Here is a 144,179-nt window from a genome sequence, read left to right as displayed (position 1 = left end):
GGGCAGGTGGCACTGGGGTGGGGTGGATTGCACTGGGGTGGATGGCACTGGGGTGGATGGCACTGGGGCGGATGGCACTGGGGCAGGATGGCACTGGGGCAGGATGGCACTGGGGGAGATGGCACTGGGGCGGATGGCACTGGGGCAGGATGGCACTGGGGGGGCATGGCACTGGGGGGGGGTGGCACTGGGGGAGGATGGCTCTGGGGGAGGATGGCACTTTTTTTTTACTTTTTTTTTTTTTTTTTCTTTTGTACACTGACGGCTGCTGCAGCCGTTCTTCTCTCCCCTCTCACACGCTGTCTGTGTGAGGAGGGAGAGCGGCGCTGAGAGATGATCTCATATGTTTACATATGAGATCATCTCCCATTGGACACGCCGATCACACTGTAAACGGCCGCTGTGATTGGCCGTTTACAGCGATCTGTGTTTGCCTGTCCCCGGGGGACACGGCAAACACAGAACTTCCGCGATGCGCGCCCGCGGCGGCGCGCATTGCGGAAGTAAACACCAGGCCGTCCAGGGACGGCCAGGCGAGGGAAGCCGCCCGCCCTAAGGCCGTCATTCGGCTATAGGGCGGGCAGGAAGCGGTTAATTAGGTAGTGTTGTTACCATTGCCCTTGTTTTGTTCCTTTTATATTAATTGATATTAATAATTATTTGTGGTTCACTGTGTATGAAGGCTTGTTTAAGTCCCAATGTGAAAAGCAGCATCATTCTGGCATCTCAGTATAGCTGGCTTCCACTTCCGGTTGCCGCTGTGCTATAGCATCCAGGGTAACCATGGTAACCAGTGCACTATTTAAATGTGAAGGGTGACGCCGTTAAGCTGCACCCACCTCTGACGAAGTCCTGATAGCACGTAACGTAACGTAGGTCGTAACGGGAGGAGCTTATTCGCGGACGTCACCCGCCGTCCAGTAGAGGTGCGCGATTAATTCACCCCCCCGCTATCTAAGTTCTGGGTGACCCGTGATTTTCTTTTAGTGCCGCCGGTTCCAAGTAACCAGCGTGGAACACAAATGGCGGATATCGGAACTGACGTCAGCCATTAGAGCGTGCGATGTGGCATGCCGCTGCCTGGTTGTGGGCGGGTACAGTGGCCAGGAAACAGCACGCTGTTTACACTGTGATCGCTCAGACGGAACGATCATTTGTAAACAAACCGATGTCATGTCATGACACCGTTCCTCTCTCCCCCTCTGTACTAATCTGTACAGTGGAGGGGAGAGATCCAGAGATGGAAGCAGCCATCCCTCCTTACCCTGCCCATACTCTGCAATACTCTGCAATACCCTGCCAATACTCTGCAATACCCTGCCAATACTCTGCAATACTCTGCAATACCCTGCCAATACTCTGCAATACTCAGCGATACCCTGCCTGTAAATTTTTCAAATAAAACAGTTTTTTGAGAATCGTAAGAGAATCGTGATCTTCATTCTAAGCAAAAGAATCGTGATTCTCATTTTTCCCAGAATCGTGCAGCTCTACCGTCCAGTCTGTTTCTGTTTGATATTTCATTCTCCGCTGTGTGCTCTGCTTTTTACATTATATAAGCTGCCACACTGACATCTTGTGGCGGCTTGGTGTATTTGCACTAGGATGGTGTCATTATCCAATACACGTGAACTGTGTTTTTTTCTCCGCTGTGCACTCTGCTCTTTGGCATCATATAAGCTACCACAGTGACATCTTGTGGTGGCTATGAGTACTGAAACAGCAATATCAGTATAAATTACTTTACTGAACTGTGGACTATTACAGTGGAATTTTTGGCTACTATTTTTATTATCATTTTTTTATTTTTTGCATTTTCTGTAATTGTGAATATTAAATAAAACGATCCTTTTTAAGCTACACTTAGATCGTTTTTTATCCCTTTTGCACATTTATTTTGGGCTGCGGTTCCCTCTGATTTTTTTCCTGCCTACATATATTGGCCCATATACACCTGGAGTGAAAGCGTTGGGCATATATTGGAAGCCGGCTACATCTGACCGATGACGAATGGGATTTGAAGTTCTCTCTGTCCACACGTGGGAAACCAACCAGTGAGGCTCCTGCATACTATGAGTATGAATCTGCATGTTTGACCATCTGAGAATTCAGAGGTCCATCCCAGCTGGTAAGAGTTTATTTCTACTGGTGGAAGGAGCGGTCACACAAAAAAGAAGAGCGATCTCACTACGTGGTGTCTTCCCCTTCTCTCGGCGGTCACACAGTGATATGTGATCAATGTTTGGTGGACTTTCATTTGCGCTGCACCATTTGTATCTTCTAATCTGGTTGTGAGGTGTTTTGTGTATTGCTCCTTTAGGTGTTCAGTAAAAATGATTTGTTTTTTGGGTACATGTGAGCGCTGATTGTCTTTTTTATCTTATTATTGAGAAGAGCTAACATTGGGTCTGGTAGAATTAAGCAGTTAAATAATTTTGAAATGATTGCAAAGGCCTTTTTCCAAAATGTTTGTACTATTGGGCATTGCCACCAAATGTACATAAATGTACCAAGTTCCTGACAGCCATGAAAACAGAGGCCGGCATTGTCCGTTGTGAATTTGGCTATTCTCACATTAACCAAATACCATCGGGGAGGACTTTATATGATGTCTCTACCGCCAATATATTTGTAGAGGAAGATTTGGTATTAGACCATATGTGAGCCCAAGTTTTAGAGTCAATCGTACGATCTAGATCTCTTTCCCACAACATATGTAGGTACAATAGTATTAGATTTAGAAACCAATTGTGCATAGATAGATGAAATACGACCTTTAGCATGTGCTTCTTTGAGACAGAATCTTTCAAATTGAGAAATAGTGTGAGGGTTTTCACACGAGTTGAGCAGGAGAGTATAAAAATGTTTGATTGGAAGATATCTGAATATTTCAGATTGAGGAAGTTTATATAACTCGCAGAGTTCAGGGAAAGGTCTTATTGAGGAGGTTGAAGGTAAATGATATAGGCAAGTAATACCAGCCTTGATCCAAGCTTTAAAAGTTTTAGGAAATGTCCAAGCTGGGTAAAAGGCCGGATTTTTGTGAATGGAAAGTAATGGGTTATGTGAAGATTGTAAACCATGTGAGATTCTATGTCTATTCCAGATAGATAAAGAATGTTTAGAGATTGGATTCTCTATAATTTTATGATCTGTAGGTTGTAATCATAATAAATTGTTTATCGGAAAAGGATCACAGTTTAGAGCTTCAGTGAATACCCACATAGGAATCTCTGTGGTCGAATGATAATTTGTTAATTGTGATAATTGAGCTGCTTTATAATATGCAGTAAAGTCTGGGAATCCCAGACCACCCATGGATTTAGGGAGAATTTGTGTTTTCTTATACAACCTAGGTTTTATTTTTCCCCAAGTGAATTGTGTTACTTTTTGCTGAATTAGTCTGAGAAAGTAAGCAGGAATATGAATTGGAAGTGTTCTAAATAAATATAAACATTTCGGAAGAATAGACATTTTAATAATGCTAATTCTTCCGAACCACGATATTGGTAGTGATGACCAATTAGATAATGAAGTAGTAGTATTCTTCAATAGGGCTGGGTAATTAGCTGTGAATAAATCTGAGGGGTTAGAAGTAAGTTGGATACCCAGATATGGTAGACTATGATCTACACATTTAAAAGGCAATGAATTTTGTAATGCTTGTTTATTTTTTTCATCAAGTGAGATGTTTAGTGCTAAGGATTTTTGGGTATTAACTTTGAGACCTGAAATGAATGAAAATTCATGAAGTACAACCATAAGGTTTGGGGCAGAAACTTGTGGTGTGGATAAAAAAAGGAGAATGTCATCCGCCAATAAACATATTTTGTGGTGATAGCCACCCAATTCGATACCAGTTATTGTAGGTTCCATCCTAATTCTTTGTGCTAGGGGTTCAATGAGTAGTGCAAAAAGTAACGGTGAGAGTGGGCATCCCTGACGTGTCCCTCTCTGTATATTGAACTCCTCTGATTTGTATCCTGCATATTTAATGTAGGCTTTGGGGTCTTGATAAAGTGCAGAAATCCATTGTAAAAAATGAGGGCCGAAGCCCCATGTATTGAGAGTATAATTCATATATGACCAAGATATCGTATCGAATGCTTTCCTAATGTCTAGCGAGAGAAAACAAGTCGGGATACGCTGTGATTTAGCGGCGTGCGATAAAAGTATTGCATGTCTAATATTATCTCCAGCTTGTGGAATTGGAATGAAGCCCACTTGGTCTCGGTGTATAAGGTTGCCAATGACTCTATGTAATCTATTAGTTAGGATTTTGGCTAAAAATTTTATGTCCAAATTTAGTAAAGAAATAGGGAGATAATTAGACCATATTGAATCGTCTGTGTGTGGTTTAGGTAGCATACAAATGATTGCAGTCAGGGTTTCTCTCCTAAAGGAGTGGCCTTCCAGGGGGGAATTGAAGGTATTTGTCAAAACTGGTGATAAGATATCTGCAAATGTTTTGTAGTAAAGAGCAGAAAATCCATCAGGACCTGGTCTTTTATTCAATTTCAGATTTTTAATGACTTCAGATACCTCTGTAATAGACACAGATTCCTCCAACACTTCCAATTGTGTTTTAGATAATGCGGGTAAAAGATACATGAGAAAAAAAAAATCATTTGCTTTAGATGGGTCCAACCTATTATCAGAAGAATATAGATTATTTAATTGTGTTTTACATTTTGGTAAACTTTTCAATGGGTTGTTTGTGTGTGTTTCTCTGGAGACTTTCAGGCGAATAGGTTTGGTTGGATTATGACAAGATTTTAGTGCCCGGGCTAATAGTGTATTTGGTTTATTTGCGATTGTAAAGAAGTTATGTTGTGACCTTTTGATAGTTTTGTCTGCGGATTCAGTAAGGAACAAATCAAATTCCAATTTAGCTTTATCCAATTTTATTTTGGCTATAGGAGAGGGGTTATGTTGGAATGCTGTATGGCACGTATTGAAATTTGTCTCTAAGGTGCGGAAAAGGGCTTTTCTCTCTCTGTTGAATGCATTGGCTTGTTGTAAACATATGCCACGAAGAACAGGTTTGTGTGCTTCCCATAAAGTGGTTGGAGAGATGTCGGGTGTAGAATTATGTTTTAGGTCATCTTTGAGTGCTATTTCAATATTGTTTTTATGTACTGGATTTTTAAGCAGGAAATCTCTTCATAGCCATGTTGGATCTCTTTTTTTTGGAATTATGGAGGGTATGGTATTGTAAATTGCACTGTGATCAGACCAAGGAATAGGAACAATTTTAGAGGATGAGATTTCCGGTATCATACCTGTGGATGAGAATATGTGGTCTATCCTAGAAAATGACCGGTGAGGATATGAATAATGTGTGTACTGTCTCTTGGTAGGATTCAGTTCTCGCCAGGAATCTACTAGATTATATTTAGCAATTAGTTTTGTAAAAGATTGTCTATCAGAACTGGGGGACGGTGGGATTGGTGATTTAACTAAAAATGGGAAAATGGTCAGATTAGAATCTCCGCATAAAATGATTGTACCTATTTTATGGTAGTCTATAGTTTGTAATAGATGGGAGAGAAAAGAGTTAGGATTTTTTTTGGGAGCATAATAAGATATAATGGTGATTGCTGTATCCATTAAATGTCCTTTTAGAATCAGATATCGACCTTCTGGATCTTTAATTCCTATTATTAATGAAAATGGGGAGTTACGATGGAATGCTATAAGTACACCACCTTGTTTTGTGGAAGCTGAGGCCGTATATACTTGTGGATAGGTTTTACTAAAAAATTTGGGAGTGGAATGTGTAGTAAAATGGGTCTCTTGAAGACATACTATGTTTGCTTTTTTAGATGAAAATGTACGAAAGGCTTTTGTGCGTTTATGTGGGGAATTAAGTCCTTGAGTATTCAAGGATAGGATATTCAATGTAGCCATGGTATTGAGGGAGTTTTAATTATGTTTGTATTTAAACAAGGATCGTGTACGGACCTTTGTGTCTCCAGAGTATAGGGGAGGAGGGGAAAAAAAAGGGAGAAGGGGAGAAAAAAAAAAACGAATGAAAAAAAGAGTGCAATTTGCATTCATCATGAAAATATAGCATAACATATATAAATTCTTAACATATCCGTTGAAGGGAGAAAGAATCTCCCTCCAAGGGTACATGAGCCACTTTCAGTTGCCCGTCAAACACTGAGCAGCTGAGGGTAGCAAGAGAAGTCTCTGTTTGCATTTATCAGCCCTAAATTCTGTAGGGTAGTTTGTAGATCTTTGGAGGATGGACACAAGTATTTACGACTCTGATAAGTAAAACGTACAGAGAAAGGGAAGCCCCATTGGTAGATTATGGCGTTGTGTTGTAGTATTTGAAGAAGTGGTTTCAATGTTCTTCTTTTGTTGATTGTTATTTGTGAAAGATCTGCGAATAATTGGTAATTATGACCCTGGAAATTGAAGGATGCTTTATTTCTTGCTGTACTTAGCAATTGTTCCTTAGTACAGTAAAAATGGAATTTCGCGATAATGTCGCGGGGTGGGCCATCAGGTTTTTTTGGTGTTAGGGCTCTATGAACCCTGTCCATCTCGAGACGTTCTAATGGTATGGCTGGTTGCAATCCTTGAAAGAGTGTTATCATAGCTCCTTGTAAGTCAGTCACGGATTCAGGGATTCCTCTAATGCGTATATTAGAGCGTCTTGCCCGATTTTCAAAGTCTTCCCATTTAGATTGTAAGATGTCATTTTCCTCTTTAAGGCTATCGATTTCTGAGGCAAAGTTTGATGAATTATTCTCCAAATCGTCTAATTTCAAGTTCAGAGGTGCGCTGGCCTAATTCCCTCATTTCTTAAGTGAGGTTTGTGGTGATGAGATCTGCGGTAGATTTTTATGATTTTTGAAGCAATTTTTCTATTTGACTGGATGTTACAGGAGGTGACATGTCCTTATGAGGAGAGATATCAACATTCTCCAGTTCTACCACATTAATATTAGAAGTAGAATAGGAAGGACTGTGTGCCTTTAATGTAAATTCATTAGAGGATGAGGCAGCAGAAAGGGACGGCTGTTTGTTCTCCTCCCTGCGTCTCACCTCAGAGGCGGGTGATTTAAGTGCCATACTTCTGTGTTTGTGAGGCGCTGGTCCCTTGCCAGCTTTTGGCTTCATGTGAAGTTTGTGACCCCCAGGATAGCCCCAAAATGAGGTAAAGTAATTCAGGCACTTATTTAACCCCCCTGGCGGTATTCCCGAGTCTGGCTCGGGGTGGAATTTTTATACCAAAAGCGGTAACCCCGAGCCAGACTCAGGACCGCATCTCTGGATCCAGGAGGATGTTTACTTACCTTCTCCCTTGGATCCAGCGATGTCCCCCCGCTGTACGAGCGAGCCGTGTCTTGCTCCATCTATCACGGAGTCGATCTCCGTGCCCTGCGAGCATTGTGACGCACGGGGACGGAGATCGGCGCCAAATTCAAAAAGTGAAACACTCACTATACATACAGTATAATGTAATCTTACAGATTACATTGCTGTATGTAATTATTTCACATCCCCTTTGTCCCTAGTGGTCTGTCCAGTGCCCTGCATGCAGTTTTATATAATAAAAACTGTTCTTTATGCCTGGAAACTGGAGATTGTCCATAGCAACCAAAACTGTCCCTTTACATCAAAAATGATTTTAGACCAGCTAGAAAACAGCGATAATAAATTGGAATCACTTGCAGAATTGAGTGATAGCGATTTGTGGGGAGATCCGTCATCAAATATTGAAAAGTAATGACAGCGACAATTCTGCAACTCTGCAAATTTCTGTGTTTTTGATTTGATTATCATTGAATATTTTTTATTATTGTTATATTATTATTTGGTACAATTATTTATAATTATTTATTATATTATAATTTATGATTTCATTTTTCAAACTTTATCATACCCGGGATGTCTCCTAGACTCTGGTTTGGACAGATTTAAGTGAGTTATTGCTAAGAATTACAGGACTACAATATAAAACGCCAAATTTTCATGCAAAATAATTGTACCGCTTTTAACATCTAAAATCCGAAATAATCGTACTGCCAGGGAGGTTAATGTATGTCTATGCGGAGGGGCGAGTTACCTCCGCCGTTATGAGGCTCATTCATTTCGTCAGGAATGGAGCTCTAAGTCGGCATTACCGCTCAGCTCAGCTCCGCGCATGCGTCCCCCGTTACATGCTTGTTTTATCCTATATTATGTGAGTAGCCATTGGGTTGATGTTCTTAATAAATTCCCTTTTGATAAAGAATCAGAAAGTCTTTCCTTCTATATACACCCTTTGACCTTTATTCACATTGATCCTTGTTTCCTTCTCTGGAACAATTTCCCCTGTTCTTTTCCTTGCATCATTATATCCTTATCTTTATTACCATGATACATATATCTATCTTATGGGTTTGTCTACATATTTGTCTCGTACATCTCCCCATTTATGTTTTGTTCATTGTTTAATTCCTCAGATGTGCCCTACATAAATTTTTGGCTTTGGCCACCAGATGTCCCTGGCATTCTCCTGTTGCTCCCCAGCAAGCGTATTCCCCATAGCGCTTCTCCCTGTGTGTGGGGCCATTGGTAATTATGCCGCATCATGTGTGTGGTGGGCCGGTGTCATTCGGAGGAGCCGGTCCAGTCTTGTCCACTTGATCCCCTTTTCATCAGACAAGGACGCGGCTCCTACTCTCGTGTTGGCGGCTCCCTGACGTCTGACATCATCACACAGCGCCCGCTCCCCGCGGTTCTCTTCCCCATTTACATTGCTGCTAAAAACAAAATACACTTCATCATTTTATATATACATATTGTATACCCATTTTCCCTTTTTAAATATTTTTATTACTATCAGGATTGGCCCCCCTTGTGCGATCCTTGTGAGCAGCCACTGGCGTCAGTGTGGGTATACCCTACATGTGGTTTTCATCGGCCCACCTTCTCACCGCATGGGAAAACGTCTACTCTCACATCCAATCTGTACTGTGGGAACAATGCGGTGCGGCACACCCAAGAGACAAACCTTGATGTATATTCTTGGTGACAGAGCTATACATCGTGAGTATTACAAATCTGCTGTTATACTGGATGATCTACCTGTATTGATACTAACTGTAGACTATATATATATATATATATATATATATATATATATATATATATATATATATACATACTGATATGTCACTATTACATCCTTAGAAAATTATATTTTGCTCTGACCTTCCGTGTGTTCCAGATCATGAGCTATACAATATTGGTATCTACATAAGTGTGTGTGTATATATATAAAATCTGTGTGTGTATATATGTATATGTATAAAATATGAATATGTCTGTGTATGATGTGTATATGTGTATATATGAATTTATGTGTGTTTGCATATCTCCCTTTACAAACATCTAGCATATGTCAGATATACACATTTTTAACTATACCAATCATTATGATTATCCTTCACCCTACCTCTAATCATATTCTCTATTTTCATTTCTTTCAGATTCAGTCATTTTTCAGGTAATAAGTTTCCAATTAGTATATCATTTATAATAATCTCTATATGAAATAACGATATGCACTATTCACTTCTTATTTATATTTTATTTATCTTTTATTAATTTGTACTCTATAATGGATTCACCATATATTTCACTTGTTTTTAATCAATTGTATCCCAATACAACCTATCTTTAAGTTTTATTACGTTTTAACCAGTAAACGAACACACAAAATACCCTCTATGACACACTAGGGGTTAAAAAGCCAAAAAACAAGAAAAATCATAATTAACCACTTTCAGACCGGACCATTTTGCTGGTCAAAGACCAGACCACTTTTTGCGATTCGGCACTGCGTCACTTTAACTGACAATTGCGCGGTCGTTGCGACGTGGCTCCTAAACAAAATTGACGTCCTTTTTTTCCCACAAATAGAGCTTACTTTTGGTGGTATTTGGTCACCTCTGCGGTTTTTATTTTTTGCGCTATAAACAAAAATAGAGCGACAATTTTGAAAAAAACTTATTATTTTTTACTTTTTGTTATAATAAATATCCCCCAAAAATATATAAAAAAAACATTTTTTTCCCTCAGTTTAGGCCGATACGTATTCTTCTACATATTTTTGGTAAAAAAAATCGCAATAAGCGATTATTGATTGGTTTGCGCAAAAGTTATAGCATTTACAAAATAGGGGATAGTTTTATAGCATTTTTATTAATAATTTTTTATAAATTTTTTTTACTAGTAATGGCGGCGATCAGCGATTTTTATTGTGACTGCGACATTGTGGGGGACACATCGGACATTTTTGACACATTTTTGGAACCATTGTCATTTATACAGTAATCACTGCTATATAAATGCAGTGATTCCTGTGTAAATGACACTGGCAGTGAAGGGGTTACCAGCGGGTGGCAGTGTAGGGGTTAAGTGTTCCTAGGGGTGTGTTACTAACTGTGGGGGGGTTGGGCTTTCATTTAGTGAACACTGATCTCTGCTCCAATCACATGGAGCAGAGATCAGCATCACTAGTTGCTAGGCAGAATGGAGAAATGCTGTTTACAACGGCATTTCTTCATTTGGCCGCTCCGTGAGACGATAGCGGGTATGCCCACGGCGATCGAGTCCGCGGGTCCCGCAACCGGACTCACGGGGGTCCCGACCAGCGCGGGAGTGTGCCGCCGGCGGCGCGCTCCCGATGGCAGGGCGGCAAATTTAAAGGGACGTACATGTACGCCCATTTGCCTGCCCGTGCCATTCTGTTGACGTACATCGTCGTGCGCTGGTCGGCAAGTGGTTAAGGAAACTAAAAAGTTATCCAATACAAAAAGTAAGATATTGATAAAAGAATCAACAAATGATATGTAATTATATCTTAGACATATTGTATGTATGCTGTTGTTGAATGTATTGTAGTTGTCATACTATCCCCCATATGTTTTTTAGTTGAAGTTCAATAAATTTTGATTACAGGGTTAAAAAACCCAGGCCAATTAATTTCAGCTACAAAAGGGCTCTCTGAATAACAGCAAGGTGACCTGAGGAAGGAGGCCGCAGCTTCCGAAACACGTTATCCTGACAACTACCAGTTGGCTTCACCAGAGCTCTCCCTGTGACTAGTGTCGGAGGCGCCCCACAGCCCTCTCCTGACCGGCCGTCTCTTCAGTCGGTGAGCGGCTCACTCGCGGCCTGTCGGCAGCTGCTTGATGAGCCGGTGTCTGTGGAGCCAGCCCATCCATCCAGCGGTCTTTTCATCCACTCTGAAGCACGGATGTGTCCCTCACCTCAGATGGCTTTACCCAAACTCCTCATTGGGACTAAAGACCTAACCTGCCAGATCAATCCCAGTTGAAAACCATAAAATCGTGGATTCCGCAGTTGGAAAAGTGAACATCATCAGCACTCCTGAAAATGGGGGTCAGGATCTCCAGCAGAGAAATCACCATAAACAAACATATCCCCTGCAAATGGACTATTCATATCTATACAGCATGTAGAGCTTACTGGATGCTCATCAAGACCAACCCAGGCTATGGATCCCGACACATTTTCTTCTTGTAGGGACTTCCTTGATTGAGGCCACACCCCCTCCGAGGAAGTCCCTATGAAGAGGAAACACATCAGGGATCCACATGCTTTACAGATATTAAAAACCCATTTTCAGGGGCCATGTTTGAGTCCTCTTGATGTACCTGCTGGAGATCCCGACCATCATTTCCAGGCACACTGTTGTATCAGAGATAAGAGATCAGGAGTAAGTGACATGGAGTTCAGGGGTTAGCAGTCACTGTCCATAGTGGGGGGGAGGGGAGGTCTAGCCATGACTGTGTACAATGTGTGTTATCTCATATGTTTTCTTTAATAAAGAATTGTGTTGTGTATATACAAGAGGCTCATGGTTCCATATACTGTATATATGTGAGATTAGTACATTCCGGTCATATGAGTCCATGAAGTAGATTCTTCCATAAGTTGGTGTTTCTTCTTCTGCTATACACCACAAGGACTCCGACTGATAGTTCTAATGTGTGTCTTCTAGGCCAGGCTTGGGGTCAGGACTCTTCTAACTTTACTGACCTCATTTGGGACCTTTCAGTGGAGAAAAAGAAAGTGTCTTACCTGTACATTTACCACACATGGAGATTTTTTGGGCAAACATAGAACCAATCAGATCTCTGCATTCTATAATTCTTCTACTGAATGTGTAATGTCCTGTCTAGCCTGTCCTTGTGGTCTCCTGGATGTGGGGCACAATTAGGGCTCTTCATAGCCGATTTGGTGAACACCGCCGACTGATTGAAGAAGGTTGTTGTAAATATTGTGTGCCCAGAAATTGTACAGAAAAGCACAATAGATGGACAGATGGACTTGTAGTGTGGGGGATGGGGGCCATACCAAAAAGTCATTCCCCTGCAGAGCGTTATAAAAAATGATGTGATGAGAGACCTTCTGGATTTTTCCTCCCAATATCCTATCACTGATGGGTCTTACTGAAGAAATTGGGATACATACTATAATATCATATCATTTACAGGCCACGTCTCACAATGTATGGAGTAGGGATGAGCCGAACACCCCCCCGGTTCGGTTCGCACCAGAACTTTCGAACAGACCGCAAATTCGTACGAACTTTAGAACCCCATTGAAGTCTATGGGACTCGAACGTTCGAAATAAAAAGTGCTAATTTTAATGGATAATATGCAAGATACTGTCCTAAAAAGGGTTTGGGGACCTGGCTCCTGCCCCAGGGGACATGGATCAATGCCTAAAATGTTTTTAAAATGGCCGTTTTGGCGGGAGCACTGATTTTAATGATGATTAAAGTTTAAAAAAGTGAAATATTCCTTTAAATATGGTGCCTGGGGGATGTCTGTAGTATGCCTGTGAAGTGCCACGTGTTTCCCGTGTTTAGAACAGTCCCTGCACAAAATGACATTAAACGGAAATAACATCATTTAAAACTGCTTGCGGTTTTAATGTAATATCTGGTTCCTGCAATATGGTTGAAAATCATTGAGAAAAATGGCATGGGTAGCCCTCCCTGCCCATTACCAGCCCCTTTGGGTCTTGTACGCATATTAAGGGGAACCCCGTACCCATATTAAAAAAAGGAAATGCGTGTGGCCCCCAGGTCCTATATACTCACAACAGCAGTATACAGGCGGTGCAAACAAGACAGGGACTGTGTAGGTTTGTTGTGTTAAGTAGAATCTGTTTGTAATTTTCAACTGGTAAATTTTTAAAGTGTAGCTCCAGTCAAAAAAACGATTTTTAAGCTTTTTGGAAAACATAGGGAAGGGTTATCACCCCTGTATAATTTGTTTTGTCGTCCATCTTTTTTCATCTCATTTCCTGTTGTCTCCTTCCGTTTGCAAGTAGGAGATGTTTGTAAGTTGGATGTTTGAAAGTAGGGGCCTGCCCTATATGCTCTGCAGAAATGGTGGAACAAGGTGTTGGTTTTGCCACAACATTGTAAGCCCTCAAAGTGACTCTTGGTGGGCGCTGGAGCGCCCTGCTGTGAACGATTATATCAAGAATTGTAATTACATGCCATTGTTGAACAGTGGTAGAAAAATTGACCTTTGGTGGTTGTGGTGCTGGTGCCACAACACTATAAGTCCTCACAGTTACTCTGGGTGGGCACAGGAAGGGGCCCTCCTGTGAAATATTATATCAAGAATTGTAATTACATGTCCCTGTTAAACAGGGGCAGAAAAATTGGGCCTTAGGCACTGGTGCCATCACACTGCAACCTCTGCCATATACTCTAGTTTTATTGCAGGAATTAGCCCTGCTGCAAAGCATTGCATCAAAAATTGTAATTAAACGCCCCTGTTAAACAGAGGCAGAAAAATTGGGCTAATAGTGGAGGAGCTCCGCCAGACACCCTGCCTCAGCGAGCTACATCGCCGCTAATCGCCCAAAGATGAGCAAGCAGAACCGCTCAGCACAGCACAGCAGACCCCGCCGACAAGCGGACATTTCCAGAGAACGAAATATCCCGGAGATTTTCAAGTCCCAGGCCGAGGCACGGAGGAGCCAGGCGGGAGCCAAGATGGCGCCGACTCAGCGGGACGAGGAGTTTAGTGAGGACTCACAGTCTGCCTCGGAGGAAGGAGGTAGGAGACCCACTGGACCTGACCATCCACTCACCTACGCCGATATGTCAGGCTTTGCAGCAGACATCAAGGCTTCCTTTTCTGCCGCTATAACCGACTTAAAAACGAACTTGCTAGTTCTTACAGAAAAGATGGCTGCAGCGGAGACGGCGGGCAGGCGCAGGGACCATGCCATTCAGAGGTTAGACGATGTGGCTTCCACACATGTCATGCACTTTATAGAAATCAACAGACATTTGGAGGACCTTGATAATAGGGGGAGGAGGAATAACATTAGGGTACGGGGGATCCCCGAGTCGGTGGGGGCAGACCAGATAGTTCCTGCACTCCAGCGTGTGTTTAACAGCCTCTTGGAGAGACCTGAGGATTCCGCCATTGATTTTGTCAGGGCGCACAGGGCTCTGAGAGCCAGAGGCCCAGACACCCTCCCCCCACGGGACATTATTTGTTGTCTACACAATTTTGCCCTCAAAGAGGAGATAATGGCCAAAGCGCGCAGAAATGATCACATCGTTTTTAATGGAGAGCACATTAAACTGTTCCAGGACTTGTCTCAAATCACTTTAAGGAACCGCAGGGCCCTGCGGCCTCTTTTGGAAGCTCTGAGGGCAAAAGACATACGCTATACCTGGCGCTTCCCCTTTGCCCTATTGGTGACCCACAATGGGAAACAACATGTGCTCCGCACACCTGACGACCTTCCGGACTTCTGCGACTCACTTCAGATAGACCGCATCACTCTCCCCGAATGGTATCAGGAGTTTCTCCCCACAAGGGGCAACGGGTTCCCGCCGCACTCCCCCCCAATAACGCCGGATAAGCACTCTTCTAAAAGGCAGAAACAGGGATGGAGGGATGGCTCTGGACTTGAAACACCACGCGGCAGGGCCCATGCGTCCCGTAGCCTACAGGAGAACTGATGCTCTGCTACCCTAGCGTTCTCTCTGGCCTGCACCTCACGCCTTGCGCTCCTATCCTCACCCTGATACATGTAGGCGTTTGGAGCTTTTGTACTTATTGACTCCCTCCCAAGGGATAAAGTGTGCCTTGCTCCCTCCCTCCCTTCGTGGCCCTGATCCCTGATCTTTCTGCCCATCTCTTGGCCCCTCCCGGATCCCCCCAGACTTGTTGATGGCACCCGTCGGCCCTTTTCTCCAGCACCTAGAGGGACCATTCACAACTGATCCTGGATGACTCACAGGATGGTGCTTTCAGCTCCTCCAGACCCCTCTCCCTCCACACTAGAGGGAGATCACCAGGACTTACCTGCTCTTTGCCTACTGGGGGGAGGGGTTGATGGGATTGGTATATAGTGGACCCTGGTCACACATACTGCTTGTGATAATCATTGTATTTTGGAGGGTGTTCGGGTGAGGGGGGGAGGCGCTCTGGTTGGGGACGTGTTTGATGCCCCTGGCCGGAGCGGCTATAACGGCCTTGTTATATTAATAGTTGACTGTTGCAGGCGAGAGGGCTTCTCTGTTTGCTATGCTGCTTGCTCGTTTAGTTTTAAAGGCTTCTATGCCGCAGATTTCATTTGGCGATGTATGACTCATATTTTGAATTTCTTTTTTCTTGCTATTCAGGTGGGCAGGGTGGGGGCGGACCCATTACTCGGACAGTTCATTTTTGCTGTTTTGGTGTGTATATTTGTCTGATTGTTCGCCTCTGTCCTACCTGATTGCGGAGGACTGAGCCGCGGATCTGATCTCTGTCCGCAGACCTCCCACGTTCCCCCCGGAGTGGGCCGATCGCCTATTCGGCGTCGGACCACTACTTAATTCTATCCGGGCAGTGTCTGCACGGATAAGTGTGACCTTCTCCTCCCACTCCATCTACTCTCTCTGTCTGCCTTCTTTTCCACACCTTTTTTTTTTTCTATAACCTACTTTTCTGCCTCCTTCCCTTTCCCCCTCTGTTTATGATCCTACCCGTGCTGCTTGTTGACGTCTCGGGCGGGATAGCCACCTAGGGTCCACATCCGCACCTAATTTGTCCCCTTCCTTTCAACAGATCCAGGGATAGTTGCTCCCACGCCCACTCCTAGGTACTAACGATGGCCTATTCGGGGCTTGGAAGATCGCCTACAGTGGTGTCCCACAATATCAAAGGCTTGAATATTCCTGAGAAACGCTCTGCCCTTCTGAGGGAGCTGAGGAAAGGTAGGCCCAAGATAGTCTTTTTACAGGAAACCCACTTTAAGACTAACCAGGTGCCTAGACTGACAGACTCCCTCTTTACGGAGGTGCACCATGCCACGAGTGATGCCTCCAGGTCCAAGGGAGTATCCATCCTTCTGAGTAAGGATGCCTCTTTTGAGGTTACAAGTAAATTGGTTGACCCTGAGGGACGGTTCATTTTCCTGAAGGGTGAATGTATGGGAGTGCCCACCACGCTGGCCAACGTGTATTTCCCTAATACGGGTCATCTGACTTTTTGCCGAAAAGTGGTGAGGGAGCTGGAGGGATTTGGATCTGGCCGACTTATTCTCGGTGGCGATTTCAATATCCCTCTCGATCCCCTGGTCGACACTTCCACTGGGAAAACTTACATTACTTTCAAAATTCTCAAACAGATTAAAACCCTCTTGTACTCCCTGGACCTGGTGGATACATGGCGCTTCCTCCACCCAGATGATAGGGACTATTCGTTCTACTCAATACCCCATAACCGACATTCCAGAATTGACTACTTATTTGTGTCCAGAAGAGACCTACACCTTGTGCAGGAGGCCTCTATAGGCATCCAGACCATTTCGGACCATGCTCCCATTTCCGTATGCTTGGACTGGACAGACACGGCTAGGGGCAGAGGTGCGTGGCGTTTGAACTCCTCCCTCATATCGGACCCGACGCTGCTACCTGGGCTTCATGATAAATTGACTGAGTTCTTTGGCCATAATGTGGCGCCGGAGATGGATCCCATGATGATATGGGAGGCCCATAAGTGCTTTATGAGGGGGGAGTTCATTAAACTGGGTGCCCGACGGAAGAGGGAGCGGGACAAGGAGATACTGCAGTTGACGCAGACGATCAAACGCCTAGAAACCTTGCACAAACAGTCCTGTCCCTACAGTCGGCCACTACCCTATTGGAAGCCAGGAAGGCTCTTAAATCGATCCTAGACTCCCAGACTCGACGTTTCCTTTACTTCAAACGCAAACTGTATTACGAGCAAGGAGACAAGACGGGGCGGCTCTTAGCTAGAGCACTGCGAGGACCACGGTTAGGCACTACCATAGCAGGAATTCGTAATACCAGGGGTCATATAGATAGGACCAGTGAAGATATAGCCCGTCACTTCCAGACGTTCTACTCTAGTCTCTATAACCTCCCGACTCCACATAGACCTCAGGACGTACAGGGGGACAGATTACAAGCAATTAGGGACTACATTAGGCGCTCAGGAATTCCGTCGCTCACAGCGGAGGTTAGCGAATCCCTTAATGCTCCCATTACCGCCCTAGAAATTCAACTTGCAGTTAAGGACCTTAAACCGGGAAAGAGCCCAGGCCCTGACGGGTTTACGGCTATATATTACAAGACCTTTTTGGACAAACTAGGAGCGCACCCTAGGACAGCACTGAACTCCCTTTCGGAACCGCGTCGGGTCCCTCCAGATTTTCTATCAGCCCACATCACTGTTTTGCCGAAACCGGGAAAAGATCCCCTGCATTGCGCTAATTACAGACCGATTTCCCTCCTAAACATCGACGCTAAAATCCTTGCTAAAATCATCTCTAACAGGTTACAACCCCTACTGCATGATTTGATTGGCCCAGATCAAGCGGGCTTTATGCCGGGGAGAGAGGCGAGGGATAATGTCACGAAAGTGTTGAACTTGATCCATGCTTCCGGGGAGCTTGGGATCGAGGGCCTTCTCCTGTCCACGGACGCGGAGAAGGCCTTCGATCGGGTGGCGTGGGACTTCATGTTTGAGACGTGTAGACAGGTGGGAATGGGCTCCGAGATGATGTCTTGGATAACGTCCCTCTACCAAAACCCGTCGGCACGATTGAAGATTAACGGTAACCTCTCGAGCGCAATAGACATTCGCAACGGCACCAGACAGGGCTGCCCCCTTTCGCCATTATTGTTTATTCTCACTCTGGAGCCCTTTATTCGTACCGTGATAGCGAACGGGAATATCGGTGGTTACCAAGTGGGCGGGAAGGAGTATAAAGTTGCTGCTTTCGCAGACGACCTTATGTTTTTTATAACTAGGCCGCATATATCCATCCCGGCCCTAATGAAAGAGTTCAACACATATGGGTTCTTGTCGAACATGAAAATTAATTACACTAAATCGGAAGCGATGAATGTGTCCCTACCTGACCTCACCCTACAGATGGCACGGGCTAATAGCCCTTTTAAGTGGGAGTCCCATGCCATTAAATACCTAGGAGTGATGTTAACACCTAAGTTGTCCTCACTTTTTGCTAAAAACTTCCCCCCACTTCTCAAATCGATTGAACAAGACCTTCTTAACTGGCACTCTGGCTGTTTCTCCTGGTTTGGCAGGGCGGCCATATGCAAGATGACTGTCCTGCCCAAGATTCTATACCTGCTGCGCACCTTGCCCATTAAGATACCGAAAAGTTTTTTTAAAACCCTTCAGTCCACCCAATTGCGCTTCATTTGGGCGCACAAGCCTCCCCGCATTAGATTCTCCCTCTTAACTAGGGGCAAATCGGAAGGGGGGATGGGCATCCCTGACTATGGCAGATATTACCAAGCTTCCCACGTGGCACGAGTAGTCGACTGGCATTGCCATTCCGACGTTAAGGACTGGATAGCTATCGAACAAGCACTTAGCTCGACTCCCCTGCGATTCTCCCCCTGGATTCCCTTTGCTAGGTTACCAAATAGAACGAAGGAGCATCCGACAGTGGGCGCCACCTTGCACATACTACATCAACTCACGAAACAGAAGTCGACCAACGCTTTTACATCCCCTCTGAGCCCCTTGACACCTCTATGGGGGAATCCTGATTTTCCTCCGGGCATGGGTAATCATTCTTTGTTCTCGGGAGAAAGGGGACTGCCGCTTCTGGCGGGACACTGTTTTCTTGACCAAAGACTTAGAGACCTGACCGGCATACGGGAGGAGGGCAAAATTCCCTCCTTGTCCTGGTGGACTTATTTTCAGGTCAGAGACTATTTATCCATGAGCTCTCGGAGCGGGGACTTTTGTAGAGGACACACGGACTTTGAAACTTTATGTTTAAAGGGAGAACGGGTGCCACGGACAACCTCGATAGCCTATAAGTGGCTGACCCATAGGACGGCCCCCGACACAGACAGGTTGAGACGGAAGTGGTCGGACGACCTGGGAGTGACGGTCACAGACGCTCAATGGAGCCAGGCCTGTAACCTGGCCCATAAATGCTCTTTGAGTACCAGGATGCAGGAAACCGCATATAAAATTCTGACACACTGGTACGCAACTCCGGTGAAACTGCACGCGTGGTACCCACAGACCTCTGAGATGTGCTGGCGATGTGGCGAGGACAGGGGTACTTTGATCCACATATGGTGGCGGTGTGATCGCATTAAGGTATTCTGGGACAGAGTGATAGGGCTGATACGCAAAATTACGGAGACTACTCTTACACTCGACGCGGCTTGCTGCTTATTACATATCTCAAGCTTTTCGTTTAAGAAATACAAACGTTCGCTCACCAGACACCTTTTAAACGCAGCCAAATCTCTAATACCAACCTTATGGAAGTCGCCCCTGATTCCCTCCACGAAAGACTGGTTGCTGAAGGTAGCATACATCTGCGAGATGGAGGACACTAGGGCTCAGGCTGAGGAGGATGTGGGTCGTTTTCATACTACCTGGTCTCCATGGTTTGCCTTTAGATATTCTCGAGACTACCTGGACCTGATGAACTGATTATTCCACTTCCCCGGTGGACCTGCTGACTTCAGGGAAACCTGGAAATGTGCTGTGGGACCGCGGGTGGCTCCCTGCCCTGAGGCGTCCTTTTCATTCGCTCTCATATGATTCCCCCCCCACCTTTCCCTTCTTTTTCTCCCCCTTCCCCTCTTTATGAGTCTTTTTCATACCTTTTCTAATTGGAAAGTGTAAATGGTGAATTTCAATAGTTGGGCTATGGGATAGGGCTGGGCTGGACAACGGTCCCAGCCCGCTTTTTGTTGTCTGTATACCTAGCGACACTATAGACCTCAGCCCTTAGCAGACCCTGGTATATTCTTTGTTTTTCTACTGCATTGTTTAATGGCGATTCTTGTACCATATGTGATTTACACAGTATTGTCTTGCTTCTTGTGTTACATGTTTATACTTCCTTAATAAACTTTTGAATGTCAAAAAAAGAAAAATTGGGCTTATGGCATCAACCAGAACCAGAAATGTTCTTCCAACATATCAGCGGAAGAGGAAGAGGATAGACAATCAGCATAACAGGACAGTCACTCAGCATCAGCATAGGCAGTCTTGAAGGGATGTGATATTTAAAAAAAAATTATTCGGTTACATCAGCTTCAGGTGTTTGGTAGCTGTGGGTGATCCAAGACTCATTCATCTTGATGAAGGTCAGTCGATCAACTGATTCGGTGGACAGGCGCACCCTGTGATCGGTAACAAAGCCACCAGCAGCACTGAAGGTGCGTTCCGAAAGAACGCTGGATGCAGGACAGGCCAGTAGCTCAATTGCATACTGTGCAAGCTCTGGCCAGTGATCCATCCTCAAGACCCAGTAAGCCAGAGGATTTTCGGTGGGAAAGGTGTCCAAGTCTGACCTTGCCCCTAGGTATTCCTGCACCATGTAAATCAGACGCTGGCAATGGTTGCTGGAACCGATCATACCTTGGGGCTGCGGACTAAAAAATTGTCTGAAAGCATCAGTCAGATGGCCACCTTCTCCACCGCTCCTTCTGACCGATGCCTCAGCAACACGTTGTCCAGGACCAGGAGTTTGTAACCTCCCAGTCTCTGGGAACGCGTTGCACAGACCTTTCTGCAAGGCCTCCCGGAGATGTCTCATCCTCTGCGATGGCAAGATAAGGTCGGCAACCTTACCCTTGTACCGTGGATCAAGGAGAGTTGCCAGCCAGTAATGGTCCCTCTCCTTGATCCGAAGAATACGAGGATCCTTCCGCAGGCTTTGCAGGATCAGGGAGGCCATGCAGCGTAGGTTAGCAGAGGCATTCGGTCCGGAGTCCTCTGGGTCACTAAGGACAACATGATCTGCAGCTACCTCCTCCCAGCCACGTACAAGTCCACGGGTTTCTTGGGATTGTAAATCATCCCTATAAGACTGCTGCTGCTGCTGCTGCTGCTGCTGATGCTGAGTGCCAGCCTCCACCTCCATGCTGACACAATCATCCTCCTCCTCCTCTTCCTCCTCCTCATCCTCTTCCTGTGTGATGGGTGGGACAGCAGGAACACTGTCTGGATAAAGGGGGCCTTGAGAGGCAAGGAAGTCCTCCTCTTCCTGCCTCTGTTCTGCCTCAAGTGCCCTGTCCATTATTCCATGCAGCGTATGCTCCAAGAGGTGGACAAGAGGTACAGTGTCACTGATGCATGCACTGTCACTGCTCACCATCCTTGTGGCCTCCTCAAATGGTGACAGGACAGTGCATGCATCCCTGATCATGCCCCACTGGCGTGGTGAGAAAAAACCGAGCTCCCCTGACCCTGTCCTGGTGCCGTATTCGCACAGGTACTCATTGATGGCCCTCTGCTGCGTGTGCAGCCGCTGCAGCATGGCCAACGTTGAGTTCCACCTGGTGGGCATGTCACATATAAGGCGGTTCTTGGGCAGGTTCAACTCCTTTTGGAGCTCAGCCAGCCGAGCACAGGCATTAAATGATTGGCGGAAATGCACACAGACTTTCCTGGCCTGCTTCAGGACATCCTGTAAGCCCGGGTACCTGCCCAAGAACCGCTGCACCACCAGGTTAAGGATGTGAGCTACACAGGGCACATGGGTCAGTTGTCCCTGTCAGAGGGCGAAGAGGAGGTTGGTGCCATTGTCGCAAACCACCATTCCTGGCTTAAGCTGGCGTGGTGCCAACCACCTCTCGACCTGCCCCTGCAGAGCTGACAAAACATCCGCCCCAGTGTGGCTCCTGTCCCCCAAACAAACCAGCGCAAGCACGGAATGGTATCATTTTGCCTGTGTACTTGCGTAGCCCCTGGAACGCCTACGGAGCACCGCTGGTTCTGAGGACAGAGCACTGGAAGAGGCCATGGAGGAAGAAGAAGAGGAGGGGGTGGAGGAGAGAGGTGTGTCACAACCAATAGTAGCATTTTGGAGGCGTGGTGGTGGAACAACCTCCAACACTACTGCACCTTGTCCTGCATCCTTCCCAGCTGCCAGAAGAGTGACCCAATGGGCCGCGAAAGACAGGTAACGTCCCTGTCCATGCCTGCTGGACCATGAGTCAGCGGTAATATGCACCTTACCGCTGACCACCCTGTCCAGCGAGGCAAGGACATTGCCTTCCACATGGCGGTAGAGAGACGGAATCGCCTTCCGTGAGAAAAAGTGGCGTTTGGGGACCTGCCACTGAGGAACCGCACATTGTACAAACTCACGGAAGGGGGCCGAGTCTACCAACTGAAGAGGCAGCAGTTGAAGTGCTAGCAATTTAGCCAAGCTAGCACTCAACTGCTGGGCATGTGGATGGCTGGGAGTGAACTTCTTTCGCTGGTCCAGCAGCTGGGGCAGGGACATTTGCCTGCTATAATCGGACGTGGGTGTACTGCTAGCAGAGTGCCCACAAGCACTTGGCTGTGACACACCTAATTCTACACCTTCATTCCTCTCAGAGCAGGTTTCAGAGAGGACTGAAGGTCTAGTGGGTTTGGAGATCCCAGCTGATGAGGAGCAAGGAGAGGTCCGCTTTGTTCTTTGGTGTGGGTCTTTGAGGTACGCTTGCCAACGAGCTGCATGGCAGGTCAACATATGTCTGGTCAAGCATGTGGTGGCCAAGCAGCTGATGTTTTGGCCACGCGAGATATGCTTGAGACATATGTTGCAAATAGCAGCGGTACGATCTGATGCACTCGTCTCAAAAAAGGCCCACACCAAAGAACTTTTAGAATAACGCGCAGAGGCAGCGCCCTGCACAGGCGGAGCTCTGCGGTGTGATTCAGTCGGTGTGCTGCCCCTAAGCTGGCCCCCAGAGGGCATCCTGCCTCGTTGGACATGTGCCTCCTCCTCCTCCTCCTCCTCTCTCCTACCAGGCACCCACGTGGAGTAAGTGCCCTCATCATCCCCTCCCTCTTCATCGCTGTAGCAAACCTGGCAGTATGCTGCAGCTTGTGGAACATGACTGCCAGATTGCTGTCCTTCTTATTTCAAATAATTTTTATTGGAACTTTATAGAAAAATATACAGATTACAGTCAATACAAGCTTTGACATTTAGTTACACATGGAGATACATATCCGCAACCATCAAATAGCGATTCATTATCAAAATAGTGTCATCTCCCGTGTACTGAACAGATACACGTAGAGGGCTTGGATGATATGTAGGGCCTACCCCCCCCGGGTGGACTCAGGCGAGCTCCCTTGGAGATCGCATCCCCCCGAGTGGGTACTCCCCCGCTTTGATTCATTCTGCTATGTATAAAGTGAAGCAGAAGAGCTTACTTTAGCAAAGTGTACTTTGAAAATTACTGATGCCTCACTAACCGACTGCAATTTATCATTAAACAATTTGACTGTAATTTAATAACAACTCAAAACTTGAAACTTGAAACATGGAAGTCAGTCTTGACAGAAGTAGCGTTACCTATTCCCTCATTCACTCCCAGTGAAGGCGGGCTGACCCTTGTTGCTGTATATCGAATACCACTGGTGCCATGGGGCCCATAACTCGTTTGTTTCCTCATACTTCCCCTGTATGGAAGAATGCAGAATTTCGTACTGGCTATGCGTGTGGACAGTAGTCATAACTTCCAAAAAGGATGGGGCTGCGGTATCTCGCCAGTGCCTAAGGATTATTAATCTGGTAGCCAACAGCACATGTGAAACTACTGTTCTATGTGTAGTAGGAAATTTGTCCAGGTCAAGCGAGAGTATTGCCGTCTCTGGATCCAGTTTCCCTTGCATTCCTGTAATGTTGTAGATAGCTCGCTCTATTTGTTTCTAAAGTAGGCCTATTTTAGGACAGTGCCAGAGGACATGGCTCAATGATCCATATCCCCCGCAACTTCTCCAGCACTCAGACGATGTGTGATACATTTTCGAGAGACGGCTCGGGGTTAAGTACCATCTAAGTGTAATTTTCTGTTGCATTTCTCGCAGATTGGTGCTTTTAGTGGACATGTGTGTCATTTTAAAAGCCCTCTCCCATTGCTCTATCAGGAAAACCTTTCCCAGTTCCATTTCCCATGCCTCCATATTTTGAGATTTCTCGCACAGGTCTTTCCCCTGAAGTCCCATGTATATTATGGAGATCCCCCTTGATTTATTTTGCTTATCTGTATAAAAGCGGTGTAAGTTAGAGGGAAGTAAAAACGTTAAGTTAGTGTCTTTCTTGAGGAGCTGTGATAGCTGTAAGTATCTGTAGTACTCCCGTTCCGGCAGGTTAAATTCCTGGGAAAGAGAGGAAAATGGGTTAATACGTGCGTCTACTATTATGTCTTCTAGGTGTTGGATACCTCGGTTTAACCATGTTTTCATGTTAATGTCCGGTATCAGGTATCTGATCGCCGATATGGGTAATTTTAGGGGTGAAAGAGTGCCCGACCCTCTACAATGTTTTTTAAAGTATAGCCAAGCCCTCAGGGCGGCCAAGATAGTAGATGACAATTTGACATCCAGAAAAGAATGTGAGTGTGCTGTAAGTAAGAAATCTCTCAACGTACCCGATGAAAGTTGTGTCTCTTCAATATCCGACCATAGTTTCCTCTGGTCGGGATTAGGGATAATCCAATGTCTAAGTTGGGCCAAGATTGCTGCAAAATAGTAGTCTTGGATATGGACGTGGTATGCTTGATCATCCTACCGAAGGCACACCTAGCCTTTTTCCCCTGCCACACAAACCTGTTCAATACAGATTGTATTGCGTGGAAATATGAGTTGGGTAATGGTATAGGTAGCGTTCGAAAGACATACAATATTTGAGGCAAAATCTGCATTTTAACCACTTTCAGACCGGACCATTTTGCTGGTAAATGACCAGAGGTCTTTTTACACTTTGGCACTGCGCTGCTTTAACTGGTAATTGCGCGGTCATGCAATGTTGTACCCAAACAAAATTTGCGTCCTTTTCTTCCCACAAATAGAGCTTTCTTTTGATGGTATTTGATTGCCTCTGCGATTTTTATTTTTTGCGATATAAACGTAAAAAGACCGCAAATTTTGAAAAAAAATGATATTTTCTACTTTTTGTTATTAGAAAAATCCAATAAACTCAATTTTAGTCATACATTTAGGCCAAAATGTATTCAGCCACATGTCTTTGGTAAAAAAAAAGTCAATAATTGTATATTTATTGGTTTGCGCAAAAGTTGTCACATCTACAAACTAAGGTACGTTTTCTGGAATTTACGCAGCTTTTAGTTTACGACTGCCTATCTCATTTCTTGAGGTGCTAAAATGGCAGGGCAGTACAAAACCCCCCCAAATGACCCCATTTTGGAAAGTAGACCCCCTAAGGAAATTGATAAGAGGCATGTTGAGCCCATTGAATATTTTATTTTTTTGCCTCAAGCGATTGAATAATGACAAAAAAAAAAAAAATTATTTTTTTTTTTTTTACACAAAGTTGTCACTAAATGATATATTGCTCACACATGCTATGGGCATATGTGAAATGACACCCCAAAATAAATTCTGCTGCTTCTCCTGAGTACAGGGATACCACATATGTGGGACTTTTTGGGAGCCTAGCCGCGTACGGGGCCCCGAAAACCAAGCACCGCCTTCAGGCTTTCTAAGGGCGTAAATTTTTGAGTTCACTTCTCACTACCTATTACAGTTTTGAAGGCCATAAAATGCCAAGATGGCACAAAACCCCCACAAATGACCCCATTTTAGAAAGTAGACACCCCAAGCTATTTGCTGAGAGGCATGTTGAGTCCATGGAATATTTTATATTTTGCCACAAGTTGCGGGAAAATTACAAACTTTTTTTTTTTTTCAGGCTTTCTAAGGGCGTTACAGTTTTGAAGGCCATAAAATGCCAAGATGGCACAAACCCCCCCCAAATGACCCCATTTTGGAAAGTAGACACCCCTAAATTTAGGGGTACACTAGTGAGACTAGGTAATAAATGGCGGGTGCCCTGAAACTATAAAAAAATAACTAACCAACCAGCGTCACCTGTAACAGTTATATGGTGATCACTGGTGAAAGGGTTAACTAGGGGGCAATCAGGGGGCTTTATGCGGTAGTATATGGGGGTCCCTGGCGCTATAAAAAGCTGCGGCGAACCTAAATACCTACCTGCCTAACTAGCGTCACCTGTGACACTAATACAGCGATCAGAAAAACGATCGCTTATTAGGCTGGGTTCACACTGGAGCGATGCGGGAACGCCACGAATGCGCGGCGGGTTCCCGCATCACATGCCTCCCGGCGGCAGTTCACACTGCCCTATGCGAACTGCTGGGAGTGTCAGTGAAATGTTACTGACACCCCCAGATCAGTTCGCATATCGCAGTGCGATCTGCAAACTCGGATCGCATGGTGTGAACACCCATGCGATCCGATTCTGCTGCGGGCCAAAAAAAGGGTCCCGTGCGAATTTGCGGCGGGTGCGGCGGGTGCGGCGGGTGTGGCGGGTGCGGCGAATGGCTGAACTCGAATCGCACAGAGATCGGATGTGATTTGCACTGCAGTGCGGTGCGAATCACATCCGTTCTCATAAACCGCTGCAATGTGAACCCAGCCTTAGTGACACTGGCGACGGGGGGTGATCACGGGGTTAAACCTTTATTGGGGGGGTTAGGGGGGTACCTTAGAACTAAAGGGGGCTAACCCTAACTGCCCTAACAGTTATTAGTCACAAATGACACCCGCCGGGTGATCAGGGGGTTAAACCTTTATTAGGTAATAAATGGCGGGTGCCCTGAAACTATAAAAAAATAACTAACCAACCAGCGTCACCTGTAACAGTTATATGGTGATCACAGGTGAAAGGGTTAACTAGGGGGCAATCAGGGGGCTTTATGCGGTAGTATATGGGGGTCCCTGGCGCTATAAAAAGCTGCGGCGAACCTAAATACCTACCTGCCTAACTAGCGTCACCTGTGACACTAATACGGCGATCAGAAAAATGATCGCTTATTAGGCTGGGTTCACACTGGAGCGATGCGGAAACGCCGCGAATCCGCGGCGGGTTCCCGCATCGCATGCCTCCCGGCGGCAGTTCACACTGCCCTATGCGAACTGCTGGGAGTGTCAGTGAAATGTTACTGACACCCCCAGATCAGTTCGCATATCGCAGTGCGATCTGCAAACTCGGATCGCATGGTGTGAACACCCATGCGATCCGATTCTGCTGCGGGCCAAAAAAAGGGTCCCGTGCAAATTTGCGGCGGGTGCGGCGGGTGTGGCGGGTGCGGCGAATGGCTGAACTCGAATCGCACAGAGATCGGATGTGATTTGCACTGCAGTGCGGTGCGAATCACATTCGTTCTCATAAACCGCTGCAATGTGAACCCAGCCTTAGTGACACTGGCGACGGGGGGTGATCACGGGGTTAAACCTTTATTGGGGGGGTTAGGGGGGTACATTAGAACTAAAGGGAGCTAACTCTAACTGCCCTAACAGTTATTACAGTCACAAATGACACCAATGCAAAAAAAAAAAAAAAAAATGACATTGGTGTCACTGTGACTGGGGGGCAGGGGTAATTGGGGGGGTGATCGGGGGGTAAAGGGGGGGTGTGAGTGTGCCTGGCATGTTCTACTGTGTGTGTAGAGTGTTGGTGCAACTCACCGATCCGCTCTCCTCCGTGTCGGAACGAAAAATACCGACACGGAGGAGAGAATACATCACTTCCTCTCCTGTGTTTACATTACAGGAGAGGAAGTGATGTCACGGGGGATTTCTATTCGTCGGGAGCGATCGCGAGGGGGTGGCCATGAATGAATGGCCGCCCCCTCATCCCGGATCGCTCTCGAAGGAATGCCGACCGCCGCAGGCACCGGGGGGGGGCCCGATCGGGCCCCCCACCCGCGGGCAGGCAGGGACTTATATATACGCCCATATGCCTGCCCGTGCCATTCTGCCGATGTATATCGTCGTGCGGCGGTCGGCAAGTGGTTAAAAGCCGCCAATTTTCCCAACCACGACAGTTCTGTCATGGATATGGCTTTCAGTTTCCCCTCCAGTTTATTTAGCATTGGAATGTAGTTGGCTGCTACAAGATCATCCGTTTTGGAAGTGAGAGTTATACCTAAATACTTAATCCCTTCCTGGCACCATATATACGGGAACCTCTGTTCCAGTTTGCTCTTGGAGTGGTTCGGGACTCCTAAGTTAAGTATGTAAGATTTGCTTGCATTGATTTTGTAGTATGATATGTCGTTAAAGTCTTGTAGGGCTTGGTGAACCGATTCTAAAGAGTCTTCAATATCAGTGAGCATCAGAATAATATCGTCTACAAACAAGCTGATGGTGTGCTCCCTCCCCCCAATGCTTACGCCATGAATATGTGGATGCGATCTCAAATAGATAGCGAGAGGTTCCATCAATAGATTAAAGATCAGGGGTGACAGAGGGCACCCCTGCCTTGTCCCATTTGTAATCTGAAACGGCTTAGATAGAGCTCCTGCCACAAGTACCTGAGCTGACGGCTTGGAGTATAGGGCCATTATGGCGGAGTAGATTGTACCGCTAAAACCAAACCCCTGCAGCACCTGAGACAAAAACTGCCAATGTATTCTATTGAACGCCTTCTCTGCATCCAAGGCTAGGAGCAGAGAAGGCGTTCCACTCTTATTAACTGCATGAATCACATTGATCAGGTGCCTAGTAGCATCGGAGGACTGCCTCCCTTTAGTAAATCCCGATTGATCCACGTCGATCAACTCAGGCAGGATATGCATTAATCTTGTGGCCATAAGCTTAGCATAGATTTTAACATCATTATTCAACAACGATATTGGACGAAAATTCTGCGGTGAGTCCGGGCTTTTACCTGGTTTTGGCAATGCAACTATAGTGGCTTTCAACATTTCCTGAGGGAACGAGGAGGAGGCAGCAGCAGAACCAAACACTTCCACCATATGTGGGATTAATATATCTTGAAAGGATTTATAGTATTCCCCAGGGAAACCATCTGGGCCCGGGGACTTGTTTAAAGGTAGCTCCTTTATTAACTGGCCAATTTCCCCGCCTGTGATGGGGCTGTTTAGCATGTGTAGGTGGTCCTCTGTAAGCTTGGGGAGGCTAAGTGTTCGTAGGAAGTCGGTTATAGCGGCAGTAGACGGTTGCGTTATAGTAGAATCGTCTTTGAGGTTATATAAGGAGCCATAATAGCTACTGAACGCATCTGCTATGTCTTGTGGGTGTTGTAGTTTAGCCTGTGTCTCATGATGTATTACATGTTGAATGTGGGTCTTGTGTCTGTATCCCTTTAGTTTATTAGCTAGCAGTTTCCCCGCTCTGTTACCACTAGTGTAGTAAGTCAATTTCATTTTCCTGGAGGCTTTCTCAAAGTCCTCCAGAAGGCTTATTCTCAATTCTGTTCTTAGCAGCGTGAGATGGTCTGTCAAGGCTTGGGTCGTGTGCCGCATGTTTTGGGTCTCTAGAGATTTTATTGTTTCAATAATAGTCGAGGTCCGCTGCTGCCTCTCCCTCTTAGCCCTGGCCCCTTGCTGGATCAGTACTTCCCTGGCGAACGCCTTGTGGGCATTCCAGAGAATAAAAGGATCTGATACTGAGCCTAGATTAGTATTAAAGAATTCAGATAATCTTTCCTGAACATATTCTTTGGTCGGACCATGGCGGAGGAGTCGGGGATTTGCTCTCCAAATAAAAGCGTTTTTCCTGTTCATAGGGTTCCCCACTTGCAACTCCACCGGAGCATGGTCCGACCAAGTTATGTCGTGAATCTGCACTGATTTACATTGAAACAGTAATTGCTTGTCAATCAAAAACAAATCGATCCTGCTATATGTTTTGTGACTATGGGAAAAGAATGAAAAGTCCCTGGCGTTGGCATTCAAGCATCTCCATGCATCAAAGAGGGAATGCTTGCGCAAAAATGGGAGGAGAGAAGGTTGAGGCCTTTTGGGGTGTGATGTAGAGTCTAGCTTGTGGTCTGGAGCCATATTAAAGTCCCTGCAGATCAGCAAGGAGCCTTGAAGTACTTGATGAATTTTCTTCATCATTTTGTTCAAAAATTTGGATTGACCTGCATTAGGGGCATAGATATTCGCCAGCGTGAAAAGGGAAGAGTTAATTTCACAGACCATAATTAAAAATCTGCCCTGAGGATCCTCTTCAATTTTGTGTAGTTTAAATGCAACAGTGTCTCTGACCGCCACCATCACCCCTCTCTTCTTTTGGTCCGCACTGGCGGAGAAGGCATGGGGAAACTTGGGATGGGTGCATTTTGGAGGTGCAGTGCTCTGAAAGTGAGTCTCTTGCACGCACAAGATGTCACAGTTCCTTTGGAGGGCCTCTTTCCAAACAGACCTGCGTTTGGCGGGGTGATTAAGGCCTTTGGCGTTGATTGATAGAAATTTAACCGCCATAGAAGGTGTACATGGAGAGAGTGCCTACCAAGTGGGAGTGTCGCTCACTTACGATTGCAACGTTCCACCAACGTGGGCTTCGCAGGAGTTTCTCAGGCCGATGCTCTAAGGGATTTGGTTGGCATAGTAAGGAAGCTTGCATCGCATCTGGGAGGGAAGAGACGACTGACCATCCAGAGAGAAAAATATTGTGTGAGTCAACATTAAACTGAGTGGACAAGTGCCACCAACCGTGTAAACAAAAAACCTGGAGTAATAAAAAGGTCAAACACAACAAAAGTGTGAAAAAGTGTGACATGATGCCACTCAAGTAGTAACTTGGGGGGAAAGTTGTATCCAACTTTACGGAGTGATACAATGCCTCCTGAGCGGGTGAGGAGTGTAGGATCCCTATTCCCAATCAAGTATGCTTGCGGGCGTTTTTGTGGTTGACAGTGCGCCATTCTGTATCCTGCTCATCACAGGGGCTGCCATGTCGGAGAGGCTTCTGGGTTTCTGCAATGATCCCCCACGAACTCAACAGGGCCATGCCCTTGGGGATGGAGTCCATTACATATTCCTTGCCATCTTTGTGACTATCAATTTTGTGGGGAAACCCCATCTGTAGCTTATCTTGTGATTCCTGAGTGTTTTCGTTAAAGTTACCATGTTTCTGCGTTTTTGCAGCGTGTAGTGAGAGAGATCCGCATAAAATTGCAGATGAGAGTATTCGTGAGGAATCTTGTCCTTCTGCCTAGTGGCTGACATGAGTCTTTCCTTCATGTGGAAAAAATGTAGGCGGAGGATGACATCTCTGGGAATGTTTTCAGATAGATAGCTGGGTTTCAGGAGTCTATGGATTCTATCCACTGTGAAGTCAAGCTCCTTCAGGTCTGGCAGAATGGCCGTGAAAAGCTGTACTGCATATTCCCTTAACTCCTGCTGTTGGACCGACTCGGGGACCCCTCTGATCTTCACGTTATTCCTCCTAGACCTATCTTCAATGTCCGCCATTTTAGCTCTGATATCTTCTATCTCATCATCTTTCGCTTCATTAGCATCAACCAGCTCATTAATAGTTGTAGCATATTCCCCCATTCTGTGTTCAATATGGGTCACTTTGGCAGTTACAGACTGAAGATCTTTCCCAAATTTGTGCATGCATGCTACCATATCTGAGTGCAGTGAGCCCCTTAAGGATACTAGCACCTCCTTCAGCATAGTGTCCATGACTGGCTGGCCGTTAGTGGGAAATGTGTCTATGGAGTCTAGCAACTCCCTAGTGTCATCACCTGAGTCTAAGAGGGAGCTCACCTCATGGTTGCCATCCGCGTCATCCGGCTTGAATCGCTCCTTCTCCGGGCTCCCTGAGGATGGTGTGGCAGGTGGGGACTTTGGATCGCCCAGAGGGCTGCTCCTTTTATGCTTCCCATGCTGCGTTCCGCGGCTGGAGGCTGCGGTGGACGGCGTGGATGTATGGCCGGCGCCATCTTGCTTCCCTTCATAGGAGAAGTACTCCGTGAGCCTCGCTGGCCCTCCCGGCCTGCGTTTCTTCCCCGGCATGTCAGCGGAGTGATCACTGACTGTCGGGGGTCTGGATCGCCACTGTGGTTGCCCCATTGAGCGATTGGGATGGGTGCTTTTAGCCGCTTCTTCCCCGCTGAGTCAGGAGCTCCTTTACTGCACGTCCATCTTGGACTCCGGCTAGCTCCGCCCCCGATTGCTGTCCTTCTTGAGCATCCCCTCTCTCTGCATTCACGCTACTGCCTTCCTCTAGCTGAGTGTCATCATCAGAGCCTACAAAACACTGGGCATCCTCCTGCAGCATGTACCCAACACTGTGCTCAAAGAGTTCAGGAGACTCCTCAGGAGGACGTGGTGGGTCTAGGGAAGGAGTCACTGATGATACCATTGAGAGGAGGGAAGACGATGCGTTGGCAGCTGCTTTGCTAGTACCCTGAGACTGGGTGAGAGAGGATGAGGAGGATGAAGAGGGCTTGGTCATCCACTCTACCAAGTCGTTGGCATGTTGTGGTTCAACATGTCCAGCTGCCGAAAAGAAGGACAAGCGTGTCCCATGGCCACGTGCTGATGACAATGCACCACGTCCACGACCAGCACTGTTGTCTCTAGACACAGAGCCTGCTTGCCCTCTTTTATCGGCTTGTGCCTGTCTGCCTCTCCTTGTTGGCCTTCCAGACATGGTAATGGCCTGAAGGGAGATGGGAAAACCAGCAATTGGGTAGTGTATATTGTGCTAGAGGCACACAACACCCACTAACTCCTGCAGATGGCAGATGGCTCAATTAGAGAAGAGCTATATAGGTGGATAATGGTGTATGCTGTGGTCAGGGCACGCAGACAACACCCACAATCTCCTACAACTGACTGAAAGCTCTATTACAGAAGAGCAATATAGCTAGCTATATAGGTGGATATAATGGTGTATACTGCGGTCAGGGCACGCAGACAAAACCCACATACTCCTGCAGATTGCTAAAAGCTCAATTACAGAAGAGCAAGACTGCTAAATCGTCCGATAACGAACAGTGTATACTGTGTTGAAGGTACTTAGAGAACACCCACTAACTCCTACAGACGCCAACACACTACACAAGGCCGCCGCGCTGGCGGCCTTATATAGTGTGGGGCGTGTAATACACAGTCTGAGCTATGATTGGCCACAGGCATCCTGCCTGTGGCCAATCATGCCTCTCCTCGCTGCCGGCGCTATAATTGGCCAAGCATTGCGGGTCACAGTGCATGCTTGGCCAATTATGAGCCAGCAATGCACTGCGATGGCGCAGTGCATTGTGGGCCATGAGCGCCACACGAATGTGGCGCGAACAGCCCATAACGTTCGGTATTTGCTGAACGTGTGAACAGCCGATGTTCGAGTCGAACGTATGTTCGACTTGAACATCAAGCTCATCCCTAATCAGCAGTGAGCATTCTGGTGTTTGCTAGGTAATCCAAGAGGAAGCCCCCTCTGACCTCACCTGCTCAAGTGAGCTTCCTGAAAGGAATACATGTGGAGGTGGTGAACTAAAAGACCCAGCGAGCCAAATCACTGTCTGAACACACAAAACATGGAAGGAGAGAGTGCCAACACCTGCTAACAAAGGTATATACAGTCATTTATACTGCCAGTGACCTTTGCCAGTTATACACAGCCATTTATACTGCACCTTTTTATCCCAGCACCAAGGGAACCCACACTCCTCAGGAGATTTACTGCCTCTATGGGGGGGGGTCTTCTGATAAGGGAGAGGCTGAACCCGAACAGGATGGATGGTGAAAAAAAATAAAAATAAATACAAAATAAATAAATAAACTTTAAAAGGTGTCCCGGAGGACGAAAAAAGAACACTGGTGTGGGCAGACAGCCGCCCATTATGGGCTAGGAAAAAGGTGGTCCTGGAGGGGTCAGAGGGGGCAGAGCTGACCCATAGTAGGTTGACATGGGGAGGTCCAGGAAATCACATTATGGGAAGAGGAGTGTAGTTGAAAAAAAAGAAAAGCAGAAATGAATGAAGTATACATAGCTCCCAACTGTCCCTGATTTGGAGGGAGTGTCCCTCTGTCCCCCTCATTTGTCCCTCATTTTGGTCTAATCTGTATAATGGTATATAAAATGTATTATTTAAAAACGTGTTTCCCAGAGCTAAAACTTTCATCCAAATTCTGAATTGCTGCATTTGTAAATTCCAAATGCCAATATAAAGGAATAGTAGTGGTAAAAAAAAAAACACTTGTGGGTTTAACTAATCATTTTTTTTGTATAATTCTCCTTTAAGGGGGTGTGTCCTATGGCCACATACTTTTGCTAATACAATATCTAAAAGAAAAGTTGGGACTTTATATGAAGCTCAGCTAAGAATGTAAAAATAGAAACCACATGATTAAGGGTGCCAAAAAGCATATACATTAAATTAAAAAAAAATCAATAATAAATAAAATAATAAAATTCATAAATCTTTAATAATTTGTTATACATGATAATAACACAATTGATAACCAATCTATAAGTAGAAGAATATTGATACATGATAGTACAATTATACTAGTTTATACTAGTTCATGAACAGCATGATTAGGTTAATAACATAATTCAAAACCAGTCTATAAATAGTAAAATCCTGGTTGCACGGTAAAGCGATTATGCTGATTCATAAACACAACCATAGCAATAATAATCAATTGATAAACATTAGCAAAAAATAAGTTGATATCACTTATTGCGGCATCTCAAGATTACTTGATTAATACATGTAGCATAAGGCTAGGGCTCTACACGTTTCTTGGGGGAGTCCCATTTATCAGGAGCACTCGCATCATCTATAATAATAAAATAATATAAAGGGTTAACAGGGTGAACAATCACTGGACACCGAGGAAAACAAAAGCAAAAGTACAAGTGTATACATAACGTATACCACTCTTACCAGAGAATACAGGCTAGTAATAAGATAATAGTATTAGAGGTTGCGGACGCCATGGGGAAGTCACACCTCCCACGGGAGCTGAGGCAACATAAACACAGCCACATCAAGGCCCGGGGATGCAGCATGTGGAGCGATAGTGACATTGTGATTCACAGTTGGTAATAAGATAAGAGAATAAATGATGCTGTATGTGTACCAGTCCCATAACATGTACTGTTAGAAATAATAAAAAGTAAAAAAATAAATAAAAATGAAATGTAAAAGTGTGATTGTGTTCAGTGCAAAAAAAGGGCCGTTCTTGGGCAGAACCTGCCCAAGCCAAGTGAGGGCTATAGTGTGACAGCCCAAACGAATGTGAGGAGAAATAAAAAATGAATGAAAAAATAAGAATGTATATTTACCTTAGATCTCGAAAGGAGATCATGGGAGCCGGTGTGTGTGTATCTCAAAATCAAAGTGAGTTGTGTGCTCCACCAGCATGCAGTCCCAATCAGAGGCGGCTCTCTAATTAGGCAAATTAGGCAGCAGCCTAAGGCCCCGTGCTCCTAGGGGCCTCGCGGGCGCCACCTAATTTGCATAAGTTGTGTGTGGAAATGGGAGGGAATGTCCCTGGTCGGTGTGTCCGAACCGTCTTTAACATGGGGGAACACGGTGTCTGCAACTACTTTTCCCAGCCGTGGGTGGGTGGGCGGACTGACCACTTGAGAACTGCTCGATGTCTAGGGTCAGTGGGTGGCTGTATGTATTTCCCTCCTCCGGCTCCTCTCCCTTCTGCTGCGCTCTGCTAATCTCCTGCATGCACGGCTGAGTAGCTCCCTGCTCTCTACTCTCCTGGATGGCTCGACCTACAATGGAGGACTTACCACAGCTGCCGCGTCATCGAGGAGCCAGTCTGTCACAGCCTTAAGGTACTACCTGACACTGACAGGCTGAAAGCATCCCGTGATGTCACCTCCTGACCGAGTGCACCCAGAAAATCAAGGCTGCCAGCCGCCCGTGACCTCGCAGCCCTGAGTGACATGATGCATGCCATCTGACATATGATGTCACCTACTGACCCCCTGCCATAATCATAATCCGATTTCTCCTCATCATCCCCCCTGTTCCTGGTATCCCACTTCCCTATCTCCTGTCATCATACTTCCTATCATCCCCCCGTCATCATTTCTATCCTCACCATAATCCCCCTGAGCCTGGCATCCTACTACCCCACCCCATGTCATTCTCATCCCCCTGCACCCCACTGCCAGCTGCCTACCACCCCACCCCGTCATTCCCCCCGCACCCCACTGCCACCTGCCTATCACCCCACCCCATTATCTTCCTTCTCCCTGCACCCCACTGCCAGCTTCCTACCACCTCACCCCCTCATCTTCATCCCCCTGTACCCCATTGCCAGCTTCCTACAACCCCACCCCATCATCTTCATCCTCACTGCCAGCTTCCTACCACCACAACCCATCATCTTCCTCCTCACTGCCAGCTTCCTACCACCCCACCCATCATCTTTATCCTCACTGCCGGGTTCCTACCACCACACCCCGTCATCTTCATCCTCCCTGCACCCCACTGCCGGCTTCCTATCACCACACCCCGTCATCTTCATCCTCCCTGCACCTCACTGCCAGCTTCCTACCACCCCACCCCCATCAACTTCAAATCAAGACAGGAGGTTGGGACTTTAAATGAGGTGGTTGATTCGTGTAGATTATATCAATTTTTTTATATTGTTAGAATACAAAGTATATAAGTACATAACAATGATACAATTCAGGTAAGAGAGCCAATGAGTAAATATTAACACATCTGTGCATGTGCACAGCAATGATAACGTCGTATTTACAGTTATATACATAATTGGCACATAACAGCAATAAAATGGTAAAGCGTGTTTAAAACAATCACAAGGTTGATTCACATAGCAATTGGCAGCCTTGGTGGTACAAAAAATATGACATGTCCAAATGTATATCCTAGTAGGGCAAATAACTATATCCTTAAAGCCCAACGCGTTTCTGTGTAAAGACACTTCTTCAGGGGAGAGTATTATAAGGTATCTGTAAAAACATGTAATGTGAAAGTTAGTCCTCATGTTGAAGTAAATACAACAGGACAAACCATGGTTATTGGCCCTAAGTACTTACGTGCCAACAGATAGCGACAGTAAGCACCATGAACAGAACAAGGACCACAAGAGTAGTCCGTCCCGGGAGCTGAGGTGGCAGTATACCTCATGTCCATAGGGGCACACAAACAGGCCCCCCAGATGAGCGCAGGTACCTTTTCTCCAGAGTGTGTCCAAAATGCACAAAAAAGTTTATGTGCATGTTTGTTTTTTGTGATATTGGGGTGGACAGGAAAATTGCTAGGGGTCTATCGCTTGAATTATTTTTCACATTATGGAAGTTAGTAGGGCGTCATGTCTAAGATTTGCCTAAGGCCTCACAAAGCCTAGAGCCGCCTCTGGTCCCAATGGCCAAGGATAACCGCAGTATGCCGCCAACGCCACACTGCGTTATGAAACAGAGGGAAGGAAGGCGGAGCCACCACCCGGGCACACAGTGTCACTCAACAGTTGGCGCTCAAAGTCCTCCCTCGGGTCAAAACCTGATAGACAAACAAGCACAACAGCGCGCGGCGCCATGACAACGCCGCACGTGGACGCCCGGCATCATGTGACGCAACGCACTCGGTGAACGGGCGTGGCGTTGATGTGTGGGTGGCACCGCCCACCACCCCAACCAAAGGGGGGAGGCAGAGGGAGGGGCCATACCAAACATCGCAGCTCCTGAGGATGCAGAACCCAGGAGTCCACAAAACACAAAACTAATAGCAAAAAATCCAAAATGTCCAGCAAAAGTCTCCCTGCAATAGTGAAACCTCAATATAGTTAATACAATTAATAGACTGTATGCTACCTTAGCTAATGTGCTTCCATCCCTGAATCATGTCATCAAATAAGGGGGGGAAAGAGGGATTTGGGACTTTGTATGAGGCAATGAATGGATACGTTCATCTGCCTCCATCCCTAATGTATATACAATATCTAAAAGAAAAGTTGGGACTTTATATGAAGCACAGCTAAGAATGTAAAAATATAAACCACATGATTAAGGATGCGGGAAGTTGGGAAGTTGCTCCTTCACTTTCTTTTGCTAACCAAAGCCCTCCCCTTCCTGTAAAATTATAAATTATTCTCCTCCCCGCTCAAAGCCTGCCCCCTACAACTACGGACCTATCCTGTGCCCTTAACTAGGTCCTAACAAGCCCCTTTTAACCCCTGTCATGCAGGCCCTACGTCTAGTGCATTCTTTCTTTTCACTCCGGTCCTTTCTAAAGGAAAGGGAAAGGTCACACGTCACTCACCTGGACAAGCGTCTTGTGTCTGATTGGTGGATCTCTCACTTATGTTGTTCTTTGCTGAACATCTGATATTCCAGGAATCGGGTGGTGACACAGGAGGCACAGTGACACGGACTGTCCGCTCTGAGCTGGTGACATTATATACCTCCAATCCTCCACTCACAGTCAGGTAGATGGAGGGGTCAGTCCCGTTCTCCACCCAGCAGGAGATCTCAGCGCTGTCATTCTGGAGACACCTCACATCCAGGACTGGATCTGATACCGGAACTAAGAGACACAGAGATGGGGAGATCTGTAACATTGTACTATAATGAAATATGATTTCCCCTGTAATACCCCATCCACCCCAATCCATTACAGTCATAAAAAGTCACAGAATTCCTGAAATATCTTTGCTGCAGAAACTTTTATTGCAAGATACTAAAGGGGCCAATTGTGTAATCGGGATTCCTAGGCTTTGATTGATCTCTAAAGGAGTAGACCAGCAGCCAATAAAAATCTACTCCTTCCTGGAGGGCGTGGCCAGCCATGGAGCAAGATGGCTGCTTAACCACCCAGCTCTGCTCAGCTCCCTGACAAACAGCTGCTCCCAGGACTTACCAGCAGCAGCTCCCTCTCCCTGATGCACCGGAGGGGAGCCCTCATCCTCAGCGACTGGATGGTATGTCCAAGAAGAAATACCTCAGCCTCCACAAGCTGCGCCACCTCACTGACTATTTCCCATAGCCGGCCATGCAATCATCCAAAGATTGCGCAGGTGAGGCACCTTGTGATCCCTCATAGGACAAAGGCGTCATGCAGGGACCTGCAGACAACTCGGAGCCCATGAAAAATCTCACATCAGAGCCTACCTCTCCCCAGCAATCACCTTCAGATAGGGGTGAGCAGGCTGCACTGTCCCCAGCACTTTCCCCTGCTAAGGAACCACTGCTTAAGAAGCAGCACTGGGATGTCCAGACACACACAAACCCGGAGGAAATCCCTCAGACTGCCTAGCAGCCCTCCCTGCGAGTGACCAGCCAGCATCTGAGCACACACTAAAGCTCATTCTGCTTTCTTTGCAAAGAGACTTTCATAATGAACTGTGCTCCTCTATATCTACCTTAGAAAAAGAAATGATCGGGTAGAGGAATGCACGACCGATCTGGAAAAAGTGGTGACAGAACATACCCCAGTTTATAACAAAATGGCGGATGCCTATGACTATCATACTGAAGAAATCAGATTCCTCCAAGTGATAGTGGCTGATTTAGAGGATCGCTCCACGAGGAATAATATCACATTTAGGCTGGGTTCACACCGCTGCGGGGGGAGAACCGGATGTGATTCGCACAGCAAATCACATCCGATCTCCGTAGCACTGCGAGTTCAGCCATACAGATAGTATGGCTGAACTCGCAGCTGTCCCGCAGCAAACTCGCACAGGACCCTTTTTTGGGTCCGCAACGGAATCGGATCGCATGGGGGTTCACACCATGCGATCCGATTCCTGTGCGAGTCGGCAGATCGCACTGCGATATGCCGACGGATCTGGGGGTGTCATTAACATAACATTGACACCCCCAGCCGTCCGCATAGGGCAGTGTGAACTGCCGGCGGGAGGTGAGCGATGCGGGAAAACGCCACGGATTCGCGGCGTTCCCGCATCGCAATAGTGTGAACCTAGCCTAAAGGGCATACCGGAAACTGTTAAACCTCCAGAACTAATTATTTAACTACATCAGCTATTCCTTCTGCTCTTCGCTCCCTCCGCATGCTAAACAGACAGCCAAGGGTGCAGGGAGCACCCTTATAGTTCCTGCCACTGGCTCCCTGTCCCCACCACGGAACTTTATAGGAGAGTATAGTATACTTGTAGTTTGTTTGTCTTTACCTTGATCAATATTGGTTTTGGCAATACTGTAAAAATATATCTTCATAATAAAATTCTCCTTTGTTGGTGTCCTCCTTATTACCCATTGGAGAGATTTCCCCTAATTTTCTATCATGGTGACCACACAGGAAGTGAAAGGAAATCCTCCCAATATGGAGCAAGACAGCAATAAAAAACTCTACTTATCTCTGTTATAATAGTTTATAAAAAGTCTTAGCTGGAATTGGGCTTCATCTACAAATGTCCTGGTAGATTTATTGGGGGAAAATAGAAGGTCTCACAATTATAAATTGTGAGATTATGAAGCAGCTCATTCTGGTGTCCTCCTCACATTATATACTTGTATGACCTCTTCTACTGAATGTTGGGTCTCTGTTTAGGTTTTTTTTTATCTCTATCCCTCTGCATAAAAACTGTATTTTATATTAGGACTTGTTCTGTGGTGTGGTCAGTGGTGAAGGGTTGGTTGCCAGTGTTCAGGGTTCCTCCTAGGTAGGGGTGACACAAGTCCAAAACCACTCAAGCTATCCTGCCTGAAAGCTATCAAAGCTGACAACAAATCATAGGTGTTGGAGACATTGCCCACCCCACAACTGCATGTATGCAATGTATGCTGGTACGCAAGTCCAAGACGGATCAGTTGGGAAAAGGGATCAAGGTAATTTTGGGGAGTGTGCCTGGCCTGGCAGTATGCCCGGTCAAGGTTATACGGGAGTGGTCGGTTTTACGGCCTCCTGGTAGTGGTCCTTTGTTGATTCATGAAACTGGTTTGTCGTTGTCACAATATCAGTTTGTGGTGATCTTCAAGAAGTGCTTGGAAGTGGGGGTTATCAGTTGGTGACTATGCGTCCCATTCTTTCAGAATTGGGGCGGCAACGGAGGCCTCATGCTGGGGTTTGAGTGATAAATACTACAGCGGATTGGGCGATGGGAGTCTCATCGTTTCAGGTTGTATGTCCGCCCCATCTCCTGTAGGGGGAGAAAGGGTAGGGGGAGTTCTGTCTCAGACACTGGCTGCAAGGACCCTTTTCTGTCCAAATTCACCCTGTTTTTTTGGTATTGATATATTAATCTTTCTTTTGTTACATTTTTGCGAGACTGTTCTCTTGAATGTTAATTTTGAACAATACACAATCCTTAAAAGAGCTAATCACACCGACCTCCGGAGACGGACTGTCTGGTCACCTAGGCTGCCTTAAGTGCTGGCTTAATTAACATGTTAATTGTGTAATTGTTTTTTAAGTTGTTGCTATAGGGGAGGGGGAGTATCCGTGAGCAGCCCTACCTCGTTAGCTACCCCTTGTGTAAAATGTGTATAAAAGGCACTGGATTCTGTCCAATAAAGGATTCAAGATTCTACAAGCTATTTTCGGCTAGACTTGTATACAGTGCAGCTATGATAATATATCTCTCTGATAGTCAGATTGGAGGAAGCGGGATGTACTGACGGAAGCACTCAATCGGAGCGTGGGATCGGATCCGTCACAAGTCCTATATGGTGTTTGTCATGTATATGTTTTGTGTGCTAGGGGCTGTCTTTTCTAGGTACTTGCATGAGGGGTGTGTGATGGTGATTGTCCTCTGGGTCTATGTTTCTGTGTTTTTCTTTCTTTTCAGCCCCTACCTGTCTGATGTGGATCCTGGGCCATTCCTATGTACACTGGGGGTAAAGGAGCGTATTGGTCAGACCAGAGGGCCGTCATTTGGGTTTCTCCAGGGAAGAAGTCAGGGTGAGGTGGATTGTCATTCCGGGTATGCTATGGTCCATAGTTATCTGGAAATACAATGGTACGCTCACTTGGACAGGCCACCGGATGTGTTATTATTACATGTTGGGGGCAACGACCTTTGCCTTCGGACTTCAAGGGAGCTGATTAGGGACGTCAAGTGGGATTTCCTTCGACTCTGATTGGCCTTTCCTGATACAGTCATATCAGGAGGGCAACATGGCGGGGGGGCCTGTAAGTGGGCCGCATCAATAAAACAAGGATAAAGGTCAACAAGGCTGTGGCGAAGTTTGTGGTCAGGAATGGAGGGAGGGTGGCCTGGCATCTGGAATTAGAGGGGGACAATGGCATTTATTTGAGGGGAGATGGGGTTCACCTGTCAGCGGTGGGAATAGATATGTGGTTCCTGGGGCTCCAGGAAGGTCTCCAGCGGGCTTTGCGGCTGTGGCGGGTCACCCATGTGTAAGAGATCACTGGTGGGCATCTGTGGCAGGGGTCTCTGGTTCCTGAAGGTCAGAATGGTGGTGGTAGATATATGTATATGGATATATGCTATCTGGTGCGGTATGGGTTGAGACCTATCTCGGGATGGGTACCTTTCCCTAATTGGTAATTGGACTATTGGTCATCGAGCTGAAGGTTCAAGAAGGAGTTGTGTTGTTTGAAATATTTTGTATATATATATATATATATATATATATATATATATATATATATATATATATATATATATATATATATATATATATATATATATATATATATGTATGTATGTGTGTGTGTGTGTGTGTGTGTGTGTGTGTGTGTGTGTGTGTGTGTGTGTGTGTGTGTGTGTGTGTGTATATATATATATTGGCGGTGTTATAATCTGGTCTGCTGGTGTGAATGAGCCGGTATTGTGTCAGTGTTAGAATGGATATATAAACTCCAGAGAGGTCTCGGTCTCCCACTCACTTGGACAGGAGATGTTGATGGATCTACTTAGATTATTGATCTGATTGGTGACATCACAGTGGAGGGTTCCGGAGACCGGAGGAGGAAGAGTTACCCGGCGGTGTGAGGAGACGGATCTTCCATCCAAACTCCAGGAATAACGTGGATCTGATCCTTTCACCGAACATTCAGCCTCTGCGCTCCCATCCGGGAGACAGGAGGAGGTCACAGCGATGTCAGAGAGGGGGACTGGGGGAACAGAATTCCAGGATATGATTGGTCAGAGTAATGACATGGAAAGTGAGACTTATCACAATGGTCCTATAGGAATATGGAGGCTGCCAAGGTGACCCTCTCCTTCTTAAAGTACCAGTTACCTGGGTGTCATACTGGTCCTCTGACTACAAGAGCCACTGACATGAAATGAATATATTGTTTGTGAAATGCTTGTTCTGGATCTCAGACTCACAACCTACAGATACAGAAACCAGAGATAGCCAGGAATGTAGCATTTTCAGGAGCTCCCGTATTTATAACTCTTCCAAAAATGTTATATTTTACAAATCCTAGAAAACCTTGAAAAATAGAGGACTACCCCTCGACCATGTGCATGAACATCTCCAAATCCAAGATAAGGATATGCAATGGTCGTAGTTCCATTCTCCTGGTCCAGACTGCATGTGTTCCTAATATCTTTGACAGGAATTATAAAGTTTACAATGTGTACACATTTGGGTAATGACTCAGCCTGTCTGTGTATTTAGAGGGGTGTATGCATTTTGTTACTTTTATTATGTTTATAATCTTTAGAACTTGTTGCCAGTTTTCCCTGAGGAAGTCGGCTTTGCCCCAGCGAAACGCATTGGAGGCTACTGTATGGAATACCCCATTTTACCACCTGGGGATCTGTTCATCTGTAAGTGGCAATCAATGTAACTGCAGCTCCTTTATTCATTTATAGACATGTGCAATTTGTTTCGTTCCAAATTCGTTTTTTTTGACAAATGTTGACAAGGTAATTCATTCAGAAATATCCGAATTAACGAAAACCCATTTAATTTCTTTTTCTAAATATTTGTAAATTTGAATAAAAGTAAACTCAAAAATTCATAAATTCGAAAACCCAAAAATTTGAAAATCTGAAATAATAACTAATAATAACTTAACTTATAAATTATAGGTGTTGGAATTTCCTTTCAAATGTGGCTGTTAGTGAACGTAATGAATACAAAATTATCCAAAATAATGAATGCCGTATCTAAACAAATGGAATATAATGGATTGATAATAATAATAAATAATAATAATTAGAACTTTTTATTATTATTGTTATTATTTATAAAGAATTTGTTCTGTTCCATTTATTTAGATACGGCTTTCGTTATTTCAGATCATTCATAACTTTGGATAAATTCGTATTCATTACGTTCACTAACAGCTAAATCTGAAAGGAAATTACAACACCTATAATTTAATAGTCAGTTATTATTAGTTAGTTATTCTTTCAAATTTTTGGATTTTCTTTCTTATTTTCAGATTTTCCAATATATGAATTATCCAATTTACAAATTGCGTTCATAACAAATGACCCCTTTAAAAAACAAACAAAAAAGAAAACATGAATTTTTGGGCAGTGCGCGTATCTACGGTATATCATTTATATTTATGTGTCAAGGATGTTTTTTGTCTTTAAAATTCTTTTAATATGTTTGTAGTGATAGAAATGTGAATTGTAATCTGTGGTGTGGTGCCTTGGAAGTGCCATTAGTTTGCATTTTGTTAGGAATTCATTATATTTCAGTGTCATACATGAAGGGATGGGGTACCTGTAAAACCGTGAGAACAATAGAGAATGCTTTGTCTCCTTCCCATTTATTATTCTAGTGTAGACATGTGCATTCATATTCGTTCCGAATCAAAATTCGGACAAATTTTCATTATTCGGACATTCAGATGGATCCGAATTACAATGCTAACTAATTCAACCGAATTCGGATGAAATTCTAATTGAATTCAAAAAAAGTTGAATTTGAAAACAATTTGAATAAAAATTTTAAAAAATATAAATTGATTTCTAAAAAAGAATACAGTAAAATAGAATAAAAAATAATAAACACAATAGAATGAAAATAAAGGAATAGTAAAGAACAGAATAGAATTTAATAGAATGTAATAAAATACAATAGAAGAATATGACCTTCTTCTGAAATTATAATTTCGAATAGTATAAATTCGAATTTGAGAATAGATTTGAAAATAAGTCAAAATAATGGAAACTAAAATAATATATATTTTATTATAGTCCATTCTTTTCTATTATTTTATATTCTAATATTTTCTATTCGAATTTGATCCAAATTTTTATACTAAATTAGAATTTCAGAAGATGGTTTTATATATATTTATATATCATTATATATATATATATATATATATATATATATATATTTTATATCTATAACCATCTTCCGAAATTCAAATGTTTCCTATAGAATGAATTAAAATAGAAAAGATTTGAATAGAAGAGAATAGACTACAAAAACAACTGAACAGAATAGTATAAAATATTATTTTATTCTATTCCAATCACTGAGTCCAAGCCTTAGGCCGCGTACACACGGGCGGACTGTTCGCCCAACCTTGTCCGCTGAACAGTGTTTGAGCGGACAGTCCGCCCGTGTGTGGGCTTTCAGCGGACAGTTTCAGCGGACAGTTGGACGGACAAAGTCTTTCGGAAATTCCGAAAAACTGTCCGCTGAAACTGTGTTTGAGCGAACAGTCCGCCCGTGTGTAGGCTACTTTCGAAATGAGCAAACTGTTCCCGCTCGGAAAGTCCGCCCATTTCGAGCGCGTGTACAGGTAGGCGGGGCCCGTGAGGGAGACGTCGCGGGCTCCGCCGCCTGGAATGGGCTTAAAGGGGAACCCCAACGCCGAAAAAAATTGGCGTGGGGGTTCCCCCAAAGTCCACACCAGACCCTTGTCCGAGCACGCTACCCGGCCGGCCAGGAAAGGGGGCGAGCGAGCGCGCCCCCCCTCCTGAGCCGTACCAGGCCGTGCCCTCAACATGGGGGGTGCCTTGGGGAAGGGGGGGCCGCGCGGCCCCCCCACCCCAAAGCACCTTGTCCCCATGTTGATGAGGACAAGGGCCTCTTCCCGACAACCCTGGCCGTTGGTTGTCGGGGTCTGCGGGCGGGGGGCTTATCGGAATCCGGGAGCCCCCTTTAAGAAGGGGGCCCCCGGATACCGGCCCCCCACCCTATGTGAATGAGTATGGGGTACAATGTACCCCTACCCATTCACCTGTGAAATAAAGTACAAAAAAAAACACAACACAGGGAAAAAATATTTTATTGCACAGCTCCGGGGGTCTTCCGTCTTCGGGGGTCTTCTCGCCGGACTCCTCCGCTATCTGTGTGTAGCTCTTTTACTAGCGGAGGAGTCCGGCTTTCTTCCTCCCCGCCGCCGGCCTCTTCTCCCGACTTCGGGGGTCTTGTCCCCCTCTTCGGTTCTTCTGCCGGGCCACCGCGCCTTCTTGTAGCTCTTTTACAGGCGGTGGCCCGGTCTTCTGTCGCCGCTGTCGTCGCCGCCGCCTTCCGTTCTTGTTCTTCTTCTTGTTCTTCTTCTTCTTCTCCTGGAGATGTTGACTCGACGAGCTCTCCGGCCGGAATGCCAGGGACACGCTCCGCTGCCACTTATATAGTGACAATGGGGCGGTGTCACATGGTATATGTCACATGGGTTGGTCACATGGTGACCCCGCCCCCTTACGATGTCATAGTCCCCATGTGACATCAACCCATGTGACCAACCCATGTGACATATACCATGTGACACCGCCCCATTGTCACTATATAAGTGACCGCACAGCGCGGCTCTGGCATTCCGGCCGGAGAGCTCGTCGAGGCAACATCTCCAGGAGAAGAAGAAGAACAACAAGAAGAAGAACAAGAACGGAAGGCGGCGGCGACGACAGCGGCGACAGAAGACCGGGCCACCGCCTGTAAAAGAGCTACAAGAAGGCGCGGTGGCCCGGCAGAAGAACCGAAGGCGGCGACAGAAGAACGGAAGGCAGCGGCGACAGAAGACCGGGCCACCGCCTGCAAAAGAGCTACAAGAAGGCGCGGTGGCCCGGCAGAAGAACCGAAGAGGGGGACAAGACCCCCGAAGTCGGGAGAAGAGGCCGGCGGCGGGGAGGAAGAAAGCCGGACTCCTCCGCTAGTAAAAGAGCTACACACAGATAGCGGAGGAGTCCGGCGAGAAGACCCCCGAAGACGGAAGACCCCCGGAGCTGTGCAATAAAATATTTTTTCCCTGTGTTGTGTTTTTTTTTTACTTTATTTCACAGGTGAATGGGTAGGGGTACATTGTACCCCATACTCATTCACATAGGGTGGGGGGCCGGTATCCGGGGGCCCCCTTCTTAAAGGGGGCTCCCGGATTCCGATAAGCCCCCCGCCCGCAGACCCCGACAACCAACGGCCAGGGTTGTCGGGAAGAGGCCCTTGTCCTCATCAACATGGGGACAAGGTGCTTTGGGGTGGGGGGGCCGCGCGGCCCCCCTTCCCCAAGGCACCCCCCATGTTGAGGGCACGCGGCCTGGTACGGCTCAGAAGGGGGGGCGCGCTCACTCGCCCCCCTTTCCTGGCCAGCCGGGTAGCGTGCTCGGACAAGGGTCTGGTGTGGACTTTGGGGGAACCCCCACGCCGATTTTTTTCGGCGTTGGGGTTCCCCTTTAAGCCCATTCCAGGCGGCGGAGCCCGCGACGTCTCCTTCGCGGGCCCCGCCTACCTGTACACGCGCTCGAAATGGGCGGATTTGCCTCCTCCTTACGTGGGCGAGTCCGTTCATTTCAAAAGTTGAGCGAACTGTTTGGCAAACAGTTCGCTGAAACAGTCCGCTCGTGTGTGGGCAAGTCCGCTCATGCAAATTTTGAGCGGACTGTTTGCCGAAACTGTTTGACGAACAAGGTTGGGCAAACAGTCCGCGCGTGTGTACGCGGCCTTATTCTTCAAGGGGAAACTCTAACCCCAACCCTAATCCTAACCCAAACCCCAAGTTGTGTATTGTCCACTTGCCACGACAACTGCCAGGAGTGCCACGTGACCAGCCACATGTGCCACGTAACCTGCCACATGACCCAGTTGTGGATTGTCCACTTGACATATCACCTGCCACAAGTTGTGTATTGTTCATGTTGAAATAATTTTGAATCCGGTAGAAATATTTTCGAATGCGACCAATTTTTCGAATTCGGTAGAAAACAAAACAAAATCCAAAAACGAATATAACAAAACAAAATTAATTCATTAACAAATTAAAACGAAATTAAACAAAACAAATTATTTTTTTGCACATGTCTATTCTAGCGTGGTGCTAAATGTAAACAAACGGCATCAGGGAACCTGGGTGATGTCATAGGCCATATAGAGATCATGACCTCATTGTGTCAGTGATGTCATAGACCATGTAGGGGTCATGACCTCATTGTGTCAGTGATGTCATAGACCATGTAGGGGGCATGACCTCATTGTGTCAGTGATGTCATAGACCATGTAGGGGTCATGACCTCCTTGTGTCAGTGATTGTGTCAGTGATGTCATAGACCATGTAGGGGTCATGACCTCATTGTGTCAGTGATGTCATAGACCATGTAGGGGTCATGACCTCATTGTGTCAGTGATGTCATAGACCATGTAGGGGTGATGACCTCATTGTGTCAGTGATGTCATAGACCATGTAGAGAGGATGATGACCTCATTGTGTCAGTGATGTCATAGACCATGTAGGGGTCATGACCTCATTGTGTCAGTGATGTCATAGACCATGTGGGGGTGATGACCTCATTGTGTCAGTGATGTCATAGACCATGTAGGGGTCATGACCTCATTGTGTCAGTGATGTCATAGACCATGTAGGGATCATGACCTCATTGTGTCAGTGATGTCATAGACCATGTAGGGGTCATGACCTCATTGTGTCAGTGATGTCATAGACCATGTAGGGGTGATGACCTCATTGTGTCAGTGATGTCATAGACCATGTAGGGATCATGACCTCATTGTGTCAGTGATGTCATAGACCATGTAGGGGTCATGACCTCATTGTGTCAGTGATGTCATAGACCATGTAGGGATCATGACCTCATTGTGTCAGTGATGTCATAGACCATGTAGGGGTCATGACCTCATTGTGTCAGTGATGTCATAGACCATGTAGGGGTGATGACCTCATTGTGTCAGTGATGTCATAGACCATGTAGGAGTGATGACCTCATTGTGTCAGTGATGTCATAGACCATGTAGGGGTGATGACCTCATTGTCTCAGTGATGTCATAGACCATGTAGGGGTCATGACCTCATTGTGTCAGTGATGTCATAGACCATGTAGGGGTGATGACCTCATCATGTCAGTGATGTCACTCGGAGTCCTCGGTGGATTGTTACACACAGAATGAAGCCGGCAGGGATCTGTCATTTACTGACATTAGTGATATCACCGCTAAATGCCGGGCGGAGGATTGGGGGGAGAAGTGGAGAAATCTGCCCACTTTGTTCTCCTGTCCTTCACTGAACATCCCATAGACTGGATTTGGGGGAGTCTCATGTTTGACCCGAACCTGAAGCTGATCCCTAATCATTCCAAAAGACTGGAATGGGAATGGAAATTCATACAAAAATGTAAAACTTTGGACTGTAGGGAGAGGAATTTTATGTGCCGCTATGATTGTAAATAATGTTATAATGTATTTTTATTATGGTCAGGACTAAAAATAAAACATGTAAGATCAATCTATAATTACTGTATATATTTCATATTCTCTATCAGTCAGTAGGCGGAGCTCTGTGTTTATCTGCCTCCGGCCCCTCCCACCTGCTCTGTGCCCATCCCCCCGATCTCTCCTCACCTGGACAGGTGACCCCGGCTCTGCTCTCCTCCGACCGGCTGACCCCATTCTCCACAGTACAGGTGATGTTCCAGGGCCCCGGGGACCCCACAATGGCTGTAATTTTATTGGTGGATGTGGAATATCTCTCCTGGAATCCTCCAATCACAGATAGACTGATATGCGGCTTAGTCCCCTCCTCCACCCTGCAGGAGATCTCAGCGCTGCCATTCCGGGGACATGAGACATGGAGGAGCGGAACCGATACTGGAACTGAGAGAGACAATCATTTCCATTGATCAGGACCAATATATACACAGCATGCCCCTCCCCCATCCTTACCTATAATCAGGTGTGCAGACATCTTCCTGGAGACTGGAGGAGATAGATTGTGTCTGTGTGCACCCCTCCCCCAACACTAAATCCCCCACTAACATGACACCCATTTTCTTCAGTCATGTGACCCCCATACACAGCGCTGTACAATCTCATCTGGATGATCGGCTCTAAGAACATTGTACATGGCTACTGCTGTGTGAGAGATATTCTGTACATTGTAATACAAAGTGGACGATACAAAACAGGATGTGAGGAGTTCCCTCTAAAGGAGAACTCCGCCCAGTGGTTCTTGGTGGAGTCTTCTGGGATGAAGAGTCTCCGGAGATGTAAATCCCCCCATGCTGGGAATCCCCCAACATCTGTGCAGGGGGGAGGGGTGAAAATTTCCCCGCTCAGGTGAAGGAGGAGATCTTCACACCCCGTCTGTGTTTCCAGCTGGAGATCCACCATTGTCACCCATCAGCAGAATTCCCACCATCCAGATCATGGAGTCCTCATAGTGAGAGAGGAAAATGAGCACGGGGGAGGGGCTGCCCACAGTGACCAATCAGAATTCTCAAGTCATTTTTTCCTGAGATGTGAAAACCGATTGGCTGCTGTTGGCAGAAGCTCCACCCTGTTGAAGAATCAGCTCCATCCCAATAAACTGAACTTACTTTCTACATGGACGGTGTATATAAAGACACGGAGCGGGGAGGACACTGCTAGGACTGGGGGTGGGGGTTGGATGGACTTACCTTCTACATGGACGGTGTATATAAAGACACGGAGTGGGGAGGACACTGCTAGGACTGGGGGTGGGGGTTGGGTGGACTTACCTTCTACATGGACGGTGTATATAAAGACACGGAGCGGGGAGGACACTGCTAGGACTGGGGGTGGGGGTTGGATGGACTTACCTTCTACATGGACGGTGTATATAAAGACACGGAGCGGGGAGGACACTGCTAGGACTGGGGGTGGGGGTTGGGTGGACTTACCTTCTACATGGAAGGTGTATATAAAGACACGGAACGGGGAGGACACTGCTAGGACTGGGGGTGGGGGTTGGGTGGACTTACCTTCCACATGGAAGGTGTATATAAAGACACGGAGCGGGGAGGACACTGCTAGGACCGGGGGAGGGGTTGGATGGACTTACCTTCTACATGGACGGTGTATATAAGGACACGGAGCGGGGAGGACACTGCTAGGACTGGGGGTGGGGGTTGGGTGGACTTACCTTCTACATGGAAGGTGTATATAAAGACATGGAGCGGGGAGGACACTGCTAGGACTGGGGGAGGGGTTGGATGGACTTACCTTCTACATGGACGGTGTATATAAAGACACGGAGCGGGGAGGACACTGCTAGGACTGGGGGTGGGGGTTGGATGGACTTACCTTCTACATGGACGGTGTATATAAAGACATGGAGCGGGGAGGACACTGCTAGAACTGGGGGTGAGGGTTGGATGGACTTACCTTATACATGGACGGTGTATATAAAGACACGGAGCGGGGAGGACACTGCTAGGACTGGGGGTGGGGGTTGGATGGACTTACCTTCTACATGGACGGTGTATATAAAGACACGGAGCGGGGAGGACACTGCTAGGACTGGGGGTGGGGGTTGGATGGACTTACCTTCTACATGGAAGGTGTATATAAAGACACGGAACGGGGAGGACACTGCTAGGACTGGGGGTGGGGGTTGGGTGGACTTACCTTCCACATGGAAGGTGTATATAAAGACACGGAGCGGGGAGGACACTGCTAGGACCGGGGGAGGGGTTGGATGGACTTACCTTCTACATGGACGGTGTATATAAGGACACGGAGCGGGGAGGACACTGCTAGGACTGGGGGTGGGGGTTGGGTGGACTTACCTTCTACATGGAAGGTGTATATAAAGACATGGAGCAGGGAGGACACTGCTAGGACTGGGGGAGGGGTTGGATGGACTTACCTTCTACATGGACGGTGTATATAAAGACACGGAGCGGGGAGGACACTGCTAGGACTGGGGGTGGGGGTTGGATGGACTTACCTTCTACATGGACGGTGTATATAAAGACATGGAGCGGGGAGGACACTGCTAGAACTGGGGGTGAGGGTTGGATGGACTTACCTTATACATGGACGGTGTATATAAAGACACGGAGCGGGGAGGACACTGCTAGGACTGGGGGTGGGGGTTGGATGGACTTACCTTCTACATGGACGGTGTATATAAAGACACGGAGCGGGGAGGACACTGCTAGGACTGGGGGTGGGGGTTGGGTGGAGTTACCTTCTACATGGACGGTGTATATAAAGACACGGAGCGGGGAGGACACTGCTAGGACTGGGGGTGGGGGTTGGGTGGACTTACCTTCTACATGGACGGTGTATATAAAGACATGGAGCGGGGAGGACACTGCTAGGACTGGGGGTGGGGGTTGGGTGGAGTTACCTTCTACATGGACGGTGTATATAAAGACACGGAGCGGGGAGGACACTGCTAGGACTGGGGGTGGGGGTTGAAAGGACTTACCTTCTACATGGACGGTGTATATAAAGACACGGAGCGGGGAGGACACTGCTAGGACTGGGGGTGGGGGTTGGGTGGACTTACCTTCTACATGGACGGTGTATATAAAGACACAGAGCGGGGAGGACACTGCTAGGACTGGGGGTGGGGGTTGGATGGACTTACCTTCTACATGGATGAAGTAATCATCTCTCTGTATAAGGGGTCCTGTAGAGTTGTATATATACACATTGTATATCCCGTCATTCTCCGGAGTCACATTGGATATGATCAGACTTCCATTCTCTGATATTCTTGTATTGGGGAAATATCTGCGATCAAACGGATCACAATTCCAGTGTTGAGCTATTGTACCCCAGACTCCAGGAAATTTCTCATAGTACCAGATAAACCAGTCACATCTCTCTGTATCTGTATGGTTGAGGGTGAGATGGATTCTGATGGGGATGAGAAGGTCAGATCCCGGCCGGGTGAATATTTCCTGGGCTTTTCCTGTACAGACAGAATACAGATCCCAGTCAGGTCACAGTGTACTCCCCTCCCCCTCATATAACATATATCCCTCTATGAGGATCCCAGAAATATTCAGATTGCATCTATCAGAGTCCTCCGGGTCTTCCTGGGATTCCTCTGTTTTCTTCCCATCTCAGATCATTGAGGAATCTCCTCTGACACCCCTATACTCTCCATTATTCTACCAATAAATCATCAATGAATAGACAATCATTCCTCCCCCCATTTCCCCTGCTGGAGTAAATTGGAGCGTCCTTTATTTGGCCTTCCTCTGGATCCTCTGTAGGTATAGGATTGTGTAGATGGGATTGGAGGATTTCTTCTCTTTTATTGGTGGAACTGGATGGACTTTATGAAGAGATGATAAATAGAGAATGTATTACATATATAATGCAGTCAGGTAAGATAATCCCTGACCTTCCAGTAGATGATGGTGGGCGTCCATCCATACATGGACAAGGACAATGGACATGTGGAGGACAATAAATGTCTTCTCTGGATATTTTGTATTATTTGGTCTAAGGCTAGACATACATTTTCAATTTTTGGTTCTTCTTCCACAGATTGAAGGAAAGAAAATCGCTTGATTCCCCATCAGCACAGTCAGTGTTGATGGGAAGAATCCCTCTTGTGGAGTCATTGTGTTCTGAGAGTGGAAGGTTTCCCCGCCATCAGAATACAATGATCAGTGCTGGAGGTTATAGCTAGTGATGGACGAACTTCCGACGGGACGTTTCGCGAAAGCGAAATGCGAACGGACCCAAACGTTCGCGAAACCGAACGTTCGCCGCGGGCCCCATTGACTTCAATGGGAGGCGAACTTTGCAAACCTTCATGTCGAATTTGCGGCCACGTGGTAATTATTAGGGGGTAAAACGTAGTCCCACCATCTGGACAATGACATAATACATGTATGAGGTGAATTTGGGATCGATAACTACAAGCATTTTTATTTTATTTGGGAAATTGTTCTAACAATTCAGGACTATGGAGCTAATGAAGGCAATGGAGGAGAGGGAAGGTCAGGGACCAGGGTAGGCAAAGAAGAGGGTGCAGGAGATGATCACCAGCAGCGTGACATACCGGAATGACACATGCACCGTGATAGAGGCATCTGACAGCAGCACCGTAATACAGAGCACTGACAGCAGCACCGTGACATACAGCGCTGACAGCAGCACCGTGACATACAGCGCTGACAGCAGCACCGTGACATACAGCGCTGACAGCAGCACCGTGACATACAGCGCTGACAGCAGCACCGTGACATACAGCGCTGACAGCAGCACCGTGACATACAGCGCTGACAGCAGCACCGTGACATACAGCGCTGACAGCAGCACCGTGACATACAGCGCTGACAGCAGCACCGTGACATACAGCGCTGACAGCAGCACCGTGACATACAGCGCTGACAGCAGCACCGTGACATACAGCGCTGACAGCAGCACCGTGACATACAGCACTGACAGCAGCACCGTAAGCAGCCCCAGGAGGAAGTCAGCACAGCACAGGGATGGTGTGATCCCCTCATAATAAGAACCCCCAGGAGGAAGTCAGCACAGCACAGGGATAGTGTGATCCCTTCATAATAAGAACCCCCAGGAGGAAGTCAGCACAGCACAGGGATATCATAAGCAGCCCCAGTAGAAATATGACACCGCTCAACCTCTTCAAAGAGGAGGGTAGGGGCATATAGTACGGTGTGCTTTTTTGGGTCAAGGAAGTGAGCCAAATGAATTAAGAAGGTCTGTGTGCTTGATTAAAAAAATAGTTTATAGACATATACATGGTCTACTGGTCACATGTGTTGAATTCCTCCGAGATCCATGCCTCATTCATTTTTAGAAATGTGAGGTAGTTAACACTGTGGTGAGCTAGGCGAGTACGCTTATCGGTCACAATCCCCCCTGCTGCGCTGAACGTCCTTTCGGACAGGACACTGGATGAGGGGCAAGCCAACAGTTCGATTGCAAATTGGGCAAGCTCTGGCCAGAGGTCAAGCCTGCCCACCCAGTAGTCCAGGGGTTCATCACTCCTCAGAGCGTCCACATCGGCCGTTAACCCAATGTAGTCGGACACCTGACGGTCTAGGCGTTCCCTGATGCTGGATCCGGATGACACCTGTCGATGGGTCGGCTGAAAGAATGACCTCATATCCGAAGTCACCAACACATCTTCAAACCGGCCTCTTCTTGCAGGCGCTGTTGGATTGGTACCCGCAAATCCTTCTCTGGGAGTGGGAATTGCTCCTCTGCCAGCGCACGCAAAAGCAGAATGCAGCATTTCTCGAAGCAAGGCCTGGAAGTGCTGCATTCTGACAGCCCTCTGCGACGGCGGTAACATTTCCGCCATTTTGTGTTTGTACCGGGGGTCTAAGTACGTTGCCACCCAGTACTGGTCCTTGACCCTCATGCTTTTTATACGGGGGTCCCTATTAAAACACTGGAGCATGAAGGCCCCCATTTGCACTAAAGTGGAAGCGGTGTGGTGGCCTGGCTCCTGCTCATCATCCAGGATAATGTCGTCCTCTTCATTCTCCTCTCCCCATCCTCGCACAACAGGGATCCCAGAAAGGTTTAAAGCATGCTCTTCTTGCTCCTGCTCATCCGCCCCGGCACCATCCTCCTCTGACTCCTCATCAGACTCCTGTTGTTGACTTGTCTCAGATAGAGTAGCCCCCCCTGGGAATTCATCCAGCATTGCGACTTCCTCATCTTCCCGCTCCTGCTCCTCCACAGCCTGATCAATGACACGACGCAATGCACGCTCCAGAAAGAAGGCATAAGGTACCATGTCACTGATGGCACCATGGCTGCGACTGACCAGTTTGGTGATCTCCTCAAATGGCCGCAGAAGTCTGCATGTGTCGCGCATGAGCAGCCACTGGCGCGGTGAAAAAAAACCCAGCTCCCCAGAACCGTTTCTTTCGCAGAGTTCATACAGGTAGACGTTAACTGCACGTTTCTGCTGGAGCAGCCTATCAAGCATATAGAAGGTTGAGTTCCATCGCGTCGGGCAATCGCAAATAAGACGTCTGACCGGCAGATGGTGTCGCCGCTGAATGTCAGCAAGGCGAGCCATGGCCGTGTAAGATCTTCTGAAATGGGCCGAGATTTTCCTTGCCTGCCGCAAGATGTCCTGGACCCCAGGGTATTTGACAAGGAATCGCTGCACGACCAAGTTTAAGACGTGTGCCATGCACGGCACGTGCGTGATTTTGCCCTGTTTCAATGCGCTAAGCAGATTGGCACCGTTGTCACACACCACTTTACCAACTGTCAAATTGAGCGGTGTTAGCCACTCATCTGCCTGTGAACGCAAAGCTGAAAGGAGTGCCGGGCCAGTGTGGCTCTTTGCTTCCAGGCACAACAGACGCAGCACGGCATGGCAACGTCTCACCTGGCATGTGGAATAGGTTCTGGGGAGCTTGGGCGGTGCAGTGGAAGAGACGCTAGCAGCGGAAAAGGAGGAGGCAGCTGAGGAGGAGAGGGAGGAGGATGGAGTAGGAGGAGGAGAAGAAGAGTCAGGCCTGCATGCAATCCGTGGCGGTAAAACCAAATCTACACGGGTGCCACGGGTTACATGCTTGACGGCCGTCAGAAGGTTCACCCAGTGGGCAGTAAAACTGATATACCTTCCCTGCCCGTGTTTGCTAGACCACGTGTCTGTGGTCAGATGTATCTTGGCACCGACACTGTGTGCCAGAGATACATTCACTTGCCGCTGAACATGGCCATATAGCTCTGGGATGCCCTTCTCTGAGAAATACTTCCTTCCTGGGACCTTCCATTGTGGTGTTCCAATGGCCACAAATTTGCGAAAGGCCTCCGAGTCCACCAGTTTATATGGCAGTAGTTGGCGGGCTATGAGTTCTGACAAGCCAGCCGCCAACCGTTGGGCAAGAGGGTTATCCGGCGTCATCATTTTTTTACGCTCAAACATTAGGCCCACGGAAGCCTGCCTTTTTGCAGAAAAATGTGAGCTTGGCGTGATGGAAGGTGGAGTGGAGGACAATTGTGAGGAGAGAGGAGAAGGAGAAGTAGAAGACGAGGCTGGACGGTGAGAGCCTGCAGTGTGGCTTTGTGTGTTCCGTTGCTCCCACTGGGCTCGGTGATGGCTGCTCATGTGCCTTCTTAAGGCGGTCGTCCCTAGGTGAGTATTGGGCTTACCGCGACTAACGCGTTGACTGCAAAGATTGCAGATGGCAACGCTATTGTCAGCAGCGGACACGTTAAAAAAAGCCCACACTGCGGAGCCATGTGCCGGTGTCCTGGGAGCGCCAGATGTGACCGTACATGGTCGATGACTCGCTCCTGATACATTTGCAGTCTGCTTTGTCCCTGCTGTGCAATGTAAGTCATTGCTGCTTCTCCTCCCTATCTGCTGGTCCATATCTCCCTCTGAACTCCCCTCCTCTTCCTCTCTTGTGGGCACCCACGTGACATCACTAGACACGTCATCATCAACGTCACCTTCCCCACCGCTATAAGTAGAGATCTCGGAGTAGGCAGCAACACCGGGGACCAACCTCCTCCTTGGGCTGATCTGGGTACTGGCGTCAGACTGCTGAGTAGCGCTTGTTGCTACCTCCTCTTCCTGATCCAATACCAAGAGTGGCTGCGCATCAGAAATGTCCTCTTGATATGGATCGGAAAATAATTCCAGTGACTCAAGCGGAAGGTATGTGGTGGTGGTGGTGGTGGTCGTGTTGTTGGTGGTAGTGTCTTTGGGGGTGCACATAGCAGAGAGTGAAGAAGAGGGTGCAGATCGAGAGGATGAGGAGGGTGCAGAAGAGTAAGGCTGAGCGAGCCACTCAACCAAGTCTGGTGCATCCTTTAAAGTAATTGAACGCACCTTCTGCAACTTCCCACTTTGGCTCAAGCCTGTTGCTCCTGCCCTACCCCTACCACCCCTGCGGAAGGGCCTGCCTCTTCCTCTGCCTGTCATTTTTTAAATGACCCTGTGACAAAACTCTTAGTCCCTATACCGATGAAGGACTGCTGCAGTATAGGGCAGCGGTCAGCAGTGGTGCACGTCAACCCTATCTATTGTGGACCGATAGCGGTCCTTACAGAACAGCAGACTGTACCGCACTCAAGCCTATGTACCGTAGCACCCTATACCAAGTTACCAGTCCTTATAAGAACTTTTGTGGACCAAGCAGGTTGTGTATTAGTGTTTAGCAGACTGTACGTCAGTCCCTATACCGCTGAAGGACTGCTGCAGTATAGGGCAGCGGTCAGCAGTGGTGCACGTCAACCCTATCTATTGTGGACCGATAGCGGTCCTTACAGAACAGCAGACTGTACCGCACTCAAGCCTATGTACCGTAGCACCCTATACCAAGTTACCAGTCCTTATAAGAACTTTTGTGGAACAAGCAGGTTGTGTATTAGTGTTTAGCAGACTGTACGTCAGTCCCTATACCGCTGAAGGACTGCTGCAGTATAGGGCAGCGGTCAGCAGTGGTGCACGTCAACCCTATCTATTGTGGACCGATAGCGGTCCTTACAGAACAGCAGACTGTACCGCACTCAAGCCTATGTACCGTAGCACCCTATACCAAGTTACCAGTCCTTATAAGAACTTTTGTGGAACAAGCAGGTTGTGTATTAGTGTTTAGCAGACTGTACGTCAGTCCCTATACCGCTGAAGGACTGCTGCAGTATAGGGCAGCGGTCAGCAGTGGTGCACGTCAACCCTATCTATTGTGGACCGATAGCGGTCCTTACAGAACAGCAGACTGTACCGCACTCAAGCCTATGTACCGTAGCACCCTATACCAAGTTACCAGTCCTTATAAGAACTTTTGTGGAACAAGCAGGTTGTGTATTAGTGTTTAGCAGACTGTACGTCAGTCCCTATACCGCTGAAGGACTGCTGCAGTATAGGGCAGCGGTCAGCAGTGGTGCACGTCAACCCTATCTATTGTGGACCGATAGCGGTCCTTACAGAACAGCAGACTGTACCGCACTCAAGCCTATGTACCGTAGCACCCTATACCAAGTTACCAGTCCTTATAAGAACTTTTGTGGAACAAGCAGGTTGTGTATTAGTGTTTAGCAGACTGTACGTCAGTCCCTATACCGCTGAAGGACTGCTGCAGTATAGGGCAGCGGTCAGCAGTGTGCACGTCAACCCTATCTATTGTGGACCGATAGCGGTCCTTACAGAACAGCAGACTGTACCGCACTCAAGCCTATGTACCGTAGCACCCTATACCAAGTTACCAGTCCTTATAAGAACTTTTGTGGACCAAGCAGGTTGTGTATTAGTGTTTAGCAGACTGTACGTCAGTCCCTATACCGCTGAAGGACTGCTGCAGTATAGGGCAGCGGTCAGCAGTGGTGCACGTCAACCCTATCTATTGTGGACCGATAGCGGTCCTTACAGAACAGCAGACTGTACCGCACTCAAGCCTATGTACCGTAGCACCCTATACCAAGTTACCAGTCCTTATAAGAACTTTTGTGGAACAAGCAGGTTGTGTGTTAGTGATTAGCAGACTGTACGTCAGTCCCTATACCGCTGAAGGACTGCTGCAGTATAGGTGAGCGGTCAGCAGTGGTGCACGTCAACCCTATCTATTGTGGACCTATAGCGGTCCTTACAGAACAGCAGACTGTACCGCACTCAAGCCTATGTACCGTAGCACCCTATACCAAGTTACCAGTCCTTATAAGAACTTTTGTGGACCAAGCAGGTTGTGTATTAGTGTTTAGCAGACTGTACGTCAGTCCCTATACCGCTGAAGGACTGCTGCAGTATAGGGCAGCGGTCAGCAGTGGTGCACGTCAACCCTATCTATTGTGGACCGATAGCGGTCCTTACAGAACAGCAGACTGTACCGCACTCAAGCCTATGTACCGTAGCACCCTATACCAAGTTACCAGTCCTTATAAGAACTTTTGTGGACCAAGCAGGTTGTGTATTAGTGTTTAGCAGACTGTACGTCAGTCCCTATACCGCTGAAGGACTGCTGCAGTATAGGGCAGCGGTCAGCAGTGGTGCACGTCAACCCTATCTATTGTGGACCGATAGCGGTCCTTACAGAACAGCAGACTGTACCGCACTCAAGCCTATGTACCGTAGCACCCTATACCAAGTTACCAGTCCTTATAAGAACTTTTGTGGAACAAGCAGGTTGTGTGTTAGTGATTAGCAGACTGTACGTCAGTCCCTATACCGCTGAAGGACTGCTGCAGTATAGGGCAGCGGTCAGCAGTGGTGCACGTCAACCCTATCTATTGTGGACCGATAGCGGTCCTTACAGAACAGCAGACTGTACCGCACTCAAGCCTATGTACCGTAGCACCCTATACCAAGTTACCAGTCCTTATAAGAACTTTTGTGGAACAAGTGAGTTGTGAATGTTTAGCAGACTGCAGCAGAAGGGCAGCAGTCAAGTATAATATCCTTTCTATATTTGGAAGAAAGAATATTATACATGTACAAGCCTATTACTGTACCACTGATACCAGTCCTGAAAAGAACCTTTGTGGAACTAATAATAACAGCAAGTCTTTAAAATTACCCTCACTGCCTGACAACACTGCTTCCTTCCTGTCCCTATACAAATTGGCAAAAAAAGAGAACGATTAGTGGTTACTGGAACAGCTCTTTTGTGGACCTTGATAGTAACAGCTAATGATGATGATGATGATGATGATGATGAAAGACTAATCTGGCTGTCCCTGTAGCATACACCGTCCTTTCCCTTTCTCTAAACTAACAAAAGACACTCAGGCTGCTGCAAGAATCAGCAGCACAGCAAACCTATCAACACCTAACACCTATACCAGTCCTGAAAAGAACTTTTGTGTACCAAATAGCTAGTGGTTTATCTCTCCCTACTCCACACAGGAACCTGTCCCTATCGTAACAGAAGAAAGAATGTAAAATGGCCACCGGATCGGGTGTATTTATAGGTTAGGGGGAATGTCCAAGTGTCCATGTGCTGTCATGTCTCAATTGGCTGTCCTGTATCACATGATAAACGTGTCACCAAAGGTTAAAGTTCTTGTATACATTAAACACGTAAGTCCGCCGCGGCGAACGACGGAAAAAGGCGTTCGAACGTGCGGACCGCGAATGTCGGAAATTCGCCGCGAAACGACCGCCGGGCGAAACGTTCGTCCATCACTAGTTATAGCCACCGGCAGTGATTGTACAAAAAAAGAACACAACGGGCTGGTTGTTCTGAAGTCATCCGATGGACCAACTTCAGTACAATCAGTCTGCCCTTGGATGGCTTGAATTTCAAACTGGCATGCAGACAATCCTGTATCCTATATGTGGGGTCCTGACCTCTCATACAATTATCATTATCATAAGAAGAGAAGACACAACAGTCACATCAGAAAATGGAAACCCAACAACCTTCTGAGATAAGAAAGAGGGGCGCCCCCTATCACAAGGTGTAGGAAGGGGCCCAGATAGCCAATCAGCTGCAAGTTTGAAGATGACTTGACAAGCTATTGCCAGACTTGCCGGACTTCACAAGTTTGTTGTACAATTGTAGGGAATCCACATTACAAGAGCCGTGCTATAGACTTGTGGGGACTTGTGGGGCTCTTGCTATAGACTCACCACTTCTGTCGGACCCACTGATTGGCTCCTGCTGTGTCCAATAACAGTGGGAGTGGCCTCCAGTGGCGCACGCCCCCCAGACCAGGAAGAAGAAATCATGAACAGGTAAGTGATTTTGCCGCCCTGCCGCAGTAGATGTACGCGGGGCGCTCCTTACCCGCTCTAGACTGCGGATTATATAGACAGGAATATTATCCGCCATCTATGATTGGAAATCATTTCCTGTCCTCTGAGAACAAACACCGTGAAGGGGAAATATTGTGTTTTTATTTTATTATGATCAGGACTAAAAAATAAAACCTGTAATGTAAATCTATCATTTCTGTATATATTTCATATTCTCTATTCAGTCAGTGGGCGGGGCTTATTTGTTTTCTGCCCCTCCCACCTGCTCTGTTTAAAGAGGAAGTAAAGGCAGTTAAAAAAAAAATGCAACCTGCAAGGCAAAGGCATAATGAACTAGTATGCATAGTATACTAGCTCATTATGAATAACTTACCTGAGAACAAAACCCCCGAATCGGTCCTCCGTCTTCATGTTCACCGCTGCCATGGATCCCAGACTGACTTCCAGGTCTCGCTGCTCCGGCGCTGTGATTCGCCAGAGCCGTGATGATGTCACTCCCACGCATGTGCACATGACCCGACACAAGCGGCATATAACCGCGATCTGCGGCCTGCCCAGTGTGCCAGTGTGCCGCTGTCTTATTGTAAATATCTCCTAAACCGTATAGGTTTAGAAGATATTTCTTGGACCTACAGGTAAGCCTTAATCTAGGCTCACCTGTAGGTCAAAGTGGTTTGTAAGGGTTTAAAACCACTTTAAATGTCTCTGTGCCCATCCCCCGATCTCTCCTCCCCTGGATAGGTGACCCCCTGCCTCTGCTCTCCTCTGATTGGCTGACCCCATTCTTCACAGTACAGGTGATGTTCCAGGGCCCCGGTGACCCCACAATGGCTGTAATGTGATTGGAATAATTCCTCTGGGATCCTCCAATCACAGATAGACTGATATTCGGCTTAGTCCCCTCCTCCACCCTGCAGGAGATCTCAGCGCTGCCATTCCGGAGACATGAGACATGGAGGAGCGGAACCGATACTGGAACTGAGAGAGACAATCATTTCCATTGATCAGGTCCAATATATACACAGCATGCCCTCCCCCATCCTTACCTATAATCAGGTGTGCAGACATCTTCCTGGAGACTGGAGGAGATAGATTGTGTCTGTGTGCACCCCTCCCCCAACACTAAATCCCCCACTAACATCACACCCATTGTCTTCAGTCATGTGACCCCCATACACAGCGCTGTACAATCTCATCTGGACTTACCTTCTACATGGACGATGTAATCATCTCTCTGTATACGGCGTCCTGTAGAGTTCTTTATATACACACGGTATATCCCGTCATTCTCCGGAGTCACATTGGATATGATCAGACTTCCATTCTCTGATATCCTTGTATTGGGGAAATATCTGAGATCAGACAGATCACAATTCCTGTGATAAGCTATTCTCTTCCAGTCTCCAGGAGATTCCAGATAGTGCCAGATAATCCAGTCACATCTCCATCTATCTTCAGTGTTGAGGGTGAGATGACGTCTGATGGGGAGGAGAAGGTCAGATCCCGGCCGGGTGAATATTTCCTGGATTTTTCCTGTACAGACAGAATACAGATCCCAGTCAGGTCACAGTGTACTCCCCTCCCCCTCATATAACATATATCCCTCTATGAGGATCCCAGAAATATTCAGATTCCATCTATCAGAGTCCTCCGGGTCTTCCTGGGATTCCTCTGTTTTCTTCCCATCTCAGATCATTGAGGAATCTCCTCTGACACCCCTATACTCTCCATTATTCTACCAATAAATCATCAATGAATAGACAATCATTCCTCCCCCCATTTCCCCTGCTGGAGTAAATTGGAGCGTCCTTTATTTGGCCTTCCTCTGGATCCTCTGTAGGTATAGGATTGTGTAGATGGGATTGGAGGATTTCTTCTCTTTTATCATCGCTCCCAACTGTCCCGCATTTTGAGGGACTGTCCCTGATTTGGAGCAATGTCCCTCTGTCCCTCTTTCCTCCTCATTTTGGTCTGATCTATAGAGTTGTATATAAAATGTACTTTCCTGGTGCATCATGACATCATACATATGGGTTGTGACTCCGCCCCCACAACTTGATAGGTCTGGTTAACTATAAATCAAAGACAGACCCGGCTCACAGCATTCACTTTTTTTCCTCACCTGATCAGGACTGGAATCGCGAGGTATCCCTTACCAAATGTCGCCCCAGCTAGGGTTGCCACCTGTCCGGGATTCACCCAGACAGTCCAGCTTTTACATCCTCTGCCTGGGTTTCTGACTGCCTGTCACCCGGACACCAGCCACCAGGGCATCCTCAGAAATTCTTATAACACCCCCATAAAAGCTTAATCAGAATTTAGGATCCATAACATGTATTATAATGTCACATATCTTTACATACATGTAACTGTCTGGATGGAAACAGCCCTAATTACAAGGGACTTGTTTCTCTCTGTGGAGGGATACAGAACCTCCTGACCGCATTTCCCGATGCTCTGCTTCTAGTCCCGGCTACTGGAGCCCTGCCCAGACTGTTCACTGTTCACAGACTGATCTAGTGGAGAGAGCTGTGAGTGTGTGGGCGGGCAGAGGGAGGAGCTGTGAGTGTGTGGGTGGACAGAGGGAGGAGCTGTGAGTGTGTGGGTGGGCAGAGGGAGGAGCTGTGAGTGTGTGGGTGGGCAGAGGGAGGAGCTGTAAATGTGTAGGTGGGCAGAGGGAGGAGCTGTGAGTGTGTGGGTGGGCAGAGGGAGGAGCTGTGAGTGTGTGGGTGGGCAGAGGGAGGAGCTGTGAGTGTGCGGGTGCACAGAGGGAGGAGTTGTGAGTGTGTGGGCGGGCAGAGGGAGGAGCTGTGAGTGTGTGGGCGGGTAGAGGGAGGAGCTTTGAGTGTGTGGGCGAGAAGAGGGAGGGGCTATGAGTATGTGGGCGGGCAGAGGGAGGAGCTGCAGGGAGTGGGAGGAGGGGACAGTAGGACAGAGGGGAGGAGAGAAGCTGCCCATTACCAGACTACATATGGAAGTATTCATCTCATAGTATGTTGTGTCTTGACCCCTGTAGGCCAAATGGCCCCTCTATTATACTGTTATGTCCTTAATACTCCCATCCCCCTAACCCTCTTTCTAAAATAACCGGGATCCACACATTGCTTATGGAGTATAATTGGCCATAACAGCCTTCAGTGGTGTAACTAGAACCTTCAGGGCCTGATGCAAGAAACCATGGAGGGCCCCTCCCCCGAGCTCCGGACAGGGCTCTTTTCTCTGAGCCCGATGGCAGAACACCGGGGCCCGGTCCCAAGTGGGTGGCCGCATATAAAGGAGCCGATTTCTCCATTTCCCCCGCTTCTCCTCCTCTCCCACCCACAGGCATTCAGCGGCTGCAGGAGGAAAATGGAGAGACGGGTTCCTCTATGTCGGTGTTTCACAATCTTTTTCCAGTCAGGGTCCCCTTGAAGTACATCCCTAGGTGAATGGGGCTGCACTGCAACCCCCCTGAAACTGTGTGCATTGCATGCAGTTGCACCACAGTGATGATGCATTTAAGGGGTAAAAACAGGTGGTCAGTAGGCAACATATTGCCTCTCTACCAGCTGTCAAATGCCTCTGAAAAGCGATCTGAGCATGGATCACTTTACGGAGAAACAGCATTTTACATAAAACACACACATATACTATAATATATAAAAACACACACATATAATAAATATATATATGCACATATAAACCAGTGGCGGCTGGTGCTCAAAATTTTCAGGGAGCGCAAGCAAGCTGAAAAATTCAGAAAAAAAAATCATCAATTGCAGCCACTGTACCATCAAATGTCACCACTGTGCCAATCAAATGCCACCACTGTGCCCATCAAATGTCACCATTGTGCCCATCAAATGCCGCCACTGTGCCCATCAAATGCCGCCACTGTGCCCATCAAATGCCGCCACTGTGCCCATCAAATGCCGCCACTGTGCCCATCAAATGCTGCCACTGTGCACATCAAATGCTGCCACTGTGCACATCAAATGCCACCACTGTGCACATCAAATGCTGGAGGTGTGCCCATTAAATGCTGGCAGTGTGCCATCAACTGCTGCCACTGTGAATCCCCACCGCCCGCTCGCCGTCTGCCCGCCACTTACCCTGTCTTGGTGGCGCAGCGGGTGATGGCCATGAGCGGGGTCCTCCATGCATCTCCTGCCATCCTCATCTCCCGTCCTCTCCTCCTGATAGGTATCCAATAGCTGCGCCTATCGTTTCAGCCAATCAGGTGATGGGTAACAGACCCGCACACCTGATTGGTGGAGACGCGGTTCAGTGTTAGGAAAGTGAATATTAATTCACTTTTCTAACACACCTTGGTAGACTGAGTGTCAAGCATGGCGCTTGCAGTTCACCTATTTTGAAGCCTATTAGAGCCTATGGCTCTAATCAGGTGCTGCAAAAACTCCTCCCCACCCGCCACTCTAATTCAACACCCAGCACCCCAAAAGGGACCGGACACCTAAATATGAACTGCATGCTGGGTAGGATATAAAAGGCCCAGCGTGGCCATTTTCTGTGTCTTTCTGGACATGTGGCCTGCCTGCGAGGGTCTGTGAGGAGGTGTTCCAGAGAGGGCGGCCTGCTGCAATCACGGAGTGGAACAATCAGCGATTCTACCCTACACCCTACACTTGTGTGCTGGAGAGACGATGTGACCGGATCGGAGAAGGATCCAGAGACACCTGACAGAACCACCTATGAGTCCCAGTCGTATTGCGGAGCGGAAGCAGCATGACGGTGCTGGTGTGAAGCAAGACTGAGACAACCAGAGCAGAGGTTTCCTGGTTTTGGTGAGAGGGCTGCCGCCCATAATTCTTAACGCACTTTCACAAACTTAGACTCAGAGTACAGTGTTGCTGGGACCTGTAGTCCCGTGGAGGAGGTTTCACATTATTAGACAAGTTCAAGCAGGCCTCAAGCCTATACTCCACTGAGAAGTGATACTGTGTGATTTGGAGACAACTACCCCGGAGGTAGTTATAATTGTGCTACAACACAGGAACAGTTTCAATACTCAGTCTACACTTTTCTTTGTTTGTTAAACCCTTTGGATTACAATTTCTTCAACCCAATAGCTAGCAGAAGACAGAAGACTAAAGACTACATCTTTATTGTAAGGCCTTGCAGTCAATCCCAATAAGAAAGGGCTACATTATAAAGCAGGGGGAGCGCCCTAGAAATTGTATTGTGTGGTGCTGTGTTTATTGCAGCGTGCTGGAAGTGGGAAGGTGCCCAGAGCCAAGGCATTGTCACTATGAGCATTGGTCCAACTTGGAGACGCACTTACAGGTATTATGCTGCGTACACACGATCTGACTATCTGGTGGACTTGGACTCTGGTCCGCCGGACAATGCGCCCGTGTGTGGGCTCCGGCTGACTTTTTTTCCCCAAAGGTCCGGCAGACTTAGAAAGAAGTTTTGACTCAATCCGGCCATCTGTGTGCTAGTCCGCCAGACTTAGTAAAAGAGCAGAAGATAGTGGAGGAGTCCGGAGAGAAGACCCCCCAAGACGGAAGACCACCGGAGCTGTGCAATAAATTATTTTAAAAACATGTGTTGTGGTTTTTGTTTAAACTTTTTTTTCACAGGTGAATGGGTAGGGGTACATGGTACCCCGATACTCATTCACATAGGGTGGGGGGCGGGTATCTGGGCCCCCCTTATTAAAGGGGATCCCAGATTCCGATAAGCCCCCCACCCGCAGACCCCGACAACCAACGGCCAGGTTCTCCTCATCAACATGGGGACAAGGTGCTTTGGGGTGGGGGGCGCTCATCCCCACCCCCTTTACTGACTGGCCGGGTTATGTGCTCAGATAAGGGTCTGATATGGACATTGGGGGACCCCCACGCCGTTTTTTCGGCGTAGGGCTACCCCTTTAAGTCCATAACAGGTGATGGGGCCAGCAAGTGTCAATCTCGCCACCGAAAGCGGCGACATGGACTTCGTTCACTAGACCCGGCTACCAGGAACCGCGTTCAAAATGAACTGACTTTCCTCCATGTGTGGGCAAGTCTGTTCATTTCAAAAGTATGGTGGACTCCCGCTAGGTCTACCTGAAAAGTCCGGTTGTATGTGGGCTGGTCGGCTGACTTTCCGGCGGTTTGTTCGCCAGACTAAGTCTGCCAGATAGTCTGATCGTGTGTACGCGGCGTTAGCCAAATAAACCTTTTATACTGAAGAATTTGTGAATATTCATTGCATTTCTGCATCATGTTTGTGTAGTGGTGCAGTTATTGTAACCACTGTTTAGAACTGTTCTAGTAAAATTCTTGTGTTTATGCTTAATATTCTTTAGTAAATCTATTCTAATATTTCCTTATAAAACAGTGAGTTTGTGTTATAGTGAGTCCTGTAGCTAGCAGCAGCAGGCAATGGGTGCAGGGATGGCATGACATGTGCTGGACCGCACACTCGCCGTCTTAAGGGTTATTGAGGTTGGCACTTTAAAGGAACAGTAGGTGGAGCTAGGAGCGGGGCGACGGCGGAAGAGCAGGAAGCCGAGGGGGATGTAACGCATTCTCAGAGTGGAGGAGGAAGTGATCACACGCTGTGCCCTCACTGCTCTGCATCCCCCCGGCAAAATGGTGGCATTGGAGGGCTTGATGGCCCAACTCCGGTCGGCGGTAGCTAGCCAAGGCATCGAGTGGCTCAGGGAGCAGATTGTAGCCATTGCAGCAGAGCACAGTCCGGCAGTCAGCGGGGGAGCGGCGGTGACACCTCGGGTGCGGTGATCTAGGCCGCCTGAGTGGTTTAGCCCAGATGCTGGCCAGGGGGGCCTCAGAGCGCAGCAGGTGACACCCCATCCTGAGACACCAACCTCCATATTGGCGGGCAATGTGAGGAGCAGGTATGCAGTGAGAAGTGGGACCAGGAGGAGAGGCCAGGGGATAGCAGGAGGGACCCCGGATTGTCACATGGCTCGGCGCCCCCCACAAGGCAGCACTGTATGGGATGCATGGCGGGTGCAGGGGGGTTGTAGGCAGCAGCCAGTCCAGACAGCAAGGGATTGACGACCGGCGGGTGGGGGACCGGCCTTTCAGCATGGCCACCAGTCTCAGGGAGCCCAGAGGGGGAAAGGGAGAGGCCAGGAGGCTGGAGGTGACAAAGCAGGGTTGGAGATGAGGAGCCGAGGCAGACAGGAGGCACAGGAGTCCTTTGCCGACCTGAGGGAGCAGAGCTTGCGGGAAGGGGAACAGGGAATCTTGGGGACAGCACCACAGACCTTTGCCCAATGGAGCAGGCCCGGGACTCACATGTCGGAAGCGCAGTCGGCTGTTGACAGCGCGTGGTCAGAAGGGGAGTTATCAGAGTCGGATGGAGGCGAGGACCAAGGATGGACAATGGCCTTGGGTCCAAAAGAGGTGGCTGGTGGGCCCGGTCCTGGGCAGCCCAGTGAGTGCAATCCTTCCCTTTCAATTTCATCTTTACTGCATGATTTGCTGGGCCAGGTTAGTTCCAAGGAGACAACGACTGCGGGGGGCGGAGCCGTGGGGGCTGGAGTTAACCCCACATGGCCAGGGAGCAGGACACCCGGGTGGGGCAGGGAGGCCTGGGGGGGTCTGTTACTGGGGCTTAAGGAGCTGGTACAAAGATTTGAACACTGTGGAGCGGGTGGGCCGGCTCAGGCATGGACGCATGTGGCTGGGCCGGTCTCAGCCCCGGTCGGTGCAGGGGGCAGGGCGCAGGCACCCTCTACAACACCTAGTGTGGGGTTGGTGGTTAGCGAGGCCCCAGCACCGTCGGCTGGCACTCCGCAGCCATTAGGGAAGCGCATAGGACATGCGGGGGTATGTCATGGCTCAGGTATGATGAGCAATTCCGTCAATGAATGACAGTCTGATCGTCTCTCCGCTGGGATCACAAGGACATTAGCCTGTGGATAAAGCTGATGACGGACAGCGCGGGCCCCTAACCAGTTTTTTCAGGCGGGGTCAGAGTTCAGCAACCTCAGGACAACCGACCAAAAAAAGATGGGGTATTTGCTGGCAGTTTAATGAGGGCACGTGTAGGTTTGGAGCAAACTGTTGATTCAAGCACACGTGTTCCAGCTGCGGGGGATCGCACGCACTTTCCAAGTGCTTCAAGAGGGGAAAAGGACATCCCGGAGATTCTACGAATAGGAGGGATGACTCTGGTGTGGGTGGAAAGGATGTTGCCTTTTCTCAGTAGATACCCCGACCGGGCGGTAGCGTAGTTGTTGGGGTAGAGCAGTTGTTGGAGTCTGGCTTTACTTTGGGTTTTAAGATTCCTTGTTCATTGACCTCAGTCCCACCCATGGCCAAAAATTTGAAGTCCGCCCTGCTGTATTCGGCAGTGGTTATGGAAAAATTGGGTAAAGAAGACGCATTGGGACGTATGGCCACCCCCTATCAGAAGGCGCCATTTCCAGACTTGGTGGTTTCTCCACTCTCCACTCTGCTGTTGTTCCCAAAAGGGGGATCTGTTAACAATGCTATTGCTCCGCAAGAATTTGCGGTGACGTACACTTCATTCGATGTGGCAGTTGCTTGGGTCCGGCGTTTTGGCTGGGGGACATTGATTGCTAAATCTGACATTGAATAGGCTTTCTGACTTTTTCCGGTCCACCCAGACAGCCTTCAGCTGCTGGGATGCACCTGGGAAGGGGGGTTTTACGTAGACCGCTGCCTTCTGATGGGTGGCTCGATTTTGTGTGCCTTTTTTGAGAAGTTCAGCTCCTTCATGGAGTGGGCTGTCCAGGATGTGTCGGGCATCAACTCGGTCATTCACTACCTGGATGACTTCTTATGTGTTGGCCCGGCGGGCACCAATGCCTGCTCGGTTCTGTTAGGAATGTTGCAACATTTGGTGGAGCGCTTCGGTGTCCCTTTGGCTCCGGGAAAGACAGAGGGGCCCACGGAGTGCATCACATTCTTGGGGATTGTGATCAGTTCGGTAAGGATGGAATGCAGGAGGAGATACGTGGGACCATCGGGGTACAAAACACATTGGCTGACGCTCTGTCTCATTTTCAGTGGGACAGGTTCCGGGAGTTGGCACCAGAGGGGGAGCGACACGGGATCGCCTGCCTCGCCTGGATATGGAGCATAGCATTGGGTTCACAGCATGGTGGATCGAGCAATCCGTGAGCACAGCTACATGGAATGCCTACTCAAGGGTATGAACAGGAATAGACTCTGGACTGCCACACTCTTGAGTAGGGATGGCTGAACTGTTCGCCCGGCGGTCGGTTCGTGGCGAATTTTGGCTGTTCGCGGTCCGCCCGATCAGCGGACTATTGCCGCTGTTCGCCTGGCAGACTTACGTGTTTACTGTGTAAAAAAACTTTGACCTATGATGACACATCCATCATGTGGTACAGGACAGCCAATTGAGACGTTACAGCACATGGACACTTGGACATTCCCCCTAACTTATAAATAGACCCGATCCGGCGGCCATTTTACATTCTTTCTACTGTCACTATAGGGAGAGGTTGCTGTGTGGAGCAGGGAGAGACTGCAGTGACCCAAATAGCTAGCTATTAGGTCCACAAAAGTCCTTTCAAGGACTGGTATGGTATAGGTGTAGTTCAGGAGATAGGTTTGAGGTACTGCTATTCAAGTCATTGTTGCCGCAGATTGTCTTTTCTCAGTGCAGATAGGGACAGACAGAGCGCTGTGTGTTGCAGAGAGGGACAGTCAATTTAATCATTAGCTGTTACTATTAGGTCCACAAAGGTTGTTTTCAGGACTGGTATGGTGTAGTAGTACAGGTTATAGTTTTGAGTGCTATTCAAGTTATTGTTGCAGCAGCCTGTGTTTTGTCAGTTTAAATAGGGACAGACAGGAAGCTGTGCGTGGCAGTGAGGGACAGTCAGTTTAATCATTATCTGTTACTATTAGGTCCACAAAGGTCCTTTTCAGGACTGGTATGGTAATAGGGTTGTACACGTATAATATTCTTTCTTCCAAATATAGAAAGAATATTATACTTGACTGCTGCCCTTCTGCTGCAGTAGTCCTTTATGAGTATAGGGACTGAGGTACAGTCTGCTAATCACAACCTACTAGTTCCACAAAGGTCCTTCTAAGGACTGGTAAGGTATAGCGTTCTAGAGTATATAGGGTTGAGTGAGGTACAGTCTGCTAATCACAACCTACTAGTTCCACAAAGGTCCTTCTAAGGACTGGTAAGGTATAGCGTACTAGAGTATATAGGGTTGAGTGAGGTACGGTCTGCTAATCCTTAAGGACTGGTATAGGTCCACAATATATAGGGTTGAGGTGCACTACTGCTGACTGCTGCCCTGTTCTGCAGCAGTTCTTTATCACTATAGGGACTGAGAGTTTTGTCACAGGGTCATTTAAAAAATGACAGGCAGAGGAAGAGGCAGGCCCTTCCGCAGGGTTGGTAGGGGTAGGGCAGGAGCAACAGGCTTGAGCCAAAGTGGGAAATTGCAGAAGGTGCGTGCGATTACGTCAAAGGACGCACCAGACTTGGTTGAGTGGCTCACTCAGCCTTACTCTTCTGCACCCTCCTCATCCTCTCGATCTGCACCCTCTTCTTCACTCTCTGCTATGTGCACCCCCAAATACACTACCACCAACAACACCACCACCACCACATACCTTCCGCTTGAGTCACAGGAATTATTTTCCGATCCATATCAAGACATTTCTGATGCGCAGCCACTCTTGGTATTGGATCAGGAAGAGGAGGTAGCAACAACCGCCACTCAGCAGTCTGACGACAGTACCCAGATCAGCCCAAGGAGGAGGTTGGTCCCTGGTGTTGCTGCCTACTCCGAGATCTCTACTTATAGCGGTGGGGAAGGTGACATCGATGATGATGTGTCTAGTGATGTCACGTGGGTGCCCACAAGAGAGGAAGAGGAGGGGAGTTCAGAGAGAGATATGGACCAGCAGATAGGGAGGAAAAGCAGGAATAACTTACATTGCACAGGAGGGACAAAGCAGACTGCTAATGTATCAGGAACGAGTCATTGACCATGTACGGTCACATCTGGCGCTCCCAGGACGCCGACACATGGCTCCACAGTGTGGGCTTTTTATTTTTATTTTATTTTTTTTTCCATAAAGATTTTATTAAAGATTGCAGACAATAACAGGAACAGTTCGACACAAATATACAGGTATCGGGCATTTAGACAATCAGCAAAAGGAAAAAGAGCATTTCAAAGGAGGGACCAGGAGGGACCTCCTAAGGATACCAGGCAAAAGAGCAAAAGGAGAACTGTTCCAACAACTATATCGGTATATACGCTGAGTCTAACTATATTAGACTCTCAATGGGGGGGGGGGGGGGGGAGGGTGGCTCGGGCGGCTACCAGCGCCCACCCGAGTCAGCCTAGAGTCGAGGTCCGAGCAAAGGAGTAGGGCAAAGCAGGGCATCGGAAAACCATGCAACAGATGCGCCTACAGGGGGGGGGGGAAGGGGGGGAAAGGGGGGGAAGCAAGGACAGGGGGGAAAGGGGGGGAAGCAAGGACAGGAGGGAAAAGGGGGAAAAAAAAAAAAGGGGGGGGGAGAGAAAAAGCAAAAGAAAAAGGAAACGAGGGGAGAGAGAAGAAAAAAAAAAAAAAAGGGAAGAAGAAAAAGAAGGCAGAAAGAGAAGGGGGGACGTGGTGTGGCCCCCCGCATCGGAGCCCCAAGGGGTAGAGGGGGTGAGCGGCAGGAAACCAGGATGGGATCGACTCTCAGTCGGGGGGAACGTGGTGTTTAAACTCAGAGGTGGTCGTGAAGTGAGACCAGCAGGCCCACGTGGAGGAGTATTTTTCCAGTCTCTCTTGGGAAATGTGGATCAATTCTTCCATGCCAGCAATCCTGTTGATGGACGCAAACCACTCGCCCAGGGTTGGGGTGTGGGTGGTCCGCCAATGTCTAGGCACACACAACCTTGCGGCGTTGACCATGTGCATAGCCAGGGATTTGAAATAGGTTTTCCGAGAGAGGGACGTGTGGTGCAGGAGAAATTGTGCCGGTGTGAAGTCGAGATTATAAGTGGTAACTGCTAGGATGAGTCTGTGGACGTCCCTCCAGAAAGGCTGGATAACCGGGCATGCCCACCAAATGTGAAGCATGGTCCCAACATCAGCATTGCATCTCCAGCAGACATTCGGTACAGTAGGGGAGAATTTGTGAAGGCGGGATGGAGTCCTATACCATCTAGTTAGAATTTTATACCCGTTCTCTTGGATGGCAACATTGAGGGAACCCCCATGAGCATATTCATGGACCCTAGTCCAATCCGTCGGGGTTAAAGGGGTCGGCAGATCCCTGTTCCAAGAGGATTGCGAGGGGGATGGGGCCAGGACACCCGGGTCTGAGACAAGGGCGTACAGGAAAGAGACAAGGTGTTTTTGGGGTGTCTTGCGGTTGCATAGGTCCTCAAATGGGGTAAGAGGTCTCATCCAATCCTCCAGGGGAGCCTGCGTGGAGAGGAAATGGCGAATCTGTCGGTACGTCCAGAACAAGAAGGAGGAGGAATTCGAGAGGCTACGAAGAGCATCCAGGGAGGCGATCCTGCCCCCTGGGAAAAAGTGTGTGGCTAGAACATCCTCAAAGGGCCATTCCTGCGAGAGAAAATTGGGCGAGTTCCCAGGAGGAAAGTCAGGATTGCAACGCAGTGTGGTCAGGGGGCCCGGGGAAGGAGCAATGGAAACGGAGGTGGAAGTCTTCCTGACTAACATCAAGGAAGTGTAGATGAAAGGGTGAGAGGCCAGGGACGGGGGCCATTGTTTCGGGAGCAGCCAGGGAAGGAGGTGGATGGGGGCAGGGGAGAAGGCGTTTTCTAGAGACACCCACAGCTTTTCACGGGAGTGGATGTTCCAGTCAGCTATCCTGGTGAGATGACAGGCTACATAGTACCTGTACAAGTCTGGGAGGGCAATCCCCCCTTTAGATTTGGGCAAAGTGAGTCTAGAGTATTTGATCCTCGGGGGGGAATCTTTCCATAGAAAGGACGAGCAAACCCTCCGATAAGAAGAAAAGAAACTGCCGGGCAAAGCCATAGGGATGGTTTGAATCAGGTATAGAAAACGAGGTAAGACAATCATTTTAAGGAGGGCTGCTCGTCCAAACCAGGACACATTAAGGTGATTCCATTCCTTAAGGTAAGTTTGGGTGTGGGTCAAAGTCGCGTGGAAGTTAAGGGAAAAGAGGTTCGAGAGGTGGTGGGGAATTTTAATGCCCAGGTACGAGATGGCAGTACGTTCCCAGTGGAAGGGGAACGCGGTTTGACAGTGGGCCACTTCCTGGGAGGGCAGGGTGATATTTAGGGCCTGGGACTTGGAGTAGTTGATCTTAAGGTTGGAAATCTTTCCAAAAGCCTCCAAGTCACGAAGCAACGAAGGGAGAGAAATGCGCGGAGCGGACAGAGAGAGCAGAATGTCGTCTGCAAAAGCCGAGACCTTAAACTCTCTCCCCTTTACCAAGACCCCCCTGATGTCCGGGTTTGTTCTGAGCTTATTCAAAAGGGGCTCAAGAGTGAGAATGTATATCAGAGGGGAAAGGGGGCATCCCTGACGGGTGCCGTTGTTGATAGGGAAGGCGTCCGATAGGTGGCCGTTGACTCTCACCGCCGCAGTAGGGCCGGCATACAAAGCCATGATAGATGCAAGCATGCGGTCACCTAAGCCAACCGCTGCCAAAACAGCACGCATATAGTCCCAGGCCACTCTATCGAACGCCTTCTCGGCGTCTAGGGAAAGAAAAAAGCCGGAGGCTTTGGAAGAAGTGAGCCAATGGTGAAGGTTCAGGGCACGGATTGTATTGTCCCGGGCCTCCCTGCCCGGGACAAAGCCCACCTGATCATTGGGGATTAGACTGGGGATCAGGGGGAGCAATCTATTGGCCAAGATCTTAGCATAGATTTTAATGTCGACGTTTAACAATGATATTGGCCTGTAATTAGCCACTAGGAGCGGGTCCTTGCCCTCCTTGGGTATTACTGTAATATGGGCCCTTAGCATCTGGTCCGACTGTACTTGCGGATCAGCTAAGGCATTAAATGTGAGTAGGAGGTGAGGGGAGAGAGTGTCCAAAAAGGACTTGTAATATTGGAGGGAAAACCCATCCGGCCCCGGGCTCTTGCCTACCTTCATCTGCTTCAGCGCGGTGTCTAGCTCAAGGGGGGAGAATCGTGCTTCCAGGGATTGGGCACACAGGGAGGAGATGGGTGCAGGGCTGTGTGTTGAAAGAAAGTCTGCGATAATAGCATCACGGGCCTCTTGAGAGGACTGTGAGGGGGGGGGGATGACTGAAGGTTATACAGTTTAGTATAAAAATTCTCGAATTCTTTCGCAATGTCTTCATTTTTGGTAAGTAAGGATCCCGAGGGGCGCCTCAGGTTATGGACAGTGGGGGAGAGCTTGGCTGATTGGACCGAGCGAGCAAGGAGACGGCCGCACTTATTGCCGTGTTCGTAAAAGATCCTTTGGCCAAGAACGTGACGCCTTTTAGTGCGTTTACCCAACTCATCGGTGAGCAAAGCACGGGTGTGGGTGGGCTTTTTTTAACATGTCCGGTGCTGACAATAGTGTTGCCATCTGCAATGTTTGCAGTCAACGCATTAGTCGCGGTAAGCCCAACACTCACCTAGGGACAACTGCCTTAACCACTTCAGTTCCGGACCAATAAACACCTTAAGGACCAGAGGTCTTTTTGCAATTTCGCACTGCGCTGCTTTAACTGGTAATTGCGCGGTCATGCAATATTGCACCCAAACGAAATTTGCGTCCTTTTCTTCCCACAAATAGAGCTTTCTTTTGATGGTATTTGATTGCCTCTGCGATTTTTTTTTTTTGCGATATAAATGAAAAAAGAGCGAAAATTTTGAAAAAAAAAGATATTTTCTTCTTTTTGTTATAAGAAAAATCGAATAAACTAAATTTTAGTCATACATTGAGGGCAAAATTTATTCAGCCACATGTCTTTAGTAAAAAAAATGTCAATAAGCGTATATTTTTTGGTTTGCGCAAAAGTTATAGCGTCTACAAACTAGAGTACATTTTCTGGAATTTACACAGCTTTTAATTTATGACTGCCGATCTCATTTCTTGAGGTGCTAAAATGGCAGGGCAGTACAAATCCCCCCCAAATGACCCCATTTTGGAAAGTAGACACCCCAAGGAAATTGCTGATGGGTATGTTGAGCCCATTGAATATTTATTTTTTTTGTCCTAAGGGATTGAATAATGACAAAAAAAAAAATAAAAAATTTTTTTTACAAAAAGTTGTCACTAAATGATATATTGCTCACACATGCCATGGTTATATGTGAAATGACACCCCAAAATACATTCTGCTGCTTCTCCCGAGTACGGGGATACCACATGTGTGGGACTTTTTGGGAGTCTAGTCGCGCACGGCACCCCGAAAACCAATCACCACCTTCAGGATTTCTAAGGGTGCAAATTTTTGATTTAACTCCTCACTACCTATCACAGTTTCGAAGGCCATAAAATGCCAAAATAGCACAAAACCCCCCCCAAATGACCCCATTTTGGAAAGTAGACACCCCAAGCTATTTACTGAGAGGCATGTTGAGTCCATGGAATATTTTATATTTTGCCAAAAGTTGCGGGAATATTACAAACTTTTTTTTTTTTGCACAAAGTTGTCACTAAATGATATATTGCTCACACATGCTATGGGCAGAAGTCAAATTACACCCCAAAATAAATTCTGCTGCTTCTCCCGAGTACGGGGATACCACATGTGGGGGACTTTTTGGGAGCCTAGTTAACTAGCTACCTAGCGACACTAGCGACACTGATGCAGCGTTCAGAAAAATTATCGCTTAGTGACACTGGCAAAAGGGGGTGAAAGGGTTAACTAGCGGAAATCAGGGGGTTAAAACCATTATTGGGTAGTATATCGGGGTACCTAGCGATATAAAAACCTGGCGGTGAACCTAAAAAAATAACTAGCTACCTAGCGACTGTAGCGACACTAATGCAGCGATCAGAAAAACGATCGCTTAGTGACACTGGCAAAAGGGGGTGAAAGGGTTAACTAGCGGCAATCAGGGGGTTAAAAACATTATTGGGTAGTATATCGGGGTACCTAGCGATATAAAAACCTGGCGGTGAACCTAAAAAAATAACTAGCTACCTAGCGACACATGCAGCGATCAGAAAAATGATCGCTTAGTGACACTGGCAAAAGGGGGTGAAAGGGTTAACTAGCGGCAATCAGGGGGTTAAAAACATTATTGGGTAGTATATCGGGGTACCTAGCGCTATAAAAACCTGGCGGTGAACCTAAAAAAATAACTAGCTACCTAGCGACTGTAGCGACACTAATGCAGCGATCAGAAAAACGATCGCTTAGTGACACTGGCAAAAGGGGGTGAAAGGGTTAACTAGCGGCAATCAGGGGGTTAAAAACATTATTGGGTAGTATATCGGGGTACCTAGCGATATAAAAACCTGGCGGTGAACCTAAAAAAATAACTAGCTACCTAGCGACACTAGCGACACATGCAGCGATCAGAAAAATGATCGCTTAGTGACACTGGCAAAAGGGGGTGAAAGGGTTAACTCTAGGGGCAATCAGGGGGTTAAATCTTTATTGGGGGGTGATAGGGGGCTACCCTGGACCTAACACTAACTGTCCTGACAGTTTTTACTGTCACAACTGACACTGAATGCATTGATCAGTAAAGAAATGATCAATGCAATCAGTGACACTGTGACTGGGGGGGGAGGGGGGGCGGGGGGGGGATCGGGGGGCGATCGGGGGGGGATCGGGGGGGGTTTGTGTGCCTGTGTGTACCTACATGTCAGTGTAGTGTTCGTGCAGACTTACTTTTACTCTTCTCCTCGTAGTCCGGTCAAAAAGACCGCCCAGAGGAGAATGACATCACTTCCTCCTTCCTGTGTAAACAATACACAGGGGAGGAAGCTTCTCATTGGCCAGGAGCGATCCAGAGGGGGTGGCCGAAAACGAACGGCCATCCCCTCATCACGGAGCACTCCTGCACCGAATCGGACCGCCGTAACCAGCGGGAGGGGGTCCGATGGGACCCCCCACCCGCTGGAAGGCAATCACGTAGATGTACGTGATTCTGCCTGCCTGTGCCATTGTGCTGACGTACAATGGCAATACGGCGGTCCTGAAGTGGTTAAGAAGGCACATGAGCTGCCATCACCGAGCCCAGTGAGAGCAACGGAACACACAAAGCCACACTCCAGGCTCTCACCGTCCAGCCTCGTCTTCTACTTCTCCTTCTCCTCTCTCCTCACAATTATCCTCCACTCCACCTTCCATCACGCCAAGCTCATGTTTTTCGGCAAAAAGGCAGGCTTCCATGGGCCTTATGTCCGAGCGTAAAAAAATGATGATGCCGGATAACCCTCTTGCCCAACGGTTGACGGCTGGCTTGTCAGAACTGATAGCCCGCCAACTACTGCCATATAAACTGGTGGACTCGGAGGCCTTGCGAAAATTTGTGGCCATTGGAACACCACAATGGAAGGTCCCAGGAAGGAAGTATTTCTCAGAGAAGGGCAACCCAGAGCTATATGGCCATGTTCAGCGGCAAGTGAATGTATCTCTGGCACACAGTGTCGGTGCCAAGATACATCTGACCACAGACACGTGGTCTAGCAAACATGGGCAGGGAAGGTATATGACTTCTACTGGCCACTGGGTGAACCTTCTGATGGCTGTCAAGCATGTAACCCGTGGCACCTGTGTAGATTTGGTTTTACCGCCACGGATTGCATGCAGGCCTGGCTCTTCTTCTCCTCCTACTCCATCCTCCTCCCTCTCCTCCTCGGCTGACTCCTCCTTTTCCGCTGCTAGCGTCTCTTCCGCTGTGCCGCCCAAGCTCCCCAGAACCTATTCGACATGCCAGGTGAGACGTTGCCATGCCGTGCTGCGTCTGTTGTGCCTGAAAGCCAAGAGCGGCACTCCTTTCAGCTTTGCGTTCACAGGCAGATCAGTGGCTAACACCGCTCAATTTGACAGTTGGTAAAGTGGTGTGTGACAACGGTGCCAATCTGCTTAGCGCATTGAAACAGGGCAAAAATAACGCACGTGCCATGCATGGCACACGTCTTAAACTTGGTCGTGCAGTGATTCGTTGTCAAATACCCTGGGGTCCAGGACATCTTGCGGCAGTCAAGGAAAATCTCGGCCCATTTCAGAAGAGCGATAGGAGAATGAAGAGGACGACATTATCCTGGATGATGAGCAGGAGCCAGGCCACCACACCCCTTCCAGGTTAGTGCAAATGGGGGCCTTCATGCTCCAGTGTTTTAATAGGGACCCCCGTATAAAAAGCATAAGGGTCAAGGACCAGTACTGGGTGGCAACGTACTTAGACCCCGTTACAAACACAAAATGGTGGAAATGTTACCACCGTTACAGAGGGCTGTCAGATCGGAGCACTTCCAAGCCTTGCTTTGAGAAATGCTGCATTCTGCTTTTGCGTGCGCTGGCAGAGGAGCAATTCCCACTCCCAGAGAAGGAGTTGCGGGTACCAATCCAACAGCGCCTGCAAGAAGAGGCCGGTTTGAAGATGTGTTGGTGACTTCGGATATGAGGTCATTCTTTCAGCCGACCCATCGATAGGTGTCATCCGGATCCAACATCAGGGAACGCCTAGACCGTCAGGTGTCTGACTACATCGGGTTAACGGCCGATATGGACGCTCTGAGAAGTGATGAACCCCTGGACTACTGGGTGGGCAGGCTTGACCTCTGGCCAGAGCTGGCCCAATTTGCAATCGAACTGTTGGCTTGCCCCTCGTCCAGTGTCCTGTCCGAAAGGACGTTCAGTGCAGCAGGGGGGATCCTGACCGATAAGCGTACTCGCCTAGCTCACGACAGTGTTAACTACCTCACATTTCTAAAAATGAATGAGGCATGGATCTCGGAGGAATTCAACACATGTGACCAGTAGACCATGTATATGTCTATAAACATTTTTTTTAATCGAGCACAGAGACCTTCTTTCTTCATTTGGCTCACTTACTTGTACAAAAAAAGCACACCGTACTATATGCCCGTACCCTCCTGTTTGAAGAGGTTGAGCGGTGTCATATTTCTACTGGGGCTTCTTATTATGAGGGGCTCCCACCATCCCTGTGCTGTGCTGACTTCCTCCTGGGGCTGCTTATTATGAGGGGCTCCCACCATCCCTGTGCTATGCTGACATCCTCCTGGGGCTGCTTATTATGAGGGCCTCCCACCATCCCTGTGCTGTGCTGACTTCCTCCTGGGGCTGTACCTCTGCTGTGCATATTATGAGGGGCTCCCACCATCCCTGTGCTATGCTCATTATGAGGGGCTCCCACCATCCCTGTGCTATGCTCATTATGAGGGGCCCCCACCATCCCTGTGCTGTGCTGACTTCCTCCTGGGGCTGCTTATTATGAGGGGCTCCCACCATCCCTGTGCTATGCTGACATCCTCCTGGGGCTGCTTATTATGAGGGGCTTCCAACATCCCTGTGCTGTGCTGACTTCCTCCTGGGGCTGAACCTCTGCTGTGCATATTATTAGGGGCTCCCACCATCCCTGTGCTATGCTCATTATGAGGGGCTCCCACCATCCCTGTGCTATGCTGACTTCCTCCTGGGGCTGCTTACGGTGCAGGTGTCAGTACTGTATATCACGGTGCTGGTGTCAGTGCTTTATGTCACGCTGATGATGTCAGTGCTCTCTATCACAGTGCTGGTGTCAGATCACTCTATCACGGTGCACGTGTCAGTGTTGTATATCACCGTGCTGGTGTCAGTGCTTTATGTCACGCTGCTGATGTCAGTGCTCTCTATCACGCTGCTGATGTCAGTGCTCTCTATCACGGTGCTGGTGTCAGATGACTATCGCGGTGCAGGTGTCAGTGTTGTATATCACGGTGCTGGTGTCAGTGCTTTATGTCACGCTGCTGATGTCAGTGCTCTCTATCACGGTTCTGGTGTCAGATCACTATCACGGTGCAGGTGTCAGTGCTCTATATCACGGTGCTGATGTCAGTGTTTTATGTCACGGTGCAGGTGTCAGTGCTATATATCACGGTGCTGGTGATCATCTCCTGCACCCTCTTCTTAGCCTACCCTGACCTTCCCTCTCCTCCATTGCCTTCATGCGCTCCACAGTCCTGAATTGTCAGAATTTCACTTATAAAAAAAGAATGCTTGTAGTTGTCGATCCCAGATTCACCTCATACATGTGTTATGTCATTGGCCATGTGGTGGGACTATGTGTGCACAGCTAGTAATTATTTTGTGGCTGCAAATATGACCTGTAGGTTTGTAAAGTTTGCCTCCCATTGAAGTCAATGGGGCCCACCGTGAACGTTACGGTTCGCAAACTATCGGCCGCATTTGCGGTTCGCGTTCGCGAAACGTCCCATCGGAAGTTCATCCATCACTACTCTTGAGAAGAAACGCCTTTCTTTATTTAAAAAAATCACATAAAAAAACAAAGAACACAGCAGACAAAAGAGCTGACGTTTTGCACTTGCAGTAGTGTTTATTCATAGCTGACAATCACAACACAGGAAATCAATGAAATACTCTCTATAATTAGACCCACGTCATGAAATTATTAAAAAAGTGAACTTCTCAATCTTTGTTTTTTGATGTTTTTGATGTGATTTTTTTAAAATAAAGGTTTCCTCTCAATAGTGTGGCAGTCCAGAGTCTGTTCCTGTTCATTGCTATTGGCAATTTCTGGCACCTGTAGGCTTCCGGGCCGAGAGAGAAATTCCCCATCTGTGTGTGTTCCTGGAGCGGTGAGATTCCCCTCTTTTTCATACTCGAGGGTATGGCAGGAATGGTCAGCTTGCCTAGATTCGATCGGCATGGCCCCGAGGGATACGGGCATGGCTCAAGAAGTGTTTTACTTTCTGAGCAATGGAGAGGGGTGTCTCGGCTGCTACGAGGACGGAAACTGGCAGGGTTGTCATTTTTCTTTAAATGGCAAGGGCTGCAGGAGCACACAAAGGAGTTTTGTGTGAAGCAGGCGGTGAAAGGATACAGGAGGGCACATAAGAAGAGGGATGGGAGACGCTGGTATCCTTCAGTAGTAATGGACGAACTTTCGACGGGACGTTTCGCAAACGCGAAACACGAACGTGGACGAAAGTTCGCGAACCGTAACGTTCGCGGCGGGCCCCATTGACTTCAATGGGAGGCGAACTTTACAAACCTACAGGTCATATTTGCAGCCACAAAATAATTACTAGCTGTGCACACATAGTCCCACCACATGGCCAATGACATAACACATGTATGAGGTGAATCTGGGATCGACAACTACAAGCATTCTTTTTTTATATGTGAAATTCTGACAATTCAGGACTCAGGAGCGCAAGAAGGCAATGGAGGAGAGGGAAGGTCAGAGTAGGCTAAGAAGAGGGTGCAGGAGATGATCACCAGCACCGTGATATAGAGCATTGACACCTGCACTGTGATAGAGTGATCTGAAACCAGCACCGTGATAGAGAGCACTGACATCAGCACCGTGACATAAAACACTGACATCAGCACCGTGATATAGAGCACTGACACCTGCACCGTGATAGAGTGCACTGACATCAGCAGCGTGACATAAAACACTGACATCAGAACCGTGATATACAGCACTGACACCTGCACCGTGATAAAGTGATCTGAAACCAGCACCGTGATAGAGAGCACTGACATCTGCAGCGTGACATAAAGCACTGACACCAGCACTGTGATATACAGCACTGACACCTGCACCGTAAGCAGCCCCAGGAGGAAGCCAGCATAGCACAGGGATGGTGGGAGCCCCTCATAATGAGCATAGCACAGGGATGGTGGGAGCCCCTAATAATATGCACAGCAGAGGTTCAGCCCCAGGAGGAAGCCAGCATAGCACAGGGATGGTGGGAGCCCCTCATAATGAGCATAGCACAGGGATGGTGGGAGCCCTTCATAATATGCACAGCAGAGGTACAGCCCCAGGAGGAAGTCAGCATAGCACAGGGATGGTGGGAGCCCCTCATAATAAGCAGCCCCAGGAGGAAGTCAGCATAGCACAGGGATGGTGGAAGCCCCTCATAATAAGCAGCCCCAGGAGGAAGTCAGCATAGCACAGGGATGGTGGGAGCCCCTCATAATAAGCAGCCCCAGGAGGAAATCAGCATAGCACAGGGATGGTGGGAGCCCCTCATAATGAGCATAGCACAGGGATGGTGGGAGCCCCTCATAATAAGCAGCCCCAGGAGGATGTCAGCATAGCACAGGGATGGTGGGAGCCCCTCATAATAAGCAGCCCCAGGAGGAAGTCAGCATAGCACAGGGATGGTGGGAGCCCCTCATAATAGGCAGCCCCAGGAGGAAGTCAGCATTGCAAAGGGATGGTGGGAGCCCCTCATAATGAGCATAGCACAGGGATGGTGGGAGCCCATCATAATAAGCAGCCCCAGGAGGATGTCAGCATAGCACAGGGATGGTGGGAGCCCCTCATAATAAGCAGCCCCAGGAGGATGGCAGCATACCACAGGGATGGTGGGAGCCCCTCATAATATGCACAGCAGAGGTACAGCCCCAGGAGGAAGTCAGCATAGCACAGGCATGGTGGGAGCCCCTCATGATAATCAGCCCCAGGAGGAAGTCAGCATAGCACAGGGATGGTGGGAGCCCCTCATAATGCGCATAGCAAAGGGATGGTGGGAGCCCCTCATAATAAGCAGCCCCAGGAGTATGTCAGCATAGCACTCGGGATAGTGGGAGCCCCTCATAATAAGCAGCCACAGGAGGAAGTCAGCATAGCACAGGGATGGTGGGAGCCCCTCATAAAAAGCAGACCCAGGAGGAAGACAGCATAGCACAGGGATGGTGGGAGCCCCTCATAATAAACAGCCCCAGGAGGAAGTCAGCATAGCAAAGGGATGGTGGGAGCCCCTCATAATAAGCAGCCCCAGGAGGATGTCAGCATAGCACAAGGATGGTGGGAGCCCCTCATAATATGCACAGCAGAGGTACAGCCCCAGGAGGAAGTCAGCATAGCACAGGCATGGTGGGAGCCCCTCATAATAAGCAGCCCCAGGAGGAAGTCAGCATAGCACAGGGATGGTGGGAGGCCCTCATAATGAGCATAGCAGAGGGATGGTTGGAGCCCCTCATAATAAGCAGCCCCAGGAGGATGTCAGCATAGCACAGGGATGGTGGGAGCCCCTCATAATAAGCAGCCTCAGGAGGATGTCAGCATACCACATGGATGGTGGGAGCCCCTCATAATATGCACAGCAGAGGTACAGCCCCAGGAGGAAGTCAGCATAGCACAGGCATGGTGGGAGCCCCTCATAATATGCAGGCCCCAGGAGGAAGTCAGCATAGCACAGGCATGGTGGGAGCCCCTCATAATGAGCATAGCAGAGGGATGGTTGGAGCCCCTCATAATAAGCAGCCCCAGGAGGATGTCAGCATAGCACAGGGATGGTGGGAGCCCCTCATAATAAGCAGCCACAGGAGGATGTCAGCATAACACAGGGATGGTGGGAGCCCCTCATAATAAGCAGCCCCAGGAGGAAGTCAGCATAGCACAGGGATGGTGGGACCCCCTCATAATAAACAGCCCCAGGAGGAAGTCAGCATAGCAAAGGGATGGTGTGAGCCCCTCATAATAAGCATAGCACAGGGATGGTGGGAGCCCCTCATAATGAGAATAGCACAGGGTTGATGGGAGCCCCTCATAATATGCACAGCAGAGGTAAAGCCCCAGGAGAAACTCAGCATAGCACAGGGATGGTGGGAGTCCCTCATAATAAGCAGCCCCAGGAGGAAGTCAGCATAGCACAGGGATGGTGGGAGCCCCTCATAATGAGCATCCCCATGAGGAAGTCAGCATAGCACAGGGATGGTGGGAACCCCTCATAATAAGCAGCCCCAGGAGGATGTCAGCATAGCACAGGGATGGTGGGAGCCCCTCATAATAAGCAGCCCCGGGAGGAAGTCAGCATAGCACAGGGATGGTGGGAGCCCTTCATAATGAGCATAGCACAGGGATGGTGGGAGCCCCTCATAAAAAGCAACTCCAGGAGGATGTCAGCATAGCACAGGGATGGTGGGAGCCCCTCATAATAAGCAGCCCCAGGAGGAAGTCAGCATAGCACAAGGATGGTGGGAGCGCCTCAAAATGAGCATAGCACAGAGATGGTGGGAGCCCCTCATAATAAGCAGCCCCAGGAGGATGTCAGCATAGCACAGGGATGGTGGGAGCCCCCCATAATATGCCCAGCATAGGTACAGCCCCAGGAGGAAGTCAGCATAGCACAGGCATGGTGAGAGCCCCTCATAATAAGCAGCCCCAGGAGGATGTCAGCATAGCACAGGGATGGTGGGAGCCCCCCATAATATGCCCAGCATAGGTACAGCCCCAGGAGGAAGTCAGCATAGCACAGGCATGGTGAGAGCCCCTCATAATAAGCAGCCCCAGGAGGAAGTCAGCATAGCACAGGGATGGTGGGAGCCCCCATAATATGCACAGCATAGGTACAGCCACAGGAGGAAGTCAGCATAACACAGGCATGGTGAGAGCCCCTCATAATAAGCAGCCCCAGGAGGAAGTCAGCATAGCACAGGTATGGTGGGAGCCCCTCATAATAAGCAGCCCCAGGAGGAAGTCAGCATAGCACAGGGATGGTGGGAGCCCCTCATAATGAGCATAGCACATGGATGGTGGGAGCCGCTCATAATGAGCATAGCACAGGGATGGTGGGAGCCCCTCATAATAAGCAGCCGTAGGAGGATGTCAGCATAGCACAGGGATGGTGGGAGCCCCTCATAATATGCACAGCAGAGGTACAGTCCCAGCAGGAAGTCAGCATAGCACAGGGATGGTGAGAGCCCCTCATAATAAGCAGCCCCAGGATGATGTCAGCATAGCACAGGGATGGTGGGAGCCCCTCATAATGAGCATAGCACAGGGATGGTGGGAGCCCCTCATAATATGCACAGCAGAGGTACAGCCCCAGGAGGAAATCAGCACAGCACAGGGATGGTGGGAGCCCCTCATAATAAGCAGCCACAGGAGTAAATCAGCACAGCACAGGGATGGTGGTAGCCCCTCATAATAAGCAGCCTAAGGAGGAAGTCAGCATAGGGATGGTGGGAGCCCCTCATATTAAGCAGCCCCAGGAGGATGTCAGCATAGCACAGGGATGTTTGGAGCCCCTCATAATAAGCAGCCCCAGGAGGATGTCAGCATAGCACAAGGATGTTGGGAGCCCCTCATAATGAGCATAGCACAGGGATGGTGGGAGCCCCTCATAATATGCACAGCAGAGGTACAGCCCCAGGAGGAAGTCAGCACAGCACAGGGATGGTGGGAACCCCTCATAATAAGCAGCCCCATGAGTAAGTCATCACAGCACAGGGATGGTGGGAGCCCCTCATAATAAGCAGCCCCAGGAGGAAGTCAGCACAGCACAGGGATGGTGGAAGCCCCTCATAGTAAGCAGCCCTAGGAGGAAGTCAGCACAGGGATAGTGGGAGCCCCTCATAATAAGCAGCCCAGGAGGAGGTCAGCATAGCACAGGGATGGTGGGAGCCCCTCATAATGAGCATAGCACAGGGATGGTTGGAGCCCCTCATAATATGCACAGCAGAGGTACATCCCCAGGAGGAAGTCAGCACAGCACATGGATGGTGGGAGCCCCTCATAATAAGCAGCCCCAGGAGGATGTCAGCATAGCACAAGGATGGTGGGAGCCCCTCATAATAAACAGCCCCAGGAGGAAGTCAGCATAACATAGGGATGGTGGAAGCCCCTCAAAATAAGCAGCCCCAGGAGGAAGTCAGCACAGCACAGGGATGGTGGGAGCCCCTCATAATAAGCAGCCCCAGGAGGAAGTCAGCATAGCACAGGGATGGTGAGAGCCCCTCATAATAAGCAGCCCCAGGAGGAAGTCAGCACAGCACAGGGATGGTGGGACCCCCTCATAATAAGCAGCCCCAGGAGGATGTCAGCATAGCACAGGGATGGTGGGAGCTCCCCATAATGAGCATAGCACAGGGATGGTGGGAGCCCCTTATAATATGCACAGCAGAGGTACATCCCCAGGAGGAAGTCAGCACAGCACAGGGATGTTGGGAGCCCCTCATAATAAGCAGCCCCATGAGGAAGTCATCACAGCACAGGGATGGTGGGAGCCCCTCAAATTAAGGAGCCCCAGGAGGAAGTCAGCACAGCACAGGGATGGTGGGAGCCCCTCATAATAAGCAGCCCTAGGAGGAAGTCAGCACAGGGATGGTGGGAGCCCCTCATAATAAGCAGCCCCAGGAGGAAGTCAGCATAGCATAGGGATGGTGGAAGCCCCTCAAAATAAGCAGCCCCAGGAGGAAGTCAGCACAGCACAGGGATGGTGGGAGCCCCTCATAATAAGCAGCCCCAGGAGGAAGTCAGCATAGCACAGGGATGGTGAGAGCCCCTCATAATGAGCATAGCACAGGGATGGTGGGAGCCCCTCATAATAAGCAGCCCCAGGAGGAAGTCAGCACAGCACAGGGATGGTGGGAGCCCCTCATAATAAGCAGCCCCAGGAGGAAGTCAGCATAGCACAGGGATGGTGGGAGCCCCACATAATAAGCAGCCCCAGGAGGATGTCAGCATAGCACAGGGATGGTGGGAGCCCCCCATAATGAGCATAGCACAGGGATGGTGGGAGCCCCTCATAATATGCACAGCAGAGGTACATCCCCAGGAGGAAGTCAGCACAGCACAGGGATGTTGGGAGCCCCTCATAATAAGCAGCCCCAGTAGGATGTCAGCATAGCACAGGGATGGTGGGAGCCCCTCATAATAAGCAGCCCCAGGAGGAAGTCAGCATAGCACAGGGATGGTGGAAGCCCCTCAAAATAAGCAGCCCCAGAAGGAAGTCAGCATAGCACAGGGATGGTGGGAGCCCCTCATAATGAGCATAGCACAGGGATGGTGGAAGCCCCACATAATAAGCAGCCCAAGGAGGATGTCAGCATAGTACAGGGATGGTGGGAGCCCCTCATAATAAGCGGCCCCAGGAGGATGTCAGAATAGCACAGGGATGGTGGGAGCCCCTCATAATAAGGATAGCACAGGGATGGTGGGAGCCCCTCATTACATGCACAGCAGAGGTACATCCCCAGGAGAAAGTCAGCACAGCACAGGGATGGTGGGAGCCCCTCATAATAAGCAGCCCCAGGAGGAAATCAGCACAGCACAGGGATGGTGGGAGCCCCTCATAATAAGCAGCCTAAGGAGGAAGTCAGCATAGGGATGGTGGGAGCCCCTCATATTAAGCAGCCCCATGAGGATGTCAGCATAGCACAGGGATGTTTGGAGCCCCTCATAATAAGCAGCCCCAGGAGGATGTCAGCATAGCACAAGGATGTTGGGAGCCCCTCATAATGAGCATAGCACAGGGATGGTGGGAGCCCCTCACAATATGCACAGCAGAGGTACAGCCCCAGGAGGAAGTCAGCACAGCACAGGTATGGTGGGAACCCCTCATAATAAGCAGCCCCATGAGGAAGTCATCACAGCACAGGGATGGTGGGAGCCCCTCATAATAAGCAGCCCCAGGAGGAAGTCAGCACAGCACAGGGATGGTGGAAGCCCCTCATAATGAGCATAGCACAGGGATGGTGGGAGCCCCTCATAATATGAACAGCAGAGGTACAGCCCCAGGAGGAAGTCAGCATAGCACAGGGATGGTGAGAGCCCCTCATAATAAGCAGCCCCAGGAGGAAGTCAGCACAGCACAGGGATGGTGGGAGCCCCTCATAATAAGCAGCCCCAGGAGGATGTCAGCATAGCACAGGGATGGTGGGAGCTCCCCATAATGAGCATAGCACAGGGATGGTGGGAGCCCCTCATAATATGCACAGCAGAGGTACATCCCCAGGAGGAAGTCAGCAAAGCACAGGGATGTTGGGAGCCCCTCATAATAAGCAGCCCCATGAGGAAGTCATCACAGCACAGGGATGGTGGGAGCCCCTCAAATTAAGGAGCCCCAGGAGGAAGTCAGCACAGCACAGGGATGGTGGGAGCCCCTCATAATAAGCAGCCCTAGGAGGAAGTTAGCACAGGGATGGTGGGAGCCCCTCATAATAAGCAGCCCCAGGAGGAAGTCAGCATAGCATAGGGATGGTGGAAGCCCCTCAAAATAAGCAGCCCCAGGAGGAAGTCAGCACAGCACAGGGATGGTGGGAGCCCCTCATAATAAGCAGCCCCAGGAGGAAGTCAGCACAGCACAGGGATGGTGGGAGCCCCTCATAATAAGGAGCCCCAGGAGGAAGTCAGCACAGCACAGGGATGGTGGGAGCCCCTCATAATAAGCAGCCCCAGGAGGAAGTCAGCACAGCACAGGGATGGTGGGAGCCCCTCATAATAAGCAGCCCCAGGAGGATGTCAGCATAGCACAGGGATGGTGGTAGCTAGTGATGGACGAACTTCCGACGGGACGTTTCGCGAACGCGAAACGCGAACGGACACAAACGTTCGCGAAAACGACCGTTCGCCGCGGGCTCCATTGACTTCAATGGGAGGCGAATTTCGCAAACCTTTAGGTCGAATTTGCGGCCACGGGGTAATTATTAGGGGGTAGCACGTAGTCCCACCACCTGGACAATAGCATAATACATGTATGAGGTGAATTTGGGATCGATAACTACAAGCATTTTTTTTTTATTTGGGAAATTGTTCTGACAATTCAGGACTATGGAGCTAATGAAGGCAATGGAGGAGAGGGAAGGTCAGGGACCAGGGTAGGCAAACAAGAGGGTGCAGGAGATACAGAGCACTGACAGCAGCACCGTAATACAGAGCACTGACATCAGCACCGTGACATACAGCGCTGACAGCAGCTCCGTGACATACAGCGCTGACAGCAGCTCCGTGACATACAGCGCTGACAGCAGCTCCGTGACATACAGCGCTGACAGCAGCTCCGTGACATACAGCGCTGACAGCAGCTCCGTGACATACAGCGCTGACAGCAGCTCCGTGACATACAGCGCTGACAGCAGCACCGTGACATACAGCGCTGACAGCAGCTCCGTGACATACAGCGCTGACAGCAGCTCCGTGACATACAGCGCTGACAGCAGCTCCGTGACATACAGCGCTGACAGCAGCTCCGTGACATACAGCGCTGACAGCAGCACCGTGACATACAGCGCTGACAGCAGCTCCGTGACATACAGCGCTGACAGCAGCTCCGTGACATACAGCGCTGACAGCAGCTCCGTGACATACAGCGCTGACAGCAGCTCCGTGACATACAGCGCTGACAGCAGCTCCGTGACATACAGCGCTGACAGCAGCTCCGTGACATACAGCGCTGACAGCAGCTCCGTGACATACAGCGCTGACAGCAGCTCCGTGACATACAGCGCTGACAGCAGCACCGTAAGCAGCCCCAGGAGGAAGTCAGCACAGCACAGGGATGGTGTGATCCCCTCATAATAAGAACCCCCAGGAGGAAGTCAGCACAGCACAGGGATGGTGGGAGCCCCTCATAATAAGAACACCCAGGAGGAAGTCAGCACAGCACAGGGATGGTGGGAACCCCTCATAATAAGCAGCCCCAGTAGAAATATGACACCGCTCAACCTCTTCAAAGAGGAGGGTAGGGGCATATAGTACGGTGTGCTTTTTTGGGTCAGGGAAGTGAGCCAAATGAATTAAGAAGGTCTGTGTGCTTGATTCCAAAAATTGTTTATAGACATATACATGGTCTACTGATCACATGTGTTGAATTCCTCCGAGATCCATGCCTCATTCATTTTTAGAAATGTGAGGTAGTTAACACTGTCGTGAGCTAGGCGAGTACGCTTATCGGTCACAATCCCCCCTGCTGCGCTGAACGTCCTTTCGGACAGGACACTGGATGAGGGGCAAGCCAACAGTTCGATTGCAAATTGGGCAAGCTCTGGCCAGAGGTCAAGCCTGCCCACCCAGTAGTCTAGGGGTTCATCACTCCTCAGAGCGTCCACATCGGCCGTTAACCCAATGTAGTCGGACACCTGACGGTCTAGGCGTTCCCTGATGCTGGATCCGGATGACACCTGTCGATGGGTCGGCTGAAAGAATGACCTCATATCCGAAGTCACCAACACATCTTCAAACCGGCCTCTTCTTGCAGGCGCTGTTGGATTGGTACCCGCAAATCCTTCTCTGGGAGTGGGAATTGCTCCTCTGCCAGCGCACGCAAAAGCAGAATGCAGCATTTCTCGAAGCAAGGCCTGGAAGTGCTGCATTCTGACAGCCCTCTGCGACGGCGGTAACATTTCCGCCATTTTGTGTTTGTACCGGGGATCTAAGTACGTTGCCACCCAGTACTGGTCCTTGACCCTCATGCTTTTTATACGGGGGTCCCTATTAAAACACTGGAGCATGAAGGCCCCCATTTGCACTCAAGCGGAAGGTATGTGGTGGTGGTGGTGTTGTTGGTGGTAGTGTCTTTGGGGGTGCACATAGCAGAGAGTGAAGAAGAGGGTGCAGATCGAGAGGATGAGGAGGGTGCAGAAGAATAAGGCTGAGTGAGCCACTCAACCAAGTCTGGTGCGTCCTTTAAAGTAATTGAACGCACCTTCTGCAACTTCCCACTTTGGCTCAAGGCTGTTGCTCCTGCCCTACCCCTACCACCCCTGCGGAAGGGCCTGCCTCTTCCTCTGCCTGTCATTTTTTAAATCACCCTGTGACAAAACTCTTAGTCCCTATACCGCTGAAGGACTGCTGCAGTATAGGGCAGCGGTCAGCAGTAGTGCACGTCAACCCTATGTATTGTGGACCGATAGCGGTCCTTACAGAACAGCAGACTGTACTGCACTCAGGCCTATGTACCGTAGCACCCTATACCAAGTTACCAGTCCTTATAAAAACTTTTGTGGACCAAGCAGGTTGTGTGTTAGTGTTTAGCAGACTGTGCGTCAGTCCCTATACCGCTGAAGGACTGCTGCAGTATAGGGCAGCGGTCAGCAGTAGTGCACGGCAACCCTATGTATTGTGGACCGATAGCGGTCCTTACAGAACAGCAGACTGTAACGCACTCAGGCCTATGTACCGTAGCACCCTATACCAAGTTACCAGTCCTTATAAGAACTTTTGTGGACCAAGCAGGTTGTGTGTTAGTGATTAGCAGACTGTACGTCAGTCCCTATACCAATGAAGGACTGCTGCAGTATAGGGCAGCGGTCAGCAGTAGTGCACGGCAACCCTATGTATTGTGGACCGATAGCGGTCCTTACAGAACAGCAGACTGTACTGCACTCAGGCCTATGTACCGTAGCACCCTATACCAAGTTACCAGTCCTTATAAGAACTTTTGTGGACCAAGCAGGTTGTGTATTAGTGTTTAGCAGACTGTGCGTCAGTCCCTATACCGCTGAAGGACTGCTGCAGTATAGGGCAGCGGTCAGCAGTAGTGCACGGCAACCCTATGTATTGTGGACCGATAGCAGTCCTTACAGAACAGCAGACTGTACTGCACTCAGGCCTATGTACCGTAGCACCCTATACCAAGTTACCAGTCCTTATAAGAACTTTTGTGGACCAAGCAGGTTGTGTGTTAGTGTTTAGCAGACTGTGCGTCAGTCCCTATACCGCTGAAGGACTGCTGCAGTATAGGGCAGCGGTCAGCAGTAGTGCACGTCAACCCTATGTATTGTGGACCGATAGCGGTCCTTACAGAACAGCAGACTGTAACGCACTCAGGCCTATGTACCGTAGCACCCTATACCAAGTTACCAGTCCTTATAAGAACTTTTGTGGACCAAGCAGGTTGTGTATTAGTGTTTAGCAGACTGTGCGTCAGTCCCTATACCGCTGAAGGACTGCTGCAGTATAGGGCAGCGGTCAGCAGTAGTGCACGGCAACCCTATGTATTGTGGACCGATAGCGGTCCTTACAGAACAGCAGACTGTACCGCACCCAAGCCTATGTACCGTAGCACCCTAGACAGACCAAGTTACCAGTCCTGATAAAGAGCTTTGTGGAACAAGTGAGTTGTGAATGATTAGCAGACTGCAGCAGAAGGGCAGCAGTCAAGTATAATATTCTTTCTATATTTGGAAGAAAGAATATTATACGTGTACAAGCCTATTACCGTACCACTGATACCAGTCCTGAAAAGAACCTTTGTGGAACTAATAGTAACAGCAAGTCTTTAAAATTATCCTCACTGCCTGACACACTGCTTCCTGCCTGTCCCTATACAAATTGGCAAAAAAGAGTAGGCTGGAACGATTAGCTGGAACAGCTCTTTTGTGGACCTGATAGTAACAGCTAATGATGATGATGATGATGATGATGAAGAAAGACTAATCTGGCTGAGCTGTCCCTAAAATAGCAGCATACAGCGCTCTGTCCCTTTATCTAAACTGACAAAAGAAACTCAGGCTGCTGACCTAACACCTATACCAGTCCTGAAAAGAACTTTTGTGTACCAAATAGCTAGCGTTTTCTCTGTCCCTACTCCACACAGGATCCTTTCCCTACAGTGACAGAAGAAAGAATGTAAAATGGCCACCGGATCGGGTGTATTTATAGGTTAGGGGGAATGTCCAAGTGTCCATGAGCTGTCATGTCTCAATTGGTTGTCCTGTAACACATGATAAACGTGTCACGAAAGGTTAAAGTTCTTGTATACATTAAACACGTAAGTCCGCCGGGGCGAACGACGGAAAAAGGCGTTCGAACCCGCGGACGGCGAAAGTCGGAAATTCGCCGCGAAACGACCGCCGGGCGAAACGTTCGTCCATCACTAGTGGTAGCCCCCCATAATGAGCATAGCACAGGGATGGTGGGAGCCCCTCATAATATGCACAGCAGAGGTACATCCCCAGGAGGAAGTCAGCACAGCACAGGGATGGTGGGAGCCCCTCAAAATAAGCAGCCCCAGAAGGAAGTCAGCATAGCACAGGGATGGTGGGAGCCCCTCATAATGAACATAGCACAGGGATGGTGGAAGCCCCACATAATAAGCAGCCCAAGGAGGATGTCAGCATAGTACAGGGATGGTGGGAGCCCCTCATAATGAGCATAGCACAGGGATGGTGGGAGCCGCTCATAATATGCACAGCAGAGGTACAGCCCCAGGAGGAAGTCAGCACAGCACAGGGATGGTGGGAGCCCCTCATAAAAAGCAGCCCTAGGAGGAAGTCAGCATAGCACAGGGATGGTGGGAGCCCCTCATAATAAGCGGCCCCAGGAGGATGTCAGAATAGCACAGGGATGGTGGGAGCCCCTCATAATAAGGATAGCACAGGGATGGTGGGAGCCCCTCATTATATGCACAGCAGAGGTACATCCCCAGGAGAAAGTCAGCACAGCACAGGGATGGTGGGAGCCCCTCATAATAAGCAGCCCCAGGAGGAAATCAGCACAGCACAGGGATGGTGGGAGCCCCTCATAATAAGCAGCCCAAGGAGGAATTCAGCACAGCACAGGGATGGTGGGAGCCCCTTATAATAAGCAGCCCCAGGAGGATGTCAGCATAGCACAGGGATGGTGGGAGCCCCTCATAATAAGCAGCCCCAGGAGGAAGTCAGCACAGCACAGGGATGGTGGGAGCCCCTCATAACAAGCAGCCCCAGGAGGAAGTCAGCATAGCACAGGGATGGTGGGAGCCCCTCATATTAAGCAGCCCCAGGAGGAAGTCAGCATAGCAAAGGGATGGTGGGAGCCCCTTATAATGAGCATAGCACAGGGATGGTGGGAGCCCCTCATAATAAGCAGCCCCAGGAGGATGTCAGCATAGCACAGGGATGGTGGGAGCCCCTCATAATGAGCATAGCACAGGGATGGTGGGAGCCCCTCATAATATGAACAGCAGAGGTACAGCCCCAGGAGGAAGTCAGCATAGCACAGGGATGGTGGGAGCCCCTCATAATGAGCATAGCACAGGGATGGTGGGAGCCCCTCATAATAAGCAGCCCCAGGAGGAAGTCAGCATAGCACAGGGATGGTGGGAGCCCCTCATATTAAGCAGCCCCAGGAGGAAGTCAGCATAGCACAGGGATGGTGGAAGCCCCTCAAAATAAGCAGCCCCAGGAGGAAGTCAGCATAGCACAGGGATGGTGGGAGCCCCTCATAATAAGCAGCCCCAGGAGGAAGTCAGCACAGCACAGGGATGGTGGGAGCCCCTCATAACAAGCAGCCCCAGGAGGAAGTCAGCATAGCACAGGGATGGTGGGAGCCCCTCATATTAAGCAGCCCCAGGAGGAAGTCAGCATAGCAAAGGGATGGTGGGAGCCCCTTATAATGAGCATAGCACAGGGATGGTGGGAGCCCCTCATAATAAGCAGCCCCAGGAGGATGTCAGCATAGCACAGGGATGGTGGGAGCCCCTCATAATGAGCATAGCACAGGGATGGTGGGAGCCCCTCATAATATGAACAGCAGAGGTACAGCCCCAGGAGGAAGTCAGCATAGCACAGGGATGGTGGGAGCCCCTCATAATGAGCATAGCACAGGGATGGTGGGAGCCCCTCATAATAAGCAGCCCAAGGAGGATGTCAGCATAGCACAGGGATGGTGTGAGCCCCTCATATTAAGCAGCCCCAGGAGAAAGTCAGCATAACACAGGGATGGTGGGAGCCCCTTATAATGAGCATAGCACAGGGATAGTGGGAGCCCCTCATAATAAGAAGCCCCAGGAGGATGTCAGCATAGCACAGGGATGGTGGGAGCCCCTCATAATGAGCATAGCACAGGGATGGTGGGAGCCCCTCATAATATGCACAGCAGAGGTAAAGCCCCAGGAGGAAGTCAGCACAGCACAGGGATGGTGGGAGCCCCTCATAATAAGCAGCCCCAGGAGGAAGTCAGCACAGCACAGGGATGGTGGGAGCCCCTCATAATAAGCAGCCCCAGGAGGAAGTCAGCACAGCACAGGGATGGTGGGAGCCCCTCATAATAAGCAGCCCCAGGAGGAAGTCAGCACAGCACAGGGATGGTGGGAGCCCCCCATAATGAGCATAGCACAGGGATGGTTGGAGCCCCTCATAATATGCACAGCAGAGGTACATCCCCAGGAGGGAGTCAGCACAGCACAGGGATGTTGGGAGCCCCTCATAATAAGCAGCCCCAGGAGGATGTCAGCATAGCACAGGGATGGTTGGAGCCCCTCATAATAAGCTGCCCCAGGAGAAAGTCAGCATAGCACAGGGATGGTGGAAGCCTCTCAAAATATGCAGCCCCAGGAGGAAGTCAGCATAGCACAGGGATGGTGGGGACCCCTCATAATAAGCAGCCCAAGGAGGATGTCAGCATAGTATAGGGATGGTGGGAGCCCCTCATATTAAGCAGCCCCAAGAGGAAGTCAGCATAGCACAGGGATGGTGGGAGCCCCTCATAATGAGCATAGCACAGGGGTGGTGGGAGCCCCTCATAATAAGCAGCCCCAGGAGGATGTCAGCATAGCACAGGGATGGTGGGAGCCCCTCATAATATGCACAGCAGAGGTACAGCCCCAGGAGGAAGTCAGCACAGCACAGAGATGGTGGGAGCCCCTCATAATAAGCAGCCCTAGGAGGAAGTCAGAATAGCACAGGGATGGTGGGAGCCCCTCATAATAAGCAGCCCCAGGAGGATGTCAGCATAGCACAGGGATGGTGGGAGCCCCTCATAATAAGCAGCCCCAGGAGGAAGTCAAGTACGTGCAAGTATTTTATAGGTGTATTACACAACTATATACTGCACACCAAATAGTAAACCTATACCAGTCCTTAAGGACCTTTGTGGAACTAGTAGCTAGGGATTAGCACACTGAACCACACTCAACACTATATACTGTTCTACGCTATACCGCCAGTCCTTAGAAGGACCTTTGTGGGACTAGTAGCTAGTGATTAGCAGACTGTACCTCAGTCCCTATACTGATAAAGGACTGCTGCAGAATAGGGCAGCAGTCAGCAGTAGTGCACCTCAACCCTATATATTGTGGACCGATACCAGTCCTTCGGGATTAGCAGACTGTACCTCACTCAACCCTATATACTGTACTACGCTATACCTTACCAGTCCTTATAAGGACCTTTGTGGAACTAGTAGGTTGTGATTAGCAGACTGTACCTCACTCAACCCTATATACTGTACTACGCTATACCATACCAGTCCTTAGAAGGACCTTTGTGGGACTAGTAGCTAGTGATTAGCAGACTGTACCTCACTCCCTATACTGATAAAGAACTGCTGCAGAATAGGGAAGCAGTCAGCAGTAATGCACCTCAACCTTATATATTGTGGACCTATACCAGTCCTTAAGGATTAGCAGACTGTACCTCACTCAACCCTATATACTGTACTACGCTATACCATACCAGTCCTTAGAAGGACCTTTGTGGGGCTAGTAGCTAGTGATTAGCAGACTGTACCTCAGTCCCTATACTGATAATGGACTGCTGTAGAATAGGGCAGCAGTCAGCAGTAGTGCACCTCAACCCTATATATTCTGGACCTATACCAGTCCTTAAGGATTAGCAGACTGTACCTCACTCAACCCTATAGACTGTACTACGCTATACCTTACCAGTCCTTATAAGGACCTTTGTGGAACTAGTAGGTTGTGATTAGCAGACTGTACCTTAGTCCCTATACTGATAAAGGACTGCTGCAGCATAAGGGCAGCAGTCAAGTATAATATTCTTTCTATATTTGGAAGAAAGAATATTATACGTGTACAACCCTATTACCATACCAGTCCTGAAAAGGACCTTTGTGGACCTAATAGTAACAGCTAATGATTAAACTGACTGTCCCTCAATGCTACACACAGCGTCCTGTCTGTCTCTCTGTACACTGACAAAAGACAATCTGCTGCAACAATGACTTGAATAGCAGTACCTCAAACCTATATCCTGAACTACACCTACACCATACCAGTCCTTAAAAGGACTTTTGTGGACCTAATAGCTAGCGATTTGGGTCACTGCAGTCTCTCCCTTACTCCACACAGCAACCTCTCCCTATAGTGACAGTAGAAAGAATGTAAAATGGCCGCCGGATCAGGTCTATTTATAAGTTAGGGGGAATGTCCAATTGTCTATGTGATGTAATGTCTCAATTGGCTGTCCTGTACCCCATGATGGATGTGTCATCATAGGTCAAAGTTCTTTTACACAGTAAACACGTAAGTCCACCGAGCGAACAGCGGCAATTGTCCGCCGACAGGGACAGGGACAGTTCTAAGCACGGGAAACTTGCGCCCCTTCACAGGCATACTATACACCCCCCAGGTACGAAATTTAAAGGAATATTACACTTTTATTGTTTCACTTTAATCATTATTAAAATCACTGCTCCCGAAAAAACGGACGTTTTTAAAACTTTTTTGCATTGATCCAGGTCCCCTGGGGCAGGACCCGGGTCCCCAAACACTTTTTAGGACAATAACTTGCATATTAGCCTTTGGAATTAGCACTTTAGATTTTGATTTCGAGTCCCATAGACTTTAATAGGGTTCTAAAGTTCACATGAAGTTTAGGTCTGTTCACAGGTTCTGGTGCGAACCAAACAGGGGGGTGTTCGGCTCATCCTTATTCATGATGGCCAGCAGCAGGCAGGGTTTAAGGAAAATAAGAGAGACTGCCCGTTACGTATTTGCACGCAGGCGCATGGACGCGCGCTGGTGCACATGCTCGCGGGCGACTGCATATGCCCATGCACGTTTATGTGCTTGTGCATGCGTGGTGTCACGTGTGCGCAGGAACCCACACTTGGCGCCAATTGGTGCCAGGCAGCCTATTTAAAGGGATTCCGACCACTATTCTGTGCTGATTGGTCTTCAGCTGTATCCTGCTGCCCTGAAACCTGTGCTGTTCGGTTTGATCCCATTGCTGACCCTGGCTCCTGTTGACCTTGCTTCTGGACTCTGCCTGTCTGATTCCTGGTTCCTGATCCCGGCTGCCCACCTGACCTGTCTCTGCCTGATGCTCAAGTACCCTGCTGCCTGCCTATTGACGACTCTGGCCTCCTCCTTGACCTGTTTCAGCCTGATGTGCTGGTACTCTGCTGCCCGTCCACTGACGAACCCGGCTTTCCTGATGGCCTTGCTTCTGTGCCCTGCGCGGCTCAGCACTACTACCCGAGTGTCTGTCACCACGGTTCTGCGACCAGCTGTGACCTGCTCTGCAACTACAGTTCTGCAACTGGCTGCGACCTGTTCCGCAACTACAGTCCTGTGATCGGCTGCGACTTCCTGCTGCAAGTCTTCTGGTCTTCATCTGCAGGCATCGTGTGCCTCTGGTCCTTCGGATCCTTCTGTCTCACCCTCAGCGGGACCTGAACTGGAGATACAAGAGAGGCCGACCTCGTCATTTCAGTCTTCCTTCAGGTACGTGACACAGGGTCTGTTCTCATTCTGGGTGGGGACACTGTCCTGCTCCTTCCAGAGGATCTGTTTGCTGTGAGATGGGGTGGTCCCCGGTCACCTTTACCTTCCACCGTCCTCATTTTCTGGCTCCAGTCAGCCTGTCCTCCAGTCCTGGGAGGTCTTTAGAGCTCTTCTCCCTCCAGGACTATCGATCCTTGCAAGCCTCGCTGCTCAACTTGCCCGCCAGGCCCGGACCGGGACAAAAAAATAGACTGAGGAGCCCATGATAGCAGTCCCTTCCCCGCTCCCCAGCCTGAGAGACCCCCCACAGCAGCCAGAGGGAAACGATGAGGGAACCTAGCAGAGCTGCCCGGGGTGAGGGGGCTAGAAAAGAAAACAGGGGTGGCAGAGAGCATGGAGTGAGGCTGAGAGCAGCAGAGGGGTGGCCGAGAGTGTGGGGGCAAGAACACTGGGGGAGTGGATAGCACTGGGGGAACTGGAGAGCACTAGGGGGTGCACTGATGGGAGTGGAGAGCCTGGTGGAAGCAGAGAGCACAGGGGGGTGATGGAGAGCATAGGGGCAAGAGAGTACTGGGGGAGGGGCAGAGAGAGCAGTGTGTTGAAGAGCATGGGGGGGAGCCAGGGAGCACAGGGGATGGGGGAGTTGGAAAGCACTGGGGGAGCTGGATAGCATAGTGGGAGGAGCCAGGGAGAAAAGTGGGGGGCTGGAAAGCATAAGGAGGAGCTGGAGAGCATGGGGAAGTTGAAAGCACAGGGGGAGTCAGGGAGTATGGGGGGGGGGGGGCAGAGAGCACGGGGGGGGGAAATTGGACAGAACTGGGAGTGCAGGTAGAACTGGGAGGGGTTAGGGAGCACGGGGGAGCATGGAGCTCTGGGGGGCTAGAGAGTGTTATGTCCCTTGGACACAGGGTCTCTCAGGGTGTTGCTAGCAATGCTGCCAGTATCTGCTCAGTAAGTCACACAGGCTGGAGGCACTTCTTATTCAGGGAAGGTTTATTACTCACTCAGAAAGCGATGTACATTCTTAGATGGAGGAGTCATATACAACAGATCTCCCTCTCAGTATCATGCTGCTGATCCCAGTCCCACAAACATTGTGCATGACTTCCTGGTACAGCCTTTCCCCCAGCATGCATCAGGAGAAAGGGGTTAAGGGTCACAGTGATTCTGCATAAACATTACACCTCCTCTTTTTCTCAGAGAAGAAATAAAACATAAAAAACAAAAAATAAATATATATATATATATATATATATATATATATATATATATATATATATATAACAAGAGAACAAATACACAACACATAAAATACTCAACACATAAAGAACAAGGCAAACAGGATCAGTTCAGCAATTAGTATCTCCAACCCGCAGCACTTCAGGAGCCCCTTTCTCAGTTTCCTGTCCCGTAAGATTTCAGTGCTTTGCCAAAGAGGAGTCTGATGTCTTTGGCGGGCAGACTTACGAAGCGGCACAGCACTGGAAGGGATAGAGTCGGTCAAGGGTTCTGGAGATGTCCAACAGACCAATCAGTCTCTGCGACTCCAGGCACATATCCGGACTCCTCAGGAATATGGTCACCAACCTTTTCAGGGGTTGGTTGTGAACTTGTGGGATCATGCCAGACACCATGCCATATGTCACCAGTAGAGCCCTGAGTAGACTCTGGTGGTTGGTTAGAAAGAGGGATCGGGTTTGTCTCTAGTGGTCGGCAAATGCGCTTCCTCAATTGCGAAAGGTGTCGTCGAACATAAACTCCATTCTCCAGGCAAACAAGTTACATTCTTCTTCCAAGAGGTCAATCAATTATGCCAGGAAGCCAATGAGGCAAAATTCTAATTCCAAAACCATACAAGATCACCAGCATGGAATCCAGGACGGCCTGGTGGAGGAGGTGTTGGTGACTGTTCCTGTGGACGGACTAAATCCAGTTTGGTGCGGAGATGCCTGCCAAACATAAGAAAAGCAGGGGACAGCCCAGTAGTAGCATGTTTTGTGTTTCGGTACATGGGCAAGAAGTCCAGCAGCTTCTCCTCTGACAGTCCGATCTGGTCCAGAGTGGACAGTAAGTGCTTCTTAAACGTCTGCACAAACCGTTCTGCCAGCCCATTCGAGGCTGGGTGATAAGGAGCTGTTTTGTAGTGTTGGATGCTCAAGCCACTGAGGAAGGATTGAAACTCATGCGATGTAAATTGAGTTCCATTGTCTGAGACTATGGCTGTTGGCAAGCCATATTGAGCAGAGAGCTTCCTTAAGACTAGAATGGTAGCAGCTGAGGTAGTAGAAGGCATTTGAAATACCTCCAGATGTGCATCTACCACGATCAAATACATTTTACCCTGGATTGGGCCAGCAAAATCAAGATGGAGTTTTGACCACGGGTCTGTCGGCCATGGCCAAGGTAGCAGGGTTCCTTTCTTTTGGGGTCGCTGAGCTGACAGCACACAGGACTTTGAGCCACATAATCTTCAATTGCTTTATCCATTTGTGGCCCCCAAACATAGCTCTGGGCTCGCTGCTTCATGCGTACCACGCCAGGATGGCCCTCATGCAGTATCCTTAGCATGGTTGGTTGCAAATACTGAGGTTTAATCACTCTATTGCCCCACTGTAGGCAACCAGCTTTAGTCACAAGCTCACATTTTCTGGTAAAGCACGGACAAAATTCACCTGGGACTTTCTCTGACCATCCAGCCTGAACATAGGAGAATATCTGAGACAGGAAGGGATCTGTGGCTGTATGTCTGGCAATTAGGGAGGTGGACATGCAGGGCCGTGGCCTGTGTACTTCCACTATGCGTATATCACTAGGTAGGTGGTCTCCAATTGGCAATCTGCAAAATGCATCTGCATTGCCATGGGCCTCGTGGGAGTGGTCTCTGATAGAATAAGTATAACCTCCCAAGAATAAAGCGTACCTTTGTAAGCAAAATGCGGTTGTTGTAGAAATTCCTGTCTCAGGATTCAGTATGGACAACAGAGGTTTGTGGTCAGTGATCAGTGTGAACTCTCGTCCATAGATGTACGTGTGAAATATTTTTGTGGCCCATACAATGGCCAAAGCTTCCTTGTCTATTTGGGAGTAGTTTTATTCTGCTGAGGTTAAAGACCTGGAGGCAAAAGAAATGGGACGCTCCGTGCCATCTGGCATGACATGGGAAAGCACGGCACCCAGTCCATAAGGTGAGGCGTCACAAGCCAAGGTGACGTGTTTCTTTAAATCGACCAGAACCTGAGAGGACTGAATGAGCTCTTTAGAAAGCCGAAAAGCTTCTTTACATTTGTGTGTCCATATCCATTGAGCTCTTGTAAACAGTAAGCGATGTAACGGGTAGAGCTGGTGTGCTAGGTTCAGCAAGAAATGGTGGTAGTAATTTAGGAGGCCAAGGTAGGACCTGAGCTGTGTGACATTCTGGGGAGTAGGGGCATGGGTAAGGCCTTTTCTTCAGTAGTGTGTAACCCATGTCGGTCCACAGTGTGGGCACAATATTCCAGTTGAGATTTGAAAAATTTGCATTTTGAAAGATTGGCACGTAAAGCATACCGTTGGAGTCTCTCTAGCACAGCTTCAACATTCTTTCTGTGTTCTTCATCAGTGGGACCAGTAAAGAGCATGTCATCTAGTAGACATTGTGTGAAAGGTATGCCTGCCAGGACCTCATCCATGATCCGCTGCCAGATGGCTGGAGCTGGGGCTAGGCCAAAAACCATGCGGTTATAGTGGAATAATCCTTTATGGGTGTTAATGGTCAACAGATGGCGTGAATCTGGGTGTTCTTTCAGTTGCAGTTAAGCTTGCTTTAATCTATTTTTGTAAACTTTTGCCCCAGCCAGTGAGCCAAATAAATCTTTAAGTCGAGGCAATGGGTATTGATCCACAAGAAGTTGGTTGTTCAGGGCAACCCTGAAATCTCCACAAATTCTAAGGTCTCCATTCTTTTTCTTGACAGGCACAAATGGCAATGCCCATTCACTTCTATCAACTTTAGTTATGATCTTTTCAGCCAATAGATGGTCCAGCTCTGCTTCCACTTTCTTACGCAAGGCAAAGGGCACTGATCTTGCCTTACAAAAACGAGGTGTAGCACCAGGATTTAAGATAAGGTGGGCCATTTTCCTTTTACCGATCCCAAAGAGTCCTCAAAAACCTCCTTAAAGTGTGACTTCAAGTATTCAACCCAGTAGTCTACCTCAGAAAGCAATGTACATTGGGCAATGGCAAGAGGGGGCATGCCCAGGGCTTTGATCCAGTCCCTACCATACAGCGGAGGACCTCCTTTACTTACAACATAAAGGCGTAGAGGTTTACTGCACTTGTCTAATGTCACAATGGGTTTCACATATCCTAAGGGCTGTAGCAGTTCCTTGCTGAAGGTTTTTAGTGTGAGATTTGTAGGTTGGAGCGGTAGGGACAGACCCAATGCCTTTATATCAGTCCATGAAATGACGGACACAGCTGCCCCTGTATGAACATCCATGGAGAGAGGACAGCCATTGAGTGTGACATCCACTTTTATCACAGGAGTGTTCCCAGCTACCCGAAACATTCCAACATGCTGGACGCAGGTCTCCTCATCAGAGCTGGAGCCGTTCTTGTCACTATCCACATGAAATGTCTGTTTACGTCTACCTTTTGTGGTATTGTTCGGGGCGTGTGAGCTGCGGCAAACACGCCCAATATGACCAGTCTTTCCACAAAGAAAACAAATGACCTCCTTGAACTTGCAAGCAGGTGCCCTGTGAGAAGTGTTACCACAATGGTAGCAAGTTGGTATCCTAGAGACAGAAGAATTAGGGTGGTGAGGTTTAGGGTCATTTGGTGACGGCCGTCGTGGGTGTCGGGTGATAGCAGTGTGGAATATTTCCTCTCCCTGGCTTGCAGGAGGTTCAGGTGGTGCCTTCAGTAGGGTGGCATCCCGTGTAGCCAACTCCATGACCGTAGCAAGGTCCGTGGCTTTCGTCAGAGTCAAGTCGGGTTCTGTGAGTAAACGTTTCTGTATGGCTGGGTCGCAGAGTCCCATGACAAACATGTCACGGAGAGCCGCCTGCAGGTCTCCAAACTGACAAGTGGCAGCTGGTTTACGTAAAGCAATGATATAAGTCTTTATATCCTCCCCAGCATGCCGCCTCCTACTGTAGAATATAAACCGCTCTGCGATTTCTAACGGCTTTGGGTTGTAGTGCTCATGTAGACTCTGAATAAACTCAGGAAAGGGCTTAGAGGCCGGCTTGTCTGGAGAAATGAAGTCTCTGAGAGGGCCATATGTAGCCTGACCCAATGCTGTGAGCAAAACGACAACTTTCTTTTCTACAGCAACACTATTTGCTTCCATCTACTGCTCCGGCCTCTCCACCCAGGAGCTCCATGATTCAGCAGCAGGATCAAATGCTTGAATAAACCCTATGAAAGCCACGTGTGCTAAAATCCACAATCCTCCTTGCCACTGTTATGTCCCTTGGACACAGGGCCTCTCAGGGTGTTGGTAGCAATGCTGCCAGTATCTGATCAGTGAGTTACACACAGGCTGGAGGCACTTCTTATCCAGGGAAGGTTTATTATCTGTGTCCCTGCAGATTTGTGGTTAAGAAAACAAAACAAACAAAAAAAAAACTGGACTCACCCTCTGCCCCACCCCCCACGGACTTCTATTGCACTTCCCTTTTTTTTTTTGTTTTTTTGTTTTGTGTGTGTGTGTAAAAAAAAAAAAGAGAGAGAGACATGGGGAATAGACTCTGCAAAGGTATTTCTTGCGCTTGTTTGTGTTGTTGCTGTGTACCGAATGTACCATTAGAAGGTGATAAGAAATTTATGCATGGTAAAAGTCCAAAGAATGTTAAATATTGCCATAAGTGGGAAAAGGACTGTGGGTTTAATGGGAAACTAACAGTGAGGGGTTGTCAAGCTTTAGTAGATAGAATTAAAATGTTTGGACCAAAGGATCAGAAGCGATATGGACTTCAAGTAGCAGAGGAATGGTTGCACCAAGCGCAGAGTAGAGCAGAAAGTAAAGCTAAATCAAACCAAAGGAATAAATCCCAAATGCAGTTGCCTTTGGTTGATGGAGAAGATGATACTATGTGTATAGTGCAGCAACCACCGCCCTATCATGCCCCGCCCCCTCCACAGCCAACATATCTCACCCTGCCGCAGGGGGCTGGAACTAACCCCTTCATCCTGCAGTCACACCTTCTTCCCCTTCAAGCCTCCACCCCCCAGAAGGGACCCAACCAGCCCCCACAGGAAGGCTTGGGCGTCTCCCCTATTGCACAAGCAGCCCATGACAGCCCTAGGTTAAACAGATCCATGATAGAGACATTAATGGAAGCCATTGCTAAGGGGTGGGCACAGGCGGGGGAAACAGCCCGAAATCGAAGAGCTCTTACAAGATACCCTGGGGAGAACGAGGAGGAGAATATGCGCCCTCTGATTGAGGTCCCTAATCCATTGGCAGGCCAAAACATAAATGGACAAGTCCAGCCTCTTACTATGACTGTATATTGGCCCTGGAATGAAAGTGATGTGCAAAAAGCCACCGAACATATTAAGCACCCCAAATTAGGTCCAGCAGAATTTGTTGAAAATATTCAAGGGCTACAAGATAGCTATAAACTAAATGGGGTGGAGGTAGAGCGGGCAATCAGACGTGTATTGGGGCCAGATTGGGCCTCAGTAAAAGGAGACTGGGAACCATGTGCAGTGGACCACCAAGGGAATAGAGAACTCCCTCTTGCTCCAAATCACGCAGATTTAAATGCGAGAGTAAATAATCTTCTCCAACGAATAACTAATAGATTCATCCAGCGCACAGATTGGCAAAAGATCAATATGACTGCACAAGAGGATAAGGAAAACGTTAACGATTATTTAAATAGATTAAGGGAAATTTTCAAATCATACTCCGGGTTACCGGAATCAGAGGACGTTAATAGTGCATATCAGCAACAGCTGAAGATTACTTTTGTTAATGGATTAAAACCAGAGCACACAGAGTATATCACAAAAAGTATGGTCACATATAGAACAGCTGGAGTGTTAGACACATTACAATGGGCAAAACATAATGAAAGTTGGCTTAAGGAGAAAGGAAAGAAGAAGGAGTGAAAGTTTTCTTGTAAGGTGACAATAATGAGGATGATGGGGAGGAATATACTGTTGATGCCGCGCCCAAGAACAGAGGGAGAGGTTGGGGCGGCAACAGGGGGAGAGGAAGGGGCAGGTATAGAGGAAGAGGTAGGAATGAAGGGAACAGAGAAGGATGGCAAGATAGGGAATGGGTAAAAAAAATTGTATGTTGGACATGCCACCGACAGGGACATCTGGCCAGAGACTGTCCAAAGGGATCAGGACCCCTGCAGGACAGAATGACTAGACATCGAGAGCATAAGTCACCTGGGTAGGGTAGGATATGTGGATAACCTACTGCAGGTGACCCTGAAGATTGAAGGGATAGAAGTTACGTTTTTGGTAGATTCTGGAGCATCCAGGACATTAATACATCCAGAGGACATACCACAAATAAAACAATTCACAAAATCAATTTTGGTACAGGGAGTAAATAGTACACCAGTAAGAGAGGCCCTGTCTGAATATGTCACAGTAGAACATCCCAGGATAGGGATGCGAGTAACTACTAGGGTAATCCTATCAACTGTATGCCCAGTAAACTTACTAGGAAGAGATTTGATGTCAGCAATGCACATGTCAATACATGCACAAGACACGGGGTTCACAGTGAAGGTGGGGAAAGAACTTGTTTTCCACCCATGGGATGAAAACTATTACTATTACTCACTAGATGCATACCTTAAAGACAAAATTACTTCAGAAACGATCGAGAAAATGGTTAAACATACAAGGGAAGTCATGGGGTCTAAAAGGTCAGTAGATTTCCAGCCAATCGGCAGAGTGCATTGCACTATGTGGGTTAAAAAGACACCAGGACCGGACAGAGACTATACCTCACACTTCTTTTTGAAAAAGGAAGTGGTGTTACAGTTAACTAATGTCTATTGGAACAATGAAGGGTTTTGTGCATCATCTTGTGCTCTGCCACCAGAGGAAAAGGATTTGTTTAAGGAAACAACCCCCCATCTGTCCCTCAGTAAACCGAAAGATAGGGCTTGGGTGGATTGTGGGGATTTTGTAAAACAATGCCAGGAATTGCAAGACTGGAAGCAGACAAGGATACCAGACATGTATGAAAGTTATTCTACTGGCTACTTCTGTCAGTGACCCAGGGGAGATGAGGTCACTCACCACTACACCATCTGCCCATGTGCGAAAGTCCATAACACCATGATATTTGGTGACTGATGCTGATCCTTTGGACCAGGTTCCAGAGAAACTCTGGACCAAGGGACCGGCAGATGTAGGACTTATTAAGGGAGTCCAGCCAGTGACTATCACTCCAAAATCACACCAATGAAATTTTTATCATTTTGTTCGTACAAATAGAGCTTTATTTTGGTGTTATTTATTCACGACTCCGTAATAAATCTGTCTTCTAATCAACATGACCGGAGTTGACTGATCAGTAAGAGGAATGGAATTTTACTGACACAGGCAGACTAATGCCGCGTACACACGACCGGACTTTTCGAGGGACTAGGTCCGTCTGATGGAGTTCTGACAGAGTTCTGACGGACTTTCCGAATGAACGGACTTGGCCACACACAATCACACCAAAGTCCGACGGATTGGAACGTGATGACGTACGACCGGACTAGAATAAGGAAGTTCATAGCCAGTAGCCAATAGCTGCCCTCGCGCCGGTTTTTGTCCGTCGGACTAGCACACACACGAGCGAATTTCTCGGTAGGAACTGGGTCCGGTGGAGTTCTGGCGGAAAAATTTGAAACATGTTCTATTTCTAAAGTCTGTCGGATTTTTGCAAATCAAAAGTCTGCTGCAGCCCACACACGATCGAATGGTCTGCCGGAATTGTTCCGTCGGACCTTTGATGTTGAAAAGTCCGGTCGTGTGTACGCGGCATTAGGGGACTCCCAGGCACGATATTTAATGGAATATTTCATTTTTTATTGTTTCACTTTAAGCATTATTAAAGAAAAAAACGGCCATTTAAACAAAAAATTGCATTGATACATGTCCCCTGGGGCAGGACCCGGGTCCCCAAACCCTTTTTATGACAATACCATGGATATAAGCCTTTAAAATGAGCACTTTTGATTTTTCACATTCGTGTCCCATAGACTTTATCGGTGTTCATCCAAATTTTTTGCCTGTTCTGATGCAAACCGAACCAGGGGGTCATCCCTACCTATCACTATAAATATCTGACCATAGCGCGGAATCACCTCACATCTCACCATTCATGGAAGGAATGTGACTGGAGATACAAAGTACACATTTTATTCTATAATATGTCCGCTTTATAATTACACATTACATTCCTGATACAAAGCATGGACAAGTTATTTACACATCAGATAAAGGAGGTTTTTTTACAACTTTGTGCATTTTTTATGTAGTATTTTAAAATGAGCATATAAAAGAAAAAACGAAGACAATAAAAGAAAGTTTAAATATTAAAACAATAAAAAAAAAGATAATACTGTATAATGTTCTTACATACCTGTGCATGGACAGAGAAGAGCCCACAGGAGGAGGACACGGAGGGGACACGAGAGGAGGACACGGAGGGGACACATCACTGCAGTCGGGGTCTCTGGTCTGTGTGGAAAGAATGAGAATTAAAATAAATAAATACAATGTATATAAAATAATAAAAGGGAAGAAGATTCTGCCCGGCAGACTTGTGTTTCCTCTCCATCTCACACATGAATTATTTATCATTTATAGAGTAAGGTGACCAGATTTTTAAAATGAAATCCGGGGACATATTTTTTTTTTACTAGTAATGGCAGCAATCAGCGACTCGTAGCGGGACTGCGATATTTTGGTGGACAAATCGGACACTAATGCCGCGTACACACGACCAGTTTTCACTTTATAATAAACTCAGAAGGTTTTTCCAACAGATTTCCACTTAAACTGTCTTGCCTACATTTGATCACACCAAAGTCTGACCGTCTAGAACGCAGTGGCGTACAACACGTATGACGGGACTAGAAAAAGGAAGTTCAATAGCCAGTAGCCAATAGCTTCCGTCTCATACTTGCTTCAGAGCATGCGTCGTTTTTGGTCCATTGGAACAGCATACAGATGAGCGGTTTTCCCGATAGGAATTGGTTCCGTCGGAAATATTTAAAACATGTTCTATTTCGAGGTCTGTCAGAATTTTTTTAAAAAAAAGTCAGATGAGGCCCCACACACGATCGGAATATCCGATGAAAAGATTCCGTCTGACTTTTTCTGTCTGACATTCCGCTCGTGTGTACGCGGCATTAGTGACGCTTTTGACACTTTGTGGAAACCAGTGACACTAATACAGTGATCATTGCTAAAAATATGTACTGTCACTGTACTAATGACACTGTCTGGGAAGGGGATAACATCTAGAGCAATCAATGGGTTAAATGTGTGCCTAACAAGTATGTTCTCACTGTGGGGGAGGTGCTTTTATTAAGGGAAGACATAGATCCTTGTACTTGATTGCAGGAGCACAGGATCAATGTCTTCCACACTGACAGAATGGTGAACTGCCTTGTTTACATATGCAGACCACTAGGCGAGTCCGCCGGATCCGCTGATTGGCTCTGACACCCAGAAATGCAGGATCACGTATATAAGTGATCCTGCGCAGTGAGACCGCCCTGTAGCAGTAAATCTGCTATCAGGCGATCGGCAACTGGTTAAGATCATCAGCATTATGATAACTCACAGGCAGGGGGTGCTCTATCATGGCTCTGGCTGGCTCTGGCAGCATTATGATAACTCACAGGCAGGGGGCGCTCTATCATGGCTCTGGCTGGCTCTGTCAGCATTATGATAACTCACAGGCAGGGGGCGCTCTATCATGGCTCTGGCTGGCTCTGGCAGCATTATGATAACTCACAGGCAGGGGGCGCTCTATCATGGCTCTGGCGGGCTCTGTCACAGTGTGTCACATAACATGGCTGCTGGGTGCTGATTTTGTTAACATGACCAATAAGTGGTGCTGCCTGTGAGTTCTGATACCATCCATTATGCCAGAGAGACAGACACAGTGCCATGTAGTCTATTCACAGACACCCAACGCTCACCTGTGTTGAGGCCTTGAAGGCACTGGCAGCCCCCCAATTGGATCCCCTCCCCCTCTACTCCTGCTGCTGGACATCATCAGCTGAGCTCAGCTCCCTCTCTCTGCCCGTCGCCTCCACCGGACTCACAGCCTCTCTCTGCCCATCGCCTCCGCCGGCCTCACAGCCTCTCTCTGCCCGTCGCCTCCACCCGCATCACAGCCTCTCTCTGCCTGTCGCCTCCACCCGCCTCACAGCCTCTCTCTGCCCGTCGCCTCCACCCGCCTCACAGCCTCTCTCTATCCGTCGCCTCCACCGGACTCACAGCCTCTCTCTGCCCATCGTCTCCGCCGGCCTCACAGCCTCTCTCTGCCCGTCGCCTCCACCCGCATCACAGCCTCTCTCTGCCTGTCGCCTCCACCCGCCTCACAGCCTCTCTCTGTCCGTCGCCTCCACCGGACTCACAGCTTCTCTCTGTCCGTCGCCTCCACCCGCCTCACAGCCTCTCTCTGTCCGTCGCCTCCACCCGCCTCACAGCCTCTCTCTGCCCGTCGCCTCCACCGGACTCACAGCCTCTCTCTGCCCATTGCCTCCACCCACCTCACAGCCACTCTCTGCCCATCGCCTCCACCGGCCTCACAGCCTCTCTCTGCCTGTCGCCTCCACCCGCCTCACAGCCTCTCTCTGCCCATCGTCTCCGCTGGCCTCACAGCCTCTCTCTGCCCGTCGCCTCCACCCGCATCACAGCCTCTCTCTGCCTGTCGCCTCCACCCGCCTCACAGCCTCTCTCTGTCCGTCGCCTCCACCGGACTCACAGCTTCTCTCTGTCCGTCGCCTCCACCCGCCTCACAGCCTCTCTCTGTCCGTCGCCTCCACCCGCCTCACAGCCTCTCTCTGCCCGTCGCCTCCACCGGACTCACAGCCTCTCTCTGCCCATCGCCTCCGCCGGCCTCACAGCCTCTCTCTGCCCGTCGCCTCCACCCGCATCACAGCCTCTCTCTGCCTGTCGCCTCCACCCGCCTCACAGCCTCTCTCTGCCCGTCGCCTCCACCCGCCTCACAGCCTCTCTCTATCCGTCGCCTCCACCGGACTCACAGCCTCTCTCTGCCCATCGTCTCCGCCGGCCTCACAGCCTCTCTCTGCCCGTCGCCTCCACCCGCATCACAGCCTCTCTCTGCCTGTCGCCTCCACCCGCCTCACAGCCTCTCTCTGTCCGTCGCCTCCACCGGACTCACAGCTTCTCTCTGTCCGTCGCCTCCACCCGCCTCACAGCCTCTCTCTGTCCGTCGCCTCCACCCGCCTCACAGCCTCTCTCTGCCCGTCGCCTCCACCGGACTCACAGCCTCTCTCTGCCCATTGCCTCCACCCACCTCACAGCCACTCTCTGCCCATCGCCTCCACCGGCCTCACAGCCTCTCTCTGCCTGTCGCCTCCACCCGCCTCACAGCCTCTCTCTGCCCGTCGCCTCCACCCGCCTCACAGCCTCTCTCTATCCGTCGCCTCCACCGGACTCACAGCCTCTCTCTGCCCATCGTCTCCGCCGGCCTCACAGCCTCTCTCTGCCCGTCGCCTCCACCCGCATCACAGCCTCTCTCTGCCTGTCGCCTCCACCCGCCTCACAGCCTCTCTCTGTCCGTCGCCTCCACCGGACTCACAGCTTCTCTCTGTCCGTCGCCTCCACCCGCCTCACAGCCTCTCTCTGTCCGTCGCCTCCACCCGCCTCACAGCCTCTCTCTGCCCGTCGCCTCCACCGGACTCACAGCCTCTCTCTGCCCATTGCCTCCACCCACCTCACAGCCACTCTCTGCCCATCGCCTCCACCGGCCTCACAGCCTCTCTCTGCCTGTCGCCTCCACCGGCCTCACAGCCTCTCTCTGCCCATCACCTCCACCGGACTCACAGCCTCTCTCTGTCCGTCGCCTCCACTGGACTCACAGCCTCTCTCTGCCCGTCGCCTCCACCGGCCTCACAGCCTCTCTCTGCCCATCACCTCCACCGGACTCACAGCCTCTCTCTGTCCGTCGCCTCCACTGGACTCACAGCCTCTCTCTGCCCGTCGCCTCCACCGGCCTCACAGCCTGTCTCTGCCTGTCACCCCCGGCAGCCTCACAGCCTCTCTCTGCCCATCACCTCCACCGGACTCACAGCCTCTCTCTGTCCGTCGCCTCCACTGGACTCACAGCCTCTCTCTGCCCGTCGCCTCCACCGGCCTCACAGCCTGTCTCTGCCTGTCGCCCCCGCCAGCCTCACAGCCTCTCGGATCTCACTCTCCAGGCCCCGGCTACTACTGAGTGGGGCCCGGAGGAAAATGACTCTGCCGGGGAAGGCAAGGAGATAAGCAGGCAGGCGGCTGGCCGGGATTTGAGCCAATGTGAGACGGAGCTGAATGGGCATGTGCCGGAAACTGAAGAAATAGTCCATCCGCTCCGACCAGCACATCATCATCAGAAAGGGGCACAGATAATGGAAAAAATACATCCCCTAGTACAGCTAGTAGGAGCGGGGGAGGGGGGTGTAATTCAGATTTTTTTTTTTTTTTTTTTTTAACAGAAACGTTTTTATTAATCAAAACAAAGCAACAGTACAACTTATGCACAGTTCTCAATACAATCATATTTGACAGAGTTCAAACCAGATTTTGTTTTTATTCTGCACTGACTGTCTTTGAAAATTGCCCCAGCTCCTGTTGAAGTCAAACCCAGGGACAGACTTGGTCCGGGGGCAGTGTCCTCAATCCGGGGACATCTGGTCACCCTATTATAGGGGGTCACACTTGGTGTAATGAATATCTCAGTGTTGGGTGTATGTAGAAGTGTTACATCATAGTTAGTCAGGTTGATGTTTTGCATATATAAGGGACCTCGTCAAAGTCTTGCCCATAGTGTAGTGTTGCATTGCAAAGTGTACCTGTCACAGTCCTGCCTACAGCCCAGCATGCATTACAAAGGGGACCCATTACAGTACTGCCTATAGTGTAATATGCGTTACAGTGGGGGGAGGGGGTCATGAATTATAGAGGATGTGTATGTGAGTCTTGACTATAGGGAAGCATGCATTACAAAGGGGTCCTGTCAGAGCCCTGCCTATTGGATGGATGATGCTGGGCCTGGATGTGGATACTGGAGGGATGGATGGATGGATGATGCTGGGCGTGGATGTGGACACATTGTGGAGAGGGATGGATGATGTTTAGCATATATAAGGGACCCTGTCATAGTCTTGCCCATAGTGTAGTGTTGCATTGCAAAGTGTACCTGTCACAGTCCTGCCTATAGTGTAATATAAGTTACAGTGGGGGGAGGGGGGCATGAATTATAGAGGATGTGTATGTGAGTCTTGACTATAGGGAAGCATTACAAAGGGGACCTGTCAGAGCCCTGCCTATTGGATGGCATGGGGCCCATTAGTCCTGCCTATAGTTTAGCATTTAGCATAGCAGTACAGGAAGGAGGGTTCTGGTGTGCGTTGTGTACAGGAAGGTGAGTTCTGGTGTGCGTTGTGTACAGGAAGGAGGGTTCTGGTGTGCGTTGTGTACAGGAAGGATGGTTCTGGTGTGCGTTGTGTACAGGAAGGTGGGTTCTGGTGTGCGTTGTATACAGGAAGGTGGGTTCTGGTGTGCGTTGTGTACAGGAAGGTGGGTTCTGGTGTGTTGTGTACAGTAAGGAGGGTTCTGGTGTGTAGTGTACAGGAAGGAGGGTTCTGGTGTATGTTGTGTGCAGGAAGGTGGGTTCTGGTGTGCATTGTGTACAGGAAGGAGGGTTCTGGTGTGCATTGTGTACAGGAAGGAGGGTTCTGGTGTGCATTGTGTACAGGAAGGAGGGTTCTGGTGTGCATTGTGTACAGGAAGGAGGGTTCTGGTGTGCATTGTGTACAGGAAGGAGGGTTCTGGTGTGCATTGTGTACAGGAAGGAGGGTTCTAGCGTGCGTTGTGTACAGGAAGGTGAGTTCTGGTGTGCGTTTTGTACAGGAAGGAGGGTTTTGATGTGCGTTGTGTACAGGAAGGAGGGTTCTGGTGTGCGTTGTGTACAGGAAGGTGGGTTCAGGTGTGCATTGTGTACAGGAAGGTGGGTTCTGGTGTGCATTGTGTACAGGAAGGAGGGTTCTAGCGTGCGTTGTGTACAGGAAGGAGGGTTCTAGCGTGCGTTGTGTACAGGAAGGTGAGTTCTGGTGTGCGTTGTGTACAGGAAGGAGGGTTTTGGTGTGTGTTGTGTACAGGAAGGAGGGTTCTGGTGTGCGTTGTGTACAGGAAGGAGGGTTCTGGTGTGTTGTGTACAGTAAGGAGGGTTCTGGTGTGTAGTGTACAGGAAGGAGGGTTCTGGTGTGCATTGTGTACAGGAAGGAGGGTTCTAGCGTGCGTTGTGTACAGGAAGGTGAGTTCTGGTGTGCGTTTTGTACAGGAAGGAGGGTTTTGATGTGCGTTGTGTACAGGAAGGAGGGTTCTGGTGTGCGTTGTGTACAGGAAGGTGGGTTCTGGTGTGCATTGTGTACAGGAAGGAGGGTTCTGGTGTGCGTTGTGTACAGGAAGGTGGGTTCTGGTGTGCATTGTGTACAGGAAGGAGGGTTCTAGCGTGCGTTGTGTACAGGAAGGTGAGTTCTGGTGTGCGTTGTGTACAGGAAGGAGGGTTTTGGTGTGTGTTGTGTACAGGAAGGAGGGTTCTGGTGTGCGTTGTGTACAGGAAGGTGAGTTCTGGTGTGCGTTGTGTACAGGAAGGAGGGTTTTGGTGTGTGTTGTGTACAGGAAGGAGGGTTCTGGTGTGCATTGTGTACAGGAAGGAGGGTTCTAGCGTGCGTTGTGTACAGGAAGGTGAGTTCTGGTGTGCGTTGTGTACAGGAAGGAGGGTTTTGGTGTGTGTTGTGTACAGGAAGGAGGGTTCTGGTGTGCGTTGTGTACAGGAAGGTGAGTTCTGGTGTGCGTTGTGTACAGGAAGGAGGGTTTTGGTGTGTGTTGTGTACAGGAAGGAGGGTTCTGGTGTGCGTTGTGTACAGGAAGGAGGGTTCTGGTGTGCGTTGTGTACAGGAAGGTGGGTTCTGGTGTGCGTTGCATACAGGAAGGTGGGTTCTGGTGTACGTTGTGTACAGGAAGGTGGGTTCTGGTGTGCGTTGTGTACAGGAAGGGGTGTTCTGGTGTGCGTTGTGTGCAGGAAGGAGGGTTCTAGCGTGCATTGTGTACAGGAAGGAGGGTTCCGGTGTGTAGTGTACAGGAAAGAGGGTTCTGGTGTGTAGTGTACAGGAAGAAGGGTTCTGTTGTGCGTTGTGCACAGGAAGGAGGGTTCTGGTGTGCGTTGTGTACAGGACGGAGGGTTCTGGTGTGCGTTGTGTACAGGAAGGAGGGTTCTGGTGTGCGTTGTGTACAGGAAGGTGAGTTCTGGTGTGCGTTGTGTACAGGAAGGTGGTTTCTGGTGTGCGTTGTGTACAGGAAGGTGGGTTCTGGTGTGCGTTGTGTACAGGAAGGTGGGTTCTGGTGTGCGTTGTGTACAGGAAGGTGGGTTCTGGTGTGCGTTGTGTACAGGAAGGTGGGTTCTGGTGTGCGTTGTGTACAGGAAGGTGGATTCTGGTGTGCGTTGTGTACAGGAAGGTGGATTCTGGTGTGCGTTGTGTACAGGAAGGTGGATTCTGGTGTGCGTTGTGTACAGGAAGGTGGGTTCTGGTGTGCGTTGTGTACAGGAAGGTGGGTTCTGGTGTGCGTTGTGTACAGGAAGGTGGGTTCTGGTGTGCGTTGTGTACAGGAAGGAGGGTTCTGATGTGCGTTGTGTACAGGAAGGAGGGTTCTGATGTGCGTTGTGTACAGGAAGGAGGGTTCTGATGTGCGTTGTGTACAGGAAGGAGGGTTCTGGTGTGCGTTGTGTACAAGAAGGTGGGTTCTGGTGTGCGTTGTGTACAGGAAGGGGTGTTCTGGTGTGCGTTGTGTGCAGGAAGGAGGGTTCTAGTGTGCATTGTGTACAGGAAGGAGGGTTCTGGTGTGTAGTGTACAGGAAGGAGGGTTCTGGTGTGTAGTGTACAGGAAGAAGGGTTCTGGTGTGCGTTGTGCACAGGAAGGAGGGTTCTGGTGTGCATTGTGTACAGGAAGGAGGGTTCTGATGTGCGTTGTGTACAGGAAGGAGGGTTCTGGTGTGCGTTGTGTACAGGAAGGTGGGTTCTGGTGTGCATTGTGTACAGGAAGGAGGGTTCTAGCGTGCGTTGTGTACAGGAAGGAGGGTTCTAGCGTGCGTTGTGTACAGGAAGGTGAGTTCTGGTGTGCGTTGTGTACAGGAAGGAGGGTTTTAGTGTGTGTTGTGTACAGGAAGGAGGGTTCTGGTGTGCATTGTGTACAGGAAGGAGGGTTCTAGCGTGCGTTGTGTACAGGAAGGTGAGTTCTGGTGTGCGTTTTGTACAGGAAGGAGGGTTTTGATGTGCGTTGTGTACAGGAAGGAGGGTTCTGGTGTGCGTTGTGTACAGGAAGGTGGGTTCTGGTGTGCATTGTGTACAGGAAGGAGGGTTCTGGTGTGCATTGTGTACAGGAAGGAGGGTTCTAGCGTGCGTTGTGTACAGGAAGGTGAGTTCTGGTGTGCGTTTTGTACAGGAAGGAGGGTTTTGATGTGCGTTGTGTACAGGAAGGAGGGTTCTGGTGTGCGTTGTGTACAGGAAGGTGGGTTCTGGTGTGCATTGTGTACAGGAAGGAGGGTTCTGGTGTGCGTTGTGTACAGGAAGGTGGGTTCTGGTGTGCATTGTGTACAGGAAGGAGGGTTCTAGCGTGCGTTGTGTACAGGAAGGTGAGTTCTGGTGTGCGTTGTGTACAGGAAGGAGGGTTTTGGTGTGTGTTGTGTACAGGAAGGAGGGTTCTGGTGTGCGTTGTGTACAGGAAGGTGAGTTCTGGTGTGCGTTGTGTACAGGAAGGAGGGTTTTGGTGTGTGTTGTGTACAGGAAGGAGGGTTCTGGTGTGCGTTGTGTACAGGAAGGAGGGTTCTGGTGTGCGTTGTGTACAGGAAGGTGGGTTCTGGTGTGCGTTGCATACAGGAAGGTGGGTTCTGGTGTGCGTTGTGTACAGGAAGGAGGGTTCTGGTGTGCGTTGTGTACAGGAAGGTGGGTTCTGGTGTGCGTTGTGTACAGGAAGGGGTGTTCTGGTGTGCGTTGTGTGCAGGAAGGAGGGTTCTAGCGTGCATTGTGTACAGGAAGGAGGGTTCTGGTGTGTAGTGTACAGGAAGGAGGGTTCTGGTGTGTAGTGTACAGGAAGGAGGGTTCTGGTGTGTAGTGTACAGGAAGAAGGGTTCTGGTGTGCGTTGTGCACAGGAAGGAGGGTTCTGGTGTGCGTTGTGTACAGGACGGAGGGTTCTGGTGTGCGTTCTGTACAGGAAGGAGGGTTCTGGTGTGCGTTGTGTACAGGAAGGTGAGTTCTGGTGTGCGTTGTGTACAGGAAGGTGGGTTCTGGTGTGCGTTGTGTACAGGAAGGTGGGTTCTGGTGTGCGTTGTGTGCAGGAAGGAGGGTTCTAGCGTGCATTGTGTACAGGAAGGAGGGTTCTGGTGTGTAGTGTACAGGAAGGAGGGTTCTGGTGTGTAGTGTACAGGAAGAAGGGTTCTGGTGTGCGTTGTGCACAGGAAGGAGGGTTCTGGTGTGCATTGTGTACAGGAAGGCGGATTCTGGTGTGCGTTGTGTACAGGAAGGAGGGTTCTGGTGTGCGTTGTGTACAGGAAGGTGAGTTCTGGTGTGCGTTGTGTACAGGAAGGTGGATTCTGGTGTGCGTTGTGTACAGGAAGGTGGGTTCTGGTGTGCGTTGTGTACAGGAAGGTGGGTTCTGGTGTGCGTTGTGTACAGGAAGGTGGGTTCTGGTGTGCGTTGTGTACAGGAAGGTGGGTTCTGGTGTGCGTTGTGTACAGGAAGGTGGGTTCTGGTGTGCGTTGTGTACAGGAAGATGGATTCTGGTGTGCGTTGTGTACAGGAAGGTGAGTTCTGGTGTGCGTTGTGTACAGGAAGGTGGGTTTCTGGTGTGCGTTGTGTACAGGAAGGTGGGTTCTGGTGTGCGTTGTGTACAGGAAGGTGGGTTCTGGTGTGCGTTGTGTACAGGAAGGTGGGTTCTGGTGTGCGTTGCGTACAGGAAGGTGGGTTCTGGTGTGCGTTGCGTACAGGAAGGTGGGTTCTGGTGTGTGTTGCGTACAGGAAGGTGGGTTCTGGTGTGCGTTGTGTACAGGAAGGTGGGTTCTGGTGTGCGTTGCGTACAGGAAGGAGGGTTCTGGTGTATGTTGTGTACAGGAAGGTGGGTTCTGGTGTATGTTATGTACAGGAAGGTGGGTTCTGGTGTGCGTTGCGTACAGGAAGGAGGGTTCTGGTGTGCGTTGCGTACAGGAAGGTGGGTTCTGGTGTGCGTTGTGTACAGGAAGGAGGGTTCTGGTGTGCGTTGTGTACAGGAAGGTGGGTTCTGGTGTGCGTTGTGTACAGGAAGGAGGGTTCTGGTGTGCGTTGTGTACAGGAAGGTGGGTTCTGGTGTGCGTTGCGTACAGGAAGGTGGGTTCTGGTGTGCGTTGCGTACAGGAAGGTGGGTTCTGGTGTGCGTTGCGTACAGGAAGGTGGGTTCTGGTGTGCGTTGTGTACAGGAAGGAGGGTTCTGGTGTGTGTTGTGTACAGGAAGGAGGGTTCTGGTGTGCGTTGTGTACAGGAAGGTGGGTTCTGGTGTGCGTTGTGTACAGGAAGGTGGGTTCTGGTGTGCGTTGTGTACAGGAAGGTGGGTTCTGGTGTGCGTTGCGTACAGGAAGGTGGGTTCTGGTGTGCGTTGCGTACAGGAAGGTGGGTTCTGGTGTGCGTTGTGCACAGGAAGGTGGGTTCTGGTGTGCGTTGTGCACAGGAAGGTGGGTTCTGGTGTGCGTTGTGTACAGGAAGGAGGGTTCTGATGTGCGTTGTGTACAGGAAGGAGGGTTCTGATGTGCGTTGTGTACAGGAAGGAGGGTTCTGGTGTGCGTTGTGTACAAGAAGGTGGGTTCTGGTGTGCGTTGTGTACAGGAAGGAGGGTTCTGGTGTGCGTTGTGTACAGGAAGGTGAGTTCTGGTGTGCGTTGTGTACAGGAAGGTGGGTTTCTGGTGTGCGTTGTGTACAGGAAGGTGGGTTCTGGTGTGCGTTGTGTACAGGAAGGTGGGTTCTGGTGTGCGTTGCGTACAGGAAGGTGGGTTCTGGTGTGCGTTGCGTACAGGAAGGTGGGTTCTGGTGTGCGTTGCGTACAGGAAGGGTGGTTCTGGTGTGCGTTGTGTACAGGAAGGTGGGTTCTGGTGTGCGTTGCGTACAGGAAGGAGGGTTCTGGTGTATGTTGTGTACAGGAAGGTGGGTTCTGGTGTATGTTATGTACAGGAAGGTGGGTTCTGGTGTGCGTTGCGTACAGGAAGGAGGGTTCTGGTGTGCGTTGCGTACAGGAAGGTGGGTTCTGGTGTGCGTTGTGTACAGGAAGGTGGGTTCTGGTGTGCGTTGTGTACAGGAAGGTGGGTTCTGGTGTGCGTTGTGTGCAGGAAGGAGGGTTCTAGCGTGCATTGTGTACAGGAAGGAGGGTTCTGGTGTGTAGTGTACAGGAAGGAGGGTTCTGGTGTGTAGTGTACAGGAAGAAGGGTTCTGGTGTGCGTTGTGCACAGGAAGGAGGGTTCTGGTGTGCATTGTGTACAGGAAGGCGGATTCTGGTGTGCGTTGTGTACAGGAAGGAGGGTTCTGGTGTGCGTTGTGTACAGGAAGGTGAGTTCTGGTGTGCGTTGTGTACAGGAAGGTGGATTCTGGTGTGCGTTGTGTACAGGAAGGTGGGTTCTGGTGTACGTTGTGTACAGGAAGGTGGGTTCTGGTGTGCGTTGTGTACAGGAAGGGGTGTTCTGGTGTGCGTTGTGTGCAGGAAGGAGGGTTCTAGCGTGCATTGTGTACAGGAAGGAGGGTTCCGGTGTGTAGTGTACAGGAAAGAGGGTTCTGGTGTGCATTGTGTACAGGAAGGAGGGTTCTAGCGTGCGTTGTGTACAGGAAGGTGGGTTCTGGTGTGCATTGTGTACAGGAAGGAGGGTTCTGGTGTGCATTGTGTACAGGAAGGAGGGTTCTAGCGTGCGTTGTGTACAGGAAGGTGGGTTCTGGTGTGCGTTGTGTACAGGAAGGTGGATTCTGGTGTGCGTTGTGTACAGGAAGGTGAGTTCTGGTGTGCGTTGTGTACAGGAAGGTGGGTTTCTGGTGTGCGTTGTGTACAGGAAGGTGGGTTCTGGTGTGCGTTGTGTACAGGAAGGTGGGTTCTGGTGTGCGTTGTGTACAGGAAGGTGGGTTCTGGTGTGCGTTGCGTACAGGAAGGTGGGTTCTGGTGTGCGTTGCGTACAGGAAGGTGGGTTCTGGTGTGTGTTGCGTACAGGAAGGTGGGTTCTGGTGTGCGTTGTGTACAGGAAGGTGGGTTCTGGTGTGCGTTGCGTACAGGAAGGAGGGTTCTGGTGTATGTTGTGTACAGGAAGGTGGGTTCTGGTGTATGTTATGTACAGGAAGGTGGGTTCTGGTGTGCGTTGCGTACAGGAAGGAGGGTTCTGGTGTGCGTTGCGTACAGGAAGGTGGGTTCTGGTGTGCGTTGTGTACAGGAAGGAGGGTTCTGGTGTGCGTTGTGTACAGGAAGGTGGGTTCTGGTGTGCGTTGCGTACAGGAAGGTGGGTTCTGGTGTGCGTTGTGTACAGGAAGGAGGGTTCTGGTGTGTGTTGTGTACAGGAAGGAGGGTTCTGGTGTGCGTTGTGTACAGGAAGGTGGGTTCTGGTGTGCGTTGTGTACAGGAAGGTGGGTTCTGGTGTGCGTTGTGTACAGGAAGGTGGGTTCTGGTGTGCGTTGCGTACAGGAAGGTGGGTTCTGGTGTGCGTTGCGTACAGGAAGGTGGGTTCTGGTGTGCGTTGTGCACAGGAAGGTGGGTTCTGGTGTGCGTTGTGCACAGGAAGGTGGGTTCTGGTGTGCGTTGTGTACAGGAAGGAGGGTTCTGATGTGCGTTGTGTACAGGAAGGAGGGTTCTGATGTGCGTTGTGTACAGGAAGGAGGGTTCTGGTGTGCGTTGTGTACAAGAAGGTGGGTTCTGGTGTGCGTTGTGTACAGGAAGGAGGGTTCTGGTGTGCGTTGTGTACAGGAAGGTGAGTTCTGGTGTGCGTTGTGTACAGGAAGGTGGGTTTCTGGTGTGCGTTGTGTACAGGAAGGTGGGTTCTGGTGTGCGTTGTGTACAGGAAGGTGGGTTCTGGTGTGTGTTGCGTACAGGAAGGTGGGTTCTGGTGTGCGTTGCGTACAGGAAGGTGGGTTCTGGTGTGCGTTGCGTACAGGAAGGGTGGTTCTGGTGTGCGTTGTGTACAGGAAGGTGGGTTCTGGTGTGCGTTGCGTACAGGAAGGAGGGTTCTGGTGTATGTTGTGTACAGGAAGGTGGGTTCTGGTGTATGTTATGTACAGGAAGGTGGGTTCTGGTGTGCGTTGCGTACAGGAAGGAGGGTTCTGGTGTGCGTTGCGTACAGGAAGGTGGGTTCTGGTGTGCGTTGTGTACAGGAAGGAGGGTTCTGGTGTGCGTTGTGTACAGGAAGGTGGGTTCTGGTGTGCGTTGTGTACAGGAAGGAGGGTTCTGGTGTGCGTTGTGTACAGGAAGGTGGGTTCTGGTGTGCGTTGTGTACAGGAAGGAGGGTTCTGGTGTGCGTTGTGTACAGGAAGGTGGGTTCTGGTGTGCGTTGCGTACAGGAAGGTGGGTTCTGGTGTGCGTTGCGTACAGGAAGGTGGGTTCTGGTGTGCGTTGCGTACAGGAAGGTGGGTTCTGGTGTGCGTTGTGTACAGGAAGGAGGGTTCTGGTGTGTGTTGTGTACAGGAAGGAGGGTTCTGGTGTGCGTTGTGTACAGGAAGGTGGGTTCTGGTGTGCGTTGTGTACAGGAAGGTGGGTTCTGGTGTGCGTTGTGTACAGGAAGGTGGGTTCTGGTGTGCGTTGCGTACAGGAAGGTGGGTTCTGGTGTGCGTTGCGTACAGGAAGGTGGGTTCTGGTGTGCGTTGTGCACAGGAAGGTGGGTTCTGGTGTGCGTTGTGCACAGGAAGGTGGGTTCTGGTGTGCGTTGTGTACAGGAAGGAGGGTTCTGATGTGCGTTGTGTACAGGAAGGAGGGTTCTGATGTGCGTTGTGTACAGGAAGGAGGGTTCTGGTGTGCGTTGTGTACAAGAAGGTGGGTTCTGGTGTGCGTTGTGTACAGGAAGGAGGGTTCTGGTGTGCGTTGTGTACAGGAAGGTGAGTTCTGGTGTGCGTTGTGTACAGGAAGGTGGGTTTCTGGTGTGCGTTGTGTACAGGAAGGTGGGTTCTGGTGTGCGTTGTGTACAGGAAGGTGGGTTCTGGTGTGCGTTGCGTACAGGAAGGTGGGTTCTGGTGTGCGTTGCGTACAGGAAGGTGGGTTCTGGTGTGCGTTGCGTACAGGAAGGGTGGTTCTGGTGTGCGTTGTGTACAGGAAGGTGGGTTCTGGTGTGCGTTGCGTACAGGAAGGAGGGTTCTGGTGTATGTTGTGTACAGGAAGGTGGGTTCTGGTGTGCGTTGTGTACAGGAAGGAGGGTTCTGGTGTGCGTTGTGTACAGGAAGGTGGGTTCTGGTGTGCGTTGTGTACAGGAAGGAGGGTTCTGGTGTGTGTTGTGTACAGGAAGGAGGGTTCTGGTGTGCGTTGTGTACAGGAAGGTGGGTTCTGGTGTGCGTTGCGTACAGGAAGGTGGGTTCTGGTGTGCGTTGCGTACAGGAAGGTGGGTTCTGGTGTGCGTTGCGTACAGGAAGGTGGGTTCTGGTGTGCGTTGTGTACAGGAAGGAGGGTTCTGGTGTGCGTTGTGTACAGGAAGGAGGGTTCTGGTGTGCGTTGTGTACAGGAAGGTGGGTTCTGGTGTGCGTTGTGTACAGGAAGGTGGGTTCTGGTGTGCGTTGTGTACAGGAAGGTGGGTTCTGGTGTGCGTTGCGTACAGGAAGGTGGGTTCTGGTGTGCGTTGCGTACAGGAAGGTGGGTTCTGGTGTGCGTTGCGTACAGGAAGGTGGGTTCTGGTGTGCGTTGTGTACAGGAAGGTGGGTTCTGGTGTGCGTTGCGTACAGGAAGGAGGGTTCTGGTGTATGTTGTGTACAGGAAGGTGGGTTCTGGTGTATGTTATGTACAGGAAGGTGGGTTCTGGTGTGCGTTGCGTACAGGAAGGAGGGTTCTGGTGTGCGTTGCGTACAGGAAGGTGGGTTCTGGTGTGCGTTGTGTACAGGAAGGAGGGTTCTGGTGTGCGTTGTGTACAGGAAGGTGGGTTCTGGTGTGCGTTGTGTACAGGAAGGAGGGTTCTGGTGTGTGTTGTGTACAGGAAGGAGGGTTCTGGTGTGCGTTGTGTACAGGAAGGTGGGTTCTGGTGTGCGTTGCGTACAGGAAGGTGGGTTCTGGTGTGCGTTGCGTACAGGAAGGTGGGTTCTGGTGTGCGTTGCGTACAGGAAGGTGGGTTCTGGTGTGCGTTGTGTACAGGAAGGAGGGTTCTGGTGTGTGTTGTGTACAGGAAGGAGGGTTCTGGTGTGCGTTGTGTACAGGAAGGTGGGTTCTGGTGTGCGTTGCGTACAGGAAGGTGGGTTCTGGTGTGCGTTGCGTACAGGAAGGTGGGTTCTGGTGTGCGTTGCGTACAGGAAGGGGGGTTCTGGTGTGCGTTGCGTACAGGAAGGGGGGTTCTGGTGTGTGTTGCATACAGGAAGGGGGGTTCTGGTGTGCGTTGCGTACAGGAAGGGGGGTTCTGGTGTGCGTTGTGTACAGGAAGGGGGGTTCTGGTGTGCGTTGTGTACAGGAAGGTGGGTTCTGGTGTGTGTGTTGTGTACAGGAAGGGGGGTTCTGGTGTGTGTTGCATACAGGAAGGGGGGTTCTGGTGTGCGTTGCGTACAGGAAGGGGGGTTCTGGTGTGCGTTGTGTACAGGAAGGGGGGTTCTGGTGTGCGTTGTGTACAGGAAGGTGGGTTCTGGTGTGTGTGTTGTGTACAGGGTTCAATTAGGGTGCCCACGTGTCCCGGATTGCCCGGGATTATCCCGTAATTTACATCTTTGTCCCTGGTCCCGGGCACCTTCATTTCGGGACAATACAGTGTCCCGGAATGAAACAGACAATCTGGGAACAGGGGCGGACCGAGCCGCCATAGCGCTGGCTCCGCCTCCACCTCCTCCACCCACCCACCCCTGATCACTGGTTGCTATAGCCGCCTTGTGTCTGGCAACCAGTGACGTCACAGCCCAGCGTTGAAAGCGGAGGAGGATTTCACATCCTCCTCCTCCGCGCCAGTGCTGCTGGGAGTCACTGCTGGTTCTTTTACCTCCGCACTTGGCTCCAGTGACTGGCTTGCAGCTTGTGTGGGGTGTTTCTGTTCCCACACACTGCGATTACAGTGTATACTGCATGGCATCTCTCCCTTCCTCCCCCCTCCTGCCCACTTCACACTAACAAACGGACTGAAGTCCCCTCCCCCCTTTCCTCGGTTCGGATGTCCCAGACAGGAGAAGGAGAATGGACACAACAGGATGGGATGTGCTGATCTGAGGTTTGTACAGAAAATTAATGCTTGGCACTTGCAGGAGAAGGAGATACAGAGAGACGGGGGGCAAGTTGTCAAAAAAGAATACTTGCAGTGATTTTGGGGGATAAGAGCGTGCTGTATGTGCTAGGAGGCACTTTAGGAGGGGAGAAAAATTGTGCTTGGGGGGGGGGGTCAGATTTTTTATTCAACTCCCCCCCCCCTTCCTGCACAATTTCTCTCCCCTCCCAAAGTGTGCCTCCTAGCACATCCAGCATGTTCTTATACCCTAAAATCACTGCAAGTATTCTTCTTTCACAACTTGCCCCCTTCCCCATCTTCAAAGAAAATCTGGCTGCTATTGAGGGGACAATTGTACAGTCTGGAATCCTGGGAACTTTCCTAGAGATTCAGGGCAATTCTGGAGGAGGATGTAAGGGGGCTCTGACTAAGTACCACCAGAGTGCCCCCTTATAACCTCCAGGGTGCCCCCTTATAACCTCCAGGGTGCCCCCTTAGTGCCTCCAGAGTGCCCCCTTACATCCTTTCAGAGTGCCCAGCCACCAAGGTGGTATTGCAGTGGCTGACAGACTATCAGGAGGTGGTATTGCACTCCTCTTCCTCCTCTCTCCACTAACTACCCCCTGTCATACACTCCGCACTCCTCTCCTGTACATATTACCCCCCACCATACACTCTGCACTCCCCTCCTACACATATTACCCCCCCCGCCATACACTCCGCACTCCTCTCCTGTACATATTACCCCCGTCATACATTCCGCACTCCTCTCCTGTACATATTACCCCCCACCATGCACTCCGTATTCCTCTCCTGTACATATTACCCCCCACCATACACTCCGCACTCCTCTCCTGTACATATTACTCCCCTACCATATACTCCGCACTCCTCTCCTGTACATATTACTCCCCTACCATATACTCCGCACTCCTCTCCTGTACATATTACTCCCCTACCATACACTCCGCACTCCTCTCCTGTACATATTGCTCCCCTACCATACACTCCGCACTCCTCTCCTGTACATATTACTCCACCATACACTCCGCACTCCTCTCCTGTGCATATTACCTCCCACCACACACTCCACACTCCTCTCCTGTACATATTACCCCACGCCATACACTCTGTACTCCTCTCCTGTACATACTACTCACCACCATACATTCTGCATTCCCTATTTAACATTACCATATTCTGCACTATATAAGTCATCTCAGACTCTCTTTAACAACACCCCCTTTAAGCCAATATTTAGCACAATTTAAGACATGTCCACTGTTCACCATGACACACTTTGCACGCCATATTGTTGTTCTTCACAGGTCCGCTGATTTCATACACCCCTGCCCCAAAAATCTGCAAAAAAAATATGTCAAAAATCATCTTTTTTGGGGCGGGGGGGGGGGGGGGGTTAGGGGGGGTTGGTGTCCCTGAATGGCAGTTTGGAAATGTGGTCACCCTAGGTTCAATAGAACACTAGGTACAGAGTCAATTCATCCATGTGCATCCCAATACTGCACCTCTCCTCCCGTGCTACAACCTCTGCCATACACACACCTCTCCTCTGCCCTCCCCTCATCCCCCAAAGCTCCCCCATCCTCCACATGATTACCTTGTAAAATAACTTTTCTGTACCCTCCTCTTCAGCTTCTGAACTCCCCGACCAGATCGGAGATAAGGATGGTTGTGCAGAGTAGGGAGGTGGGAGAGCTGCTCTTCCCCCATTACAACTAAAGCAGAAAAAAACTGCCTTGTTCCTTTTCCCAGCCAGCAATATAGGAATGCCTCTTCCCCTATATACTGGTTGCTTGACAAGGGGGGCGGGAATGAGTGGAAGTCACGGGCTTCACAGTGGATATCCTGCAGGCTCGCCCATCCTTGGCTGTGCTGGATGTTATGATATCGGCAACAGAATACTGACAGACTGGCCCCTTGGGATGCTGGGGCCCCTTACAGGAGTACTGCCTGTACCCCCCTGATGGCGGCCCTGGGGGTGACACAGAGGAGGAGGGTGACACAGAGGAGGGGGGTTGACACAGAGGAGGGGGGGTGACACAGAGGAAGGGGGGTGACACAGAGGAGGGGGTGATGCAGAGGAGGGGAGGTGACAGTGAGTAGAGGGAGCTGACATTGAGAAGGGGGTGACACAGAGAAGGGAGTGACACAGAGGAGGGGTAACAAAGAGGAGGGGGGTGACACAGAGGAGGGGGATCTGTCACAGAGGAGGGGGTCACAGAGAAGAGGGGGAGCTGTCACAGAGGAGGGGGTGACACAGAGGAGGGGGAGCTGTCACGGGGGGGTGATACAGAGGAGGGGGAGCTGTCACAGAGGGGGGGGTGACACAGAGGAGGGGGAGCTGTCACAGGGGAGGGGGGTGACACAGAGGAGGGGGAGCTGTGATAGAGGAGGGGGGTGACACAGAGGAGGGGGAGCTGTCACAGAGGAGGGGGGTGACACAGAGGAGGGGGAGCTGTCATAGAGGAGGGGGGTGACACAGAGGAGGGGGAGCTGTCACGGAGCAGGGGGGTGACACAGAGGAGGGGGAGCTGTCACAGAGGAGGGGGTGACACAGAGGAGGGGGAGCTGTCACAGAGGAGGGGGTGACACAGAGGAGGGGGAGCTGTCATAGAGGAGGGGGGTAACACAGAGGAGGGGGAGCTGTCATAGAGGAGGGGGTGACACAGAGGAGGGGGAGCTGTCACAGGGGAGGGGGGTGACACAGAGGAGGGGGGGCTGTCATAGAGGAGGGGGGTGACACAGAGGAGGGGGAGCTGTCACAGAGGAGGGGGGTGACACAGAGGAGGGGGAGCTGTCATAGAGGAGGGGGGTGACACAGAGGAGGGGGAGCTATCATGGATAAGGGGGGTGACACAGAGGAGGGGGAGCTGTCATAGAGGAAGGGGGTGACACAGAGGAGGGGGAGCTGTCACGGAGCAGGGGGGTGACACAGAGGAGGGGGAGCTGTCACAGAGGAGGGGGTGACAGAGGAGGGGGACCTGTCATAGAGGAGGGGGTGACACAGAGGAGGGGGAGCTGTCATAGAGGAGGGGGGTGACACAGAGGAGGGGGAGCTGTCACAGAGGAGGGGGAGCTGTCACAGGGGAGGGGGGTGACACAGAGGAGGGGGCTGTCATAGAGGAGGGGGGTGACACAGAGGAGGGGGAGGTGTCATAGAGGAGGGGGTGACACAGAGGAGGGGGTGACACAGAGGAGGGGGAGCTGTCATAGAGGAGGGGGGTGACACAGAGGAGGGGGAGCTGTCACAGAGGAGGGGGAGCTGTCACAGGGGAGGGGGATGACACAGAGGAGGGGGGGCTGTCATAGAGGAGGGGGGTGAGACAGAGGAGGGGGAGTTGTCATAGAGGAGGGGGGTGACACAGAGGAGGGGGAGCTGTCACAGAGAAGGGGGGGTGACACAGAGGAGGGGGAGCTGTCATAGAGGAGGGGGGTGACACAGAGGAGGGGGGGCTGTCATAGAGGAGGGGGAGCTGTCATAGAGGAGGGGGGTGACACAGAGGAGGGGGAGCTGTCATAGAGGAGGGAGGTGACACAGAGGAGGGGGAGCTGTCACGGAACAGGGGGGTGACACAGAGGAGGGGGAGCTGTCACAGAGGAGGGGGTGACACAGAGGAGGGGGAACTGTCATAGAGGAGGGGGGTGACACAGAGGAGGGGGAGCTGTCACAGAGGAGGGGGAGCTGTCACAGGGGAGGGGGGTGACACAGAGGAGGGGGGGCTGTCATAGAGGAGGGGGGTGACACAGAGGAGGGGGAGCTGTCACAGGGGAGGGGGTGACACAGAGGAGGGGGGCTGTCATAGAGGAGGGGGGTGACACAGAGGAGGGGGAGCTGTCACAGAGGAGGGGGTGACACAGAGGAGGGGGTGACACAGAGGAGGGGGAGCTGTCATAGAGGAGGGGGGTGACACAGAGGAGGGGGAGTTGTCATAGAGGAGGGGGGTGACACAGAGGAGGGGGAGCTGTCACAGAGGAGGGGGTGACACAGAGGAAGGGGGTGACACAGAGGAGGGAGAGCTGTCACAGAGGAGGGGGTGACACAGAGGAGGGAGAGCTGACACAGAGGAGGGGGAGTTGTCATAGAGGAGGGGGGTGACACAGAGGAGGGGGAGCTGTCACAGAGGAGGGGGTGACACAGAGGAGGGGGGTGACACAGAGGAGGGAGAGCTGTCACAGAGGAGGGGGTGACACAGAGGAGGGAGAGCTGTCACAGAGGAGGGGGTGACACAGAGGAGGGAGAGCTGATACAGAGGAGGGGGTGACACAGAGGAGGGGGAGCTGACAAAGAGGAGGGTGATGTAATGTTCATGCAGAATCACTGTGACTCTTAACCCCTTTCTCCTGATGCATGCTGGGGGAGGGGCTGTACCAGGAAGTCAGTCACAGTGTGTGGGACTGGAAGCAGCAGCATGATACTTAGAGAGAGATCTGTTGTATATGACTCCTCCATGTAAGAATGTACATCGCTTTCTGTAATAAACCTTCCCTGGATAAGAAGTGCCTCCAGCCTGTGTGTAACTCACTGATCAGATACTGGCAGCATTGCTACCAACACCCTGAGAGGCCCTGTGTCCAAGGGACATAACAGTGGCGAGGAGGATTGTGGATTTTAGCACACGTGGCTTTCATAGGGTTTATTCAAGCATTTGATCCTGCTGCTGAATCATGGAGCTCCTGGGTGGAGAGGCCGGAGCAGTAGATGGAAGCAAATAGTGTTGCTGTAGAAAAGAAAGTTGCCGTTTTGCTCCCAGCATTGGGTCAGGCTACATATGGCCCTCTCAGAGACTTCATTTCTCCAGACAAGCCGGCCTCTAAGCCCTTTCCTGAGTTTATTCAGAGTCTACATGAGCACTACAACCCAAAGCCGTTAGAAATCGCAGAGCGGTTTATATTCTACAGTAGGAGGCGTCATGCTGGGGAGGATATAAAGACTTATATCATTGCTTTACGTAAACCAACTGCCACTTGTCAGTTTGGAGACCTGCAGGCGGCTCTCCGTGACATGTTTGTCATGGGACTCTGTGACCCAGCCATACAGAAACGTTTACTCACAGAACCCGACTTGACTCTGACGAAAGCCACGGACCTTGCTACGGTCATGGAGTTGGCTACACGGGACGCCACCCTACTGAAGGCACCACCTGAACCTCCTGCAAGCCAGGGAGAGGAAATATTCCACACTGCTATCACCCGACACCCACGACGGCCGTCACCAAATCACCCTAAACCTCGCCACCCTAATTCTTCTGTCTCTAGGATACCAACTTGCTACCATTGTGGTAACACTTCTCACAGGGCACCTGCTTGCAAGTTCAAGGAGGTCATTTGTTTTCTTTGTGGAAAGACTGGTCATATTGGGCGTGTTTAGAAGTGAATGGGCATCGCCATTTGTGCCTGTCAAGAAAAAGAATGGAGACCTTAGAATTTGTGGAGATTTCACTTCCATAAACTCATTCCCAACAGTTATAACCTTCTGTACCACCTGCCCCACCCTTTTAGATTGTAAGCTCTTCTGAGCAGGGTCCTCTTAATCCTCTTGTATTTAATTGTATTGTAACTGTATTGTCTCCCTTTTATATTGTAAAGCGCTGTGTAAATTGCTGGCACTATATAAATCCTGAATAATAATAATAATAATAATAATAATAATAATAATAATAATAATAATAATAATTTCAGGGTTGCCCTGAACAACCGACTTCTTGTGGATCAATACCCGTTGCCTCGGCTTAAAGATTTATTTGGCTCACTGGCTGGGGGGCAAAAGTTTACAAAAATAGATTAATGCAAGCTTACCTGCAACTGGAAGTACACCCAGATTCACGCCATCTGTTGACCATTAACACCCATAAAGGATTATTCCACTATAACCGCATGGTTTTTGGCCTAGCCCCAGTTCCAGTCATCTGGCAGCGGATCATGGATGAGGTCCTGGCAGGCATACCTTTCACACAATGTCTACTAGATGACATGCTCTTTACTGGTCCCACTGATGAAGAACACAGAAAGAATGTTGAAGCTGTGCTAGAGAGACTCCAATGGTATGCTTTACGTGCCAATCTTTCAAAATGCAAATTTTTCAAATCTCAACTGGAATTTTGTGCCCACACTGTGGACCGACATGGGTTACACACTACTGAAGAAAAGGCCTTACCCATGCCCCTACTCCCCAGAATGTCACACAGCTCAGGTCCTACCTTGGCCTCCTAAATTACTACCACCATTTCTTGCTGAACCTAGCACACCAGCTCTACCCGTTACATCTCTTAGCCCTTGTACACACGGTCGGAGAATCCGTCGGAATGTGTCCTATCAGACCGTGTTGTCGGATAATCTGACTGTGTGTGGTATGCATCGGACTGTTTCCGTTGGAATATCCGTCGGACCAAATTTTCCAACTTGTTGGAAATAATTTCCGACAAACTGGTCCGATCGGACATAGTCCGATCATGTGTAGAGAATTTCGATCGGACAAAGTGCCACACATGCTCAGATCAAATTCCTACATCAAAGCTATTGGCTACTAGCCTGAACGTAGTCCCGTCATAACGAAATTACGTCATCACGTTCTGAAAGATCGGATTTTTCGACAACTTTGTCCAACCGTGTGTATGCAACAGTTTCGGACACAATCCGACGGACAAAATCCGACCGATTTGGTTGGCAGAATGTCCGACTGTGTGTACAGGGGCTTACTGTATACAAGAGCTCAATGGATATGGACAGACAAATGTAAAGAAGCTTTTCGGCTTTCTAAAGAGCTCATTCAGTCCTCTCAGGTTCTGGTCGATTTAAAGAAACACGTCACCTTGGCTTGTGACGCCTCACCTTATGGACTGGGTGCCGTGCTTTCCCATGTCATGCCAGATGGCACGGAGCGCCCCATTTCTTTTGCCTCCAGGTCTTTAACCTCAGCAGAATAAAACTACTCCCAAATAGACAAGGAAGCTTTGGCCATTGTATGGGCCACAAAAATATTTCACACGTACATCTATGGACGAGAGTTCACACCGATCACTGACCACAAACCTCTGTTGTCCATACTGAATCCTGAGACAGGAATTTCTACAACAACCGCATTTCGCTTACAAAGGTACGCTTTATTCTTGGGAGGTTATACTTATTCTATCAGATACCGCTCCCACGAGGCCCATGGCAATGCAGATGCATTTTGCAGATTGCCAATTGGAGACCACCTACCTAGAGACATACGCATAGTGGAAGTACACAGGCCACGGCCCTGCATGTCCACCTCCCTAATTGCCAGACATACAGCCACAGATCCCTTCCTGTCTCAGATATTCTCGTATGTTCAGGCTGGATGGTCAGAGAAAGTCCCAGGTGAATTTTGTTCGTGCTTTACCAGAAAATGTGAGCTTGTGACTAAAGCTGGTTGCCTACAGTGGGGCAATAGAGTGATTAAACCTCAGTATTTGCAACCAACCATGCTAAGGATACTGCATGAGGGCCATCCTGGCGTGGTACGCATGAAGCAGCGAGCCCAGAGCTATGTTTGGGGGCCACAAATGGATAAAGCAATTGAAGATTATGTGGCTCAAAGTCCTGTGTGCTGTCAGCTCAGCGACCCCAAAAGAAAGGAACCCTGCTACCTTGGCCATGGCCGACAGACCCGTGGTCAAAACTCCATCTTGATTTTGCTGGCCCAATCCAGGGTAAAATGTATTTGATCGTGGTAGATGCACATCTAGAGGTATTTCAAATGCCTTCTTCTACCTCAGCTGCTACCATTCTAGTCTTAAGGAAGCTCTTTGCTCAGTATGGCCAACAGCCATAGTCTCAGACAATGGAACTCAATTTACATCGCATGAGTTTCAATCCTTCCTCAGTGGCTTGAGCATCCAACACTACAAAACAGCTCCTTATCACCCAGCCTCGAATGGGCTGGCAGAACGGTTTGTGCAGACGTTTAGGAAGCACTTACTGTCCACTCTGGACCAGATCGGACTGTCAGAGGAGAAGCTGCTGGACTTCTTGCCCATGTACCGAATAAGGATGAGCTGAACACCCCCCTGTTCGCTTCGCACCAGAACCTGTGAACAGACCTAAACTTCGTGTGAACTTTAGAACCCTATTAAAGTCTATGGGACTCGAACGTTCAAAATCTAAAGTGCTCATTTTAAAGGCTAATATACAAGTTACTGTCCTAAAAAGTGTTTGGGGCCCCGGGTCCTGCCCCAGGGGACATGTATCAATGCAAAAAAACGGCTGTTTTTTCGGGAGCAGTGATTTTAATAAAGATTAAAGGGAAACAATAAAAGTGTAATATTCCTTTAAATTTCATACCTGGGGGGTGTCTATAGTATGCCTGTGAAGGGGAGCATGTTTCCTGTGCTTAGAACTGTCCCTGCACAAAGTGTCATTTCACAAGGAAAAAAAGTCTTTTAAAATCACTTTGAACTGTCGGCTCCCATAATACAGAGAACACTCAATGAGAGCTCTCTGTATTACGGAGCCAACAATTCATTCATTGATAAAAAAAAGCGTCGGGTACATGTTGGCTTGGGAAGATGACTTAGCCCAATCTTGGAACCTGGAGACTTGGCAAAGGAATTTCTCCTACTCATACAAGGGCATCATGAATACCGGTCTCATAGAAGCGAGTATTAAAGTACTTACCAGGTGGTACTTAGTACCCACGAGACTTGCCCACATCTTCCCATCCACATCTCCTCTATGTTTCAGGGGCTGTAAACTTAGAGGTGACATGCTTCATGTTTGGTGGTCCTGTCCTAGAGTACGACATTTCTGGCGTAAAATTTTCTCCTGGATAAGCATAATTACCTCACAGCCTATCTTACCATCCCCCCTCATTGCACTTCTCAACTTCCCAGTCACGGGAGCGCCCAAGATTACACAACGCCTCATCCACTTTATTTTACTGGGTGCCAAACTTACCCTGGCAAAAGCCTGGAAGAAGCCTACTGTATCACCCAGAGTAGCAAAGAAAAAAATTTCTTGGATCATGAATCAAGAAAAAATGGCCGGTGTAATCATGGATCGTTCTGAGAAATTCTATCACACTTGGGAACCTTGGGCATCTTTTGTTGGGATAACCCTCCCACATTGAAATAGCTGTACTACTGGCTGTCGCTCACTTCTCCAGACGACCTTCTATACCCCCTTTATCTCCTTTTACACTCTTCTGCGCTAATGGCCTCTTTCCTCTACTTTTCCTCTACTTTTCCTGCTCTTATTCTCTTTGTCTATCCCCTTATCCTCCTATACTCCCTTTTCCCCTCTCTGTAGGGGACGCTCCCTTTGGTTGCAAATATTCTTTGTGATTAGTTAACATTTCACTTAGTAGATTTCCTAATCTATACACTGCAAGGAAACCTCCTTTTGTTCTACTATGTTCTTTTGCTCTTCCTCTCAGATCTTGAGTATACATCACGTGTGCCTCATTAAGTTGCATAACTCATAGTTCTCACTAGCTATACTTTGAATGCATAACCAATGTAGTTGGTTGACCAGATCCTTTCGCTGGGGGGTGGGGTGGGCCCTGGGGAGTTGCCCGGTCGCAGTGTGCTCCCATTTGGGGCGGCGGGGCGATCTTCCCTGGGCCCGTCTTGGCCTCGAGTGGAAGGTGTTAAGGGGGGATCTCCGGGTCCCCACGACTTAGGAGGGAGCCACGTTGACCCTTTGTTATCGAATGTACCATTGCTATCACGTGCTCTCTTTCTCAGACTGGTCAAGATTTATTCTTTTACTTCCTATATTGCAACCTTGGTCTGGGGAGGGATGTTTTTCTTACTTGTTTTCCCATTATATGTTTTATCAGTATGATGCATATGTCTTTGAGGGGGCGTCTCGCCCTACTGCCACTTACTATTGACATGTTTTGTAAACTGTTGTTATAATTTACAATAAAAATCTATTGCAACAAAAAAAAAAAATATTAATAAAAAAAAGCGTCGGGGTTCCCCTAAATTCAATTTCCACGCCCTTCAGGTCTGGTATGGATATTAAGGGGAACCCCGCGTCAAATTTAAAAAAAAACATTGACTTGGGGTCCCCCTAAAAACCCATACCAGTCCCTTTATATGAGCACGCAACCTGGCCAGTATCCACATCCAGGATCAGCATAATCCATCCATCCCTCCAGTATCCACATCCATGCCCAGCATCATCCATCCATCCATCCCTCCAATATCCAAATCCACGTACAACTTCATCCATCTATCCATCCCTCCAGTTTCCACATTCAGGCCCACCATAATCCATCCATCCAGTATCCACATCAAGGCCCAGCATCATCCATCCATCCCTCCAGTATTCACATCCAGGCCCAGCATCATCCATCCATCCCTCCAGTATCCACATCCAGGCCCAGCATAATCCATTCATCCATCCCTCCATTATCCACATCCAGGCCCAGCATCATCCATCCATCCCTCCATTATCCACATCCAGGCCCAGCATCATCCATCCATCCCTCCAGTATTCACATCCAGGCCCAGCATCATCCATTCATCCATCCCTCCAGTATTCACATCCAGGCCCAGCATCATCCATCCATCCCTCCAGTATCCACATCCAGGCCCAGCATCATCCATCCATCCATCCCTCCAGTATCCACATCCACGCACAGCATCATCCATTCTTCCATCCCTCCAGTATCCACATCCAGACCCAGCATCATCCATCCATTCCTCCAGTATCCACATCCAGGCCCAGCATCATCCATCCATCCCTCCAGTATCCAAATCCACGCACAGCATCATCCATCCCTCCCTCCCTCCCTCCAGTATCCATATCCAGGCCCAGCATCATCCATTCATCCCTCCAGTATCCACATCCAGGCCCAGCATCATCCATCCATCCCTCCCTCCAGTATCCACATCCACGCCCAGCATCATCCATCCATCCCTCCAGTATCCACATCGAGGCCCAGCATCATCCATGCATCCCTCCAGTATCCACGCCAAGCATCATCCATCCATCCCTCCAGTATCCACATCCACGCCCAGCATCATCCATCCATGCATCCATCCATTCCTCCAGTATCCACATTCCCCCCAGCATCATCCATCCATCCCTCCATTATCCACATCCAGACCCAGCATCATCATCCATCCTTCCAGTATCCATATCCACACTCAGCATCATCCATCCATCCCTCCAGTATCCACATCCAGGCCCAGCATCATCCATCCATCCCTCCAGTATCCACATCCACGCACGGCATCATCCATCCATCCCTCAAGAATCCATATCCAGGCCCATCATCCATCCATCCCTCCAGTATCCACATCCAGGCCCAGCATCATCCATCTATCCCTCTAGTATCCACATCCAGGCCCAGCATCATCATGTGGGTACTGGAGGGATGAATGGATGATGCTGGGCGTGGATGATGCCTACCATCATCCATCGATCCCTGCAGTATCCACATCCAGGCCCAGCATTATCCATCTATCCCTCTAGTATCCACATCCAGGCCCAGCATCATCATGTGGGTACTGGAGGGATGAATGGATGATGCTGGGCGTGGATGATGCCTACCATCATCCATCGATCCCTCCAGTATCCACATCCAGGCCCAGCATCATCCATCTATCCATCCCTCCAGTATCCAATCCACGCACAGCATCATCCATCCATCCTTCCAGTATCCACATTCAAGCCTAGCATAATATATCCATCCATCCAGTATCCACATCAAGCTCCAGCATCATCCATCCATCCCTCCAGTATCCAAATCCATGCACAGCATCATCCATCCATCCCTCCAGTATCCACATCCAGGCCCAGCATCATCCATCTATCCCTCCAGTATCCACATCCAGGACCAGCATCATCCATCCATCCATTCATCCCTTCAGTATCAACATCCAGGACCAGCATCATCCATCCATCCTGGATCCACGCCCAGAATCATCCATCCATCCGTCCAGTTTCCACATCCACCCCCAGCATCAACCATCCATTTCCTAGTATCCACATCCACGCTCAGCATCATCCATCCATCCCTCCAGTATCCACATCCAGGCACAGCATGGAGGGGTGAACGGATGGATGATGCTGGGTGTGGATGTGGGTACTAGAAGGATGGATGGATGATTCCTGGCCTGGATGTGGATACTGGAGGGATGGATGGATGATGCTGGGCCTGGATGTGGATACTGGAGGGATGGATGGATGATGCTGGGCCTGGATGTGGATACTGGAGGGATGGATGGATGATGCTGGGCCTGGATGTGGATACTGGAGGGATGGATGGATGAAGCTGGGCATGGATGATGCCTACCATCATCCATCCATCCCTCCAGTATCCACATCCAGGCCCAGAATTATCCATCCATCCCTCCAGTATCCACATCCAGGCCAGCATCATCCATCTATCCATCCCTCCAGTATCCATATCCACGCAGAGCATCATCCATTCATCCCTCCAGTATCCAGATCCAGGCCCAGCATCATCCATCCATCCATCCCTCCTGTTTCCACATCCACGCACCGCATCATCCATCCATCCATCCCTCCAGTATCCATATCCAGGCCTATCATCCATCCATCCCTGCACTATCCACATCCAGGCCCAGGTTCATCCATCCATCCAGTATCCACATCCACGCCCAGCATCATCCATCCATCCCTCCAGTATCCACATTCCCCCCAGCATCATCCATCCATCCCTCCAGTAGCCACATCCAGACCCAGCATCATCCATCAATCCCTCCAGTATCCACATCCAGGCCAAGCATCATCCATCCATCACTCCAGTATCCACATTCACGCTCAGCATCATCCATCCATCCCTCCAGTATCCACATCCAGGCCCAGCATCATCCACCCATCCATCCATCCATCCCTCCAGTATCCACATCCAGGCCCAGCATCATCCATCCATCCCTCCAGTATCCACATCCAGGCCAAGCATCATCCATCCATCACTCCAGTATCCACATTCACGCTCAGCATCATCCATCCATCCCTCCAGTATCCACAATTTATCCACATTCACCCACAGCACCATCCATCTATTCATTCTTCCAGTCTCCACAATGTGGGCGGATTCGGTGGGATGCCAGTGGGCAGGGCGTGGGGAATGATGGTTTTCAAGCCCCGGGGGGCCCAGGCCTAAAGTTTTGTAAGCAGCCCCAAAATTTCTGATCCCTGTCCTGGTCACCCCCCTCCCCTATGTCACCCCCCTCCTCTGTGTCAGTGTGTCAGCTCCCCCTCCTCTGTCACCCCCTCCTCTGTCACCCCCTCCTCTGTTTCAGCTCCCCCTCCTTTGTGTCACACCCCTCCTCTCTGTCACCCGCCTGTGTGTCACCCCCTCCTCTGTCACCCCCCTCCTGTGTTACCCCCTTCTCTGTGTCAGCTCCCCCTTCTCAGTGTCACCCCCCCAGTGTCACCCCCCTCCTCAGTGTCAGCTGCCCCTCTCAGTGTCACCCCCCCTCCTCTGTGTTACCCCCCTCCCCTGTGTCACCTCCCTCCTCTGTGTCAGCTCCCCCTTCTCTGTGTCATCTCCCCTTCCTCTGTGTCACCCCATCCTCTGTGTCATCTCCTCCTTCCTCTGTGTCGCCCCACCCTCCTCTGTGCCATCTATCTCTCTCTCTCATCTTCTCTCACTCACCCCTTCTCTTGCACCCACCACTCTTTCTCTATTCCCCCTTCTCTCACCCCCACCATCTTACCCCACCCCCTCTCACCCCCTCTCTCTCCTGCCTCTCTCTCATCCCCCCTCACCACTGCCTCTCTCTCACCTCTTCCTCTTACCCTTCCCTTTCTTACCTCCCTCCCCCACCTCAACTGTATGGGGCCCCAATAATTGCTAACAGCAGCCTTGTGAGTGAGTGCACCAGATCAGATGTTTCCTGAATCCTCCCCAAGGCTCCCCAGACAATGGAAGGAAGGAAAACAGCACTACAGTAGAGGAGCTCCATCTCCAAACTCCAGAAAAAAATTGTAGGACTATATAGGAGTTGGGGGCAACATGGGAACGGGGGTGACACCTTCAAACATAAATAAAAAAATATTAAAAATGGTTAAAGAAGGAGATAAAAATGATAGTAATAATTATATAGACGGGACGATGAATTGATTAATTACTTACGTTCCCTATGGATAGCCAGAGAGAAAAAAAGCGTCTCTGCAGAGGTCAGGCAGTGGTGTAGCTCATATATCGTGTAAAAAAGGCACAAAAGGAAACAAAGACTCCAAAAATACAGGACAAGGAAAAGGGGAAAAGGTTGTAGAAACCGTCATCTGTGCAATAAACCAAAAATATATCAATTATTTACAATCAATTATATATTTATATATAAATCATTTGGTGTTATTACTAACAAAATGTTTTGTGTAATTTGTTCATATATATAATTACTTATATTTTGTTTTGTCAATTTTCCTTATTTATTGTTCAGTCATACAAATATTACTATTATTTATTTAAATGATTAAATTATCAAATAGAAGGAGTAAAAATGTGTATTTTTATGAATTATTTACTAGAACACATGTCATTATGTGAATAAATTAAAAAAGTGCAATATTGAAAAAGTGACTTATTTATTATATCTTATATTATTGTTATTCATTTCAGTATTTTTGCAAAGAGAAAAAAAAAAAAACCCAAACAAGGGTCAGTGATTACCTTCCAATGTAAAGGAGCTGTTTCCTAATAAAGTTTCGCCTTGGCCTTGAGGGAGAAGGGGAAAGGAGAACAACCCCTCAGTACCTCCGTAGCCACACACCGGGGCTGCTATGAAAGACGCCGACCCAACGCGTCCGTCTTATGGACAGCCGTCCCGGTAGTGACGTCACCCCGCAAAAGCGGAAGTGACATTGACTAACCCGCCCACTTCCCATTGACTGACGTCAGTGCCCCGTGTGTCCCGAGCACCACGGACAGCAGTGGGCGGTCCCGGGGTCAGTGCACGTGCCGGAAGACAGCGGGAATTAACCCGCCTCGCCATCTCATGTTTTCTAGTAAATCTAAATATCGGGACGTGGCATGTGTTTTATACAATGTATCCCCAGGACCACCCTGTGGTAGATACATACCAAATTTACCACTTGTTACCATCCACACTAAGCGTGACGCATTATTTCTTTCCTCCAGGTCTTTAAAATCCTATAGTGTATACCACAAAAAAATTGCCATGTGCCGCTAAAGTGTTCGGGTTTGGCTTGAGGAAAATATGGCAACCCTAATTGTGGTGGCACATCTGATGGGGCTGTGCTGATAATCAATGTCAGGAAAGGCTTGCTGGGAGTAGTAGTTCTGTGCGGGCGCCTGTGTGTGCGGGCACGCGGCCATTGGTGCCAGAAGCACTATTTAAATCCTGTCATGTCAGAGAATTCTTGTTGCCAGATCTGCAGCATTTCCTGAGTGTTTCCAGTGTTCCCGATCCATTCCTGTGACTACCCGCTTGCCTTGTGACCTTCCTTGCCATCCGCCTGCATCTGACCCCGGCTTGTCCACGACTTCTCTCCTGCCTGATCCCTTGGCTTATCTGCCCCAGTCTGTTACCCACCCGGCTTGTCTAGTGACCTCCCGCTTGCTTTGTGCACATGTTCCAGTATTGCCTTCCTGTGTATGACCCGGCCTGCCTGACCTGCCTGTGTCTCCATCCCTGGGACCATCCCCCCCCCGGATCCTGCGAGTGCCTCCCTCCCAGCTTCAGCTTCCTGTCTGCTGCATTCCACCTGCTGTTCCTGCTGTTCCAGATACGTCCGAAGCATCAGAACTGCCTACCAACTGTGGATCCTGCCAGGCACTTGTGCTGTCCTGCACTCCATCATCCATCCATCCATCCCTCCACTATCCACATCCAGGCCTAGCATCATCCATCCATCCCTCCAGTATTCACTTCCACGCCCAGCATCATCCATCCATCCATCCCTCCAGTATCCATATCCAGGCACATCATCCATCTATCCTTCCAGTATCCACATCCACGCCCAGCATCATCCATCCATCTATCCTTCCAGTATCCACATCCACGCCCAGCATCATCCATCCATCTCTCCAGTATCCACATCCATGCCCAGCATCATCCATCCATCCCTCCAGTATCCACATTCCCCCCAGCATCATCCATCCATCCCTCCAGTATCCACATCCAGGCCCAGCATCATCCATCCATTAATCCCTCCAATATCCACATCCACGCCAAGCATCATCCATCTATCCCTCCAGTATCCACATCCACGCCCAGCATCATCCATCCATCCCTCCAGTATCCACATCCAGGCCCAACATCATCCATCCATCCCTCCAATATCCACATCGAGGCCCAGCATCATCCATCCATCCATCCCTCCAGTATCCACATTCCCCCAGCATCATCCATCCATCCCTCCAATATCCACATCCAGGCCCAGCATCATCCATCCATTAATCCCTCCAGTATCCACATCCATGCCCAGCATCATCCATCCATTTCCCAGTATCCACATCCACGCTCAGCATCATCCATCCATCCCTCCAGTATCAACATCCAGGCCCAGCATCATCCATCCATCCCTCCAGTATCAACATCCACGCCCAGCATCATCCATCCTTCCATCCCTCCTGTATCCACATCCATGCATAGCATAATCCATCCATCCCTCCAGTATCCACATCCAGGCCCAGCATCATCCATCCATCCATCCCTCCAGTATCCACATCCACGCACAGCATCATCCATCCTTCCATCCCTCCAGTATCCACATCCAGGCCCAGCATCATCCATCCATCCATCCCTCCAGTATCCACATCCACGCCAAGCATCATCCATCTATCCCTCCAGTATCCACATCCACGCCCAGCATCATCCATCCATCCCTCCAGTATCCACATCCAGGCCCAACATCATCCATCCATCCCTCCAATATCCACATCGAGGCCCAGCATCATCCATCCATCCATCCCTCCAGTATCCACATTCCCCCAGCATCATCCATCCATCCCTCCAATATCCACATCCAGGCCCAGCATCATCCATCCATTAATCCCTCCAGTATCCACATTCATGCCCAGCATCATCCATCCATTTCCCAGTATCCACATCCACGCTCAGCATCATCCATCCATTTCCCAGTATCAACATCCAGGCCCAGCATCATCCATCCATCCCTCCAGTATCCACATCCACGCCCAGCATCATCCATCCTTCCATCCCTCCTGTATCCACATCCATGCATAGCATAATCCATCCATCCCTCCAGTATCCACATCCAGGCCCAGCATCATCCATCCATCCATCCCTCCAGTATCCACATCCACGCACAGCATCATCCATCCTTCCATCCCTCCAGTATCCACATCCAGGCCCAGCATCATCCATCCATCCCTCCAGTATCCACATCCAGGCCCAGCATCATCCATCCATCCCTCCAGTATCCAAATCCACGCACAGCATCATCCATCCCTCCCTCCCTCCCTCCCTCCCTCCCTCCAGTATCCATATCCAGGCCCAGCATCATCCATTCATCCCTCCAGTATCCACATCCAGGCCCAGCATCATCCATCCATCCCTCCCTCCAGTATCCACATCCACGCCCAGCATCATCCATCCATCCCTCCAGTATCCACATCCAGGCCCAGCATCATCCATGCATCCCTCTAGTATCCACGCCAAGCATCATCCATCCATCCCTCCAGTATCCACATCCACGCCCAGCATCATCCATCCATGCATCCATCCATTCCTCCAGTATCCACATTCCCCCCAGCATCATCATCCATCCTTCCAGTATCCATATCCACACTCAGCATCATCCATCCATCCCTCCAGTATCCACATCCAGGCCCAGCATCATCCATCTATCCCTCCAGTATCCACATCCAGGACCAGCATCATCCATCCATCCATTCATCCCTTCAGTATCAACATCCAGGACCAGCATCATCCATCCATCCTGGATCCACGCCCAGAATCATCCATCCATCCGTCCAGTTTCCACATCCACCCCCAGCATCAACCATCCATTTCCCAGTATCCACGCTCAGCATCATCCATCCATCCCTCCAGTATCCACATCCAGGCACAGCATGGAGGGGTGAACGGATGGATGATGCTGGGTGTGGATGTGGGTACTAGAGGGATGGATGGATGATTCCTGGCCTGGATGTGGATACTGGAGGGATGGATGGATGATGCTGGGCCTGGATGTGGATACTGGAGGGATGGATGGATGATGCTGGGCCTGGATGTGGATACTGGA

The 144,179-nt window shown here is 49.4% G+C and overlaps 1 protein-coding gene across 3 annotated transcripts; it reads right to left on the bottom strand.

The window, feature by feature from the left end:
* Positions 1-34,747: 34,747 nt before the first annotated feature.
* Positions 34,748-127,797, bottom strand: LOC143981548 (cell adhesion molecule CEACAM1-like). 3 transcript variants are annotated; one of them, XM_077479489.1, is made up of 8 exons: positions 127,597-127,794; positions 109,958-110,055; positions 63,299-63,625; positions 53,027-53,353; positions 50,032-50,283; positions 43,148-43,375; positions 38,597-38,860; positions 34,748-35,123 (listed from the first exon to the last, which is right to left on the bottom strand). In XM_077479489.1, the coding sequence occupies exons 1-8, from the start codon at positions 127,707-127,709 to the stop codon at positions 35,068-35,070; spliced, it is 1,665 nt and encodes a 554-aa protein (XP_077335615.1). In that variant the 5' UTR covers positions 127,710-127,794; the 3' UTR covers positions 34,748-35,067. The 3 variants fall into 3 exon arrangements, with proteins under 3 accessions (XP_077335615.1, XP_077335617.1, XP_077335616.1); XM_077479491.1 differs by lacking the exon at positions 50,032-50,283 and having other exon boundaries at positions 127,597-127,797; XM_077479490.1 differs by lacking the exon at positions 43,148-43,375 and having other exon boundaries at positions 127,597-127,793.
* Positions 127,798-144,179: the final 16,382 nt, after the last annotated feature.

This window comes from Lithobates pipiens, unplaced genomic scaffold (genome assembly GCF_037356315.1).
Source record: "Lithobates pipiens isolate NorthernLeopardFrog02 unplaced genomic scaffold, aLitPip1_a1.2 Scaffold_16, whole genome shotgun sequence".
NCBI lineage: Eukaryota > Metazoa > Chordata > Amphibia > Anura > Ranidae > Lithobates > Lithobates pipiens.
The sequence above is the reverse complement of the archived record's forward strand: the minus strand, read 5'-3'. Positions and strand labels throughout refer to the sequence as shown.

Bases quoted from the DNA above. Each gene is read 5' to 3' on its own strand.
- LOC143981548 (XM_077479489.1), bottom strand. From the start codon at position 127,709: ATGGGGGAAGAGCAGCTCTCCCACCTCCCTACTCTGCACAACCATCCT. The intron at 50,284-53,026 runs GTAAGTCCATCC...TGTCTCTCTCAG, and splicing joins TTACTTCATCCATGTAGAAG to TTCCAGTATCGGTTCCGCTC. The intron at 38,861-43,147 runs GTGAGTGGGAGA...TGTGTCTCTTAG, and splicing joins CATCAACATCTCCTGTCCAA to TTCCGGTATCAGATCCAGTC.